Here is a 127,604-nt window from a genome sequence, read left to right as displayed (position 1 = left end):
CTTCTGATGACACAAAAGGGCTTTGTGCTCAAGTACCTTTATGTGACTGGCCCTAATCTTGTGTTAATGCATCTGAATGCCCTGGTTTGTGGGCTGGGGTTGTATTGCTCTCCTCTCCTGTCTTTCAGAGACTTGATTTCATTCGTGTGGTGGACTACATTTTCACACAAAGCTTGTATCACAGATCACCTTTCCTGCTGTTTCTGAGCACAGACTGTGCTTCTGTAGTATCTGTTGCAATGATTTTAAGAGAAATGCGATACTGAGAAAGCAGGAAAGATAGTGTATATATGGTTTCCACTGCTCAAAAGTCAAGGAGCAAATGCCATGTGATGAGGCTGTTCTCAGCATACCACAGCCTGGGGAATGTGGAGTGTAGCTGCATCACCCTGATGCTTTCCCTGCAGGTGAGGTGGATTTGGTTTCTGAGCTGCTCCTGTGCTTTGGCTGAGGCACCTCTGAGCAGTGCTTCATGGCACAGTGTGTTTGGCGCTTTGCTGCTGCTCTGTGGGTTTGGTGCTGCAGCACACAAGGAGCTCCAGCCTTCCCCCACAGTTACAGATATTCCTACAAAACTGTGCTGCAAGGTCACCAAAGCTAAAACTGGAGCAGAGTCAAAGTGAGCCAGGGTCAGGAGTGAGTGAAGCCAGGACAAACCCATAGTTCTGTGTCCCAGTCCAATGCCTGGCCCACCAAACTCGGTGTGTTGGGGCACCATTCCAAGCTTCAGCATCGGGCTGGCACTGGGATGAATTGGCTGAATTTCAGGCCAAACAAATGGAAGGTGACATAGGCAGGTGTTGGTGTGGTTCATCTCGTAGGGACGGTGAAGGAACTGTGTTAAACACCACTGTTTTCTCACTATTGTTGTTCCCCAAAGAGTCCAAAATACTTTACAATGTTAAATTATCTGTATTAAAACAGTCTCTCCAATGCAACTGGAGACCACCCAGAACTGATCCTAGATACAACAGTGCTCTCTCCAAGGAGATAGGCTGAAATTATTTGGAGTTCACTGCCCATAGGACATATTCTGGGCTGGATTTATGCACACAGGCCATGCTCAGGGGACTTGTCTCAGAGCACTCTGTTTCTGGCATGCTTTGTTTGCATTTGTGTAATGGAACCATTTAAAAAATAAATAGCAGTTTAAAAATAAGTGAGTGATCTTCACAGCTAATGTTTATCTAGGATAACTGCATCCATGTCCATGCTAAAAAACCTTTACTGGCTTTATGAATCTGTTTATATAAGTATCTGTATTTGAAATGAGGCTTATAATATTTGCATGTTGAGTAGCTCAGAATTTCTTTTATTAAGAAAGCTTCTTCCCTGTATAATTCTGTGCTGAAAAGAAAAAGTTGTGCTTTGTAACAAAGCTTACTGAGATAACAAAGCAAATTGAGATTTGTCAGATTCTCAGTAGCACCAGTTGCTCCAGTTCAGTTTTGCTCTGCCTTAGAGTCTTTTCTCATACACTCCAAACTTGGTGTAAGATTAAATCAAGAGCCTAAATTGGAATTAATTTGATATTTTGTTCAGCTGTACCCCCAAAAAAAAGTGTGTCATGAGAGGACTTTAGAGGGAATTTTCTGAGTGATTTTTAAATAAAAGACAACTGACTTATCACAGATTGATTCTGTATGTGCAACTTTTATGGTCAAAGGAAATGTGGAATATTAGAGGAGGGTTATTAAATGAGGAAGATGAGAAAATGTGAGACACTTTTAGCACCTGTTTTGTATGTGTCTGTATGGATTGTCCTTCAATTTTACACTAGGCATGTGACAACTTTGCCATATTGTCCCAAATGTCCACTTCCTCAATGGAACTGCCTCCATCGAGGTCCCCTTTTGGGCTGTGTTAAATGTCCTCCTGCTGAAATAGTCCTGATACTCATTGCAGCTGTGTTAGCTGGTGTCCATGGTGCTAATATGAATACAACAACACAAGTGATACAATTTCATTATCTAAAGCCATTTTGAAAAAGCTTGGATCTTTCTTAACCAGCCCTAGTGTAAGTTACATTGGAGTGAGCTTACTGAGGGGATTTGAAAGACAGTCGCAGGGATCAGACACTGAGAGTTCATAGCCACAGCAAAGGAACAGAAGAATTACAATGCTCTGCGGAGCTTTGATTAACTGTCTCCAGAGTAAATACAACCTCTGGAAACAAAAGCTTTCTCTCACACCAGGCCCCAGAATTGGCAACTTTAGCACATTCTCTTTGTTCACCTCCAGGATGGCTGGCAGGTTCAGCCAAAGGAGAAAGACTGTAAATTACAACAAAAAGGGAATTAGAAGATGTTATTTTAATCAGACTACTGAATGACTTCACTGCCGAGCTAGTGCACGGTGTGCACAGTAATCAGACTGCTGTGGGCAAGGCAGGAGCTTTCTCTGTGGGGCTGTGCTGGAAGAGGCTCAGAAAGAAATCTTTCAGCACAGCCTTACGGTTGAATGGTCAGGCAAGTCCTGTGTCCCTTCCCTTGTACTTCTATTGTATCTACCTCAGACCACTCTTTGCATAAGCAATAAAGCCAGGCTGTTTTAGCTGGCATATCAGGCACCAATTTTGCAGAACATGATCTACTTATGTAGACCTGAGTGCTCACAAAGAGTTCAGCACCATTTCAAAAGTGAGTCAGGGGATCCTTGCTAGGAGCTGCTGTTGAATGATTAACTTTCGCCCAAGCCCCTCTGCATTATTTTAAACTCTACCCTTGTTCTTATAGAGAAGTGCAAAATATTAGAAAGTTCCTTGTGCTGTGCTATGCTTTACGTTGTCAGAGCTATAATCTCACTGTTAATTACTGTGTTCAGTTTCCTGGTCTGCCATAGCTCTCCCATGCAGGCAAGCTGAATTTCCTTGCAATATTTCAAGCAAGACATTTACTGCCACTGTTAGCCAAAGAAAGGATTTTGGAATGCTCCCTTATTTTGAATTATTTTCCCTTTTGATTGTATGCTGCTTCGGACTCTCTTTCCCTGGGCTCCAAACAGCTCTCAGCAAGAGCAACCTCTCTTTGCCACAGCAAAATTCAGGAGTTGTCCCCCAGAGTCTGTTCCCAAGACCTGGCATGCTTGAAGCAAAACCAAACTGCAGGGTTGGATTTTTCAAGGGAACATACCTGCCATTATGCAAAGGAAAGGTACGTTTTCCACTGAACATTGCCATCACATAGTTGGCAGCTGCATGAGCAAGAGGGAGCCGAGCTAACAGGCTGTGCCATAGTTAAAAACATGGTTGAATAAAAATGCCAATTGTGAATCTATTTAACAGGATCATTTACAGAAAAGCATTAGTGAACTGAGTGTTTCTGTGGAGCTTATTGGAGCAGAGAACATGACTATTGGAACTCCTCTTATGGGGAGATGTCGCTGTTGAGCAGCTAGCAGAGTAAAGAACTCAGTTCTCAGTGGCAAGAAGGAAAGACCTTTATTGTTTTGATTTCATCATAGAGTTTTCAAAGGTCACCCAGATTGGTCAGTCAGAAACCTCCCCCTAGGCCTGATTGGCCAGGCCTGCACCATCCAGATCTTGGGACACTGTTTTTAATAACATCCAAACTTTATTTTTATTTATAAAACACAAAAAGAATTCTCATGGGAAAGACCTGCGCTAGCCACAGGGAGAAGCAGCTGGGGGTGCAAGTTGGGTATATTCTTTAGGGAAGGGCTGTGGTTTTGGGGAGAATGTGTGCAGCCCTGATTTCCAGGAGAAGATGTACACCACTGTCACCTGAGGAGGTCCACATTGCCTCACTCCATTTTCTAAAGCTTGTCTGCTCAGGGCAATATCCACCTCTGTCATCCACTTCCTTTCCCTAAAACAACTGACACAGGTCCTTGCCCTTGAAATTCCCCAGTACTCTTTGTGTCACGAGGCAAGGCAAGGAGAACTTCACAAAATTCAGCTTCTGAGCCAGCTTTGCCCCACAGAAAGCTGTTTTGGAAATTTATTTGTACTTCTAGGAAAGTGGCTAAATTGTGCTGCTTTTTTGTTGTTATTGTTGTTTTGGTTTGGGTTTTATTAAAGTTGCCAGTTGGCCTTCAGTGAGGACTATGACTATTCTGGACTGTGTCACCTCCTGCTGTTGTAAATCTCCTTTTGCGACCATGTAGCAGGTCCCCCCTTTTTAATCCTTCCCAGGAAATTCCTGCAACCATAGCCCATGTTCTGCAAAGTCCCAAATGCCAGCTGAGGGCAAGACAAAGGGGCAGCAGCAGGGAGCTCACAGAGCAGCAGGGATTTGGTGATTCTGAGAGGAGGAAGGAGCAGATGCATGGTGAGGAACTTCGATGTGCTGAGAATGCTGCCAGCCAGAGGGGTCCTACCTTGCTGCAAGCAGAATTATGGATGGTGAAAACCATGCAACAGGCACCCCAAAGATGCTCTCTGATACAACACAAGGGATCAGGCTGGGAAATCATTACTTTTAATCTATTTATTTTGTTCTGCCTCACTTTGGGGGCTTTTTGGGGATCAGGGGAGATGAAAGGCCTTATAGGTATTTTTGGGATGATTCAGAGCCTGGACAGACCCACCTCAGTGTCACATTTCCATGATTAATGCCTCAAAACCTGACATCACTTTTATAGACTCTTCCACCACTAGAATTTTTAAACACTGTCATTGTGTGTGGCTGATATCACCAAAGTCACGTTACTGTAAGGGGTTAAACAACCTCTGAGCCTCACTTTTCAGGGGAAGTCATGTAGAGTGTGAGAGCTATAAAACCCCACAAGTCATCTCCCCAACCCCAAGGACAGATTTGTTTAATGCACAAAGCATAGGGCACGTGGGGCAGCTAAACACTTCCCTTTGGGAAAGGCTCATCTACAGAGTTTCCACAAAACCTCTTTACCCTAAGTCTCCCCTAGGCCTGATTTTGAGAATCTGTGTTTATTTGGTTCCCTCAAACTGGTTTCCAGCAGGATAGATGAGCCCAGGGTGCTTCCAGGAGAGAAGAAGACCTAACTTGGATGTCCTCTGTGGAAGGACTGTTGGGGTGACAGACACAAAGAGCCTCTCTGGTACACTGTGCTCTGAACAGGAGTGCAGAGAGCTGTGTTCACTGGGGAGCTAAAGGTTAAAAATAAAGCAGTTATCTATGGTGGTTGTGGGGAGGTTTAAATGTCCTCTCCTCATCCAGTGCTGCCCCACGGTGGTGCCGACAGAGCTCTTGGTGACTCATCTCAGGAGCAGCCTTGTGTGCAGCACTCACCTCTGGAGCCTTCCCTGCAGTGAGCCTTTCCAGGCAGACCTGGAATAAAAAAACACTATAAGAAAAATAAAATACTGCATAAAAAGAAAAGCCAAACCAGAATTCAAGGTTGTTCCTCAAATTTGTGACTCTCTGTTCCTTGCTTGAGAGAAGCTAGGGACTTGGTTTGTTCCCTCTGCCCTTAGCCCTTCTGCCATTTTTTACTTTCCTCTGGTTACATTCATTTTCTTTCCCAGTTGTAGTTCTCTCTTCAGCCTGTACTAATTCATTATCCAGGGGTGCCTGCAGCTCATCACCCCACAAGGACCTCGCCAGCCCTGCCTCTTGGCGCAGTTCCATATGCAGGATTGCAGTTTGCAGATCCTTCCCCCTCCCTCGCAGCCATTTGTGAGGTTGTGAGCCCTTTTCTTCTGCAAGCCTTGCTGCCATGGGTTTCTTTTCCATGGTTTGAATGCTGAGGTTAGACTTTAGAACCAGTGCCATATTCCTTGTTTCCAGCAGCACAGCTTGACTATTTAACCTTTTTCCTAACTAGGATCTAATCTCACCGTTTGGTTATCCAGACTGTTTGAAATCTGTCTCCAAACGTCCTGGGCTCCTGTGGATGCTGGATTGCTACTCATCGCAGCTTCCCTTCTGACTTCCCATGTGACCATGGAGAAGTCCTGTTGGATGCAGTTTCCAAAAGCACTGTGGAAAGTAAGTGAGACTTCTGTTCCGAAAATACTGCCTTTTGGAGTGTTGTTCAGTGTGTTTGTCATCTGTTTGTCCTCCCATCTGTCCTTGCTCAGGCTGCCAGCTGTCTGGAGCACTGCTGCTTCTCACAGCTGTTCCTGTGTCTGTACCTTTGGGCTGAGGCAGAGGGATCCTGGACAGCTCATGGTGACAGCAGCTCAGAGAAAATAAATGCAGGACCAAATTGGAACTCCCTGTGAAGGAGTCTAAAATCTAGGCTGGAATGACCTGAGCAGGGGATGCTGATACTAAATGTTCTTTTCTGTTCATTGGTTATATATGGTGGCCTGAATAAACAGGTGTGTGCAGGGCTGGTGCAGCAGGTGAACATTCAGGAGGTTATGTCTGCAGGCCAGAGTCACAAATGAGTGTGGAGCAACCAGGAGCCTTTAGCAAGCCCTCAAGTTGTGGGGGTTCCAACACCTGGGGCAGGGCAGCAGCTGCTCCTCAGGGCTTGCAGATTGCACACATCCAGGTACCAGTGATGCTCTGATCCAGCCAGGCAAGGCAAAGCTGCTGCAGCTACCAGGGAGGGAAGTGACAGCAGAGACCCATGAGCTGCCCTTGGTAAGTCTGTGCCCAGCTGTGATGTAAAGGTGTAGAAAGGATGAGTGAGAAGGGGGCTTAGCACAGATTTTTTTTTAAAATCCCATTTTGGAAGAGGAAACTGAAAATGATGGCATGTAAAATATGACAAAACATTATTTATTTTAATAAAACCCAAAAAACCATCAAAAAACCAAAACCAAGCCACCAATAAAAATGGCCAGGAAGTTTATTCCTCCAGCATTTTCATGTACAAGTTAAGATATTTGAATTAATGTTTTAAAAAGCGGAATTTAAAGCAAGAAAGCACAAGACATGAGTTTACCTAATTTAAAGCAGAAAACTCAATATATGAGTTTACCTGAATGAAAGTATGCACCAATTCCATCAGAATGTCCCCACTCTGATAGTGGAGGTTGTTACTCTCTGGGCTGTGTCTTTGCAAGTGGGAATTTGGGGTCATAACTTCATGGCTCTGTTCAGTAAATCCGGTGTCACATTGCTCAGTGGAAAATGTTACAATCTCCGCAAAACGGTAGCTATTCTGTGCCACAAGCCTCAAACTTTCACCACTTGACTATTACACCACCTGTGTGTAATTAGCAGCTTGACATCAGATGGTACTAGAAAGTTACATTAAAATGGAAAACCTAGGCACCCTGATTTCCTATTTGCATTTTATACAGACAAAAATAGACACCACAAATGCATAGCTGTCCCTTCTGTGCACATATTCTCTCTAACATTTCTCAGAGGCTTTACTCTTTTAACCAAGGATATAGCCAGCTGAATGTGCATGAAATACATTGCTATTCATGCAAATATTTTCAAATTAGAAGATATCTGTGGTATATTTTACAGAAACTGTTTCAGTGTTAGCACAGCACAGCACAGCCACATGAAACCCACCTGGCCAACCGTGAGGTTTCTGGTTTCAGAGCCAGCTTCACTGAACCTCGCTGCAGAGTTAATTGGAAATATTTGTCCAGGGAACTCGCCTGGCAGATTTTGTGTGTTGTTTGATTTCCTCATTCTTGGTGTTTAATCTGTCATATCAGACTGCGCAGTTTGGGGCAGTTTTTTGGTACTGTCTCAAGGAGGAGATGGAGCTGGCAGGGGAAGGCAGCAGCCAGGGCAGCTCCTGCTCCCCTGGATCCCCAGCAGCTGGCAAGCCTGGCAGGGAAGAGAGGGACAAGGTTGCAGCCAGGGATTTTGGAGGAGGGGGACTGATAGCAGGCACAGGTTGGATCTCTGGCGTTCAGTACAATGCCCTCCTTTGGGTAAAAGTGATAGCAGGAGGATATCTCTGTGCAGGATCACTGGCTGAGTACCCCAGTGTAATTGCCAAGTAATCCTAATTGTGTTTGTTCTTTAATCCAAAATGTTCTGAGCTAAGTCACCTGAACTCTTTAAAGTAAAAGCATTTGTTTCATTGCTGCTCTAAAAATAGGTAAATCTCTTCTTCCTTGCTCTTTTTAAACTTTTGAGCAATACCTTGACTTTGTTTTAAAGCCCTTTTGCCAAGATTTTTTCTTAAGCACCAGTAACAAGAATATGAAAGGAATTAGAAAATTATTATGGGATTAAGACTCATGCACAAAAGACATGTTGATTCCTTGTCCTCCAAAGAGAGCAGTATCGGTTCTGCAATTAAGCCTGGTGTACCTGAGTACAAAAGGGGCTCATGTGCAGAAATGTATGTGGTAGGTAGGAAAGTAATGCATGGAACAATCTTTGAATAAAAGCCAAACACCTCCCTCCCCCAGAAAGTCTAAAAGGGAATAGGCAAAAATCTCTTTCAATTTTTTGTGAACTGAAGAAAATGTATTCTTCACCTCTGTTTGTGAAAAAATGTTATTTCTGTCAGTGGTAAATAACAAAGTGAGAATACTTCTGACTTTACTGATTTTGTAATATGTTATTTCTATCTTTTTCTCTTTAGCAAAGAGATGCTTTTTTGCATGGATAGATATTTTTCTAATTCCATATTAAGTTCCCACATAGAGTGTAATTAGATGGGATACAAAAATTATTTATTTGATACTTCTTTGAGAGTTGTCCCCCTGACCTAATTTTCAGCAAATGGAAATGTCTCCATCCATATCCTCTTCCTTTTAACCACGGAAATGCCCACATATTCCTAACAATGCTGTGTATATGAGAAGGAAACTGGTTTTTTTGAGGAAAATTACATACAGCTCTCTGGGTTCCTGTTTGTTACAAAATCTGACCAAGAAATAATTACTTTAAAACTCTACTCACTGGACTTTGGGCTCTTTGAAACTCCCAGCTAACTGATGGCCAGTTTTAAACCATGAACTCTAAGCTTAGTGCTTGGAAACCATGAAGGTAATGTTGTTGGGAATCTTTCATCAGTGAGGGTTTCTGGATGTGGCTGTGTGCATCACTCTGCAGCTTATCCCAGTTCCTGTTTTCTTCTCCCTTTAAAGTCCTGTTTGAAGTTGCTTCTTAATCTCCTCACTTGTTGACTTGAAAATGCAGCAGACCTCCTATGAGTCACAGCAGCCCTCAATCATCAGGATTGTCCAGAAATGCTCTGTTTCCCTTCTCATCTCTTCTTACCCCTTAACCAAGGGCAGCAATGATTCATAGCGTAAAAGGACTTGATTTGCATTTGATATGAGTCAACAACTAATTCAAGATCAAGAAACAGCATCGAACAGGCCTTGCAAAAAAAGGAAGGAAACTTTCTCATTTATACTGGCTGAATCAAAAGTACAGGCATAGATATTATTCTTGAAAAATCAAAAGATAGATTACACTGGCTCGAATATTCCCTCATACAGATTCTGCAAATGTTTGAAGAAATCAGTGTGTGTTAAAATATGCTGTGTTCCAAGCAAATCAAAATCTTGTTTCTCTTTTAAACATCTTTGCAAGGAAACCTTTCTGCTTTTCTTTTTTTTTTTTCTTTACAGAAATCTTTGTGCTAGACACTTTACAGGCAAGCAGAACAAGATGAAAAAAATCTCCCTTAAGAAATCTTTTTAGGAATGCACTTAAAGTGTACAAATCTCATCTTTATTTTAGACATAAGTAATTATGTGCTTACCTGCTATTGATGTCTTTAGGCATTAATCACCTCTTTAAAGTTAAGTACATTTATAATTCTTTTCCTCCATTGAGGTCTAAATACACAAAATAGGGGGGAAATCTAGGGAGGGATCAAGACAAAATGACTATAGCAAATCTTGCAAATCTAGAAAGTTACTTCAGGGATCTTGAGCTGCTAGTATTGATCAGCTCTGGGTGAGTAATACAGTTGAGCAGGAGCAGACTTTGCAGGATGGCTACACCCCATAGTGTTGGGGCAATTCCTGTGAAACAAATCAATATATGCACTGTAAATACTGCCTGTCTCTCACCCTCTCCTTTGCAGAACTCAGTTTGCCCAGAAGATGACCTGTTTCTTTAAACTGTCTTGAAAAAATGCTGGAGGAGATGGAAATGGAATTTTGAATAACATATTGAAGGAATTCACAGGTTTCCTTTCCCTCTGCCTGTCTCTTGACATTCAGCTTCTCTTGCTTCCCTTTTCCCATCTACCATCATTCTGGTTGTCTACCTGAACTCTCAGTTCTGTGAGGCTCCTCTTGTGTTTTTAGCTGGTGGCCAAAAAAAATCACTTGGCGTTTTCAAAGCTAACAACTTCTCAGAGGAAAAGTTTGGGAGAAAGAGAGATGGCTCCCTGGGCAAACTCAGGCTGCTTACATTGCTAGGTGTAAACTAAAATAAGGTCTTGGTCCTCATTGAAGGCTTTCATTTCTCCGTGAAGGGATGGAAATTCACATGATGATGCAGCAAATTCTTCAGCAAATTCCACTGGGCTCTGAGCTGGTGCTCCCTTGGTTGAAGATCTCCACAAGGTTTTGTTCAGTTCTCAGACTGGTATTGGCTGATCCTCACTCCATTTCTAGCCTGCTCTGATTCAGGTCTTGGAGCCTCAGGATGTTTGGTTTTTCCTCTTCCTTTTGTGCAGGTTTAAGGAAGGCATTATTTGTGTGGACTTTTTTAGTAATCTCAGAGACATGAATGAAATTACTTTACAGGACACAAGTGATTTTCATAACTTCATTAGCTGCCAAATATCTTCAGTGTGCTCTTGTGTGCATAAAAAGACTTTAAGTCATGTGACATACTGTCACAGTATGTCTTCTGCATGTTTGTTTCAATATAGGCATACAAATGAACAAAAATGCATTAATACCATCTTGGTTCTCCAAAGTAAGTAACTTCTATGCAAACAGAGATTTTGTATGGGTGATCACAAATTTCATGGTTGTTTGTGCCAGCGATCATATTTCTGGAAATTAGGAATAACCATATAATCACGGAATCATTAAGGTTGGGAAAGACCAAGACCACTGAGTCCAAGCTGTGCCCAATCCCCACCTTGTCATCCAGCCCAGAGCACTGAGTGCCACATCCAGGCATTCCATGGACACCTCCAGGGGTGGGAACACCACCACCTCCATGGGCAGCCCCTGCCAGTGGTTAACATCCATTTCAGTGAAGGTCTTCCTGATGTTCAACCTAAATTTCCTCTGGCATATTTTGAGTCTCCATCTGCTTGTCCTGCCAAGCAAAACATGAATAGTTATTTATCTATGTATGTACACCTATATACATTGAATGTGGTCTATAGGTCTTACCTTGTTTAAAATTACAGTTTCTCCCCCACACCCCTGCTTTCTGAATATTCCTATTTTGGACATTTGCTATTGTATTTTTAGGGCTTTTTCTGCCCTGAATCTGCATTAATTTTGAATCAAATATCATCTGTTTTTTAACTAGTCTTCTCCACTCCTGGTGTGCACACCTTGCATGTACTGACTTTTTTATTTCCTACATTGCAATTTTACACACCATTGATCCAGGTGTGTAAACAGAACCTCTGAGCAAAGTATCATCAGCCACATAAATTCCTCCTTCAAAGTTGTTAAAAGCAGTAGGTTTGCGCTCAGCAGGTCAGCCAGCCTTCATCACTGGCATTACCTTTTGCAAAGTCTCATTTTTGCATTACTGTCTCTTGCAGTGACTGACTGCATCCTGTCTGAGACCAGAAAACTTTCCTGAACCTATTTACATGAACAACATCAGACTCTGGTGTTTGTACTACCTCTCTTTTACTGAAAACTCAGACAGAGTGTCTGCTGAAATGAGATCTTTGCCAGGTTTATATTCTAGCTGTAAATCATCCATCTGCAATTGAAATAACTTTCCCTGTTTGTGAAACTCTCTTCTCCACCACTGGCATGAGTGGTTTACAGCCTGCTTTTGCAAAAGAGGAGCCAAGGGGTTGTGCATGCATAAGCACTGGAAGCTTTTCATTTTCCTGTCCATATTCACTGGCATTCACCTTCAGTTAGGTTTCCTGCAGCATTACCTACATTCTACGAAGATTCTCATCGTTGCAAAAATGTTGCTGCGAGACCTCACATACAGCAGGTTCAGGGGATGATTCTGTACAGCAATTACCATCAGAAAATCAAAGGAAGGGCGTCTTCTTCAGAAGCTCTTGTTCAGCTAATTGTTATGATTGTGTTTTGTGCATATTTTTTGCAGATTAAAGTTTTTAGATCAACAATTATGGCAGTCAAATCGGATAGAATTTTTTTTCAGCCAAATTTATCATTCATGTGTACTTTCCTTCTCTGTAAATAAAGAAATATTGATAGCCATCTCTAACCCCCCAAGGCCTAGCAGGGCCCCTAGATCAGTCCTGGTTTTCCTATAGAAGTTAATTATTCACTCCTACCTTTACATTGCTGTCGGATATGTTCTGAGTTACACCACTGACTCCTCGTCTGTGATACAATTCTATTGTTTATACTCACAGCAAAATACCACCAGTAAACTTCAATTAATTCCCATGTATGGATATCCTTTTAGGAAATTCTATGGGTGCAGAGCATAGCCTAACAGTTACAGTGAAGCACTGTGTCTAGAGGGTGTAAGATAAAATTTCACAGACTATAACTTCCTTTCTAAAGACATTTTCCACCACCCCATTGAAGTACTTAGGGTAAAATGAGAGGAAGAGGGGGAAAATGCATTTATTAAGAAACATTCTTCCTGGCAGATATGTGGAGTTCTGTACAGACATTGGTTTGGCCCCCTGGGAGAGAGGTTGAATACAGAATCACAGAATGGTTTGGGTTGGAAAGGACCTTAAAGCTCATCTCATTCCAACCCCCTGCCCATGGGCAGGGACACCTTCCACTGTCCCAGGCTGCTCCAAGCCCTGTCCAGCCTGGCCTTGGACACTTACAGGGATGGAGCAGCCACAGCTTCTCTGGGCACCCTGTGCCAGATCCTCACCACCCTCACAGGGAAGAATTTCTTCCTAATATCCAATCTAACCCCACTCACTGTCAGTGGGAAGCCATTCCCTTGTCCTGTCACTTCATGCTCTTGTAAAAATTCCCTCTCCCTCCTTTTTTGAAGCTCAAGGTGTGGGTAAAGCATTTCCCCTTCCTCTTCTGGAGCTGGTAGACAAAAGATCCATTCTAAAGGTGCATCAGGACTCTTTTCTGGATTCAGAGCAATAAGTCTAATTTCTTCCTTAAGTTTTCATCTAAGTATGTTTCTAAGTATGTTTTGGCACACATATAACAGAGAATTTGAATTCTGTTAGCTTTATTTTGTGTTCTGTTGATAGCTTTTCTATGCCATTAAAAACATCTGAGAATATATTTTTGAGCTTTTAATGGCTTCTGTCTTCCTACTGTATTCACCAGGATTAGGTAATAATAGCCACTTTTGCCTTCTTCCCACTCATTGTCTTCACAAAGAGGAGAATGTTGCTTGAACCTCTCCCAGTTGAAGAGGAGCAGTGCAGTGATTGACAGGAGCTCTGCATTCACCCTTCATCATCTCCTCGGGTTCCAGAGGCTTCTAGAGGCTTCCTCCAGACTGATGGGACCAGAAAATGCTAATCACCACTCCAGGGAGAATTCTGCATTGCTACTTATGAGCCATTGATAGTCTTTTCTAGAATAACCAAACTGAAAGGAGAGAATTGGTGAGAAACCAAGGCAGAGAGGGCTCAGCACAAAGTCAATGAAGATCTAAGACAGGATGCAGTTAAATGCTCCATGCCTTGTGGATAGCCAGTGCTCTTACAGCTTGTGTCCCCTTTTCCCTAACCCACAAAAATCCCTGCCACCATGCTCACAGGAGCAATAACTGGGGCTTCTTTTTAATCATGTTCCAGTTGCTCTTTTGCTTGATCTGGAAAGGAAAATACCTGAGGCCAATACTTGGCAAACTCTTTTTGTGCAGCAGCTAGGAATAAATAAAAGTACTGCTGAGCTAATAATCAGAGCAAATTTGTATCCAAAACCATTTCTGAAAATTTGTATTCACTTTTTTGAAAATGTTTCCAAACTAACTTGCCTTCCACAATTTTTTAAAGAAACTGTTAATTCAGATTTCTCCAGATTTTCCTGTGAACCGTCTTCCTCTGTAAAAAGTCTACAGATATTCACTGAAGGTAGTAATGCCTGAGATGACATTCTGCTCTTTTTCAGACTCTGCTGCCTTAACAGGATTATTTACAGTGCCTAGATTACATTTTTTATGACTTTTGGGGCATACTTTTTGAAAATTATTTTATTCCAGTATTCAAGCTTTTGAGAATTCATCTTTTCTCAATTTGCTTAGTTAAAGGACAAGAATGAATCACAAAAATAATTGAGTAAAACTCAGTTTAGTATTTCTAACAAGTTATTTACTGTTCATCTCACCCACTTCTGCAGCGGAGAAAGGGGGAGGCTTCAGGTAAAAGATGAGAGCCTGTAAACTCATCTTTTATTTGTGTAGGACAATGCAAATGCCATCCAGTTTCAGAGGAATGACACAGAATGGGTTTTGCATAGGTTGTTAGAGTCAGAATGATTTTAAGTAAAATAAATATAAAAGGATACAGTTTGAAGAAAGGGATCAGTAAAATCCAGAGCAGGGTTCAGGTTATTCAATGTATATCTGTTCTGACAGCTGTGGAGTTATGCTTGTACAAATGCTCACAATCTCTCTGGGTCTTGCATTTCCACTTTAAAGAAGTTGAAAGTGAAGTTTTGGGTTATTAAAATACTCATAAGTTAAACTAATACCTTGAAAAATGCCAGGTGAAATAGCACTTCCCAGTGCTCACAGCTGATTTTCCTGTGTTTTGGAGCAATGTAACTCTAAGCCAGCATGTCACAGTACATGGAGTTCCTGTGAAAGCCAGTCAGGATATATCCTGGAGGATTGTTATGGAGCATGCAACCACGAAATATGGATCAGAAACATAAAAATGGACACAGAAATCTGCAACTAGTTAGGGCTGTGCAAGATGTCCACAATGAAAAAAGCAACTGCATGAGATTTGTTTAGTTTGAGGATTTCTTCGGAAATTCAGAGTAAAAACTATTTGTCTGAAGTTTTATTCAAATCCACTCACTTGTCTACTGATTCTAAATTCTTTTTTTCACGTAAATCCTGGCTGAGCTATTAACTGGTATCAAAGTCACACCAAATTTGTGGTTCCGAATAGTTTTACCATGCCATGCTGTAAAATCAAGGCAGCACCCAGTGGTTTTGGCTGGGTTTTGAGTGGCTATTTTGAGTTCAGCAGAGCCCCCAGCTCAAGGTGGAAAGCCTGGAGGTGCCAAGCCAGTCCCACTGCCCACCAGGAGCCTTTGGCAGGAGTGCCCAGGGGAGCTGGGGCAGCCTCTGCAGAGGAGGACTTTAGGTGGAGGAATCTGCCCTTTCACCCCGAGCAGAGGAGCTCTGGTGCTCAAAGAATAAAGTGTAAGTTTGTGTCTGCAAAGAGCTGAAAAGCTGCTCTGGGCAGGGAGTACTCAGGCAGAAGAGTAACTGCTGCAAGCTCAAGACTTTTTTATCCAGTTGTGAGTTGAGAGTGTTTCTACTTGTGTTATTATGTCTACTATTATTAACCTCTTTCTTCAACTCATGCCAGATTTTATCAGTAATGTGTGCTTTGAAAGACAACTAGCTATTTTTGGAATGGGGTTTGTGTTTCTGTGACCACTTGTTCTGCATCTGTCTTGGGTGATTTGGGAGCAAATTCATCCACTTGTCTCCTCTGAAGTATAACCCGCTGTGCTTCTCCTATTATGTGCATGATTTCACATATTAAATTTATTTCTTGTGCTGCATTTATTTTAAAACTTATTCAGTCATGTGCCTCTGTGTGCATTTGAAAGGAGCCACAAATATTTATGAGGCAATTTTAACACTTACCAATTACTTTTGTGGGGCTTGGTACTTTAATAGCTGCAGTTGTATTAGCCTTGGTTGATATTTCCTAATTATTCATATCCTGAAGTGTTATCAGCCATCACAGAGCGTTACCAGCATCATTTTAAGCTCTCTTCACCTTCTTCAGTCTGGGTTTTATTTGAAAAGCAGACATGCAGTCCCCAGTGAGAATTAAAGTAGAAGCATTAGCTTGCAAAATATATGCCAATGACCTAATGATTCTGACATTTCCACAATACAAGCTTTACAAGAAGGCATGCAGACAGCAAAGTCTGTTTTTCTATCTCATATTTTTTTAATGGCTAAATGTTTGGAGGAAACAAAATGGATTTATTCTGCTCAATCCAGGGTATAATATCAGGACTTATCCGGTTCCGGGCCCCAGGGCTTCAGACAACTAACAAAACACATCTTACTTCTGCTCTGCTAGTTCTCTGTTATGCTTTTCACACGCAGGAAGAAAGAGTAAAAGCATAACCCAATTGAATAAAGCAGCATGGCCTGCTATTCTTTGCTTATGAAGCATCACATGATAGACACCAAATTAAGAAGAACCCCCCACCTGTGGTTAAGTATGTATGCAACTGTCAAGCTGTTTCATCTAATATAGAGAGAATTTTACCATTTCCTTCACTGCCAGAGCTCAAGAATATGTTTAAAATGTTAATGTCTTACCAAAGCATGCTTCATTGTTCTTGAATAAACCAGTGATTTTACATCATTTAAATAAAATCAAAGCTACTGCTCCCAAATCTATTTTGCAATGTTCCCACCTTTCAAATCCTTTGCTGTGATATATGGAAAGAAGACTAATGTGAGGTAGTTCTCCTTATAGAGTTTAAGGTGCAATTTGTTTTTTGGCTCTTCAGTCACTGTTTATGTAAAGATGTATTGGGATAGGGCTGTCTGCCATGATATGGTAAAAAAACCAAAATCATCTTTTCAAATAAAAATAAGATGCTATTTAAACAAGAGGCTAAAGGAAATCTATCCTCTCTGCTGACCTTTCAGACTGTGGTAAGCAGACAACATACAGTGCCAATTTTATGACACAGTGGCGTCAAATAGATTGTATGTGACATATTTGAGCTGTGATTTCAAAGAAGGTTTAGATGTAAAAGTCAGGAGGGAAAACACACTCAAATGTGTTCTTGTTACTCTTTGTGCAGTGACTTCATGGACCAACCACCTAATGACTAAGACATGCTGTATGCAAGAACATTCCCTTAACCACAGATTTTTCTGGTTCATTTGCTTGAAGAATTCCAAATTTTTCCTGTCATTGCCCTGAGAAATCACAAACAAATCTGATGGTGGTGTCCAAGTCTTAGAGATGCCTGGCATTTGTTGGGGCACTGGGCTGGTCATTTCCTCTTTTATGTTTTTCCTTCCTCTCTTTTGCTGCCTTTATCTACTCAGGTGATGAGGTGGTTGCAGGAATTGCTCATACCTACAGATAGCTGGATCCTTGCACCAAAAGGGCTTAAATGTCAGAGGTGGCCTGTGTACACTGAAACCATATAAACCTGGGCTGCTTTCTTGTGATGCACTGTTCAGTAAATGAGCAACGAAAGAATCACTTCAAATTCAGCAGAAGGATTTGTACCACAGCTATCATTGCTGGGTTCTCTGACAGAAATACTCCAAATACCTGGCTACAGACCAAGGAGATGCAAGTGTCAGAAGTGGCTTCTCACTGAGTGCAAAAACCCAGTCCTTGCTGGCCCTAAGAATCATTAGTTGCTTTTGGGGATTTAGCTTGGAATTATCATGACTCCTTTTCTCCCAGCATTTCTTCTCTTCCTTCTCTCTGTGCATGTAAAAGCACTGATAGGACCATCATTAATGTGCAGCACCTCTTTTCTTCATAACATGGGCTTCTCTTTGCTGCAGAGGTGAAAGCTGTGGAAGCCTTCTGCCTTTGAAGAACTACTTAAGATGAAATGGTTCTGAAGTGCATTTAAGGGTGTTTACTTTAGGCACTTTATTTTTTTCTTTATTTTTATTCCTATTGGGACTGGCTAATGTTATTCATTAAGCTAACAATTTCTCCCCTGCCTGTTCTTAAGTATGACTTGTGACCTTGCAATCTGTGTATTTTGTCATCACAATGTGTTACCATGGAACTGATTTTGATGTCATGAATAAGGGCATTGTGAGTTTCCACGTTCCCAAGCATATTTGAGACGCAGGTTTGGAAACAAAAATGACTTCATCAGTTAAATATTGTTAGATCCTATAGTATATCAAAGGTAAGAACACTTGTGCCCTATATTCCTTTACATAGAAGAATCTAAGGTTAGGAATTTCAAAGCAGGTATATACAAGAATGACACTACAAATAGCATTTCACAAGATTAAATATTTTGTGAGAGTATTGAACTCTAACCCCTTTATGTTACTGTAGACAAAAATCTTTCATATTGTTCATGGAGACTCCTCAGACTGTCTAATGGGGATTCTGTACAAAGAGGAAGAAATGCAGTGTGCAGAACAACTCCGGGATGCTGCTCGGACTTAACTCCTTCAAGACAATAGTGGCCAAAGGGAATTTTCCGCCCGAGATCGCTCACAGGCAGACAGAGGGCAATGCAACATTGCTGCTTTTGAAGCTGAGAGGAGTATTAAGGATTTTTCAGAAAAGAGCCTTACACAATGCACAAAGGGAAAATATACTTTTGTTGTGCAGCGGAATGCATGTATTGCATGCCTTAAATTAAAAAAGCAAGTTCCCTCAGTGGTCTACCTACCCACACGAGGTTAAAAGAGTTCAGTGGAATTTCTTGTCAAGCTGTTCCCCAGGGTGTTTAATTCATCACAGTTAAAGACTTGATAGCATTCTATTATAATGGAGAAGTTTGAAAAGCCTTAAGTGGGGTTAAAATCCTGGGTTACAAACAACTTCTAGTTTAGCAGGAACCTCAGATATAGTTCTGTTTACTTGATCTGCTGGGTTTTTTTCCAGATGATATTTACCCATCCATTGCATTTTACAATCTAGCTCAATACCATTTTGCTCCTGGCACCAGGCAAATATGTCCTCATTAAGTAAAATTTATGCTAATACCATTCTGATTAGGCAGCAGTCATTGATATTCGCTCTCATTAGCTAAATTGCTTCACTGGAAGACATCCCGTTGAGGGCTTTTTTTCTGTTTTAAATGGAATATAAAATGTATGGATTCACAGAGAAGACAGATGATGATAATTATACCCTGTGTTTACTCAAGCAGTTTTTTATCCTAAAGCCTCCTGAAGTACTTTGCAGCATTTAGATACACAAGCAGGGAGAAGACTATTTTTCCCCTTCCTAGAGAAAAAACTCTGTCAGAAATATAGAAGTCATTCTGGTTTTACTGTTATTAGCCAAGATTACACAAAGGAGTCTTCCATTCTGAATTTAGGAGCACTTTTTGACAAGACAAAATGCAGGACACTTCATAGGAAATCTAGCTAGGGAATAAGCTCAATTCATACAGTAATGGTACTTTCTATGTGCAATCTCTTTGGCATAACCTTGTGCCTCTGACTTACCATTTCTAGGAGTTGTGCCTGCAGTGACATTGCAAAACTAGCCTCAGTGTGAACCTTTCATCAAAAGTACAAGGATCCTGTATGCTCATCCTTGCAAATCTTGGTTGAAGGGAATGATGATTTCAGCTGAGAATTTTATTATAATTTCTTACGTTAAAACATACATGATCAGTTCAAGTCATGGTCTGAGGCAGTCTGGTGTGATACTGGTGTGATGAATTACCACCTGTTTTCTCTTTACTGTCTTAGAAGGCTCTTGTTGGGCAGAAAAGATCAAATAGGAAGCTGTTATTGCCAAGGTGTGATAATTTTGCTATTAACTCTATTTGGTCCAAGAACAGCTTTCTTTGCATCACAGCCTTCACTCCAAGTGCAAGAAGGAAAGCAGTGGTCTTAAGACATTATATTCTTACTCATATTAACAAAAATCCCAGCAGATGTCTCTCTCTATATGCAGACATATCTATCCTTTAAAAACTCTGCCCCTATAGCTGTCTGATAAAGCTCTGTTTGCCTTTAAATATTGACACTGCATATACTCCATTCTCTTTAAAGGGGAAAAACATTTCTCTGGTCCATTCAATCCTTGACCTTGCTAGAAGGATTTTAAACAAGGATGTCTCTTCTTGCTAATTTTTTACCTTTTGGATCTGTAATCAATACTGCTACCTCATCGAGGCTGCTGAGCAGCAAACAGATGGCAGCAACCACTGACCACCAGCAATGGCGAGATGAGAAACACTGGCCTAGAGTGACCTTTGACTGGGCTTGAAATTCCTCAGTTTGTCTCTGAATCACCACCACTGAATAGATCACATCACTCCTGTGCAATAATCGCAGTGTTTTCACATGTGCACTTCTGTTTCAAGTTGACTCGCTCTTATATTGATCTAATCTTTTCTTCAGTAATCAAAACTAGTTCCACATCCAAAAGATGCTTTGAAGGGGAGATCTGTGACCACAAGCAGCAATGTGAAACCACCCAGATGCAGATAAATTGCCATTCTCTCTCGCTGCACAGAGAAATTGTGTCCTAATGGTATAGCAATTACTTTGTTCCCATGGTAACGTGTGTGAGAGCTATAAATAATGTTTGATGTTTATAAACAATTCCGTTTATACTGAATTATATACACTATTTGTATGCTAATATATGGATGCACTTCTAGTTGTTTCACAGCAATAGAATAGCAAACAGAAAGCTGAAAGTTTTGTGAGCACTGCACTGAACCATGTGATTATTATTTTTTTTCATGTTCATGTCCAAATCAAAAATTGCATGAGCTGAATACATTTTCTTATCATAATGTACACACTCAATAATGGAAAAAAAAAATCTTGGAAAGAAAAACTTACAGAATTAGCATATTGTTTTGCTACCCATCATCATTACTACACTGGGGTTTTTGTTCCAGAAGGTGAAAAACATTTAAGTTAAAATTCAGTAAAATGTTTCTGTGCATGCTTTTTTTTAAGCTTGTAAAGTGATAAAATACCTTCGTTTGTTGTTTTAAAATTGCTTTCTTTGCTTTCTTTTTTTCTTCTTTTATTATGTAACAGCAAAATATTTTCTCTGGTTTAGATTTGGCCATGAATTTTCATGATTTTTTCACAAAACCAACAAAGAGCCATTGGTATTTGTTCAAATAATGTAAGAATTTCACTGCAATAGCAATTTACTTGCTAGTCACAAATAGTGGTTGGGGGGAAAATGGGGCTACTACAAGTATTTTGAGGGGTTGCAAGAACAGTTGCAGTGAAGGCAGATTTAAGGAAGGGCTTGTGAATCTTACTGACAGCTGGAAACACAGGGGTGAGGGCACAGCTCTAAAAGGAAAGGATGGAGCTCTGTCCTTCTCAGCATGCTGGGAGGCACAAAGGGAATTCTTCCTCCTTCCCCCTGCATGGCTGGGGCAGCACAGCTCCTGGGCCAGCATGGCCAGAGTGCTGCACCTGCCTGGCTGAGCTCTGCTTGCTGCCTGGGATGCATTAATCATTCCTGGGTTTTGCTCTTCATGTATCTGTAGCATGGTGTAGTTCTGTGCTTCCCAAAAAATGCTAAAAGCCTCTGTTCCCAGCATCTTTAGCCAAAACAAAGCTCTCTGGATAGAGATTCAAGGGCATAATCATTGCCCTAGGGCCTGAAAATATGTAAACAATGATGGAAAGGGGGAAGCAGAGCCTGGGGGGGTTAACATCATTGCCTGAAGGTGAGATGGGAGAATTAGGGACCAATGTGCTACTAGGACAGAACTTATAAAAGGTGAAGAGCTCCTGACCCTGAGTCCATTTTGGGTGCTGTCCCTTTGAGGGGGACTGTGCTTGCCCGAGTGTGCCTTGTAGGCCTCAAATAAATGTGACTGCTTTTTATGCTCCTAATTTGTCTTGGCCTCTGTTTCAGGTAGCCTGGTTTAGGCATCTCCAGCACGCTCTGCCAGCAGAGCTTGGGCTTGTTTGGCTTGGGGCCTTTGATAGGCTTGAGCAGCCAGGCTAGAACAGGGAGGCAAACAAGAGCAAACACATGTATGTTAACAGACTGTGAGTGCTGGTCGTGCACAGCACCTGTGGGCAGACAGAGACAGCGATGGGCACACCACTGAAACAGCCAGAGAGGGCCATTTACCCATTGGTAAGGAGTAAATGAAATACATTGCATTAGATTTGTTCCTTGGCAGCTGTCCCAGTTAAACTGCCATGCTGGTGAGCTGTGGATGCCCCTGTATTTATATCAAAATGGTCCAGAAAATTTTGCCTTTACTCATGTCCTGAGTATGCAAACTGGATCTCCTCAGTGTGAGCTGCAGGCAAGGCATCAAGGTGTGCTGAAGGCTGAGCTGACACCTCTCTGGCTCCTCATTCACACTGTGGCTCTTTGCTGGTGGCAGGACAACCTCCCAAGCCAGCAATTCCAGTCCATTGCCCCGAGCAGATGGGGTCCCCTATGCCTTTGATTTCCGGATACAATCCACAGCCAAAATAACACAAATGGAATATTAGCTTTATCATCTGAGTGGGAGTTGTTTGTCTGTGTCATCCATGCTCAGAATGAGCCCTCAGCCTGTGCTGAAGCTGTGTAGCAACAGGAAGCATGTTTATTTTGCACTGTTTGGTTGCTGGTCTCAGAAAGAAAGACACTTGGCTTTAGGAAAGCACCAAGAAAACAAATGTGAGCCAAATAATAAGGCTAAATAACGTGGGATTCAGTAAAGGGCTGATAGCATTGTGACAGGGCTGCAGCATCCCTTGGCAGCTTCTGCTTGGGCACTGGCAGCATCCTGTCCCTCTCTCTCTTAAATAACTTCTTCATCACTGACCACCAAGTGTCCCCTGAGCTGGTGCTGCGAGAAGCAGAACCAACCACACCAAGTTTTCCAGCAGTTTGCCTGTAGCTCTTAAAGTCAAGTCTTGCCTTCTGCCCTCTTCTCTCCTAGAGGATGCAGCAGTAGTCACCATCCAACAAGTGCAGAGAAGCCAAAGCACTTTCCCTTTGGAAATACTGAAAACGACTGAAAAAAGTTTCAGCCATAGATTGCCTGTGGTGTGGCTGTTGCTATGAATATTCCTGTGTTCCACAAATAGCTGTAGTGAAGTTAAAAAACCCTGCTAGGTCTGAGCCTTGCTACACCTGCTGTGTGCTCCTGGATTCCCATGTTTGATTTGATCTCTCTGACACTTCCTCTGCTACACCTGAGCTCAGGACTGAGTTTTACCAGTTTGCTGAATGAAGGAAAGGGGAAACCACCCAGTCATTGGGTGATGTTTCATAAATGAGATATCAGGTCAGGCCAGTAAGCTCCTATTTAACCAGTAGTATTTATTTTAAAACTGTGACAGAATATGATAGCCTGGCTTTGTTTTAATGGTAGGTTTCTGCTATTTAAATGTTGTTTTCTATGTTGGTTTCTTTTCTCTGTGCTCTTAATATCTTTTAAAAATACTCTTAATACTCTTTTGGCTTCATATATTTCTTTAAGATGAAGATGGTGGTATACTCCAGTTTTGTTTGGTTTGGATGTCTGAATTTGGAAAAATAGCATAATATATCTGAGAAGGCTTAGAGAGAGGAAAAAGACAGGACTATCTTCTTTTGGAACTGAAATATGAAACTCTACAGTGTCACATGGCAGGATTTTTACAAAAGTAGTATGAGCTGCATAGGAACAGAAATGTTCCAAAAAGATAAAATGCTCCTTAACTAGCAGTATGATGATTTCCCCATCATGAATGCACACACACAAACCCCAAAAAAAGAAAAAAAATCAAAATCCTGAAAAATGTTCTCTTTCCAAGGAAGCACAAAAATTTATCATTCCCTCAATTTAAGACAGGGTCTGGTTTGGACCAGACAACGAATTTCAGTTCAATGTTTATGAAATTATTCTGTATCTTGTTCCTCCACTTTTTCAACCTTTTAGATTAAATACATTAAAATATATAACTAGAATAATACACAAATTAGGACACTAAGGAAGCCTACCCTAAAAAATTTTCTCATGCCTTAGTCTTCTGTTTTTATATTGAATTTGAGAGATGCATCACAACTCTGTTTTGGTCTTGATTAAGGTGTCTTTTTTCACTAAAGAATATTTTTACAAAATTTGAGAGTTTTTTCCAGCCAAGGCAAGTGTGTGCACATGCTATAGGACAGACAAAAGTGTGCAACCATACCAGCCTTGTGACTACTGCAATTATAATCTGAGTAGGATACAGCCTAGCATTACTGTTTTGCGCAGACTCCATCTTTACAGTAGTTTCAATTTTTTAATTTGCATGGGCCTGCTTTTATAATTTTTCTTTTCTTCTTGATGCTTCTGTTTAGTGTGTGTGCTACGTTATCATTTTGAGACTAATCCTGAAAAATCCTGTAAGAGGCCCTTTATCCATAGGTGAGTTGCTGAAGGGAAGTGAAACATGGGAATTATGCTAAATGCAAAGCTCTTAAACAAAAGATGTTTCAAAATTTTCAAAACTGAAACGGGTTGTTTAGGATGATGTGTCCAAAACTCAGAGGCAGAGGGATTCAATCACTCCTTGTACCACGCTTAGAAAACCTTCTCGTTTAGTTCACAGCATCCTCCAATCTGGCTCTGCTGGGTGTGCAGTCAGAGCTGAGTTTGGTGAAAACCATCACCCTGGACAGGTTTCAGAGCAGGAGCTTGAGCAGGGCCTGATTTGATTTATTGCTCCTTGAGCTGATGTGTCTCACTCTGCATTCATCCCCAGTGGAAGGGGAAGCTCTGCTCCCTCCCCTTCCAGCTGGACACGATGGCAGCAGGCTAACACCTCACTGCTTTCAAGCGCCAGCAAAAAGGCTTTCAGGAAAGGCCAACACCCTCTGCAAGCACCTTTTCGATCTATCTCAGCTCGGGCACAGACATTTGAACAGCTATCAGGTTGTGAAGGAGTGTAGCTGACTAAAAAGATGAAGTGGAGAAAGGAGCTCAAGTGAACCCACCTAGAGAAAAGAGGCACCTCTTGAATGGGAAAGGCTTTACACAGAAAACTGAGGGTTCTGTTTTAAAAAGAAAGCAAATGCAGGTCCCTGGGTAGGCATCCATTTAGCTGGGTTTTGAAAGATTTTATTTCTGTTTATTTTCTTTGCTAGTGGATAGTTAGGGATGGGGAGAGAGCTTCAGGAATTACCTAAAACAACAATGGACAGTGCTGGTACTTTCACTAAATGTGTTTTAGGTATACATGACTCCCTAATGCAGGATCAAAAACTTCAAAAATGGTTCAAATACTAACAGAGGGTATTTGATTCACTAAATCTTAACTTCCACTTCAGGAAAACATCCCCAAAGGGCTGTATGACCCCTCATTATCTGCTTGTAATATTGCAAAGAATCAAAAAGTGTGCTAGTTCTCACTTTAAAAAGTAATATGATTTGAAAAATATGCACTTATTAAAAATTTACATTTTCCACATGTACATTTTCATTTTCATCCAAAGTTTGCAAATACAGCCAAAGCATACAGTGGCACCACCAGGGATTGTTAATGGCTTATTTGCTTCCTCTTCCAGGTCTTTGGAACCGAAAGTCAGTATTTACAGATAATTTTAAAATGGAGATACCTCTGGATAAGTTAATGGGAGCATTACAAACTCAGGAGTTTCTGGTTTATGATCCTGAAGACTAGAGAAGCTGAATTTGAATAAGGTCCTTGGGAACAGATGCAGACATCTGACCTGATGTCTGCATCCTTTTGCTGTAATTTTTTCCTTTTCTAAAATTAACTTTATTGAGTATCACAGGTATTATTTCTATTTCATGGAAACACTTCAGCACAGACTGTGTGAACTGTTGCAAAAGGTTTCGAGATGTAGAATGCTAGGGGTATAATTAGCCAAAATTAGTGTGGGTGAAAAAAATCCAGGATATTTAACTTCTGTAAAAAGACCTTCAACCAGAATAAAAGAACAGAGGCTTATACCAGGAACATTAATGCTTAGGAGTGGCTCTGTTTGACTAAGAAAATGCCATTAGATCTAAGTATTTATGACTAAATACACTTGAATAGAAAACATGCAGAGAAAACCCTTGGTAGTTCATTTGTCAAAAGCTGGGTGAACTGTAGCCCTGTAATAATTATGTACTGGATATCACAGCCAGAGAAGCTGGAAACCACAAACTGACTTCCTCATTCCTTCTCCTTCCTCCAGGAGTGGTTTGGATTAGGTAGTCAGCTGAAATTTCCAAAGCACATATTTTCTTACCATACCGCTGCGGCCCATCTCCAGGTACTTCTTGCTTAGATTCCCCTTAACTCCTTCTTTTTTACTTTTTTCAAGAAAAGAAAAGCTTATTAATGGCTTGAGTTAGTAAATCCTTCCCAAGTCCCTCTGCATGTGTGCACACGCAGAGAGAGGAAAGCAATTTAGGCACTCAAGAAAAGACAACTGGGCACTGTTGAACACAATCCAACAGCTCTCCGGTTCCTTGTCCTGAACAACAGATATTCTGTATCACCTAATATTAACAAACAAAAGACATTTTCCCACGCCATTATATATTTACATTAGCCTACTCTTCAAGCTTGGCATGTTGGCTTCCTAAGACTATTTGATCCCAGATGCAGCTCTCTGCCAGAATTGCTGGAACAAAATGCAGTGGGTGGACAAACCTGTCCTGCTGCATTGCTTCTGGCCTTTTAAAAACAGAAAGCATTTATCTGACTCATTACTGTAAATGTACTAACAGAGCATACCAGTGATGGTTTTCTGACTGAAAGTGCCTGCATCTGCTCCAAAGGTTAACACGGGTGCAGATCAAGTGCACATCATGACACATGTGTTGATATCAGCCAGGGGCAAATATTAAGTAGCTTATCTTTTAAAGAGAGAGATAAGGAGGAAGGGTTGTGAGGTGCTTGCCAATAAATGTATATTCATCACAACTGTTGCTCCTGTGAGCTGCAGGAGCAGCAGGGATGGCAGTCGCACTGAAATGCAGCACATCTGAGTTCAGCCCTCACTCTTGGCCTCTGCTGGGGCCTTTGGCAAAGGAGTTTAAAACTCAGTTCAGCTACTTTCTGTTCCTGCCTATGTGGAGGGAGAGAGGTTTCTCACCTATCCACTTTTTGCAGCTGCAAAATCATACAATCACAGAACAGTTTGGGTTAAGAAAGGCTCTTAAATATTTTCTAGATCCAGTTCCTCTTCTGCTATACACTGAGACCTATAAAAAACCTCAAACCTACAAATAAAAGAAGGAGGTCTTATCAGGAGTTATTCTGGTGCTGATGACACAGACATATGAAAGAAAATATAGAAAGTCTCTGTACCTGTATTTCAGTAGGAGGCTACAAAATCCACTCCCCTTGAAAAGGGAAAATTGAGGAAGGATCTTATAGAAATTGGTCTGAATATATGCAGTGAGTATTTTTCAGATATGCACACACATATACATTTTTGTATATTAACATGTATCTGTGCATGTGCATGGAAATACATGTATAATGTGAATGCATTTTAGGGTTTTTATTTGGGATATAATGTGCAATTTGAGGACTAACTTTTTTCCCTCTGGCTATGCTAATTCTTTCAAGTATCATTGAATCATAGAGTACCCTGAGTGAGAGGGAACCCACAATGATCACCGAGTCCAGCTGCCAGCCCTGCACAGACACCCAACAATCCCACCCTGTGCATCCCTGAGAGCTTTGTCCAAACTCTCCTGGAGCTCTGGCAGCCTCAGGCTGTGCCCATTCCCTGGGGAGCTCAATGTGCCCATTTCCCTCTGGGGAAGAACCTTTCCCTGAGATCCAGCCAAACCCTCCTTTATGCATATATTTCTATGTCTTAAAAGAATGTAATACTTACCTCAGCAAAGTGCTGAGGTGATGTTTAGCACTAGTGAAAATTCTGTGTTATGTCTAGCACTACTGAAAATACATGACTGTTAAATTTCACTGCCTTTTGAACAAGCCTAGCCTGGAAGCTCAAGTCAGCTTCAACGACAGGGTGCAATCCTCGCAGGTAATTGGGATTCAGCTGCTGTGAGAGCCTTTCAGTGCAGCCTGGATCCACCCTGGTGAAAGAACCAGGAGAGGATTGAAATGGACACCCATTAGGATTGTCCACAGCCAGTATCATAATACTATTAAATGTTCACTCCTTGAATTAGTGTTCTCTGGACACCTTTCATGTTTAGAGTTCAAAATCATAAATAAGGTGCATTGTAGGAAACTACTTCAAATCACTAGATAATAGCCTGGCTTTAACAATTCTCTTTGTGATAATTTCTATAAGGAAATAGTTCATGCATTGAATCGGGAGTTGGAGATTGGTTGGAAAAGAGGAGAGGAGAGGGTGGCCATAAAAAGGAAAAACAGAGCAAATTTCTCTGACATAATAAAGAATCTATTCCACAGCACAGAAATAAGTTTTGGGTTTTCTTTATGGAATAGAATATTATTTTCTATTCCACAGAAAATAATAAAGCTTGCACTTTAAAAAACCTAAGGAAAGCAGAATTGGTGCCCAAGAGCAACTGAGGCAAATGGAAGAGGGGAAATGGAAGTTCATTCATATGACAGAATTTTTGGTGCTTAATTTCAGCAGACAAATTATCCAGCATTGTCTTCCTAGAGTTTTTCTCCAGTTGAGAGAGAGAAGGTCTGTCAGAGCTGAACTAAGGCCCCCCCTGGAGAAAGATTGCTCTCCCTATTGTAGAGGAACCCCAGAGAGGCTGTCACTTCCCTTAACCCGTCCTTTGGTCTTAGTTGAGTGGTGTGAATAGTCTTCAAAATGCCTTTGGGTTTCCCTTTACCCAAAGATTGAGGGAATGCTCCTTTTCTTTCTCAGCCACAGGAATTAAACAATAAGATCAAAATCTTGTAATCTCCTTGGGAATTCCTTTTAGTTGTATGGGATCTAAAATGCAGGGTTTTCCCTAAATTGCTGGGCAAATGAAGGCAGAGGCTAATCATACAGCAGGCTTTCAATGCAAACATTTCCAGTGTCGGCTGCGGTTGCCAATTGTTTGGGATCGCCTATGAAACAAATATCTTAATCGTTTTCATTACCTATGTACAAGTTTAAGTCTCATTAAGCTGCGGTTTTTATTGTTGATCTGAGGATCTGTTTGCATCAAGAATAAGAGAACCTGGAAACAAAGAGAACTTTAATATTTCAATTCTTTGGTCTTTCATCGCATTAAGTTCTGAAAAGGATGATCAAAACAGACTCACACCAGGTTCTCCAAACAGCTAATAATTAGTATATTGCTTTTCGTAAAAAGAGCACAATGAAAGATTTTGGGTTTACAATAGTACTATTCCCTCTCTCTCCATGCTCTATGGAACACATTGGAAACAACCACCATGTATTGTGTGAAAACTGCCGTTCTTCACTAAACAAATCTTTCAAAGCAAACATGTCTGTACTGCAGGAATGTGCAGAGGGCAAAAGCCCTAAATCTTAATTTAAAAAATTAGATGCAAATTTTAAATTTGCAAATGTATGTTCCCTGCCAGAAAATAATCCCCTACCATTTCCTAATGCCAAATAAAACAAACACAAAAAAGAAAATGCTTTTCAGCCTTTGGATAGGCTTGCTCAAGTCTGAATGTGCAGAGATGCAGACAGAGACTTTGGATTTGACGGGAAATGAGTTTGTGGGTGAAGTTCAGCATACAATGCGGTTTGTTTAGCACACAGGAGGTTTCTTACAATATCCGTATCACAAACTGGAATTGCTTACAACTTCCCCTGCCTTTCCAACTTTGATGTTCTTTTCCCTTAGGCATAGTTTTTGTTGTGTATATCCCACATGTTGTTGTGGCCATCACTCACAGAGAAGAATGTTGTGTCTTTACTGTACCACTCAGTGTATCGCCGTCGCTGTGGGAACTGTCATTGCAACAAAAGCTCTGAAGGGCTGGAAAGGAAACGTGCAGTCACTCTGTCCAGTTATTAAAATTGCTATGAATGCAAATTAGCTTTAAAGAAAGCATTTTCTGCTGAATGCCAGTAGTGCCTTCAATAGTGAAAGTCACAGTGAGTTCTCTGCATGGGAAAGCTGCTATAAGGGAAGGTCTTGATTTGTTACCTCCAGTATCACTTTGGGGTCTTAATCTTCAACTACAAAAGAAATCCATGGAAATATGTTTAAAACTTTAGGTGACCTGCTCACAACATGCTTTATCTTTGTTAAAAGATTTGCAAAGCTTTTGATGAGTTTCATCTAGTTTCCAGATGTCATCACAGAAACAAATGTAATATTACCGTGTGTTATAAAAACTTCCTGCAGCTCTATTAACAAGTTTCCCATGATGTAATTAGAAAGAAGGTGCAGTGTTTTCTTTGGCGTCTGTGAGTAAAATGCTGTGCATACTTATGCTGCTGTAAACCCAGGCCAACTCAGTTCATTTTAATGAAGTTATTTTGGACTTAGTTCACGTAGAATTTCACTATAGATCTATCTATATCTGGATGTCTTCCCTGAGGGGTAAATAAAGCAAATGTTGTACCTTTTCTTTAGATTTTGTACAGGAAGACACTATTCTCAGTATCAAAGATATTGTAACTATTCTAACCAAGGGAAAGGCTGTCAAATCCTTCATGTTCAGATCCAGGTAGCGTTCTCAGATGTGTCCATAACTGGCTTGAATAAACTGGTGCTGTACAGGTGCCTAAATCAGGGTCTGCAAGCCTCTCCTCTGCACCTCTTATTCCTCTCTGTTTGCTAATCTGTTATGTGAGGTTCATGGTCAAGCACCATTTCTGAGTTGGATGCCATATTTCTATCACAAAACATTTATTTTCTTCCACCAGAAAAATTATCTTTTCATTGCAGCCAGCTAAAGTTTCTGGCAGTAGCAATGTTGGTGCCAGTTTCTCTGTAGCACTGGTGTAGGTAGATGGCTTGAGACTGATACCACACACAGTCATGTTCATGACTGTTTTTCCCAAAACACAAAAATTGCTCAGGACTGTCATTTCTCATCTGGAGAAGCCTGTACACAAATGGCCTTTGCATAAGATCTTGTTGCTTTCTTTTTTTTTTTCCTAAACAAAGAACAAATAAAAGGAAAAGGAACTAGAAGGGGGAAAAATTAGGTTTTAATGGAAACACATTTCAATTTTTGTTTTCTGCTTGCCATAAAACATTAACATAGTAAACAAATTGATCTTTGCTCTTAAGTTCTTTAATAACATAAGGTATTTTGAGTTTTGTCATGGCTAAGGTATGGTTAAACCACATGTTGCTGGTCATGTTCCAGCTTCTATTGTCACAAATCTTTGACATCAAACTACATTTTTAAAAATAAAAGTAGTGTGTAACCCACTTCTATTCACAGACACCTTCGTTAAAAGTTGCCATTTTGGGGGGGGTTTCAGTACATTAGTGGTAACAGTGTTTTCTGACCAAAACTGCTTTTCCTTGGGACATATTTCAAAGTCCAAGCATTCTCACCACCAGCCCCTGCTTTGTGCCATACAGCACCTTTTTGAATGCTGCACCTCCACATGAACAAAGCTTTTGTAGGATGCTCTGAAACATTACATTCTAGACTGCTAACCCAGTCCTGGGACTGTTACAGTGATCTTACAGTAGCAGAAAGAGCTATTTCAAATAGGGGTGCAGATAGAAAAGAGAGAAAGTGTCACTTTGGTCCACTTTTCAGAGTGGTTGGTGTTATAATATATAATGTTTCTTTCTTTTTTTCTTTTTTTAACGCAGTGTAGTTTGCAATAATTTAAAATACTCTATAGACATTTAAACGATATACAATAATATAACTTAATTGGATTCCTCAATTGTACTTAACAAATACTATTCTAATATATTTACAGCATCTAGTACCATAAGACTGTGCATTACTGTGTTTGGGAGCTTTATTTGCTTCCTGTCAAGAATGTAGTGAAAGTACAGTATTATCACTATTATTCAACAACAATACCCATGAATCCAAGGAACTTTAAACTACATGGAGTGAATCTAGTATTTTTTGGGGCCCCTGGCAACTTCTGTGAAGCTGCACTCATTCATGCCAGAGCTGGTATTTAGAAACCAACAGCAACATCAAAAAAAATGAGCAATTTTGCATTGCTCTGTGGGGGAGTCATCAAAGGGGTTTGATTTTCAAGGGTAAGTGCTTGGGGTCAGAAAGACAGATCCTTATAGGTGTTCAAGTGAAGGTCCCCAAATCATTAGTTGCTTTTGATTATATGGGCTCACAAATCACAGAGGTAATTCTGGCTCATTCACATATCCAGCAGAGGAGCTGGAGCAGCTCTGGCTCCACCAGCCCCTTGCCCCAAGAGCACCATGTGGATGAACATGTGCTTCCATGTCAGCTGGGGAAAGCTCATGGCTCTGCAGCCCCTCAGTAAAACAATGAAATTAAACAAAAGCTAAAAATGCAGATATGCAGATGTAAGGAAATTTTTAATCCAAGTTTTCAGAAAATTGAGCAGGGACCCTCGGGACAAGCAAACAATTATGTGGTTAAATGGGCTGTGTTATAAGTGGGCATATCTGGGCTCTTGGGGTTAAAACACTAGATTTTACAGCAGTAAAATATCTGAGGCTGTTTAAAAAATCTCTCGTAGGGAAAAGGTGTGGGAATTAGGATTGAGTGCTATTAAGAAGTGAGATTCTTTCTTTTAACATTCATGTGCTTACCAGGGGGTACATTATTGCCAACCTTAAAATAATGATAGCACAAGCTAACCCAAATTTTAGCTTTCTTATGCTCATGAAGCCATGACAGCTCAGAGATTGCAGCAACCTAGAGCTCAGCTGCCATACTTTTATTGACTTCTGAGTGCATACTGAGCATAAGATATTTAAAACTCAGAAATATTAACTTTCAACCATTAAAGGGAAAACGCAATGCCTGGAAGATCCTGCCAGCGCATTCGATGGCAAAGCAAAACGTCTGATCTTTGTTGAAGCACATCTTTGTATCCTACTCCCTACGAGGAGATGAGAGCAGGTGCTCCACACCTCAGGCCTGAGTCTAAAAAAAGTCATTCTTATTCAGGAGGCAAGCGGGAAAAGTCAATATCAAACATTGGTCACCAAAGTTTCATGTGATGTTTTCGCTCAATTCTGGCAATTGCTTAAGGTCTACAGTAATTGAACTCTAATAGTGGAGTGACAACAGATCAGTAGCATTGAAGAACTTAGGGAGAACCAAATACAAAAGTCATAAAGTCAGAGTTCCAATAAGTTTACATTTAGTACAGAATTAAGACATAGCTACCCGTTAGTGCTTAGAATTTTTTGATACTATTAAAAACATAAATAATTATTTTTAGTGTTCATTCAAAGAGTTCCAGTGTCACTGGCAGCTGATGTAATTTTGTGAATGTTTGTTGGGATTTTTTTCCAAACTGATAGTGGAGTATTTCTGCCATGGATTTTCCTCCCTACCAGTTGTTTTCTCTCTACCTGCTTTCTTAGAAATTCTGGGTTTCGCAGCGAGAATGCTGTGTTCTAGTCAGTGAAGATCTCATTTCCTTAAAAAAAGTCTTTGTTTGCACAGGGCTAGACAGTTTTGTTGCTGTAAAAGAGGAGAAAGTGTCTTTTTCTTTTAAATGTCATGGGAGCTGCAATACAATCAGCTTCTCTGATATGTATAACTTAAAACACTAGGAGAACTCTACAACACCCAGATTGTAGTTTAAAAAATAAAATAGAGAGACAGAGAGAAAGTTTCATGTGGTTGCAAACATCACCTTAATCCTGTTGCCCCTGTTTCCAAAGCAGTTACAACAGCCAGCCAGCCAAAATGCACCATCCTTAGAAGTGTAAGTAGTAGTGGGGAGGGAGTAGCTGTGGTGTTGGCTGGGGTTCTTTTCCCCGAGAGGATTAGATGTGCAAAACGATGCTGTCGTTGTTTGTTGTACTCCACTTTCCTCGCTCCGGTGCTTTGTTCTGTTCGCTCTCCATGCCGTTATTTGCAGGTGAACACCTCTGTCCTCTCACTGCACGTGTTGCACTTCACAAAGCAGCACCAGTGGAATTTGCAGTTGCATTGCCACACCTTGGTGTACTGGTGTGTGTTGTAGCCTCTTCCGCAGCACATCATGTCGCAGCCGTCGGCGTTGGGAGAGGTGCGGTTGCAGAGCCGTCCCTGCGTCCCCACACTCCCTGTGGAGGCATCTTCCTCACAGTAGTTTGGTGACTTTTCGATGTACACCAAATCCGTTTCCATGGGCTTCTGGTAGCTCTTGATCTGCTTGATCTTCAGGAAGGTTGGCTGTCTCAGTCTGCTGGCTCGCACCACCTCCACCTGCACTGCAGCGTTGTATTTCTCTTTCAAAATATATCCAATCTCTCTGAATTTAGGAAGAGTGGTCCAGCAGGTCTTAGTTGTACAAGAACCTGAAACCCCATGACACTTGCACTCCAGTTTCATTCTCTCTTCAAGAACCTACACGGACAGACATTTGTATATTGTTATTGCAGGAAAACAGCATTGCAAGCCTACCTAAAACCTCAGACTGTTTAGCTCATATGAATATTCATTATTGCTGGTTGAAATTTTTCAAATGCATGCTTATACATCGTTTCACCTCTCAGCAGAATGATCATAACACATTTTGTTTTAAGTGGCACCTTGTTGAAAATACAGTGTTTTGTCATTATTTGGGAAAACATTTCCATCCTGCTTCCAAATATTGGAGAATATCTACTTACATTTCAGAAGACATGCCTTTAAAACCACAGGGGACTTAAAATTTTTCAAGTAATTTTCATTTTTGAAAAAAAAAAATGGGCTTTGGGGTTTTTTAAGTGGCATAGGATTCAGAATATTTAATTGCTTTAAGTAATGATCAAAGAATATTTAAAAAGAAGAGTATATACTGTGTGACTGAATAGGCATACATGCAAGGAGTTGGAACTAGATGATCACTAAGATCCCATCCAACCCAAAACATTTTATGATTCTATATTCACTGCATGATTAAAGATTTTGCCTATACACCTATACCTATAACACCAGTGGTAAACTTATGGGCTATTCCACCCACAGAATATCCCATCCCCTTTAAATGCAGCACTCATTGCAGTATTAATCTAACTACTAAGTGAATAATCCGCCAGAAATACATTTTTCTTCCACCAGGGCAATGATTACACAATGCTAGACAGAAAACAATCCACTGAAGGGTCCTGCTCAACAGGAAGCCAAAGAGAAATGTACTGCTGTGGTGGAGGAGGTTCAGCCAGAGGGGTGCATTTGTGTCAGAAGGGACACAAATGGGTGAAGACAAACGAGCTCCTGCTCCACTGCCATTCTCCCGTTCCAAGCCACGCCAGGACTGCCCCATCCCTCCTTCCCTCCCTCCCCGGGCCAGGTTGTGCCCCCAGCTCCATGTGAGCAGCAGAGGCAAGCCAGCCCCCCAGGCCAGCCCCCCAGTTCAGCCCCCCAGGCCAGCCCCCCAGGCCAGCCCCCCAGGCCAGCCCCACGGAAGAGCCTCTCTGTTTTTCTGCCCTCGCGCTACCACTTAAGCCTGACCATAATTACACCCACAGTCATCATTAGCTTATGAAAATCAAGGCCTAAGAACAAAGCGAGCTGATCTTTCCCCTTCGCAATGGGATGCTAACAAAGAAATATGAGCTACCAAGCTTGTCTGAAAGCATTACTGATGCTGCAGACCATCTCCTGTAGTGGTTTCGCTGCAGATCCCAGAACATGACTGAAATGGGCAAAGGATAAAAGGGCCGAAATCTGAGTACAATGGCATAATGAAGTAGGAGGGAGTAAAAAATGCTTACTGCTTCAGAAACTGGCCTTAAAATAAAAGCTGTACAGATCTGGTTATCCCTGCAAATAGAGGGCACCCTCCTGAGTTGTTTGAGTTTCACTTAAATTGTATGGTTTGTTTTTTCCCAAATTTCTGGGGTTTCAATATTAAAGAGAATATTTGGTTTTTATTCTCCCTTGCCAACATACGGTAACAAGTATAAGATAGCTGAGCAACCTATGCAAGAATCATAAAATATCCTGAGTTGGAAGGGACCCATCAAGTCCAACTCAGGACACCCCAAAAATCCCTCCCTGTGCATCCCTGAGAGCTTTGTCCAAACTCTCCTGGAGCTCTGGCAGCCTCAGGCTGTGCCCATTCCCTGGGCAGCCTGGGCAGTGCCTGACACCCTCTGGGGAAGAACCTTTCCTGCCCTCCAGCCTGAGCCTCCCCTGGCACAGCTCCAGCCATTCCCAAGTCCTGTCCCTGTCACAGGGAGCAGAGATCAGAGCTGCCCCTCCACTGCCCCTCTGGAGCAGCTGCAGCCCCTGATGAGGTCTGACCTCAGTCTGCTCATACCTTAGACCTTCTGGAACCACAGGTTTTCCCAGGTCAAGGTCAAGTTAGCCTATCAGAGGCAGAAAAAGTGTTTTCCAGAAAGGTTTACTAAGTTGGGGAAGAAATTCCTACAGCTGCAACTGCTCTAAAAGAAGAAAATCAGCAAGGCTGTGAATTGTGTCACCTTCCTGTCTTCCATACTGATAGAAGAGAAAACTTGCCACCTTGTGCTGCATCAGCAGCATTTCAGTAGCAGTGAGGAGATGAATGCATTATGACATACTCCAGGGTCGTTTAGGGGTCTCTGGCATCTCCCCTGTATCCATTTCAGGCCCATGGAGAATGTATTTTTCCAAAGACCCCCAAATAAGATTTCAATCCTGTTCCACAAATCAGGGTTCAAATAATCTATTGGCATTTAGATGTGTTTGTAGATATGTTTAAACATGCTTAGAAGATGTGCTTGATATTGCTGACAAATGTTTGGTTTTGTTGAAATTAACCCATTTCTACAGCTTTCTCATCATGCAGTTGCAGCTCTAAGAACTGCAGCAAAATCCATCACAAGAGGTGGTTGGAGGAAACCTTTACACTTCCACCAAAGAGCACTAAGATCTAAGGATTTCCAGGAAAGCACTGCCAATGGGATCTGTCCCCCTGAGACATCCTCCCTGAGCAGTAACTCTCGGTGAAGTGTACATATTTTGTTGTGCTCTACATGCATTTCTGGTGTCTGCATTTTGGTTAAAAGGCCAAGTGAGTAACTTGCTAAGAGAGTGGAAGAAGGTGAAGTTCATGAGGTTCCTTATTCTCCTGTGGGCTCAACACTATCCCAAGGAGCCTCTGATGTGCTTCCCTGATACACTAGAAAGTGTCATTGTTCCTGAAAGACAGACATCTCCCATTCTGGTGTCCTGGTTGGTATCTTTGTAAATATGTTTTTACACATGAATGTTTGTGTGTCTATACAATAATTTTGGCCTGTGTGTGCATTTGGTTGAGATGCAGATGTTTATATACATTATTATATACATTATATATAATATGTATAGACACTGCCTGGCAGCCTCTATAGTACAATCTTCAGCAACTTTATCCTAAGTCTTGATTTTTTTTTTTTTTTTGTCATTTTCTTTCTGAAGGTCCAGTTTTGTGATTCATTTTGGTGAGCAGAAACCTGATTTCACTGCTGTATTTCTTCAAAGTTCCCACTGTTTGTGATGGTGGGTGGACTTGCAAATGCAAGCCATGCCGGCACAAAAAAGCAGAAGTTTCAAAAAGTATTAATTCATGCTCCTGAAGCCAATCTCACAGGTTTTTCTAATTTTTTGGAGGCTTCTCTCATGAATGTGGAATGCTTGGGGTTACAACACTGAGCAGAGGCCCAATCATCAGGTAGTTAAATTCCTGAATGCTATAATTTGTGTGCCCACAGTCAGCTGTGGGTATAAAATTGTGCCCAAAACCTTGGAGGTCAGGGAATACAAGGCCCAAGCTAAGCAGATTCTAAGCAACATTTTCCCCCCTCTTTCCACGCAGATGCTGCAGTGCCCCTCCTTGCTGACAAGCCAGCTCTGGCCCTCCCAGGGAATGTCTCTGCCTGGGATCTGAGCAGTTCCCACTTGCCAGGAGGTGCCACAGGACCTGGCAGAGGTGATCAGACCTGACCCTGTTTGCTCAATGCTCTGAGTGAAGAGCAGCTTACACTTTGCTTCCTAAATGTCTCTCCAGCTCAGCTTTCCTCAGCAAAATTCCCATCAAAGCTCTGACCCTGAACCTTAAAGGTACTTATTTACTCAAATCTTAGACACTATGCCAAGCTAGGTGCTTAATTAAAGATTGAAAATCATTAGCTCATATGAGCCACTCTCTCAGCAGTTTCATTTGTCATATGTCAGTGCCTCGTATCTAATCTTGAATGGTTTACAGCAAGATCTACCTCCCAGAGCAAATTCCCATCGTTGGGCTGTGCTGCCTCAGACTAATCATAGGAACATTCCTCAGGTCCCTTTTCCACACACAGGCCCACTCCCACCCCAGCATGGTCTTGCCAAATAAAATTTTCTAACTACTGCTACTTTGTTAAAAGAACTGTGAAATATAATGTTAAAGCTTTCTTAATCCCACATCTTTTTATACCTATATAAATCACACATTTAAAATGCAATTTGAGGGCTGTCCACTGCCAGTTAAGTAGAAAAAGACTTGCAAAGACTGAAATAAAACAAAATGATACTCAAGAAAAGAAATTCATTTTTTTCAAGTTCCATATCTAGACCCAACTGCTTAACATCAGATAAAGTTTCTGTAGATATTAAAAATCCTATCTGGATAGAGTATGTAAAAACAACAGTAACATTGTGTGTGTGTGTGTGTGTGTGTGTGTGTGTGTGTGTGTGTGTGTGTGTGTGTTTTGGCTTGCCCTTGCTGGTTTGTGTTTTCCTTAATGGAAATGCACATTGTTGGACCAGATGTTGAATGTAACAAAATCCATATAACTTTTTGACTGAAGTATCAAAAAGAAATAAAAGACTTTAAGAGTTTTGCCTCATCAAATATGCAAGTGACCAACTTTTGTTTTGGGTAATAACTACCAAAAGAGACGATTCTGGTCACAAGATGTCACCACTCCTTTGATGCTCATGCAGCTGCAGCCACGAGAGCTGATGGCTTGCTGATGATGTGTGGGCACTGGCTAACCCCAGTCTCAGTGTAGCCTGGGGTCCAGCACTGCTGACAAAATGCTGATCTCGTGGACCCATCTGGGAATCCAAGCTGAGTTTGTTTGGGTTTGGTTTTTTATCTTGGATAGGCAGGGGTGTAACTAAGATTAGTAGGGTGTAATGCTACTCCTCTAATACAGATGTCCTGAAATTATTCATTGCTAATAGCACATCACAGAGCCCAAAATTGAGCAGCTCATGCCATGTCTCCTTGGGCTGTGCCCAGCCCTGTGAAGAGGGAGCATGGAGCCAGCAGGAGAGGAATAAGAGCACTGCAGCTGCATGGTTTTCTTTCTGCTTCTCTGTGAAGCTGTTCCATCGAGCATCACAACAGCAGTTATATTCTGTGGGATGTGGGATAAGGAACTGAATTACTGTGTTTACTCCTCTGTCACATCCCTGTTTTTCTTATTGTTTAGTTTAAGGGAGCTGGGATTCTCCCCTTTGCAGCAGGTCAGTGTCCAGACAGCCCAAGGTGGTTTCTCCCTGAGCCAGAGCTCAGCAGGGCTGGGGAGCCCCAGAGTGCCAAGAGGGATCAATTCACCTTCTCCCCTCCACTTGCCTCCCTGGGTGAGGCTCCCTCTTCCACAGTGTCCCCACTGAATGCATTGAAAAAGCTGAGGAAGGCCTACTGCACTCCTTACACAAGTTCTCCTCTTGGCTACCAGGAAAATTAGCCTGGTATTTTGGGACCTGCTGCCCATTAGATGGATGTCCCTGCTGTTATGAGGATGAACAATAGCCTAATCCATCAGTGTTTCTTCTCTGCTTTCTAGAAGAGAATATATCTGTTTGAACAAAAAACTGCTGCAATTGGTTAAAACTTTCTGAATTTTGTTTTTATATTGAAATGTTGTAAAAAGCAATAATCTTCAGAAGCATTCTCCCTATCATCCCCAAAGCAAGTGTGCTTGCAATGTTCTACTCTCTTCTCTATGGAATTTGTTGTGAAGATTAAAGGTAAAATCTTAAATATCACCTGAAATAGTTAAAAATATTTCCCTGGTAGTTTTATTCTGTCAGGCAGAACAGATGTGTCAGGTCTGAGATCGTGCAGTGATATTTCACTAGATGTTTGATACATGTCTTGCATGAATTACATGGTATGTATGGGCATGCACATTTCTTGAATAAAACCATTTAGCAAGTCCTAAAATATTTGGCTATTCCCCCCTCTAATTTTAAAGCAAAATGTTCAAAAAGCAGGGTAGTACCAGATGTAGCTGCTGGCAGTCTGTGCTAAGGGTGTGTTTCTGGAAGGAAAAGACAGGCTAGCAAATCCAGCCCAACTGGAAGCAGGAGATCTATCCTCATGAGACTTTGAGCCAAAGCTTGCATATTCAGGACATATGGATAAGCCCTTAGTTATCCATCTAACCCACCCAAGCTGTAACACCAAACTTTCTGAAATTGGATTTATATATCTGTCTGCAAATCAGTTTAAGTGGGAAAATGGAAAGTATGGCATGAAGCATAACTATTGAAAGCTTTTCTTTCAGGAGTGTCCTCACAAGGGATGTGCAGTGAAATAATTTGTCACTGTTAGAGAAAGAAACTTTCAGCAAATGATGTACTTGAGGCTGTAAAACCTGGAAAGTCACATTCTTTGCATTGCTGAAATGACTTAGGAAACAAAGTCACATTTTAAAAAATATTTTAGACTTACAAGAGCATAAAATTAGTTGGCTTTCATGTTTGAAACTGGGATTCAGCCTCCACTGTGACCTCAAAACATTTCATCCAGAGTCTTTTTCTAGGCATTGCTTCTTATCTTTATGTCCTGTCAGGTGGCAGTGTGGGCAATCTGCAGCACATTAGGGCATGCTGTGCATCTTGCAGGAGTAAGCTGATTAATTATAAGGCTTCATGTGAGGTAAAGGGAGCTAACACTGTCTTACATAATATATGCACAGACAATACATATAAATATGTATAAATAGCCATAATTATGCACACACAAACTACGTATATTTGTGTGTGTATGTATGTATGTATAATATAGAATATAATTTATATTTATATCTATATCTAATGAATGGTAATCAACAAAACACCTCGTTAGCTTTTCTACAGCCAAAGCAAGTCAGAAAAAAATCCATTCCCAGTACCACAGGCCTGTTGCACCAGAAACTCTGAAAACAAGACATAGCTTAGATGGGGATGTTGTCCCAAGTAATTGAATAATCTCTTCTTGAGAGAGACTGAATTATTTGGTTTTTCCCATACCCTTATTATTTCTAATGTAAAATAAGCTGTTGTCATCTTCCAGGCACTCCAAAAAAAAAAACAGGAAGAGCCCATGGGTGTTACAAGGAGTAAATCCTGGGGCAGCATCAGGCTGAGTCGCTGGCAGTCAGGGCCATGGGTGTGTTTCAGCTTGCTCTCCACATAACCACAGTCAATGTCTATCCTGAGAGCCTAATTGATTGATAAACTGTCAGAAACATTTCTACTTTTTGGTAAAAGCTGCAATCTGCTACCAATTTGTCAGTTTGTTCTTTTAACTCACCCCATAAAAACAAACAGAAACCCCCATTTTTATAGATGAGATTCCCCATGAGAGACAGTCATTGTTTTGAAGCTTTCAACAAAAAGTTAAGATTAATGATGTGTGTTCCCAGATGTTACTCCAAGTTCATTTATCCCAGAATAAAGATACTTGTTTCTAAAACTACATGGTAGAAAGTTGTCTCATAAAACAGCATCAAAGCTGACTTGGTTTGTTGTTATTTAATTTTTCATTACTCTGTCAAAGATTTGCCCAGACATCTCTCTGTAATCTCTCAGATTTGCAACAAGCCATTCTTTCAGAAACATCTCTGTTGGACTTATCCTAGTCCTCCTTTGGGGATTGTTTTCATTTACCACACTTGTGCTTTCCATCCCAACTCATAGCAGATGTTTAGAAACTGATGGGGCAGTTTGTTCCTCTGCTCTTTCACACCGTGCAGTGCTGCTTTGCCACAAAGCATGAACCTTCCATCAGGAGTGTCTTGTGTCACCAGGAATCCCTGAGCACTTATTTATTCCAAATTACACCAATGGCAAGATCATGATTTGTTCACTGGTGCTACTTCTTGCAAATTTATCAGAAACTTTGCAAACCTGCCATTAGCTGAAACAATTCCTAGAAATGCAATGCAGAGCCATTAGAGGATGCAGTGCCACGCAATTAGGGGATTCATTCCTTCCTCAGTCATCAGAAGTTCCCTGAGAAGCCTAAATGCCATCTTTTTTCCCTGGAGATAATTTATCAGTGTGATACTGAACATCTCAGCCCTAGACTCAAGTAAAAGACCCCCCAAGACTGTTTTCCCCATCATCTATTTGGAAAGTTTGTGCAATTATTTATGCTGCTTTTTCCACAAAGATAAATTCCCCTGGGCTCTGTTTTTAGCAACAGTGAAATACCAGCAGGCCAGCTTTTGAGAGCATTCCTGTGAGAGCAGAATATTAGAGTCATCCTGCTGTAGTTACAAACCCCTCTGGCTCATGTGTGGGACAAGTGCTGAGAGATTGAGGATGGGCAAGTTTTCTGCCCAGCACATGAGAAAGTCTTTGTGATGGTATGAGAGAATGTTCAAATAATTGCTTTCAGGGCAAGACTGGTGGCCAGAGTGACTAAGGAACCTAGCAGTGAACTTCTGGCCACCTGTTAGAGATCTAGTCAGGTCATCAAGGGCCTACCACTGACTTCAGAGCAAGTTGGAAATAACTGGAGGTGGGGCTGGGAGATCTTCCTTTATTCCTCATGGTTCTGTCTTAGAACTCTCTGAGATTTATAAAGACTAAAGTGAAGGTAACAGATTTATTAGCTAAAAATTGTTCTTCTTAGCTCCCTCAAAAAGCCAATTTGGTATGACTGAAAAAGAACTGCAAGCCTTACCATTAAAGATGTCAATGGTGGTTTTTCCAATGGTGAAAGTGCTGCAAAATCTCTGTAGGAAGCTACAAAAGCATATATTTCCTTTACTGTTTTGTCATTACCACCCTAAGGTTGTAGAGACTATTTGAGAACTTCTGAAGCAATGAAGGAATTAAAAAATTAACTAAGTTGCCTGTGTTTTTCTTCTTACCTTTCATTCCTGTTCATAACATGGGTTAAATATCTTTACTTTGGTTCTTAATAATAGCAGTCATGAACCAGAAGTTTGGCTCCAAAGTGTTTCCAAATTTTAAGACAAGCTGCATATAGATCAGCAGGGTGGTACTGACAGACTTTCCCAGAGCAGTACAAGCATTTCCCTGTTATGTTGTGAGAGTTTGGGAAGGGAAAAGGAGAGAGATGGAGGTTCAGTGCTGTATCCTGTCAAACGGAGGAGCCAGTGAGGGCAGAGCTGCTGGACCTTACTGTGAGAAACAAGGAAGGTCTCGCTGGACATGGGAAGGTTGGGTGCAGCCTCAGCTGCAGTGACCACAAGATCAAGAGTTCTGTGTCCTGTGAGGAGGAAAGGAGCTGGGAAAGCTGGGGCTGTTCAGCCTCCAGAAGAGCCCAGCTGAGAGGAGCCTCAGCCCTGGCTGTCCCTGGCTGCAGGGAGGCTCTGAGCAGGGCCAGGCTCTGCTCCAGCAATGGTACCAGAGGGACAGGCAGGGACTGAGCCCAGGGAGCTCCACCTGGACAGGAGGCAGAACTTCTGTCCTGGACAGTGACTGAGTACTGAACATATTGTCCAGGGAGGCAGTGGAGTCTCCTCATTGGGGATATTCCAGAACCATCTGGACACAGTCCTGAGTAACATGGTTTTGGGGATCCTGCTTGAGCAGAGGGGCTGGACACTTCCAGCCTTATCCATTCTGTGATTCTATGCTTGCTTCTGTGATTTTTGACTTAAATGTGAATAAGCAGTGGAGGACATACACAAAGTGGAGAATGTCACAGTGACATTCATGCATAAGAAAAGTCTCCTGGTTTCAGATTTTGTGTCAGGCTCACAGTGCAATCCAGGTTTCCCAAGGATCCCCAAAACTGTCAGATTTCAGGTGAATGTAGATCAGATTTCAGGTGTGCCTGGATTGTCAGAAGGGCCTTGCAATTTCACACTAAAATTGTTGAAAATTCTGTAACTGCTTTTGTAAGGGTACAGCCCAGAAACACAGAAAGCATATCCTACATTCCAGAGCTTTATTCTAACCTTAAGTTTCAGTCAGTCTTGAATGCAGAATGCCTAATCTATACAAATAGCAAATGATCTGAGAAGAACCAAAATCACTAGATATTATATACTGTATAACTTTGAATATTCATTTCATGGGTATGTATATCATAACACCAATATTACTTCTAAACATGACCCCAAAAAACATCTTTTATCTTAGCACATTCCTCTGGATTTGATGGATTATAGTTAAAAACAAAAAACTACACCAAATCCTTTCAGTCATTCTTAGCTTTTGAAAAAAATACAATGAATTAATGAATAGCTATGAGCATAGCTGAAAAATGCCAGCAACAAGAAAAACTGAGTCAACTCCAAAATACTATTTATATTTTTTTAAAAATGGAAAAAAATATATTGTCAGTATTGACAAGCCTTTTTATTCCTTTCTTAAAATATGAAAGTGCGTGATATAATTTTTTTTTGCAAGAGCGTTCGCAATTTTTAGAATTGTTAAACAAAATTCATTTGCATGAATGCTGCTACCAGAAATATCTGTAAAAACATGCACTTCTTTGGTTTGCTTATGTCCCTCTGCTTATGAAATTCTGATGAAAAGTAAAATATAATGTGCTTAATAAGAATCAGCAATGTGGTCTAGTGGTTACTGGGCTGTATTTAGAATTGGGGGACCCATGATCATTGCCTGGTTCACATAATGAGCTCTCTCTGTCCTTGGGACTTTGCTGCTCTCCATCTCAGCATCTGCTTTTGCTCTTCTGTGCCTCTCTCACATCTCAGCTGTGACACGTTCCAAGCAGGACATGCATCAGGATCTCCATGGGGTGACACAGCTCACACCACAGAGGATGCCATTCAAGCAGGGATGGTAATGCACCTAGCAGTAATAAACACTCCCTGGCACTTTAAGAGTTGGCTTCCATCTTCTTTTGCCTCCACACACAATTCATGGTGCTGAGCTGAAATGCCCAGCCTGAAGGAAGGGATCAGACCTGGAGCTGGTCTTCCAAGGTGATGGGCAACTGCTGTATGAGGTTCTTTTATAGCCGTGGCAGCAATTTTTAGGAAAAAGACTGTGCCCCTCAAGGCTGCCTTTCTGTTTGGCTCTTCAGCCAGCTGTGTCCTGCACACCTGGAGAGCTCAGTGTGAGCTATCACTGAAGGACCAATCTGTCTCTATGCCTGACATTCTGCCCCGCTCCCCACATTGAGTTTATGCAGCATTTCCACCCCCATGAACCACTGCCCACACAGCACCTTCTGTTTCAGTGCACAGCCAATAAAACTGAGCCTTAATAAGCAAAATCCAGGCAGTAAGATCATTGCACTGTTTCTGTCACCACCAATTCTACCCTCTCTGCCCAGTGCTCAGTGCAGGACTGAAAGGACACATGGATTTAGAGGAGGAAATTTCAGTCTTACTTTGAGGACTGGACGAGGAGGATTTTGTTCAATTGGTATATTGGTATACTGGATTTTTCTGCAACATTTGAGTGGAGGGCTTTTCCTGCAGGAAAACACTTTGAAGGGTATAATCTCTCCTGAGGTAAGTATATATTATGGAGAAAGATTTGTTACATTTTTAAAGGACTTTGAGATCCATGAGGATTGTTATTCAGTGAACATAAATCAGCATAGCTCCATGATGTTTATTGTTTCCATGGCAAGCAATTTCATCATGGTTGTAGACACAAAACTGTTTCTTCTTCTTCTTTTGCAGCCATTTGTAGCCCACCAGTTACAAAGGGACAGTTGTGCATTTGCTAAGAGGTGCATTATGTACTACTATGTGTATTTCATTAGAACTGGGGTCAAAACAGTGGTTTGGGTTTGGCTGGAATAAATACCTGTAAGTGCTGTGAGAGTTGAGCAATGCAGAACTCAGCTCTGTCCCATCTCAAGCCCTGACATCCCTTGCTAGGTTTTTTGCAAATCAGACGAAAAGCAGTGATTTATCTTTATGCCAAACAGATCCAGCAAGGTCCTCCCTGTTATCAGGGATGCTGGAAGGAAGGCTTAGGAAGCAGAAATTTTTAGAGAAGTACCTATAATAACATGGCCAGCTCTGAATAAAAAGAAACAGCAAAAACCCGTGAACAGTAGATGCCATTTGGTGACTCGACGTGGGTGCAGGATAACATCAGAGGGAGGGGTAAGTTCTCAGGGAAAGCCTCCTGCCACCAAGCCAGCCTCCCCCCGTCCTCCAGCACACACATATCCCCATCCCTCGTCCTTTCTGCAATACCTTTCTTCCAGCCTCATTGTTGTGCAAGTTCATCAGCCTCCGGGCATTCTTTTTGATTTCTCGGGCATCAACAAACCTCCGGGAGAACTCAATGCCGTATCTGATATCCGCAGAGCAGCCTCCCCACTTCCAGCCCTCCTCCTGGTTGTAGTAGCCCTGTTTCTCTCGGTCACAGCCACAATTGCTGAGGTTGCCCTGGCTGCAGGCGGCAGTGACAGCGTGTGCAACCCCGGCAGCAGTAATGGCATAGGTGAACGCAGCTTCCCTGCTTCCTGTGGAGAGAAGCCAAAAGCTGATGGGTTGGCAGACAGGCAGCACGTTCTTACTAAAGAAACGACACACATTAGCTACAGCAAGGGGGTCGGGCAGCAGTGTGAGGAGGGCATTGCTACTCAGCGTGGAGTTCTCGTTCCTACAGAATTCCACACATATCTAAAATGCTTGGCTCAGCTGGGGTGTGTTACCCCAGGTATGCAGCCGTGTGATAGTCCCACCTAACCCCTTCAGCAGAGGGGAGCTTGGCAACGAATCTGGACCGTGGTGAGGTGAGGCCACACGATTTGTTTTCACACTGTCTAGTCAAAGCTGAACGTTATCTGTTTCAGATGAATAAAAAGTGAGTTAATAGCTACCTCTCAGTATTGGCACTGCATAGACAAAGAAAAGCATTCAGACGACGGAAAAAAACAGGACACGTTTTTTTGGGGGCTGGTTATTAATCTAATTTTATAAATGCTCCAGTAGCATCCATTAGTGATGCTGAGTGTAAGGTACTGCAAGAGAGACTTATAGAGACAAGAACTGGATAGGTTTCATTTTCTTTCAAGGTAGAGGTTACCCCTTTCCCTTGCAGACTTCTCCCGTGCATTAGTTTTGCTGAAGTGACTCTTTTCCACTCCCACTGAATCAAACCTCTGCATTACCATGGCTATTGAGCATACAAGGGGCACAGAAGTGCTGTGGCAGCACTGTTCCCTCTCCAAAATGGGTGAGATACTGTCATGGAAGCATAGACTTGTTTAAAAAAATGTTGCTTTAGAAAAGGAGTTCATTTGTTTTTTCTATGGTGCTGCTACTTGCCCAAGTTGCTCATTCCCAGTTCCATGTAAGCTGTTGATAATGAGGATATGCAGAGAGGTAAATAAGGTCCCTTTCTGTGCTGGTTGGCTGAGGTGCTGTGAGGTGCAAGGAGACACCAAGGCAGAGCGATGGGAAGTGAAGCCACAGCCCATCCCTGCCCCATGCTGGACCACACTGTGTCACTGCCTGCACACAGGGCTGGATCACAGCCCTAGGTGTTTTCTGCTCTTATTTATAACACTTCCCCACAAGTTTCCGTCTCAGTGCTTTCCTCTGTGTGTTTCTCTGGTCATAAATAGACAATTCTGTAGTGCTGCAGCCAAAGAATAACTGTAAAGAATTTGCAGAAAGTTGCTGAAATGCTTTAATGACCACACACAGAGCTGTAGCATCATTAGTGGATTTGGGAAGGAGAAAAAAAAAGGAACAAATTTTCCAGAGGAAAGAAAAAAAAAAACTTAGAAGCTTGTTTTAATTTTTTAATTTTTGGATTCATAGATCTCATAACTATTCTGTAATGATAACTCCACAGTACAGGGTGATTTATATTTCTTATTTTCATAGATAGCTTCCTGGAAGAATACATCATTGCCAGATATGAGGAAGATCCTACAACAAACAATGAGAAACTGGTGCTGGGCACCATTTGCATATTTCTCCAAAGCACTAAAAAGGAAACTTTGGGTAAGGCACAAACAAAAGGGTTCTGTGTTTCAGCTACCCAGAAGGTTGAGCTGCCGTGTGCCTTGTTTGAGCACACAGAGCAGTGGCAGAGTCTCCTCTGCTCGCAGACACAGCGCAGTCTGTTGGGTGTGCGATGTGTGCAGTCTGGTGCAGCACTTCCCAAACCCTGCTCTGCAGAACACTGGTGGTCCAGGAGGCCACGGTAAAGGGTTCAGAGCTAATCCACAGAGCCGTATTAAACACTGTTTTAAATAGTGTTTTCAATTAAAAGTTTGATGATAACGATGCCTGGTGGTCCGTAAGAAATTCTGAGGGTTGATAGCAATCCAAAACTGTTATGGAACCACAGCTCTAGTTCCTAGTGTGATCTCTATAAACACGTGTTGATATTCACTCCTCTCGTCTTCACTAGCCAGCTGAAGTCAAATCTGGAACCTTTGTTTTAAAATGTATTCTGTTGACTTGCAGGATTTCTTTCTTCTTCTTTTAAAAAAAATTCTATTCTTAATCTATAAATTGAAATATTGGAAGTATGAGATGTAATAGAAGCTACCTGTATAGACACATTTTGCTTTTCTTCAGGCTGAGGGTAAGTGACACTGCAAAATCAGACCCAGGGAAATTTTTGGTTCAGACACCTTTGAAGTACATGTAGAAAGGCTTATTAACAAGAAGAAACTTATTCCTGTGAGGAAACACAGCAGCTGTGATCTACAGTTCAGTAGATTTACCCAGAGATTAACTAGTGACAGTTGCTCATATTTTGTGCTTAAGCTCAGTATATTACCCATGTCGCCAGAGTATGTGGTAAGACATTTTATTATGGCCTTTGTGTCTGTGACCTCTCTGCAGGTTTTCACATGTTCCTTCCCCTGATCAGTTTAATAAAATGAAAGAATATCCTGTCTTTATCTTCTTTTCTCTCTCCCTCATTCCCATTGTACCCCTGACTACCACCAGCAATAAAGGAAAATATCTTTCCTTTACCCACTTGAGAGCTATAGCAGTGATGGAATTACCTCAAGTCATGGGGTAATATCAAATGGAAACCACACTGACCCTCTGAAGAGTTAACTCTCCTGTTTTGATGCAGCTCTAAAATAAGCAGGTCTCAGAAATTAGACCTGGCTTGAAAGCCAAGATTCTTTAGCCAGTTAAGTTGTCCAGTTAAGAATTAAGAGTTTTTTGGGTTGGTATTTTTTAACCAGAGGATGTTCTAAAACGTCACTTGAACTTCAGTGTAAGCATTACCTCAGCAGTTCACTAAAGTCCCAGGATCAGTGGAGTCTATCAGAAACTGCTGATGGGGGAGGGAGAGAGGGGAACCTCTGTGCTCAAATAATGTCTGCTGTACACAAAGCTTTCCATTAGCATGTCATCACTTGGAATCAGTTCTAAGCAAGTCTTTGTCAGGCAGCAAAAAATATTTAAGTAATGATTACTGTGATACCTTAATGGAGAACAATAATCTCATTTTATGGAATTTTCTGAGATTTCAAAAATATTCTTGTTCTGCAACAAAACAGAGACAAGTCTTTCCAGAAATGTTCATGAAAGGAAGACACAAGTAGCAGCAGATTTGGGATTAGACCCAACTTCAGAGCTAGAATTTTCTTTTGCCAGCGAATATCCTGATTATCTAGTTATTTGGCACTGTATGTGCTGAATTTCTGTGTCTCAGAAGAAGAATTCTTGTCTTAGTTCCTAAAGTTTTCTGCCACATAGACCAGTATAATTCTGTCAAGATTTTTATTTTGATGAAAAATACACTGCTTTGGCTTTTGTTGCAACCCTTGGGTTCATCCATTTCTGTTAGAAATGCCTGCCTTGGTGTCAAAGACAACAGCTCTGATTTAATTCCCAAAACATGGAAGGGATGTTTTCAGGAGTAATGTGATCTAATATCAGACCAGCCTGACCTCATAACTGTCTGACCTAGTAACTCCAAAAGGAGATGACCACCAGCATTAATTAAAATTAAGCCTTTTGTCCTGGGTGAAGGGGCTCAAGGCCACTTCTAGCAATCTGCCAGGCCAATCACTCAGTGGTTTGCCAGCCTGAGTTGCTGCCATTTTCCTGAGTTCATTTGCATTCTAACAGAGGGCTGTACTTTATAAGTGCTCTGATAGCTGGCAATGCAGGCAGCTGCTGCTCAGACAGATATTGGACCACTTAAGTGGGTGTCTTCTGGCAGATAGGGTGAGAGGAGCCTTTATCCATTGCTGGAGTCATGGAGTAGCCTCCATCTCACCCCTCCCTTAGATGTCATCTCTGACTAAGTTTTAGATTTCTAACTGAGCACTAAACTTAGTACAGACTGATGTGGAAATTCTGATAAGTTCCACGCTTGCTGTAGTTTACCCAACTCAAACATGCACAGATTCAGCAGAGTATTTCCAGCCTGGAGCTATTATCACCTGAGAATCACACAGGCCAAATCCATGTTCAGTCATTCAGCTGTGAGCACAGGGTTAAAGATTTAACTGTTCCACAGCTATTTGCAAGACATCTATTTGTCTGAGTAACTAGATGAGAATTCTGCTATTGCACACATCACCCTGAAATGACTCATGTCAGCAGATAGATGAATAAGGCTGCCACTGGATGTCAGCTATTAGAACTGTAATTTAACTTGAAATATTAAACTGCAGAACATACAGTGTTTGGCCAGTAGTTCCCTAAATCTTGCATCAGCAATGACAGAAAAACGTATTACACACTGTTGTTAAACAAAGCAAATTCCTCATGCACTTACACAAGGCACCAGACTGATTGTATGACACAATACAACATGGGTCAATGGGAAACAGAAATGAACCACAGCATAACTAAATTTTTTTTTTGACAAACCTACCCTTTTCAACAAGTCTTGTAAGCTGATGACAGATTGAGTCATTTTTTATGGCAAAAGACAATAGATACATCTAGATGAGTAAACTAAAACTCAGACAACAGCACCCTAAGTAGTGTTGGATGAAGACTTTTACAGACAAGTTTATTTCCTTTGTCATTTTGTATTTTATTCAACACACACATTAGCAATTCTCAAGGAAAATAGTGCAGGCTCTTCTTTTTGAGTTTCATCCAAGACCAATACAAGTCAGAGGGAGTTTTCTCACTGTCTGGAGCAGATTCTTTATTTGCATTTTCAGTGTAATTAACTTTGACCTTCTTGGTTTATAAAAGCAGCGATTAATTTAATTTCTCTGTCCTTCTAAATTTCTGTACCCAGTGCTGCATGTCAGAACTAAAGGCCACTGAAAGCACTTTGTACAGGCGGAAAAAGCAAGGCAGAAGAGCAGGAAGCTCAGGAGGGTCTCTAATCTGTCAACCCTGACATAGGCTAATAAGACCTATATGTTCCTCACAACAGCTTTTATTCTGCCTGTTCTTAAGGATCTTGAGTGGAGGAGGTTCCAGGGTCTAGTCCAGTGCCTCAGGACCCCTACTGGTACACATTTCACTAACATTAACCTGAAACTGTCTTTCTGAGTGCAAACCCACTGCTTCTTTCTCTAGAGCTGCCAAGAGTCAGGTATTCCCTGCTTCTAGCAGCAGCCTTGAACTGGGTAAGGACTTCCCTGCCTTCCCAGATGTGCTCCATCACCAGTCCTTTCCAGCACTCCCAAGAGCTCTGCTCCTGAGCCCTGCTCTCCCAGCTGGTCAGGGCTGCAGTGCTGCAGCTAAGGCTTTGCCTCCTTGGGGCCTTAGAAGGAGTTTTTCCTATGCCTTGCATGCTGCACTCCTGTTTGCTCCTGCCAGTGTGGTGTTTTCACAGCAGCAGGACACTTTTGACTCTTACTCTTCTGTGCAGCTGCTCTCACAACCAGATGTTTCCCATCTTGCATTTGTGCAGATGATCATTCCCATGTACAGATCTTTTTATTTGCCTTTCTGATTTGCCTCCTCTTTCTTTGCTTTAACTCTTTTTTCTTCTTTTCTGGACCACTTCTCCATGATCATGTTCAATTTTGACCCCAACATTCTCCAGGTTCCTTGCAGTGCTTCCCAACATGACATAATTCACAAATGCAATGTGCACAGCTTATTCTCTTGGTCAAGTGTATAATGCTGACTCTTACCACATCCAGCACAGATCACAAGAAACCCAGTCAGCACACCCTTCCATGTTGATAACTACCCCCCAAGTAGGATTTCCAGATGGTCTGTACCCATGCGGGGTGTTCTAATTTTTCTTATGAGAATGTCATATAAAGCAGTGCCAAAAGCTCACTTTAAGTCCAAGATATATGGGATAAACTGCTTCTGCTCTGTCTCTGAGGCTCTGGGTGGCCAAAGAAGGAAATTAGATTGGTTTAACATGATTTGCTCTTGACAGATCCTTGTTGACTCTTACTCATCTCCTTGTTCTTAGTTATGAGATTACAAATGGGGATTGGTTCCCATGTGTTTTTTCATTTACTGAAGTTAAGATGATTGGTTCCACAATTCCTTTCTTTTCTTTTATTTCCTCGGTTTGTTGTTTGTTTTGGTTTTGGTTTTTTTGTTGGTTTTTTTTTTTGACAAAGACAGTAGATTTGTCTTTTCAATTCTTCTTAATTAAAGTTCTCTGCAAGTTTTCAGCACTAGCAGCTGTTAGGACAACCAGTTCTACACTGGCTCCATTAAATATTCTAGGAACAGCTAACTGGAAAGCAACCTACATGGACAGTTACTGCTCTCTGATGCTCAGAGGGTCTTCCTCTGTTGATGGCATTGGTTTATAACCATGTGTTCAGCACTGACCTGTTTAGTGAAATCTGAGGCAAGAAGTGCTTCTTGATGTTATTATCCTTGGTTTGCACTCTCCTCAGAGGTCTACTCCACTGAGTAGTGAATCAGCTTTTATTCTACATCTCCTACTCACTGACAAAGTACTAACTCATTGACTTCTGTGTAGCCTTTTGTAAAAAAAAAAGTGTCTATATCTATATATATTTGTATATATATACAGATATAGACATATAGATATATATCCATCCATGGCTGTGAGGTTCCTTTGCAACACCTGTGCTCAGAAGAGTTCCTGAACACTCAACTTGGTACAGGTTGAATATCTGTTACTGGCTTTCTGGTCAAATCTGATGGAGCCTGCTCATGGACATGTTTAGTAATGTTCTCTTTACAGTATTTATTCATTTCAGTTCTCCTCCTTAGACCCCTTATTTTCTGCTAAGTCTAAAATAGTCTTAATTTTGGTTTATCCACATAGGTTTGTTTAGTTGAACTAGAGCTAGAGCAGGAGTTGCAAGTGATTCCAGCAGCTTCGTCCTAGGCTCTCTGTGGTGTCTATTTTCAATTACACATGGCCAGGACAGAGAATACTGCAGATCTCAAAGCTGAGAATGTGTAGTGATATAACATAATGGTTTATTTACATATTCTTCTCTTATTCAGCAATTTTCATCTCCATGCTCCCACTAAGTTTCTATGGTTGGAGGTGCCAGGATCTGTCAAATCTTCTTCTAGAATGGGCTGTACATCAGCCAGAATTATTTCACACTTGCCTTATTGCAGCTTCTTGCTGTCATTGTTTATATACTTTTGGAAGCATGCTTGTTAAAAAAGAAATGCTTACTCTGCCTCTGATTTTCACATTTTTTCAAACACTTTTTGAATGTCATGGTTTTTTTCCAAAGGCTTGGTGGTACTTTCCGCAGTGATTTCTGTAATGCATCTTCCAAGAATTTACGGGGATTTTTTACTTAATTTACCCCCTAAATTTATTCTGTTAAGTCCTGGCAACCTTAAACAATAGTCAGCATTTCTGTTCCAGTGAGCATAATTCTGTTGTGTTTTTGACTGTCTTTTGGCAACATGACCCTTGGTGAAGTTTTCTGGGACAGTTTCTGTGAGGTTAGTGAGTTTGCTGTAATCTTTGAAAGGATGTTTAGCAGTGCCCAGAGAAATAGGAAATTTTTGGGCTCCCTGCTGTAAAACAATATTCGCCATAACAAATACTTCTTACCAACTCAGCCCTAACAAGAAAACTGTATCCCATTCTTACAGAAAATGGGGAAATTGAGTTCTGGTCCCAAAGCACCACTGGTAGTTTTTGTCAAAGTTAAAGCAGAACATGGTGTTGAGCACACATTTAAAGAGTGCACGAGAGCATGGCTTGGGGAGCACGAGGGGGCAATTCCCAGATGCTCTGTGCCTTTGAGCAGAGCCTGGTGAGTCACAGCTGGCTGTGTTTCCACAATGCTGCTGCTAATGCTATCAAGGTAGCATGTGGGAAGCAAGAGCTGGAGCAGAGAGATCGTCTCCTGCTTGTGCTCTCTTCTGGACCTGCTGATGTCCCACTGTGGCTCCCAGTGATTCCCTGCTGAATGGTTGGTGCCTTTTCTTTTCAACGATGACAAGAGGTTTGATATGTCATAGTATGTGAAAGCTCAGCTGGAGACATCTTGCAGTGTGCTGGGGTTTTAAAAAGTTCTTTGCACCCCTTGCCAGAAAGCATGGAATCCTGAAGGCATCCCAGGGAAACTGAGTTCTAAACTATACCAATGTCCTTAAATTAAATGGGTCTATGAGGAACCAGATGTGTTATCTATTCTATTCTATTCTGTTCTATTGTGTTCTGTTCTATTCTATTCTATTCTATTCTAATAATTCAACTGCTTTGACCTGTTAACAACAGTTCTTATGTAGGATTTGACAATGCATTTACAGTGTCTCCTTTTTTAAGGCCATTTCACAAAGAAGAATAAATCCAATGTACATGGAAAAGGGAAGGGAGTCTATAACTACATGGGCACATATTTTTCTTTTTTTTGAGGTTTACTCTTGATAGTATTCTTGCACTATAATATGGCCTGTTAAAGGTTTCTGAGGTACTTGTGTGGTTCTCAGCAAGGGAAACATTGTCCACTCTGATTTAAGAAGTAGAAAATATGCTTGCTACATGATAAAAACAAAGGGGAAACAACCAAGCACAGTTCTACCAACCACATTTTTAAAGTACCTTTGCATTCAAGTCAACTCCGTGCTCTACTTAGTGGGATACAAGAGCAGAGCAGGTGGCTACCAAACCACTGAGATTTTCATGTGCATGGATTTGATAGACTTGAGCCCTCCGTGAGTGAATCAGTTCAGAATGGATGTACTCTAAGTTATTCTAAGTCTAAGTTATTCTCTGATTTTGTGACTGTATTGGACTTTGCTGTGCACCCCATTTCTCACACACTCTGCCATTCCTTCCATTATACTCATGAATATGAAAAAGCTATTATCATGCCAGAACCACACATTCTCACTGGACTTTTTGCTGGGTCAATATTTTAATAAATCATCTCAGTGGCCTGACATAAATGTACTGTGTTAAAGAGCACCTCTATAAAAATAAATCTGCACTGCCATTTGCATGAAGTCATCTTTTCTTCTATTATTTTATGTCACTTCCAACCCAGACTGAGAATCCCCAGGAGCAGTGATCATGTCCATATTCCTTTGTAAATGACTGTGCACACCTGTCCTTTGCTTTAAACATTAAATAAAAGCATCTTCTAAAGGGCCCACTGAATTAGAGGTAATTTTAAGCACCAAGCTCCTCGGTATGCCAGTGTCTGTAGGTGAGTTTCTGTGTGTCTGCAGATTAAATTTTTGCTCTTGCTTCAGAATTTCGTGAAGTGGCTTGGTTAATCACAAATTTTACCGCAATAATTACCTCATAGCGCAGAGCCTATGAATGAGCCAATGCCACTTTGCCAGAATTATTTAATTACAGATATCTGAGCAATACCTGGATGAAATTGGTGTTAGACACAAATCTGTTTCTGCAAAAGGCAGTCCTTGCCTTAAGCAGCTGCAAGTTATCTTTCAGCTGGAGAGGGTAAGAGAAGAGAGATATTATCGCCTCTCTTTCACAGGGGCACAAGGAAGTTAAGGTATTTATCCAGAGGACAGAAGGACCTGCAAGATAACAAGCTTTCCTCTTTTTGGATTCTTTTTTGTGGGGAGATAACAGAGGAATTCAGTTGCAGGCTTCTCAACTGGTAACTAAAATACAAATTCAAGCCAGGGAGAATGTCCATGGAGGGACAGGAGCTCTCCCAGAGAGAAGCAGCAGCTCCTGGGGCTGGGAATCCTCTGCTCTGCTCTTCCACGGTTCAATACATTATTGAGCTTGAGAGGCATGCAGGGATCTGACCCAGCAGTGCTCAGCAACCCAGTGCCTGCCAGAGAAGGACGTGGCTGGTGAGTCCTCTCCTTGCATTCACACTCACACATCACACATGCCATACCTGCTAAGTATGGATCCACATCCTTCCTTTGCTTTTAATTTAGAAAAAAATAACTGTCTGAAAAATAACTGTCTGAAAAATAACTAATGTGTCTTCCCAGAAGAATTGCTGAGGTTCTGTTTGCTTCTGTCTCACAGAGATACCAAGTGATTTCACATCCCCATTTGGAATTGATAACATTTCTTGACTACTAATGAGATATGTGCAGCTTCAGGCTAGTTCTGTTTGTCAGCATAGACTTTTCTCTTGTACTCACTTCTTATGTTAGCCCACTCAAGTGCTTGGGAGATATAGACAGACAGACAGACAGACAGATACAAATCTAGAAACGTCCTTTTGGAAACACATAAAAAGCAAGTGTAGCCCAGGACATTTAGCAGCTACGAGATACTGCTTTCAGACTAGGTGCTATGGTTTATGGGATGCAAAATTAATTGCATCTATAGGGCAAGAGCTAACCACCTAGAGCAAAATCTGCAACAGGGTGTTGGCTCTAAAGCCTCTCTTGCAGATGTCCTTCCACATAGTATTTTCCATGTGGCTGGCACAGGAATCCAACCTCACCAAGCACTGAGAGAATTAGAAACCAAAAAAGCAAGACTCCCAGAAGGTATCAAGCTGCATGGGGAAGCCCCAAAACTGGGAGTAGAAAATGCAAAGAAAGGGAGAGAGTCTAAACTTATCCCATCAGAGTTAAGCCAGATTTCCCTGCACAGTAAGTCTTTCCAATTATGCTGGCAGCAATCATCTGAGTGTAATTGCTGAGGGGACATGGTGGTTTTAGAAAAGGAGAGCCCACCCTTAAAATGTTCTGACTGGGGAAAAAAGATTTCCTTACATGAAAAGCCAGGAGATGACTTTGTTGATTTAACTGATTAGCAAAAAAAGACATTCTAATAAATATAACAGAACTTTTTCTAGTGTATTTTTCTAGGTTGGGGGGGGTGGTTCAGTATCATTTAACTTGGTTCTATCAAGTACAGCATTAGCAGGAGTTTATATAAAATAAAGTCCTAATACTACTTAGTCATAACATTTTTTTTTTAAGTTCTATGAAGAGCAGCAGTATCTGTTATTAAACTGAATCACATATATTGGGCATCTACGTGATCTAGGGAAGGTCTAATAAATATGTATTTATTTAAATTATCTTTCAGATTTCCAATCCAATTCCAGACAGATATCATAAAACAAAATAACCACTGATGTTTTAATTTTCACTGCAACAGCAACACAAGAGGAGCATTATGTCAAATAACTACGAATTGATGATATCTAGAAATACTTTGTTCTACACAACATCTTGTGGTAAGAGCAGTGAACATGGAGGACATACTGCCCAAACTGAGGAATGGTGACAGCCAGACTGGGGGCTCTGAAAAGCATTTCAGGCTGCTGGTCATGGAGAAACAGCTCCTGTGTGCCTAGGACAGCACTTTCCAGGCACAGAAATTGTTATGTCTTCTTGTCTGGTGACTCTGCTCTTCAAAAAGTGCAGAAGACACTTTGGTCTTCTTAAAAAGTGTATGGACATAAACAAAGACTCATGTTTAACAAAAAAAAGAAAAATAATTTGCATCAAATAGTATACCAGAATGTTGACTTTTTCTGTAAAAATTCTGCACAGGAGCATAGCAGAGGTTCTTGCTGCATTTGTTGGGAATTGCTGTTGGATTGTCTCCTGGAGCACAATTCTGTATTAAGGCTGTCCTACAAATCTGTGGCTCACATAAATTCCTGGAATGATTTCCATGCCTGGCAGGACACCCTAGAGGACCAACTCAGTATGTCCAATTCTACAAGTGAGTCTGCAGTGAGCACAGTCACAGGTGACCCATTCTGTAGCATGGGGGGTTTCATGTGCTTGGTGCATTCTTGGCAAGGCAGAGTTTGGCAGGTGAGACAGCAGTGAGTGTTCTGGGGCTGTTTGGGATGTTCCCACTCTCTGATCTCTCCCATGGCAGCATCTGTGCCTGTCTGCCTCTAGCCCACCCCACCCAGCCCTTCCCTGGTGGCTCAGCACAGGGGCTGTGCCTGTGCTCTGCTCTGCTGACTGCCCAGAGCTCACATCTCCCAGGCTCAGGCTCAGGCTGGGCAGGAGCTCTGCAAGTGGCTGCAGTCCTCTCTCAGAGTTTGTGGAGAACAAATGAGAGAGCTCTGGTGGAAGGGCTGGGTTGAAACTTGCTTTTGAATTTGCTTAGATATTTTCCAAAAGCTCTTTTACACTGCCTGTGTGGCTGCATTCACCTTGCTGATACATCTGACTTGCCTGTACATCTTGCTGGGAGGAGAGGCAGTCAGTAATGATGTCCACCCCTCCTGGTGTTTAAAGGGTCTTTGCCTGGTAGTCACATTTGTAACCCCAGGGAGCAAGACACAGCACAAATCACACATATGAAAGAGATTTAAAAGAGCAAAGAGCTCAGAGGGGTTTGGATAAATACACAAAGTTTAGATTCTGATCCAAACCTCTCTGGTTTTGCTAAATGAGTCTGGAAGCATCACAAGAGCAAAGTCTTTCTTTTCAGCTCTGGAGTTTCTGGTCCTGACAGGAGTTAGGAAGTGACAAGATTCACAGAAACAAGGAAGGGTTCTCTGAATCTTCTCAGGACTCATGATTATACTGAATCAATGACTAATCTGAGCCTTTCCAGCTCAGAAAGTGGTTGCTGTTTATTATTTGTGTTGTGTTAAGCTTGTGTCTTGCCATGTACTGAGCGAGTTCACCCTAAAATGCTGATCCACACCTGCAAGAGATTGACAAAGGCAGATGCCATAACAGCCCTGCAAGTTATCTGCTGAAAAACTAAATCTTATAAAAATAAGAAGATCAAATTTCTAGCCCACAGTCAACTACTTTAAGCACTATATGCTAGAAATTGTGAGTTTTAAACAAAGATAAGAAATATTTCTAGGTTTTTAAGGTACTCCAAATTCAGTGGAGGATCCAGTCTTCAGGAGCAGGACAGGAGGAACAAGACCCTTTCTGCTGTACATGAGGATTTCAATAAATAGATTGGTATTAACAGCAGTCTTCAAGATGCTGCTTTAGTGCTTCTAAAAACCAGTAGCAAGTGTCTCTACTACAAATCCCCCATTAAAGCAATATATGGGTCTCAATAAATAACCTTTCCAGCCCCCTGCTTTGCAGCAGCTCCTTTCCACATCTGAACTTTGGAGCTGACCCCTGTTTCTGTGATGGGCCAAACCAAAAGCCAGATCCGAACACTGCTGAACTCTGGGAAAGTTCAAATCTATCGTTTGTGGTTCAGGTTGAGCTCTAATTAAAGCAGACCAGTTAGAAAGGCAAATGTCTTAAAACCAAAACAAAACGAATGTTTCACGTGAAAAGTTTTGGATCAGGCTATATGGTACCAAGTAGAGTTTTTGTCTATCACATGATGTCATGTTCCTCTGGTTAACAAAAACTGACAGCATGCACACTCTGCTATGTGAGATATTCCATGCAGACACTTTGAATCCAACTTCAAGAAGAGGACAGTACTCATGAAAATGCTTTCCTGGTGTGAAAAACCCCATCAGCAATCTTCCTGCCACTCAGCTCTGAGGGTAGAGCTGCCACCTTTCAAACTTTCCATGCCCATCCCTACTAGCACAGTAGTTCAGGGTCTCTCAAAAACAGTGTCTTGCCTTTCTGAGTGAAGCTTCTGCCTCATTATGTCAGCACTATGTGGAATATTGCCACTAATCCCTGAAAACAAACAAGAAGGGGGTGCTGCAGAACCTTCAGTTGCATAAGAGGGCAGGGAAATCCCAGCTAAATCTCCTGCTCAGAGCCTCTGTTTATACTATAGTTAATACTACAGTGTCTGAAATAAAGCAACATGGTTGATCAGTGGACAAGGGAAAAGCAAACAAAAGGGAAGAGAACTTGTTTTCAGCTTTACTGAACTGCTGAAGTGAAAGAAAATGGGAGACAGCAAGGAGAAAGAGAAAGGGAAAGAGGGAAAAGTGTTAATGCCCCATTGCTGGTGTCAGGATGTCACAGTGCACCAGCAGCTAGGAAAAGAGAGAACTCAGACAGGAAGGTTTAGTCAAAGAATCACAGCACACATACAATAACTAACCAGAATTTGCTCTCCCTGTGAGCTTCATTCTCTCTCTTTTATATTACATGTAAGTACTGAACATTAGTTGAGTATTTTCCCTTTGTGAAATTTGAGTGGACAATTACCTAAGGTTTCCAAACTTCCTTGTTTTTCAAACCAAGCTAAAAATCCTACCAGGCCTCTTCTACTGAGATTTTTCACTGTTGTCTTTTTTTCAGGCCTGGACTCACTGTTTAGAAGACCAAATTCCTCCAAAAAGGACATTTCTGTCCTTTGCTTTCCTCTTTGGATAAGAGTTAAACAGCACTCAGCTTTGTTTGAGGATACATCCCAAATGTTTAAGTGGAGATTAGTTCCCAATAATTTCAATTCCTCACTGAAATTAATCATCTTTAGTTTCCAGAGACTGAGGTGTGAAGTGACTTGCCAAGGTCACAAGAAAAGACACAGCTGGGAGCAGAGTACAAGTCCATTATCGCCTGGGGCACACTTTAACCATAAAATGATTGTTCTCACATTGAACTAGGATATGTGCTAAAGGAGAGGAAGGGAATGGTATTGAGCTTCTCAATATGATGCTTTCCTCTCAGCTTAGACAAAGAGAATGAAAAATTATTTTATCCATTCTGCTTGAATACTTCTCAAGTTAAAGGATATTCAAATGTTCTCACTCGGGATATTTTCAGTTCATTTTCACTGATGAAGCTCTAACTAAAAGAACAATCTTTTTAATTAATCATTCTCTAGCAATATACTAAATTCTATTTATGGAATCATTTTAAACACACCAAAACAGCAGAAAGCAGTGAAAGACCCACCTAAGTAAAGGAATGAGTTGCAATATTTTCTACTGCATAGGTTTTGTGATGTTCATGAGAGAGGATTGCCAGGAACCTAGTTATTACTTCAGAATTTTCCTTAAAGCAAGGAGTAGAGTGGAATGGATATAGCTATCTGCTCATGTGCTGGACACTATAATGTATTAATGTCCAGTAAATCCAGTTGAAACAATCACATGGTCTTTTGTCGTTGTGAGAAATATGGCAGAAAATAAATGCTTGTCGACTTGTGCCAATCCTTCTCTGAGTATGGAGGACCCCAAATGCTTAGGAATGGAAGCAGTCAGAGAATAAAACCCACTTGACTGTTCAGGAAAGTTCAGCACTTTTGCTATGCACTTCATGAAATACCCTGTCTGGTTTTGCTGGGGATATTGGCATTAGTGAGTTTCCAAACTATTGACTGAGGCATCAGGATTACCCTTCAGAAGTGTCCCTCAGTACCATCAGTGACAGCCAGAGCCACCTCAGCCTACAGAAGCAGCAATGCCCAGGAGCTCCATGCTGGCCACTTCTGATTTTGGATCCTGCTCGTTGCCCTTCACCATTACCAACCTTTCCTGCTCTTGGCCCATCCCTTCTCTTTCCTTCTCCCTTCACAGGCATTTAGAGGTCTGCTGTGCTCTTTCCCACTTCCTCACATCCCTAGCCAGACAGCTGAAAGGCTTCCATCACAGAGATTGAAAACACACTCCATATTAAATGTAACAGGATAGCATGACCAGCAGGTCCATGTTTCAAGCACATTCAATTTACATCACAACTGAGAATAAACAGCAGGGGAAGCTACTTGGTGGGTTGCTGGAGGCTGTGGCTTCCATTTTTTGTGGAACATGTCTCTGTCACTTGCTAAATAGGTGCACCATCTGGTGGTAATTTTGGACTCCAACTTCTTAAATTTCCAAAGAGCAGTGGTGGAGCTATGCCTGGGGTTGCAGCATTTATTTTTGGGTTTTGCCAGTATCTGCCTGAAAGTCATCGGCTAAGACAGCTTTTGCAGGTACTACTGGTGGTTGAGTGCTAAGAATAGGTAGGACTTTCTATGAGGATCAATTTTCCATGTCTGCTGTGTGGAGCAGGTCTGACTATATGAGGGGATCACGTGTTCCCCTGAGAAACATATGTAGAGATGGAAAAATTTCATACATAAACAGAAATTAGGTACTAAGGGAGTCTAAACTCCTAGGATAGGCAACAGGGACCATTGTGCAGTTGAATTAAGATCCAAATCACCCTCTTGAACCATTTCTCCCTGTTCTGTGACCATACAAGGAATACAGGCTGACTAGGTTCCTATCTCAGACATCTCATGCACATGCCTGGAATGGTGTGGTGTGAAACTGGGCCAAAGGAAAGAAGTGGGGAAGGGGCTCCTAATTTTTCTGCCTTTGTTGTCTGAAACCCTTTAGTTCAGCAGCAGAGAGAAACCACTGCAACCTCTTGAGCCATTTCCCTCAGAAACTGCAAGGTTGCACTGACCATGTCTGATGGGACTTAGAGTGGAGATCTCAAGAGGATGTCTGGAAGATGAATCAGACAGAAAATGAGTTTCCATATTTTGGTGAAGAAATGAGGGAACAGGTAAAAATTAGTCATGATCCATAAGTAAACGTGTTTTTTTTTTTTGTTTTAGCAACCTGAATAGAGCTATGAAGTCTACAGCAGTTCAGTGCATGTCTGTTGAATTTCTGTGTAGAGATAGCAGTGCCTTCTCCCAGTGCACCAGTGAGCTTTCTGGGGTGAGAGCAAACCAAAGAGACTCCTCACTAATTCAAGCCCAGTTAACTGACACTGGCTAAGTTTCGGGGATCATCTTTCTCACAGAATCCCAGAATTGGAGTTTGAACTTCTGCAGTGGAGAGAGCATTATAGATAGCAACAAATTACACTTGTGGCTAAAAATAGTCTCCTAGGTCCACTCTGAGTGGATCTGGGATGGGCAGAAGGACCATCATCAGCTTGATATTGCATTCTGGCTTTCATCGTGACTTCTGCAAACCACTTGGTCCTGCCTTTAAAATGAAACACTTTCAAAGCCTCTTTAATAGTGCTTAGAATGGAGGGTTCAAAGTTAAGCACATATTGGGTAAAAAAAGCATGGCTGGAGTCAATGGCCAGTTTGAATCCTGTGGGAATGACTACCTTAGAACTACAATGCTAAATTCACTTTTTCAAGCCTCCAAATAATAGATTTTAGAGTCCTCTTGCTTCCTTGCTTTATTTCTTTAGTTTTAATTTCCCTCTTCTATCAGTAACAATAATATTATACTTCACAGTATGAACATCCATAAGAAATAAACTGCAGTCATGCACAATTTAATCCAATGCTAAAAAGTCAAGCATGATACGCACGAAGGAAATTTTGTCAATTAGAAAATGAGGTATTTGTCAGATGTAATATTTTGCAATACACCAGCCACTTCCTTAGGAAAAGAAATTGCTTGTGACTGGAGGCACGATGGCAAACTGCATGGATCAGTGACCTAATCCTGAATGCTCAAACATTTGTTTGCAAACCAAAATGTGCAGATAACAAATGCTGTGTTTTTTGTATTGCTTGTACATGCCTCTCTCTGCATTTCAAGCTTTTCAATTTAGAAACAGATGGTTTGCCAAACAGAACCTAGCCCTAAGAACAGAGGAGGAAAGGGAGGGATGCTGCTACACATGTAACTCTGAAGTCTAATGCTATGTTTAGTCTGTCCTGTTTGATGTAGAGGTCGGACTGGATGACCAAAGCTGTCATCTGTGATTCTAGGGAAGAGATTTTGACAACACAGTTAACCGCAGTAGTAAAGCTCAGGGAATCTCCAGAGTCATCAGAACCCCAAGGAACTGGAGGATCAGAACCAGCAGGTGCTGTCCTGCACTCCCTGTCACCTCTGTAAAGAACTTCCCCTGCAGCAGCAAGGTTTGGCAGCACCTGCCTGTTTGCAAAGCTGCTTTGTACTTCAAAAGTCAAATATTGTATGGTTGATTGCCATTTAACTATTGGGTTTTAGCTGAGTCCCTCTATGAAATGCAGCTTCACTTTCAACTTCTGCTCATAACCAAAGGCAGGAGCCTTTTCAGTGGCTCTGGTGAAACCAGTGGCAAAATTTCTACTGACAGCAATAGGACAAGAATTTGGCCCTTGTCCTTTTGGATTAATCCCAGCACCACTTTATTTCACTTTAAATGTCATTTGCCTTCCTGGTTAAACATGCACTATTGTAAGTCATTGTCCAATAGGACTGGGGTGCTGAAGTAATTAATGAGTCAGCACACTGTGGAACATTTGTACTCAGCAATTTTATTAAAAAGAGACATGAAAAAATGGCACTAAATGAACATTAATGTTCCTTGGAACTAAGGAAATGCCAAGCTTAAAGCTGCTATGCAAAGTTAGCCCTCTGTCCAAATTTTGGTACAGTATTCAACTAAATCATAGCCTAGAATTTGCATACTATCTTTTCCACAGGATCTCTGACTCACTCATCCCAAGGGAAACCAGAAAAATAATATGGAAAATGTTACCCTGAATAGCTACAGGCAAGCTAAAAGAGAAGAGGACTTTTGTTCTGGCCAGTGCTGAGCAGGAAATGTTCATCACAGACCCAAGGCCATCACATATAGCTGTACCCTTTACACTACACCTAAGCACATAAACAGCAGGATGATCAAATGCCAAGACCTATAAGCACCTACCCCTTCCCCCCCCAAAAAAATGTTTCTTTTTCATACAACAAAAAAGATCCATTTAGTTTTGAACAATGGGAAAGATGTATTGACCCCATCCCCGTGCCATTCCATGGGTTTTCCAGGGGATCTGGGGTTTAAGGTCACACAGGAAGACAGTGTTGTGCTCCATGATGTCTCATACCAAGCTGAGCAGTGTTATGGAACCTTACATCCCAGAATACTCATGCGAGGATGTGAGAGCAGAGTTTCAGAGATCCAGAGACTTCAGTCTCCCCACTTACAGTTCTTGGCATTAATTTACATCAATGCACAGAACGAATTTAAAATTAAGTCCACTGTCAGCAAAAATGGAGTTGCTCAGAGTCAGGTATGTCAGTGCATTTAAATTTGAAAATGTCTACAGAAAAGCACCTGTTCCAAGAAAATCTGCACTGAAACAGAAGCCCTTTCCTTAGAATGGAAATTCCAGATTTCATTCGGATCAATAAGCACCATTCATCATCCAGCTGCAAGCCACAGAGTTCACAAGTAATTGCATTTCCATATTAGTGCTGTGTTTGGAATAAGGATATCTACCTTTTAAAGAGAGCCTGCTGCCAAATAGGTAAATATTTAAATGGCAACAAGAACATTTTAATTGAAGAGAATTTATACTATTCTTCACACTCATGACCCTTGAGGGAAGAGAAAACACAATTGAGCTATACTTGAACTAAACAGTAAAAGAAAAAAAAAGACTAGCAAGAGGAGAAGATAAGATACATAAAAATCTGTCTCTTCATGGCTGGAAATTATTATATGCTACAGACTATATATGTTTTTATTTCTTTTATAGGGAGACAAAGAAATAGAGATTATAAAATTCACATAGCAAACTGACATTTTTTCTGGTAAAGTCAAATAAAATTTATTTTTGTCAACTCATAATTTACAAATGGTACTGTCCATTTATGTTTGTCTTTTCTTCTATGATTTAAAATGTGTTTTGAAAACATTACTAAGGCCTCTCTGATTCATTATGAGGTCCTGGCATCTAGGAAATTTTTAAAGCACAGAGAAATTATCACTCAAAAATATTCAAATTGATTCATCAAGCTGGAAATCCTCCATCCTCTCAAAAATAGGATTTTTCTTTATAACCACAGTACTTTTTTACAAGAAAAAGATACTATAATTTTTCTACAAACATGCAAACGACAGAAATTAAGAAGAGCCTGAACCTACCACTCCCACAATAGCCTGCCTCCTTAGTTAAAAGAATACAAATTCTTAGCACCTTACTTGTTTCACAGTCTTTTTACTGCCCCTTTGCAACCTCAGCTACCAGCAGCTGGGAGGTTTATTTTCTTATGCTGGTTTGGATTACTGTCTTAGTTGTTATGGTAAAAAGCTTATCCACCCCTCTACAGTCAGAAAGTATGAACTGTTTGAATCAACTCCTCAATTTCCCCCCAAGATGATAATGCAAACTGAAATGCCTTCTCCCATACTTTGCTCTGTTCCTACTCCACTATCACACCTTTTCCCTGGAGTTCAGCTTTCACTCGAGATGAAGTGCACTGAGGAAACTGTTCTGCCTTTGAGGATTCACCTCCCTGCCTGCAGCATAACTCAGGGCTTGGGGTGGAGCAGCCCAGCTTTGCTCCAGCATGGCCTTTCTGCCTCTGTAAGGCCACTTTTGGGATACTCACTGACACACCAAAATCCTGCTGCACTCATGTGGAGCTACTAAGTGAGAACAAATAGACTGGACAGCCTCAAGGTTAAATATACTTTAGTTTCTCCTTCCAGCAACAACATGCTACTTGTGAAAATAAAGGTGGTGTTTGAGACATTTTAGGAGAAGGCTTTGCAATGACTGTTTGCAGTGTGGTAAATCTTTCCTGCACACAGGAAAGCACAAGCATACAGAGGAAGTCCCCAGATTTTGGGGTTTTTACCTCTTTACTGCCTGTCTCTACCTGCCAGCCAGTTACCCAGCTGCTAGGGGAGATGGTTCATCATACATGTCTTGTTATTTAGTTTCTTTTAATTCAGGCTAATAATGAGAAAACTCTCCCTTTCCAAATAAACAAGAAATATACATCTTGTTATGCATCACTGTGCTTCTATTAGGAGTTACGCTTGCTTCAGCCACAGATCATTAAATTCACCATGGTATTTGTAGTTTAACTAAATCAAACGTGCAAATGCAATGACTCCACATGGAATCTTGGGAGATGGACATTGGCAGTCACTCCAAGTTGGCTACCTGAGCAATAAAGACACATTTTGTACTAGTCCTACATCGTCTTCTGGAGCTGCACACATCCTTGGTGCAGATTATTTTATAATTGCAGCCCATTAAATGCATCCTGTGCACCTCTCCTGGAATCCCAGACAGCCTGCTGCCCTAGGAGCTGAAAGCTGATGCCAATGCCCTGAGAAGCCACCCCTCACACTGGAGGGTTTTTTTACCATATCCTAGCACCAACAGAGACATCTAGTTCAAATTACTGCAAACAAATTTCTCTCTGCTCAGTTGCTTGAATGCTCAAAGGACATTGTTGTCTGGGCCTATGCTATATGACAACAACAAAAACCCTGAAATTTTTCCACATTAGGTCCAAAAGCCACTGTGCAATTGAGGTTCCCCATAGCTGACAAATGCCTAAACCAATCATAGCACCTACTGCTATGACAAAGATAATTACTGCCTTTCCGTCAGTGAAGTGTGTACCCTGCTCTGTATCATATTTAAAATAATCTAATTCCAACTCATTTTCCCCCTCCAAATTGTTTCCAGCTGTACAATTCCTTTTTTCCCCCATATTGTTTTTATTGGATATAGTGCAAGTTCATAAAGATAGATTTTCCCATAATAAATACACAGATGTTAGAATAATAAACATACAGTCAACCTGATATATGAATATTACTAACCCTTAACAAATATATAGCAAACAACATAAATTGATTTTAAAAAATTGAAAATGAGAACATAAAGTAGCAGAGAAAGAAATGTCAGGAGGAAATAAAGGCAAAAAGTGAGCTAGAAATGTACTTACTTTAGCAAACTGTCTGGATTCATTTATGGTTCCCGTTATTGACTTGTTGATAGCATTAAAGCACAACTATGGTCGTAAAGCATTCCTAAGAATGCTGCCTGTCTTCATGGATTGGAAGTTTTCTGCTCACACTGGAAGTCAAGCTCTCCAAGTTGGCCAACTCATACCGCACTAGACACTACTGTGCTAGATTAATCCATCTGCTTGGACTCGAATATCCATTTTTGGAGAATAATGAGCCTCTCTACTCCTCCCATTTTTGGTAGGAAGTTTTTATGAACATTTGGCATCTCGGTTAAACCATCATCATAGCCCAGAATAAAAATGACTGGATTCATATGTGGAATCCAAATTTTATTAAGTCTATATATGGCCTGAACCAAGAATAATTTACTGGCTGACACCCCCCAAGCATGTATGATAGGATGCCAACCATTTCTCCATTATGCCATCACTTAGATATCTTTCATGTCCAATTCCTGTGTTTTTTCCAGCCTGAGGCTAAAACATGGGATTGAGAGTGGACTTACAGTGTTACCTGTTTCCACTACAAACAGAGCAAGAATCACTGCTGTTTATGAGTATCTCTCCTTCAGAAGTTGTCCCCCTCCCTTTCCTAGACTTCTGTTTGGAATTATCCATCCTCTCCACAGTTTATTTGCACATGTGCACAAGTGCATGCTTGTAGAGAGCTGTGACATTCAAGTTTATGTTCTGATTGTGTTTGCCAAAAGTCTTCCTCACCTGGGAGTTAAAAAAGTCCATGCACAGATTTTGTTTGTCTCTAAAACTGTAGTGTTCTCTTCCTATCCTTCCCCCTTGCTGCCTGGAGAGTGGATCAAAAGTTGAGTGAATGGGAAGCGACAAGAAACTTCTTAAGATATTCTTCTCCTAAACATCCTCAGCAAGCAGAGCTGTAACTTCCCCTCAAAGGAATCCTTTCAACACACCAGGAAACTACAGCTCAATACAAAGGTAAGACATTAAAAAAAAACCAAAACAAAACCAAAAAAAACAACCTTCAGAACTCCCTTGGGTTTGACCTATTTGTTAATACTTCCTTGTCGGATGTCCAGTTTAATCATTTCCCAAATCACCAGTGACACAGCCAAATACTGCTAAATCATGATCATTTGCCACATCACCAGTCTGAGAAAGGAGACAGCTACAGATCATTTTTGATATCTTGACAGATATGTTTTTCCAAACACCAAAACACCTCCATTTTGCCCTGGATTTAGCAGTGGTAAGAGCTGCCTGTTTGTAAGCACTCCACTTTGAAGGATTGCAGTGGAAATGGTCAATGTACAAATTATTAGCCAGAAAAATCCACTGTCAAAGAACAACAGCAGGTTTCCTTTCTGTTATCGATTAGGACTGCATACTACAGAACCTGCACTGCTTACTTTTTTGGGGTGGAGTTCTTTGCTTCCAATGCTCTTATGATCTGTAGGTTTTAGAGGTGTGTAAATGACAAATTGCTCCACCCATCATTGGGAATAGAGACCAATCCCTAGTGCTAGAGCTCTTTTGCAGCAATACCCTGATAGGACCAAAGGCTATACTCATCCACATCAGGGTCCTTGCTTTCAAAATATTAGAAGGGCAATTATCTTTCAACAATGATTACCAATTTGATGTATCATTTTTTTCATTAGTTTTTCAACTTTTTCGTTTTAATTTTTGAATCCATTTGTTCATGGAGAAATCTTTAAAGAGGCTTAAAGCATGAAGAATTAGTGGAGAGGACAGAAGATTATGTGAGAAGCTGGCATGAAAACTAGGGATGAGTGCAGAAAGGTGACAAATACAAGTGTGTACAAGGACAGGATGAGTAAAGTGAGCTCAGGACTGACTTTCTTTGGGGATGGCATGACTGTGGAAAAGTTCCCAGCTATAAATACACCAAAATAAGCTATACATAATGCTTGGCTAATTCATCCCATGCTACAGCCTTTGTTCATGCTGCTAATTTAGACTTCTCTGTCACTTTTTGTCTCTGGCTGCTATAAATCTGTTACACCAACACGAATGCCCCATGCCTACCATCATTTCTACCCTTGTTGTTCCATCCTCAGGACTATTTCAGTTGTTTTTAATACAGATTTCATATACTGTATTGGTGCTGCAGCCCTCATTCACTGAAGTACCTCCTTGAAGTACCTCCTTGAAGTACCTCCTGGAAGCTCCTCCCTGATCCAGCTTAGACCTTAGCTAACAAACTGAGGACTTCCCCTGGCACTGTAGGGTCCCAGAGGTCCCAAGGGGGGACATGTGTCCCTGTGTCATGGCTTCTGGCTGGCTGGTGGGTGGAAGATATGCATGGGTGGAACATAAAGGCACCCAAGAGAGGTGATGGTAGCAACAGATGCACATCTGTTGGAGAAACCTTGCATTGAGTGAGTCTGGGGGTTTGCTTTGAATTTTGGAGGGGAGTGTCACATCAGGACACAAATTAGAATAACCATCAGTCTGCACTTGTCAGTGTAGTGCTGGAGTCTTGGGCAGTGTCTAAAGTGTAGGTCCTCTCTTTCCCATGCAGCAAGAGAGAAATTAACATCATGTTTTCACTGTTTATGTTCCCTCCCCACCCTGAATAACTCGCCCTCAGTGTTCCTCACCACAAGTGAACCTGGGGCAAAGCTTTCCTTTGGGGTGAAGTGTAAAACATGCCTGTCTTTTTTTGTGTTAATCCTTTCTTCAGGATGTTCAGGCACAACCAAATGGCTGGTTTAGTGTTTCTGTATGTGTCAGACATGGATGTGTTCTGTTATGTGAATATTTATGCTTAAAAGTATCTTGGATTTACAAGTAGGGGGGGTTTAAAATCTTTGTCCATTTTTTACCTTTTTCCGCCCCACTAGTGTAATAACACCACTTCCTAAAACCCTATCCTTTTCCTGGGTACTGACCTGGTCATCTCTGGGTGCTACTCCACTAATTAAAAAAAAATAAAGACATGTGGATTATGGGATCTTTTATAGACCTTCACAGAACTCATCTGGCTGGGCTGGAAAGGGTCATGTAAACCCTCTCCATCAGTTAGAGTCCGTGTGGTTTCACACCCAACAAATGTCAAAGCAGAACTCAGCAGCAACAGCCAAGATTCATCATATGGATTTGGGTTAACCCATAAAAGAACCCACCGAATTCCACATCAGTAATTTCAGACTTGCAAGAAACCACCCAGGTTCAGTGAAGAGGTCAAGAGTCTGGTAAGCCTTTTGGCAAATATGGCTTGAACAGTGGCTCAAGAAAACCCTGAGTCTTTCCAGCTTTGCATAGTGTGACCAGCCTGATAGCTGGTCCATCCTGATGACAAATAATTTCTGTTCTTTGTAGCTCTTACTTTGCAAAGAAACACTGAGAATGAAAGCACAGCTACAACTTGTCCTCTTTAGGCATTTGAACTGCACTCACTTGCAACGTTTTGGAGCGTGAAAAGAGTCTCTCTGGTGAAAAGGATTGCTACCCCCAGGCACAGTGGTGGGGCTGAAGAGGCACCACAAGGTTCTCATCTTGAAGAGGAGAGCAGAAGCAGTGAAATCCTTTTCACTGGAAAGCTAAGTGATGACACAAACTCTGGCACAACCCTGCAGAGTGGCTCTCCTCAGGCCATGAGGGATCTCATAGATGGTAAGACAACACACTTATCTAAGGTGCATGCCTGTCAGAGCATGCCTGCAAGCCCTGGCAGATGAAAACAGAGCATGAAGCAGTACAGCATGCTTGGCAGATATCTATTTTCTGGCAGTAACATCATTTTGGATATCAACCGAAGGCAAAAAAACAATAACAACCAAGGAGGACAAAGCCTTTGCTTCTTCTAATAGTCAAGACATGTGACTAGATTTTTTTCTGGTTCATTGAAATTTGAAGGCAGAAGTCAAAAGTTAGGTTAATTCCTAAATATGATGCCTTGAGAATGTAATGTAATGCTCACAGAATATGACAGACCCTCTGCCAGTGTAAGTAAATTGCCTGATGCCAATGGATTCATTTGCTTACAACACTTCACAGCTGAACCACTGTGTCCCTAAAGCATCCAGATCTCAGCCAGACTCTCAGATTTGGATGTCCTTTCCAAAAGTATTTGGTTCCCTTGTTGACTCAAACACACCTCAGGTTTTGGCATTCATTTCATAAGGGTGTCAGACAAAAACCCTGAAGCCTTGACCACCAGTAACAACCCAAGCACCACGTGAGTCGATTCCTCTTTGCACAGAAGAAATTAAATATTATGCTTTTTTTCGTACAGTTTTAACGAGATCTGATGTCTGACCACTCTCAATTGTGTTGGAGGCACAAGACTCACCCGAACCACCAAATTAAAAAAAAAATTCAAAGAAAAATGGGACACAAGAAGAACAGGCTACAGCCCCACTGAGAAGCTGGATGGTATCACTGAGTGCCCTTGGGAGAGCCACACATTACAGTTATGCCAGACCAAAGCAGCAGAGAGCATGGGAGAGTGGGCAGCTCTTGGGGGAGAGAGAAAAGGTCAGGAATAGGCTAAGGATACCCAGCTGGGTGATGAGGAAAATAGTGACCTCAGTGCTGGAAAAAGATTTACATAATCTCCCCTGTGAAATAATATCAGACATAGGGTAAATGGAAAGGTATTGATTTAACTTCTGCCAGCTAACAGCTTGTCAGGCCAAGGCCATGTATTATTTTCTTTGAATAGGTTTCCTGCCTCAAATCATTTGCAGTATTTTCTTTACAGTATGATAGCAACACCAAAATGTATCACTGCCACATATTGGAAGGCCAGTGTCGTATGAACTGTACTTCCATCAATTATTTGGGACTCTCCCATTACTTAAGCTTCTGGGAAGTCTGCAAAGGGATTTTTCTGAGCTGCTTTTAGTTCATTTTTGATTGGCCATAATATTCACCACAGTTATGGCAACCTGTATCAAGACAACAGTTGAGCTGTGACCTTGGATGGCTTCACAGCCAACGAGGCCATTGCTGGGGCTGAAGTTGCAAAGATATTAGTGACTTCATCTACAAATCCCTGGAGGTTTTGTGTCTCTTGCCAGTTATTTTTCAGTGGGTGGAAACACACAGTTGTTCTGGGAGCATCACTGTTGAACTCTGAGGGTTATAAACCCTTGCAGGACCATAGCAAGAAAGGTAAAAGAAAACCACCCCAACCAGATCCCCACAGCACCACATTAGAGACACCCTTACCTACTCGAAGCTCTTGTCCAAAGACTGTTTTCTCTCCCAGGGCAGAGCAGTTCCACCTGCCGTAGCGGAACTGGTACTGGCACTCATTGATTCCCATCTGCGCCCCTTCCCCGATCACAATGATGGCATCAGGGCGGCTCTGGCAGATCGCGCGCTGCCGAGGGGCCAAGCCTGGGATCTTGTTGCAGATTATGTTAGCTCCTAAAGCCACCACGGATGACAAAGCTCTGAGGAAAGAAAGCAGAAGGACACGTTAAGAGCAAATTGAGGTGACCATGCGCTGCTGCGTGGCTGAGCGAAAGGGGAAGGGCTGGAGGTTGGGTTCCTGTAATTATGCCAACTTGGCACAGTCTCTTTGGTCTGCTATAGGAGGCTGGAAATTGTGCAGTAATTCCTGATCTGAAATTGCCAGAAAAAACAAAGAAATGGAATTTTGGCGCGTTTGCTTCCAGTCCTGAGAAGAGACATCAGCTTGTGAGATGTGGAAAGCAAGACTTACTTAAAACCAAAAAATAGTGATAATTGATCATCCACAAATCTCTGAAACTTGTGTTTGCTTTGAATGCAGGTTCAGGCTTAGTTACTGCAGCCAGTTCCTCCATCCCTCATTTGAAACAGTTAAGCACAATTTAGAGAATGACTTGACACTACCAACAGTCTTGCCTATTATTAAGCTCAGGGTATTGAATGATTAATGAAGTTCATCAGCATAACTGTGCTTTTAGATCTGGCAAACATCATGGAGCACACAGGAGTGATCCTTAATATGTGCCATCCAGACTAGAAACACTTGCAATTCTCATTCTTCAAGTATATTTTCAGAATTCATTACAAAGTTTGCATATAACTTGCACCTGCCATATGTTTTCACTTTAGCGTGTTTATTTTTCATTTTTCAGCTGACTTTTCAACATCTTCGCTGGCTCATTTTTCAACATCTTTACAGGCTATATTTTAAAGGGTAATTTTTTTTTTTTTAAATAGGACAACATGGGTGCAAACTCAGGGATGCCTCTGGTCACATCTCCTGAGTACCCACCAGGCCATGTGGAGAAGTTTCAGCTCTGGACAAGCAGACTGACTGCCCCATGATCCTAATTTCCACCTTGAACACCAGCCTAAGCCTTTCATCTTAGTGTTAAAAATTTCCCACCGAAAATGCTCCCTTGGGGAAATGCTGACTAAACAAAATTAAAGGATTGTATAAGAATTTATCAACTGCATCACAAATTAACTGCAAAATTACATAAATGTCGTGTTTCAATGAAATTAGTGTTTAATTTTGTCATTTCAATAAACTACAGTAAAGCTAGAGAAAAAAGGATGAAATGGAAAACTCTTCCCTGGCCAAAATGAAATACAGCTATTCCTGTGGAATGGAAATCCCATGATGATCCACTCTGCCTTCAATAGGTATTTGTGCATCTTTTCCAAAGTTAACAATCCATGAGGAGTTCACCAGTTGTGGGTTTTTATTTATGGCTGGGGGGTTATGGATACAGAGATAAGGTATTACAAACACAGACCATGCATGCCCTGTGGTGCTGCAATGAACCTGGAGCATCAACTGGGATTCATGCAGGTTTTGAGCTAAGGTTTTATTTCTGCCAAAAAGTGTTTCTCCATTTAAAAAAAAAAATTGGAAAAATAATTAAATAGTGATGTCTTTAAATCAGGACTTTCCAAGGATGTGATAATCTCAAAAAAGTATAATGAGTTTGATATAGGGATAAGATTCTCTTCACAATGGCATATGACCTTATGTTGTGGCTTCAAAAGCTAATGAAAATCACAGAGAAAAGTATCAATACCTAATTTTTTTAAAAATCAGACCATTTTTATTGAAAAGTGTTATTTTCTTTGAAATCTCATGGAGCTTTTCTCTCTCTGACTTCATCCACTTTCTACACAAAGTAGAACGGACATTTTGAAAATACTGCAGTAAACAGAAAGGAAAGCATTTTTCCCTAGTAGGTGACGTGTTGAATTCAGAAGCACTCACTGTGTGATGATGCTGAAATGCTGTGCCCCATTCTTACCCATCCCCTCCAGCCAGCTTTGCCCAGTTCCCTGGGACAGCAGCTGCCCAAGCATCCTGCAAGCCCTTCCACTGCAGCCCATCTGCACTGCTGCTGCAGACACTGACCCTTCCAGCAAAACCTAATCCTGAGGAAATCTGGGGTTGGCTCCCAAGAAAGACTCATCAACAAGGCATTCCAAATTCCATCTGATGCTCAGCACATGCACAAGACACACAGCTCTGATCTCCTAGCTGCCTGACGCTCATCCATTCACTGAGGCTATGCTGGCAACTTACTGCCAAAAATTACATCTAAAAATTGTCTGTATATTATACAAATACTTTTTAAAATATTAAAAACTGACAAAAACTGTGCAATAACTTCCTGACATCTTTTTTTAAAAAAAAAACTGGTGAGCATCCACAGTTTCCACTAAGTATTGTCCCAAGTTGAGCAGCAAAACCTTACGACTTTCAAAACAAAGGAAAGCAAGAGAGAGTTGGCCACAGCATCTAACCCATGTATAATTTTCAGTTCAGTTGCTTCCTTCATACACATCACTGCTGTCTCACAATTAGGTTAAAGAGTGTATTCTTTGGTCTCCCATTGTTTTTTGGACCAGGCCTTGGTCAAAGAATTTTAATAGAGTGGGTCAGATTATTCATCCAGAAAATAAGCATGATCATATTTGCCTCAGAAGGTATGGTGAGGGTATCATCATTACTATGTGCTTGTAAAGTGCATTAAAACAATTAAACTGCAATTACTGGGGGCGGAGGGGGTCTTAGTTTTTCTATTATTACTTCCAGAAACTTCCCCCTCTCTGGCCTGAATTTACCAGCATACTCCCTCAGACTTGTTTAGCCTACTTTTAAATTGCTACAGTGCCAAAAGAAATGCTGAATCATGAAACTGAGGTTTTGGAAAACTTTTTTTATATTAAAGAAATGCACCCAACAGCATTTCAAGCTTCCTCTCCTCTATTTCTTGTGGCGTCCCTCAGTTTGTGCATCTGTCACCCATTTGGGAAGCTGTGCTGAGCTTCTGCCCCTCAGCAGGTTGAAGGCTAAATTATTTTTCTTTTAAAGCTGGAGATCATTTCACTTATAGCTGTGAAAAGGCAGATCCTCCATGCCAAATTTTGGCATCTTCTTTCCTTTCGGTGCAAATTTCCTTGATTCCTATCACCAGAAACTGCTGAATGTGGTATTTTGCTAAGATTTCTGATGCAGTTTGCAGTAATTGTAACCATCCTGCACCACGAGAGTCTTCACACACCTCAGAGGGTTCTGCTGGGTCATCCACATGGGCTGTCCAATTAAACATCATCCCCATGGCCTCTCCAGATAAACAGAGTTAGTGGGATAATGGCACATTTCCTAAGGAATTGGCATTGGTAGCTGGTATGTGGAGAGTCCTCACTTTTCTTCATACCCATGTCATTAACCCGAGGGAAACACCAGCACTGAAACTGAGCAATAGCTATAAACAGAGTTATACCCTCATTTATAAAAAAAGAACCAAAACAACAACAACAAACAAACAAACCAAAAAAAACTCAACAAAAAACCAAAGAAAACAAACAAAAACCCCAGCAAACAAACAAAAAACAATGCCAAAAAAACCACCAAACCAAAACAACAAAAAACCCATGAATAAAACATAAAAAACCAAACCAAAACAACAATAAAAAACAAAAAAAACCCCATGAAAAATCCCAAACAATCTAACAACTATAACAACAAACAAACCAAAAATAAACCAAAAACCCCCACAATCTGGGCTTCAATAGGACCTTGCAGCTCAAAACTTCCATCAAATTAAACCTGAATAAGGTTTTGGAAGGCTTTGTTTCTGTATAAGAATTCTGAAACATCAAATTTTTTATCCTTTGAAAAAATAACTCGGACTGTGTCAAAGCAAGCGAAAATTCATGGCAGTGGGAGAAACATTTCAGATTATTTTCTGAAATAATGCTTGCTTATTTATGCAAAGACAGCTTAATCCTGTCACAAAAAGAGAAAATTCTCCCTCCACATGTATTTCATGCTACAGTTGTATCTTCTCTCTAGGACCTTAGCAACTCCAGCTTCCCTTTTCACAAAGTGAAATGGAAATTGTTAGATATTCTAAGCAAGTCAAAAAAGTAAAGGTCTTTGAAACACTTCAGAAATTAAACACTAAGGCCTAAAACCATTTGAGTTCTAAGAACTGCTTTTTGGAAGAGAAATGTACTCTTCATTCCTGGTTGGCTTGCTTGAGTCTCCATTTTATATTCGTAAATGCAAGCATTCACTTAACTGAAGCACGAGATATTTAATTGATTTCAAATGTTATCATGTCCTTGTAACTTCTGATTAATTTTACATTTAGGAAGGTCATCATGTGAACTGCAGCTCACAGAGCCTTTGCACAAGTGGAAAATATATAAAATAAATCCTTATAATAGACAGCTGTACAAGCACATGAGAAAAAAAATCTAAATTTTATTCTTGTTAAAAGAATCTGAATTTTGATAAAATTATGAAACAGAACTATGTGCTTATCAATGAAGAGCAGTAACTAATCAATCCTTGGAGTTGTCCCCAAACTCCTGCACAAGCAGAGATGTGTACTGAGATTTCCCCAAGGAGCTTAAAATACCATTCTGACAAAAGATGTAAAATAAGAGATTAAACCAACAGCACATTGCATACAGATGAAACAATCAAGTTGAGTTTAAGCTTTTGGCTAAAAGAAATTTAAAATTGCTTAAAAAAAATCTCTTCCAATCCTTGCTCCCTGGGCAAATTGCATTTTATTGGAGCCCAGGAGTGGCTTCAGGAACTTCTCCTTGTCCTCCAGCACCTTCCCTCATTTGCACTCCTGGCTGCACAGCAGCACAGTGCACACTTCCCACCCAGCCAGCCTTACTGCAAGCCCTGGGATGGGCAGCCACAGGGTCACTGTGGCTCCACCCCAACCCTGCTTCTCGATATTCACCTGAAACTGCAGTTGGGCAGGGAGTTTGCTTTCAGCGAGGAATGAAGGAATTTAGCCACATGAACCCCATTAGCAGCAGGGAAGCTGCACAGCTTTTTGGCACACGGTACCGAAAACTTGCCCCACCATCTCTGACAAAAAAATCCACATAGTGAGTTCTTTGTTAGCAGGAACCACTGAGGTATTTTGTGGTGACACTGCGACACATCTGAAACCATACACCACTACCGAATGGCTGACTTAATTAAGAATTCCTAAGTAAATATTTTGAGAGTGTATCAGTTGCAGAAATTGGCAGCAGCATCCTGGGCTCTGAATGCCATCTGCATACATTTAGGTTTTCAGTTTTGTTTTCCACCCTGGCTTTAGGGAATCGATGTTGGGCACATGTGTTATTGAGGCAGAAATCCATCAGGGCTGCAGGACACAGCCTGGGGTGATCTCCCCTCTGGAGCTCCTTCAGACCTGGGGCTGCAGCCAGCAATGTCCTCACTCCCACCAGAGGAAAGGCAGAGATTTCTTTGAGGAGGTCACCCAAAAAAGTGCCTGGTGTCCTGTGCAGTGCAACTGCTGGCAGGTCAGGGATGGAAGTGCTGGGGTGGGTGAGGTGAGGGGATTGCTCACAGCAGGGCAGAGCATGCCTGGGGCTGAATGCCTGCTGGAGAGAGCAGGGGGGTCACAGCTCCATCCCCGAGTGCCACAGAGGTGGGCAACACCAGCAAAGCCTTGGGTCACAGCCTGCCCCACTGCCAGCTCAGGTGGCTGCTGGGAAGCCAGCAGGGAATTCTTGGGCTCCTGGAGAAGGAGGGGAGACCTTTCCTGGGAGCCACATTCACAGATCAGCACCAGCCTCCTGTGAATTCCTACTGCTCACTGAGCAAGAGAAAGATGATTTGAACTTGACATTTATCTTACTTGCTGTATGACTGGTCCACTGCTATAATTTTTATTAATCTGCCAGTGAGGCAACACTTGATATGTAACAGCAGGATGTCTTGAAGATGGTTACATCTGTAGTTTACCTGAATTCAACTTTTTTGCACCAAAGAAAGGCTCATGGAGAGCAGAAATGCCTCACATGCCTCATGTGTCCTGCAGTAAAGACCACACAAGCAAGTTCACATTTCCATTTCCATTAGACATCCACTGCCTCCAGCAGACATTTGGAATTTTCACAGCAAACTACTGTATTTTCTTTCTTGTCTCTTGTCAAGGTTTTTCTTTCTTATCTCAAATCACTTTACTCTAGGGGCAACTTGTTGTATGGTACAAAACATATCCTGTGGATATAACATTTAATAAAAATAAAATAGGGTGTTTAAATGTCTGAAGTGTGGCAAATAATGATTCCAAAGTAATCTGTGTTTCAAGGAGTGTTTGGTTGGCTAAACCACAGAAAACTGATAGGCAAGTGTTAGAAGCTGCAGGAAGGCAGTAGTTCTGGCATTCTCCTGGGAAATTCATGGAAGGCTGGAATATTCCTGCTTGGGTCTTGTCAGTGATGAAGGTGGTGACATACATGGTGTAATTTAATTTATCTGTCTAGGCTTCATGAAAAATGGTGTTGATATAAAATTATTTGATTCCTGTTACAAACAGAACTTTGTCAGATTTGGAAACCAAACTGAAGCACTTTTGTCTCACACAAGTTTTTCTTTTGTCCCTATAAACACCATTAGCACTTCTGCAGATATTCACATGCCTTGCCCTGCAAAGCACCAAGCAGCTTCCACCCCCAGTAACAAGAAAGTCCTCTCCTGAATGCCAAGATGCCCACAAAGCCCTCCCAGTTGGTGTTAATGTCTAGCACTGCAATTTGCCTTCCACCCTGTTTCTGGTTGCCTTTAGCGCTAGAAAGAGGCACACTGATATCTGACAGGGAGGCACAGAGCTGTTTGCTGAGCAGCAGCTCACCACAGTGGATAGCAAAGCTACCCTGCAGATAGCTGGGGTGTGACATTGCAGTTCTCCTGGCAGGGAATGCAACTTTGAAATACTGAAGTGGCTGGAAGAGATAACTCACGGATTTTCTGTGGCTATGCAGAAACAGTTCAGTATCATAGAAAAATAAAAATTTCATGCTTCGATATGTAAAGCCCATGGTTTTGTCATGTTTTTCATATAGTAAATAAGAATTAATAAGCTTTCTCCAATAAGCTTTCTCACATGATTCTCCAATCACATACGACATATGTATAGACATGGGCATTTTCCAAGCTTTACCAATTCCAAGCCTTAATTAAACTTAAGCAAAGTGCATATTTTGGTTCTGACCAAAGTTTAGCAGTCTCTTCTCTTTGGGGAAAGGGTTAAGAGGAAAAAAGAGAGACAAAGTCTTCAGGCAAAGTCCAAGATTTATCAAGACCATGCCTTGCTTAATTTGTGAGATCTGAAGAAAGCACATCACAGCCCTGGTGAGAGTCTGAAACCATGGTAGGACAGTTCTACCACAATGTCCTCTACAGAAGCAGCTCTCTGCTGGCTAGTTCATTGGAAAATGCCAGCTATGCACTGTGGCTTCAAAATATTTCAGGCAGATTGTTGCTGGAATCTATCTTAAAATATACACTTTGTGATATTTGTCATTAAACATTTTTAACAGATCTTAAATTTCTGGCTTTGCAAGCATAGGGCTTCCATGGATATGATACAGAAATTGAAAGAGAAAGGCATGTAAGAGTGGGTTCACAGCAAAGGAAGACTCTTCCTTCTCGAAATGAAGTCATCTGGCTTTACTGCCATCGTGGTTCAGGTAAGAACTCATTTGTGTTAGTCAGGACCTCAGCAACCAATTAGAATAAATTTTGAAAGTCTACTAGGGAGCCATTAGGTTAGAAAATTTAATCTTTTCTGTTAAAATTTTAGGACTCCGTTACTGTGTCTGTTAATCATGAAGATCAAAGTCTGTATGCAGCTCTGAGGTACACCTGAAAAGCCATACAAAGTTGTCTCAGAGATTGTTTCATTATTAAGGTGGAGAGACCATGTTGACTCCTCCCACAATGTTCACTTCAGACTAAATGACCACTGCAGGTTGCTATTTGTGCACAGATATATGACCACAAATCAAGTCTTACTGCTCTTGAATTAACAGCAGATGAGAAAAAATTAAATTCTCTTTGTCAGTGACGTTGAATTTTTATACACTGAACACCCCACTATCATAAGTCATGATTTATTTCTTCTATTCCTTCCCTCACTGCTGTTTTCATGGTGGTAAATCTTTCCTAAGACCATAAAAAATCAGGATATAGAATTAAATAACATCCACAAACAAAATTAGAGCCAAAACCCCATAGGCTTGGTGCTGTCAGGCTTCCTTACTGGTTCCTACATCTGGAATGGGAGCATTGCTCAAACCAGCAGCTGCATTTGTTGTTCTCATCTGCTCTAAATGTCTTACTTCAGACAAGGCTGTTGTCAGGGGGATAAGGAGCAGAACAAGTTCTCAGAACAAGTTCTCTTGCTATTTCTCTACAGTTGTCAAAGCTTTGGGATGACAGACCACCAGAAGGGCAGCTCCTCCTGCTCAGGGGTGCAGCAGGCAAGGAACTGAAAAGGAGGACTGGGTGCATCCTCAGCACCACCCTAGAGGGACAAGGCAGATCCCTGACTCCTTGGCATTGTCCCAGTTTGGTTGTGGAAGATCTTGTGTTTTTCCTCCTCAGTCATCCTCTTTCACCTTTCCCACAAACTGCTCTAGCTCGGGAGTTCACACACTTGTAGTGAACACACTTGCATTGCTCTCAAGATATGGGAAAAGCTGGAAAAGAAACACCACCTCCCAGATGCAGAAACAATGTACCTCTCCAAGTTTAGCATGAACATGGGTAAGAATGGAGAAAACTGTGATTTTTTTTTTTTTTTATTTCATTTCATTTCAGAGTTTATTCCCTAATATCCCACCAGCTCTGGGTGGTGTGGCTGAGTGAGGCTGGGGGGCTGCAGAAGTAGCTCTGTCTGAGATGTGGGCTGAACATGAAACTCCTCTCCATCTCCAGCACCAAGGACAGGAGGGAGGGACCTTCCTTGTCACCTCTAGAGGAACAGATGCTGCTCTGCTTCTCAGAATCATGGAATGGGTTGGGTTGGAAGGGACTTCAAGCTCATCCAATCCCACCTCCTGCCATGGCAGGGACACCTTCCACCATCCCAGGTTGCTCCAAGCACCATCCAACCTGGCCTTGGACACTTCCAGGGTTCCAGGGGCACCACAGCTTCTCTGGGCACCCTGTGCCAGGACCTCTCCTGCCACTGGAGGAGGTTGCTCAGATTGGCACAGGCTGATTGCCTGGCTAGCTGTGCTGCTCCCAGGACAGGTTTGGCAGCCAGGAGGTTGTGCTGGGGTTGGACAGGCAGCTTTAAATGAGCTCCCTGAGCTGGCTGCAGCTTCAGACAAAAATGCACTGAAAGTCCCCTTCAACCTGCATAGCTCAGCTAAGCTCTTGCAAAGTCTTGATTCAGGAAGGAAAATGCTTTCAGGACCAGCCTACTAAATACAAGAGCTCTATCACAGAGTTCAAGCTGCTAGATGCATGGCTGACACCCTTTGTGTTTTCCTGGTCATGTAGTTCTGTTTGCTTCTATGGAAAATTTGCTATTTAGCTGCAAGTCAGCCCAAGTGAATGTACCAGAACATGTCCCTGTACAAGGACTTCATGCTAAACACCAAATCCCATAATAAATTCAGATGGTAGAGGTGTTGTACTAAGGCAGGTGCCTAAGAAATGCAGAGTGCAGAAATGCTGCACTTGGTAGGTTTTGTATACTTTTAATTAACAGTTAATGAAAAGGAAAAGAAAAACTGCAACATATTTTTAAGCAAACAGCAAACTGAACTTGGAAATCTTTTTTTTTCTTTTTTAATAGTCTCTTAGTGTGTTAACTAATTTTGCCTTTCATTTTCTGAGTCTGTTCTCCAATGAGAAAATTATTTCCAGCCTTTTTTGTACCACCATCACCAGCTGTAAGCAAAGCTTCTTGGCACTTCCATGGAGAAGGCCTGCATTCCCTGCACCCAGCAGAACTCCCACTGGCTCCTGGTGGTCATGAAAAGAGAAATTCTGATCCATCTGATAGATAATTTATGGTTAGCTCCTGACATGAATTATCCCACTGCAGTTGTGAGACAGTTTGTCTACTTGAGATTACACACGTTGGTTAAACAAGGAAATTGGGTTTGATCTCTAGTCTGATCAGACCTTCAAATCTGTACCTAAAAATTGGATATTACTATAAAATAGCTGCAGTCTGAGTAACCCTCAAGTGTGGAAAGAAAAGGGGAGAGTTTCCCTCAGAAACTGCGGAATATAAAAGATTACTTCCCGTGCAGATTTCCAAGCGTTTAAAACATTATTGGGTGCATTATGAGGGCTTTCTGTGAACAAAAACTCTCTGTTTTTTAATCTGAACTGTCAACACTGGCACAAAATAATGTCACACCAAACATGGCTATCTCTGAATTTCTAAGGTTTCTTTCAGCTACTTATTTCAAAATTTTAATTCTGAGTGATGTAAGAGGCCTGGTAAACCACACAGTAACTTTTCTAGTTCCCTGGCTTGTTGAGTCTATTCCAGGTGTTCAGAAGGATTAGCAAAAGTAATTTTGAGTTGTTTTTCCAGAGGGAGTTTCTAAATTTGGTATGCAGCCATAAAACTCGTGCATCTGTGTTATTATCCCAGTGGCCCATGCTGGGTGTGTCCTTGGTGTTTTGCAAATGGCTATAAGCTTGTGAAAGCAGCTGGATGGAATAGTTCTCCTTCTAAAATCCTCTCTCAAAAGATCCCCCCCACACTGTCAATCATACACATGCAGGCATTTACCTGCCTTTTTGTTATGTGGCATATTGACCCCGATTTAGCTGCTTCTTGCCTTCAAACCCAAGATGCTGCTGATGATGGGCAGCTTGATTTTCGTTTTCCTCAAGTTCTCTGTCTGAATCTAATAATTTGAAAAAATCATTTTATGGCCATACAATCCAAAGAGGGAAGAGATTTAAAGAGGTAAGTGATAAGGACTCTTTGGGATTCACAGCTGAGGTGGTACTAAAACAGCTCCACAAAGTGAGTTGTATGCAATCTGTAGGGTCTATAGGCAGCTGGTGGCACACAGAGTCAGCCTGGGATCACCCAGAGCAGCTTAAGCCTGGCTTAACAGCTATATATCTGAGCCACAGTCTAGTCTTCATCTTCTGTCAGCCCCACACTCTCACAGAAACCTTCCTTCACTGCTAACAAATACTTAATCTCATTTTTCTCCCTCATGCTGTCATATTTTGCCACTGATCATTTTAACTTTTTATCCTTAGGTGAAACAGAAAGTATAGAGAAGTGTCACCTTTCTGTCTGAATTACATTCCTCTGCTCCACAGAAGAAAACTTGAGCTAACAGCAGCATCACAGACTATTGGGAAGACAAGAAATTATTGTAGTTTCCTAAAACCCTACTACTTAAATACATTTTAAGCACTATGGCATACTCAGAAGGCAAGTTTGTTTAAAAAGGGTTGTGGTCCTATGCAAGGACAGCTGTGGATGTGTTTAAGATGTGGAATCTGCAGCCTGTCACCTGGGTTCCTGCAGTGGATACCCAAATGATGTGGCATGCCTTGCACAGAGTGTTGAGCCAAGAGCTCACCTGTCTGCAGGCACTGCAGCACAGCTCCTGCTCTGAGGGAGCTGAAAGCACAGGCTAAGGCATGTCAGCCTGGCAGCTGTGTGTGCAGAACTGTCCTGTGTGCTCAGGGGGAAAGACTCCTGTTGGGAGAGCGTGAAACCACGAGCACTGGGGACTGAGTGAGCTGTGCTCCCCTGGGAGAGCAATGGGGTGAGCACTGAGCAGTGTGGGAAGACACAGCAGGCACAGGAGGGAGCAAACAGGACAGAAAGTGACTTTGAGGAGACATTAGTCCATCCACCTTCCCCAGGCAGGATCAGCTACACCTTCCCCACTCCTGACAGGTGCTTTGTACCATTTATAAAAATATCCCACCCAAATTTTCCCTAAAAGGGTGTCAGGCACTGCCCAGTCTCCCTGGGAATGGTCACAGCTCCAAGGCTGACAAAGCCCAAGGAGTGTTTGGACAACACTCAGGCACAGGGTGGGATTCTTGAGGTTCTCCTGTGCACGGCCAGGAGTTGGACTCTATGATCCCTGTGGGTCTCTTCCAACTCAGAATATTCCAATATTTCTATTCTATGATTCTATGAAATTTCTACAGTTAAAGCTCAGGGCTTCTTCTCTGATCCTCAATGGGAGCAGAACATTTTGTCCCCAGAGGTCTTGCACTTTCCTTTATGTTTTTTATAAATTTTCTGCAGAGCAAAACAGCCCTCATCCAAATTTTCCTCTCATGCATGAGACCTCTGATCATTTCTATCCCCCTTTTCAATGTTCTCTCCCACTGATTCAAGCATTTCTGTTCAAGATAAACTAAAAATCATGACCGGAATTGTGCTCCCCTCTCCTCCTCTCAGGGATGCAATTATAAGATAACTGCATTTGCCACCCCACACTTTTAGCTCCACTTAGTGAAATAGAGCTGAGACCTAAAGAGGTTCTATAGTCCTCATTCTACAGTAAATTACCATTGCTTCTGACTTCTTCAGTTCCTGCATGGACTGCACTGCAGCTATGTCAAATGGGCCCCAAAATACTTTGATTCCTTGTGTCATTAGTGGAACAGTAGCAGTTCAGCAATTAATGTGCTTAGTTAGAAGCACTCCTTTGATTTGCAGCCTCTGACTTTGAGAACGTGAGGCAGATGGAGGGGAAGTATGGTGAAATGAGTGGAAACACAATTTGCTTAGATTGTGCTCAATATTTACATTGGAAGTTTTAGTGTCTGAGAAAGGGGAAGCAAAAGCATCTTCATTAAGTACCTAAAATACAAAATGTTTGTGTTTTAAAAACATCTATTTTAAGAGTCTTTAATATATTGCATATATTTCTTCCCACTGATACACAGCCTGAATAAATCTACACCAAGTTTTAGTGCAGTTTTGAGTGGAATTACAGCATAGGAATCAAGTTTCCCAATAAACTGTAGCCAAAGTAGGCTTGACATGTTTTGATTTCATTGCACTTCTGAGTAGCTGCAGAGGAGAATGGGAACTGCTCCAACTGGAGATCTGTGAACTACAAGAATGAGGTAGCATCACTTCCAGCCTTACTAAGCCATTCTCTTGTGTCTCCAAACAAAGCCAGAGAAGTTTTTCTTGTAAGGAGCTACATGTGTTGGTGAAAAAGCTGCAGGCTGGAATACTGTCACCCTTGGCTTTATTTCTAGGCCAGTCTGTGTTTTCAACTCCTGTGCCCTAGGAGTTAATATTTAGAGTCCAAGACATTCACAAGGCTTCTGAATTTTCTGTAATTCATGGACTTTCTATAGAGTATGGATGATACAAAAGTTTCTATCCAGTAACACTTCTAGAATTAACCCAGTGTTTACATGTTTTAATCCAACTGCTGAGTATTTCATCCCTAGTAAAAATCAAAGTGCCTGATTTTATTGGATTACCATTGCCTTATTCCATTAAAGTAAATCATTAACTTCAGCTTCTCTGCCTCACACACAAAGGATTCATGCCATACCCTCAAGTTTTCCTAGCATAGCCTGTGGGATCCAGGATGAAAGTTTACTGCATGGCAAAACAGACATGCAGCATGGGGAAGACACTACTGTAAAATACAACTGAGTGGAAGCTGAAAGCCCAAAGTAACTTTGAGAGCTGGGTTTTGGTTTCTTTGGATCTTTAATCCCCAGAATGGCTCTTTTTTTTTTTTTTTTTTTTTTTTTGTCCAAATTGTTCACCCAGGTCTAATGACCATTGAACAGTCTGGCAGGCACTACACATGAGATAGGATTAGGAGGTCATGGGTTCAGTCTGTAAGTAGGACCACTCACCCCTGTCACAAATCTACTCACTTGACAGACAATTCTTTGTGATGAGTTGGCCACCCATTTGGAGGGTCAACAGAATTCTCACTTATTTTGAACATTTGACCATGAGACACAAACTGCCTTTCTGTGTGGGGAAGCCCACCCCACAGACAGGGAAAAAATCACAGTTCATGCTGTTCAAAATTCATCTTCCCAAGGCTCCTTCTGGGCTGCCCAGTGTTTTCCAAGATGAGTGCTTTTATTCTGTCTTCTGGTGTATTCTAAAATCGCTTACAGAATGCTAAAAATCTTTATTTTAACAGAAAAACTAGTTGCTCTAAGGGAACAACATATGTATTTGTTCAGTAATTTTATTAAAGAGAATGTTTTGAATGCTTTCAAAAAAAAAAAAGGTATTATAAAATAATACCTTAATGCCATGTCTTAAAGCATGCTTTAGAACTCTCCTAAGCATTTTGTTTGTTATGCTTCAAAGCTTCCTGTCACCAGAAAGGAAAAAAAATCTGCAGCATTCCTTCTGTCTTACAGAAAGACAAGAGTAAGAAAATCGCCCCTTTGGGGTTTTCTGTTTGGTATTGGAAAAACGGTAACTTCATGAAGGATCTGGTAACTAACCCATATGGTGCATGATCCTGATAATACAATCCAAACATCACAAAGCAACTCCCAAAAGCTAACAAAAATCAGCATCTTTGTTGTAGAACAAAACAATGCAATTTCATGCTAACCCAAAATCCAGTTCCTCTGGAGACACCGAATGCCTAATTCACAATGAAAATAGATGGTGATAGAAGATGACGCATGTCCTGCAGTTTGATGTTGCCTCCCACAGATGAAACAGAGGGCTTGATCCCTTGTGGTGTTAAAAATCCTCTGGCATTTTTTGGAATCAAAGAACTGATGGGAAATCAGATAATTAAACTTGCCTGCATAGAATCCCTGTAAGTATTAACTGTATGTTGTACTCTGTTCTTTCTGTTTAAATAGTTTTTCTGCATTTTGTCTGTATAACAACCATTATAACATTTTTATTCTGGGGGCAAGGAACCTGCAGGTTACTTAAGTAAATTTGATCATTTCTTGCTAAATGGCTGATATTTTCCTGTCCAGATTAAAATGATTCAACCTACGAGTTTAGATACAGTATTAAACTCTGTGGCCCTCGAGGACACCCCCTTGAATGTAAGACTGAGCACACACGTCAGACACCTGCACTATTTTTGGATTCATTTGGGGACAGAAATATTGTATATTCCTGACTTAGCTGTATGAAATGCATACAAAGTATAGGTGATTGTGGGTTTAACTCAAAAACGCATCAAATTTTGTGTGTTCCTTAGGGTGCTCTCTGGCTGGGGAAGTGAAGTGATGCTAGGATAGATTTTGGCCATAACCTACCACAGAAGAATTTTGGGTGGCAAAAGAGCCAGACTGATGAAATAGGCTCCCTCAGGGCTTTCTAGAAATGGTAATGAATGAATCCACACTGCACAGAAGAGATGATCCTCCTTGTTTTACTAATAGACATAAATGTGATTCACAAAACTAGAGACTTTCAACGGGAAACTTGACCTCATAATGATTTTTATACCATGGACTATTTTTGAATCATAAATGTCATGATAAGTTCCCTATCCAGTTTGGTTATTGAGCTCAAAACCACCACTGCGGTATTTCAGTGAAAGACAAACACTGGCAGCCAGTTTCTAGGTGAAGAGATTATTCTCAGTTCTGCCAAATGTTCAGCAGTGTATCATCATATATATCCAAACAATATCACTGCACGAAACTCTAACACAGAGAAAAGTTCATCAGGAATAAAAATGTTTCCCATGCCAAAAAATCAGTCACTCAGAAGGAAAATGCAAACCCAAAAGAGAGATCAAATAGCTTGTGGTTTAAGGTCCTAACACACTGCAGCCAACTAAAGTCACTTTTACTGACTGAAGTCTGCAGCAAAGGCTGAAATGGTAAAAAATTCCAGGAATAAAATAGGACAGACCAGAGAAAACTGGAAATATTGGGAGAAAGAGGTCTCATAGAGTGACCCTCCTGCTCTCCACTATCAGAGTCCCCCTGTCCATGACGTTCCCCAGCTCCAACAGCAGCATGGGAAGCTCTGCTCAAGCAGGGCGAAGGCGACTCAGTGTGGCCTGAAGGAGCTTCTGTCCATGCCAGGCACCACTGACCACCCTGCCAGGACACCCAGGCCAGGCTGGGCTGGGGATGCCAACAGCTGCACTGTGCCAGCACACCACACTGATCCCAGAAAAGATGGGCACCATGGCCGAGAGGATTGAGCTGCTTGACCTCAGATGACTCAGTGTGACAAACACAGGGCTTGCAGAGGAAAATAAAACTCTACATAGCCAACATTAAAAAAAAGAGTGATAATTCAGTGTTTGCCTGATGGCTTTTTTTCCAGTTATAAAAAGCTTCTTGTTCAGCTTTTACAAGATACAGTTGGTGCATTTTTTTTTTTTAATGCAAGAATGAGAGGAGAGAAAAAAGTTCTGGCACACCTCTTTTGGTAAGTTTCTAGAAACTGATGTTCTCCCTCCCTTATTTCCCTACCCACATGCAATGACTGCTGTATTCACTGCTGAACTAGAAGAATCTTCTCTGAGGATGAAGAGGTAGCTCCTGTTCTACAACCAGTAAGTCCTTGAATTCTCTGTAGAGACCTCCAATGAGGCAATGACAGCAACAGCTGGGATGTTCTGGGTTCTGAAAATTCTCCCAAGGCTGGCCAAACTCACATCATTCCAAACTACTAGTTTCATCATGATCTGAATCAAAAATGTGAAAATAAGGAGCTATATTATATTTGTCTATAATAACTTGTCTCACTGGCCACCAATTCTTTGCATCTTCATGGGTTTAAAATTCTGCACAAAACACTAAAATTCCACCCACATTCCCCATGCTTCACTAAATTCTGTGAACTCACACAGAAGTAAGCTAATATTTTCAAACTGCTGTAACTCCAAGCTAGAGGGGGTGGAATTAAATATCCCTGACTCTGAAGCATGGTAAACTGGTGGGTAGCTTTTATTTTTGTCTTATTGACAGACTGTCTTCCTAGTGATAGAGATCCTTGGGTTTGATTGCAAGCTGTTGACTTGCAAGCTTACAGCTGGCCTGGCCTGGATAAAGTTATAAGGAAAGCTGTGTAGAAAGCAGCCAAACTGTAACCTGACACTGACTAAAAAGAAAACATGAAGAAATAGGTCCCTGAGAAGATCTTGTGAAATACTGAAGCCAGCAATCAAAGCCAGACTCCTTTCTATACAGCAACTTCATCAAGGAATTAAGTGCTGCTGCAGGAACTCTACTCTTATCCTGGCTACAAGGTGTTTGTTTCCATCATTTCTTGTTAATTGGCATCAGCTGATGGTGAGATCCAAAACATTCTGAACCTTCCTTTGAGCATGGTGAGACACTGCAAAGGCAAACAAAACAATCTTCAAACCTATCTTGTGTGAAATAAAGAAAAGCCTGGGGTCTTAAAAAATCAGAGATTGAAAATTCCTAGCAATAGGAATAGATGAGAAGTGACACTCTAAGATGTGAATACTGAAGCACAGAACGGAAAAAAGCTGTTTGTTTCAAATTTGAATGTGGCAATTAATCCAAAACATCTTCTGGTTCACAAAGGTTTCAATGAACTTTAATGAAAAAGCTGTCAAATTTATCTTAATTGGCTCCCTACTATCTTAACTTAGTGACATTTTCCACACACATCTTTGTCAACCAAACTCTTGCTCAACTCCCCAGTGACTACCAAAACTTGAAGAATTACCCATTCCTTTTCTGAGCCAATTCCAACCATTACAGCACAATGCAAAAGGAAGAGACTGAAACCCCACACAGGAGCTTGTAGAAAATTGTTAGTTAGAGTTCCCAGCAGATGTACATCTGTGGACAGGATCAAACCCAAGCAGCTGCTGGACATGAGATTCAGGTTTGCTGCTTCTAGTTGTCTGCATCAGTATCTCCCACATTTCAGAGGCTTGCAGTTTCTACTAGGCATGGGAAGCTCCATGGCACACACTGAGGGCAATATTTCACAACATTTACATTCCTGTTGTCTTTCTGAATGAAAGACCTTAGAACTATAATGTCAGTCACAGGAATGATAGGCCAGTTCATCCCATAGGTTAGGGTTTGAAATGAAAATCTGAGATTGTCATCTGGAGTCACAGACTCACAGAAAATCACACAATTGACCCAGGTCTTGCCCTGCTCTGTTCACACCTAGACCATCAGCTCATTTCCCCTGTTCACAAGCTGAGGCAGCTTGTGGAAAGGATGCATCCAGTAGGTGCAGAATATTGAGAGTCTCCTGACGCTGAAGAGCAACCTAAACTTGCTCTCCCTGTTCTCCTATTCTTCCAGAAGATCCCCAGGTGAGAGGTGGAGAGACACTTCTCCAGTGGCTCCAGAACTGGATCAAAGCAACAAGACCTGGTCCTGCTCCTGGCTCTGATTTGCTGTGTAGGTCTGAGTGAGACACCTCCTTGCCTTGTGCTGCTTTCCTGCTTCCTTGCATTTATCTGTCTTCCCTTCCTAGATGGACTGTGAGCCAGGACCATGACTTGCCCATACTTGCAATCTCTTCCATGCTACAGACTGAGTGCTGGGCATTAATTTATCTGAAAAATTAATTAGAAGGTGCATATCAACTGACTCTCACATATGTATCACCAGTAACAAACAGGCTGACAGCAGAAAGGAGAGACACTAAAAAAATTAGAGTACCATCAGCATTAGTTCTTCTCTCTGCCATCTAAATTATCCTTTTCAAACTCTTTTCAATGATCATTTTTGCTGTAGCTGCTGTTATTCATTTGCACGGAAGAAAGATGTTGGATTGGAATCTGGTCTTGTCTCTCCAGCTGCCCACAGGTTTTTCCTGGCTGAGCTGATGCTGTTGCCAAAGTAGTAATTGTAAAACAAACCATCCTCCTCCTCACTCGTGCCAAACATGTGTCAGTGCTTTCCAGCTCCAGAGAGGGTACATGAGTACCCTCATGGCCCAGCAAACCTTCAATATCTTCTTCGAGTTGCTCGGGAGTCTTAGGGACAATTTTTAAATTTAGCCACGTTAAACAGACTAACACAAGCTAACAGGTCAGTTCCATGCCTAGGATGCTACAGTCAGTTTGTGCATCAGCAATCTCCACCTAAGGATGAGGAGGACATACTGAATATATTAAATCTCAAATTTTTAACATAGATGCATCAAGTAGAAATCCAGCACCAGTTTTGTGAATTTAGAAGTGCTGAGTCCCCACTTGGCAATAACACACCCCCCTCTGCTCCACTGTCCTTGCCTGCTGCACATCCCATGGGTCTGGGGGAGCAGAGCTCCCACAACACACTGAAGCCACAGTGCTGTGCCCTGGCTGTGCAGCTACAGGACACTCAGGTGCACTGCCTCTCTCAGGAGCCAAGGGGCTGCAGATGCCATGTAACACTTGGTAACACCACCCACAGCCTCTTCTGAGCCCTGAACAGGTCACAAATTACTCATCTGAGAATCCCAGCTGTAAGGCACATGCTGGAATGGATTTTGATTTTTCATGAGCACTTTCCAAGATGAACAGCCCATCACTCCCCATAGCAGTTTGTTCTAGTGACTCCTGTTGAAATATAAAAATATGAATTGTTTTGTTTTCTGCTTCTATTCATTGATTCAGACACACACATTTGTCACAGAAGAGTGAATGTCAGCCAAAAGGAAAACTGAAACATCTGCAGTACAAAATTCTGTTCTGCCCCATGACGCTGCCAGTGGCATCCTGAGATGTAGATGCTTTCTCTTTCTTCACTAACTGATCTCACTGCTTTTCCCCAGATTACTTAATTAGTGAGAGAGCAAATTTAACCCATCTCTTTCCCTATACTAGGTTCTTCCCAGCTGCCCACTCTCTTTGTGTGTTCAAAGGACACTACAATGCTCACTCTACAAGTTTAGCCACAACCCAGGGGCCTCTCAGAGGGAAAGCTCTCACCTTTCCAGGCCTGCCTCATGGCCATGCAGCTAACCCTGGAAATAGGGGTGTTAATTACTACTGGTTACAGAAGCAGCCTGGTGGGACCCACGGGGGAGCTGCTGTGAAGCCACAACATCTATTTTCTCCTCAGCCACCCAGCAGCTGTGGTGTGGTGATGTCCCCCAGCTCATGCTGCTCTAGACAGAATTTGGGCTGCTCACTGTGAAGCTGGGAGATCTCTGTTTGATGCACTTTGGTCAACCCCTCTTCTATCCAGATAATTCCACAACATCCTGCTTCTGCTACCAATCACCTTTCTTCACTTACCCTGGGAAACACAGCCAAGCTGCCTTGCAGGCTGTACCTTCCACAAGGGTTTTTGCTTTAAAAAAATCCAAAGCAAACCCAGAAATTGCTGAGGTTGATCTTCCTCTTTCAAATCAGACTCAGCTCCACCTAGTTTCAGATGCTGGCACACACGTTCACACGTAGCTGTGCTCACACCCTGCCATTCACCTTCCTTCCCTGCTCGGGCAGAGCGCAATCAGCCGTAGAAATTACAGAGTGTTCCAATGCCTTTATCTAAAAATACACCTTGTTTTCATTAGATCAAGAGTTTAGGAGCTAGGATGGATTTAATCAAGAGCTTGTAGGTAGGGTGCAACCTTTAGCAAACTTACTGAAATTATCACTTAGCGGTTTTCCATCACCCATGCAGCAAAGTTTTCATTTGCCCCGTGAATGCTTCTGTTTCTTTGGCAATACACAAAGTAGTTCTTTCTTTTGTTCCCTGCAAAGACATCCAAATATGTCTCTTTGTTTACTGAGTTGTTGCCACAAAGGAGTCCAGTGTAACAGGCCAGTAGATATATCTCTTCACTGTGAGTAGGACTAGCAGGATTAGCCTTCCAAAATGAAAGAGGTGCAATAAGCCAAATACCAATGTCATTACAGCAATATGATGGATGAATTTGAGCAATGCCTCTAAAATGCCAAACTGTTAAACTCTAGGATTTAACAGGCTTCAATTAACTTCGTAATTTAAAAGTGAGTGGGCCAATATATTACGATGTATCATACATGAAGCCTCAGAAAATTAAGTATGAAAAGAACTGTTCCCCAAAATTTAAAAAAAAAAAAAAAAAAAGACTGTTCACATCAGGGTTTTATGTCCTAGTTCATTCTGCCAGTCCTTCCATTCAAACCTCTCTAAGCATACATAATATTAACTGATAGAAAGCAACTCTACACTTACATTTTCAGGTCATGAGGTCAAGCAGTTGCAAGTCAGAAAATGCCAGGACAAGGACTGACAGTGAAACTTGAATTCACCTGTCTCCTGTGCATGAACAGGAATGCAACCTGCAGTTCTACAGCAACACAACTGGCTTTTTCCACAGGACCCTCTTGGTGCACAGGGTGCATGCACTCTTGATGAGGAATTGCTTTGTCTTGCTTCCTCCTTGTTCACTGTGCACACCCAGGCTTCATAAGCATTTCAAACTCCATTTTACTGACAAACTCTGAGCTTGACCTTGGCTTGTGTGTAGTGATGATCAATTGAATGTGTGAGAGAATCACAGAAAAAGCATCCTGTAATGCTGCTTTAAGTAGAGGCAATATGATTCCTCTCACCTTAGAAATTCAGCAACTTATTATAACTTTAATAATTATTGTAACTTTATTTAGCTATAAGGTATTCACTCGTCCAAGGAGCTCAGTTTGACAACTCTTAGGACTTCAGCCTTCTAAACATTATTTTTTGTCTGCTCCTTCTGACTTGAGCAGATGGGATCACTCCCTGTTTCAGCAAATCACATCCTGGGAACCTGAATCAAGCAACCAAATACAGGAAATAGCTACTACTCACTTAAAAAACCCCAACTTTCCTATAACAACACTCAAAGACCTGACTCAGAGGAGGCTTCTGCTTCCCCTGCACAGCCCCTGCAGGAAAGTCTACAACCCAAAGCCACTTGAAGTAAATCCCAGGGCAGGGATATTGTAGAAACATGTGACTGAATTAGAGATCAGACACTAACACACACTTAGGTGGGAACCACATCCATCCAGCAGAGGATCCATTGGCAGTTGTCAGAAGAAAAGAAATAACTATTAAACTGAAATTTTAACCCAAATACCAAATCTGGACACAATTCAGATATCATTTGCAAATCCCTGTTTAAAAGCACTGTGGAGATTATGACAGAAACATGAAGGGCAGGGCAGAATCTCTTTCTGTACCCTCTTTTCCAAGCATCTTCTGAACTGTTTCATCTGCAATTACTGAGGCAGAGATTTCCTGTTACAGAACAGGAAAAGTCTGGACACCATACCAAATGCATAACAATCCCTCCTATAATTTCAGATAAAAATTCTCTCTCCCTGCTCTGGTTTGTATGCATAGCCCTCACATCTCTGGCCCTGTTTCCCACCCTCATATCCTTATATCCATTTTGAGTAGTGATACACTTCACCTGTAAATGGAACCACTTGAAATGGCTTAAGTCCTTTATTGAGAATTACATTTGAAATTCACTGCATTTTATCCTTCAGAAAGTGGGGAAAAAAATCCATTTCTGAATTTTGGGAATGCCCAAAATTAATGCTTTATAACATTTTAAAAGGGTTTGAGAAAACTCTGCATTGTTTGGACACTGTTTTGCTTCCTTAGCTTCAAAGAGTTGCACCTCTGTATTTTTTATTTCACAGTGTCTGTTTTGTTATTAAAATCTAAAAGCTGAGTAAAAAGATTGTTATAATGCTTGTTCACCTTTCAATGCATTTTCTAAAGAAAGAAGACAGATGAATCACTGACAGGCTATTGCACCCCACAGGGCTGGCCCTTGTAAGGGATAATGTTGGAAAGTAAAAGCAGTAAACAGTGATCTCTGCATTGACAGAGCTACCAAAGAGAGACTTTGAGAGTTAAAAATGTTTCTGCATGGACTGCAAGCCTCACATTCAGTGTCACCAAAGCAAGAAAGACACAGAATACTGAAATTAAGCAGCCCTTGGAAAAAAAAAATAAAGTAGTGTCTTGCAATGCTTTATGGGCAAAACTTACTGAGTTATGGAAAGTAAAGCCACTAGAATAAGAAAGGTTTTTCTTGTATTGTTCATGCATTCTAGCACCCATTTAATAAGAGATTACTGGGAAAAACAGCACAGCATCTTTCTGGAAAAGCTAATCATCCGATCTTGTTGCCCATGCCACATAATTGCTGCTAATCCGTGTTCCATTATGTCATACCCGCAATGCCCCTGTTCCTGTGCTCACAGTCCTGATAACTCCTCTTCCTCCACTCACGTCGTCTTCCCTGGTCCTTCTAACCACAGGAAACAGTTTGCATTTATTACTTTCTGAAAATCTGTGGTTGCTAAACCTCTTTGGTATTTACGATAACTATTAGTATCTATAGGGTTCGATTGACTCACACAGCAGCCCTTTGCTCCTCCATGGTAATTGCCTTCCACCCACACTCTCTACCTTCCCAGATCTGAGCTCGCTTCTCTTTCCCTCTCTCTCTGTCCCTCCCTGTGACTCACCCTTGCTGCCTGGAAGTCCCAAGCACAAGCTGGCAGCTCTAGAGATTATTTTCCCTCTGCCCAAAGTGCTGGCAAACCCCTAACCCGTTTCAGAAAACACCTTTGCTCTGCTTCCTTCTCACCTGCACATTGATAACCCAAAACAAAGCTGGAGAAGCTGTTTTGCCTCAGGAGCACCTCTGGGTTGGTATAAGAGGAAGCTGTGCCAGGGGAGGCTCAGGCTGGAGAGCAGGAAAGGTTCTTCCCCAGAGGGTGTCAGGCACTGCCCAGGCTGCCCAGGGAATGGGCACAGCCTGAGGCTGCCAGAGCTCCAGGAGAGTTTGGACAAAGCTCTCAGGGACGCACAGGGTGGGACTGTTGGTGTCTGTGCAGGGCCAGGAGCTGGACTCCATGATCCTTGTGGGTCCCTTCCAGCTCAGGATGATTCACTGTCCCACTTTCAAAGAGCTGTAGCCATCTATCGATGTCATCACCCTCCTCGGCCCAGCAGCCTAAAGAAGGATATCACTGGTGCAGCACCTCAGGACTATTTCAATTTATGAGGGGCTGTTACAGCTCCAATTTAGCAACCCGAAAATCCATGCAGGACAAAGAAATACAGCCATTGCTGTATTTCCTCCAACACTGCTTGGGTTCCTTGCCCGCAATGGATCACAGGCACACAGCAGAGTTTGGTCCTCTGCCTCTTTAGCATCCCATTTTCTCCTTTGTAACTCTCTTGCAGCTCAGCATTCAGGCAACCAGGCTAGGTCTAATTAATTATAATGAGAATTAAACAGATTTTTCACAGAATCATGGAACATCCTGAGTTTTGGTAGATTTCTTTGCAGGGCCCTATTTTCTGTCCATTCACTTTGCTGCCAGATGCACCTACGGGAGGCAACCAAGTGCACCAGGTTCACTCTACCATCAAGGAAAGAGCCAGACACCTCCCAGGATGATTCAGAGCAGAGGTGGATTGAATTACCCCATGGACCTGCCTGTGTCTCCATTAACTACAAGAGGCACCCAAGGAGACCAGACTCCTAACTTGAGAACCTCTCCTCATTGCCTAAATTTGGCTGTACAAATCCACCTCTGCATGTTGCTGCAGATAAACATTCAAATGGATTGCAACATGCCGCCGCCTTTCACAGCTCCTTTTGTTCTTCTCTGTTTACCTCTTATCATGGAGCAATTGTGGTTTCCGCATATTGAATTTTTCAAAGGAAAAATCCGACACACAAATATGTATCCCAGTTGACTTTGAAAACAACTCTGGATTTTAACACCAAGGCCAATTTTCTGTCACTCCACAGCAAGTCATCTCTGAGAGCCACTCTGGTATGCTTTGGCTTTAACAGGAGCTGCCAAGCATTAGCAGCAATATCTGCCATCCTGGGCCACGCAGGAATGCACAGTGTGCATAACCAGCCACTCCTGGGCTTGATCCAAAGCTTATTGAAAACAGCAGGAGTTTTCCACTGGGTTAATTGGACCGGGAAGTCAGTTCTCATAGCAAAATGAGCACTTCACATGTCCATCAGTACATGACAGACAGGTGGGTTTGGCATGTTTGAGGATAAAGGGGCTGAGCTTTAGCCAGACTGAGGTGTCTGTTCTCCCCAGTCAGGACCGTGTGGCTCTGGTGTTACAGCCTCTCGTCTCTGTGCCCTTTAAATGCTGATGGGGATGCACTAATCTTCCTTTGCTAGGCTAGGGATGACTTCTCATACACACAGAGGTTTCACAAGTGAAGATAAGAGCCTTTTCCAGCACTAAGCTCCTCTCTATCTGCTCCATCCAGCATTCTGCATTTGAATAACCAGGCTGTCAAGTAATCTCAGACTTGCACTCCAGTTTATGGCTTAGCTTTTCATTTTTATGCAAGTAGAAAAAGTGGGAACATTTATCTGCTTTCAAAGGAGGCTATTGCCTCTTCCTCTCTCTCACTGAACCTCCCCTTCAATCAGCTGTATCTCAAACTGAAAGGGAACTGGAGTAATTTGCCTCACATCGTTAAATTATTGTATCAAACAAAGGCGACCTGAGCTAAAGTCCTTTTAAGTCTACAAGTCTCTGGGGACTTCAATGAAATTACTGTTCTCACTGGCAATGAGTATATTAGGAAATCAGGATTAGCATCCATGCTCATGATTGTTGCCACAGGAGTGATTCTGTCTGGTGCAGGACCTTGCCTGTGCATGTTTTCTCCTTTCCTTCCCTGCTACACCAGGGATGGGTGGTGGATGATGAACCCCATGGGTGCTGATGATTGATTCTGCTAGAAGACACTTTGTTTGGGCAGCTGTAGAGTCCAGCTTAGAATAAATAAATAGCAAATGTAAGAATGGCAGTGAATGGGAAAGGACAATGGTGGAGTGATAACCCCTCGAGCAGAGCTGGAGAAGACTGAGAATAAAGGGTCTCAGCACATCTTTGTGTGTGTATGGGGTGGTGAGGCAGCACTGGGGGCATCTCTGTGGAAAGAGGCACAGGGTGGGATCCAGGCTGTAGGCAGAGCCAGGGATATGTGCATCTTTGGCTGACTGTACAGGCAATAGCACACACAAGAGGCAATGAATGCTCTTCCAGACTTCAGAGAAGGTGACTACCTTCACTAAGATTCTAGCAGTGCTAGGAATGGCTTCAGAGACAGATAGCTAAAAGGAAATATGCCCAGCAGCCAGATTTTCCAGAGTCAAAAGCCATATATCCAGCACAGGAGCAGTCTGATTTCCTGAAGAGCTTGTATCTCCTTTGGACAGTGTGTGACATTACGCCTTCAGCACATTCCGTACACAGATTTGTCCCTTTTGACTTTGCTGATTGCAGGCAAATTCCCTGGAGTGGTCTGAGCTCTTCTGCTAAAGGCAGCTCTTAAAAAGCAACACAAACTGTCCAAGCAAGGGTCTGAGAGCAAAGGGACAAATAAAACATCCCTGGTCAGGAAAAAGAAATGTAACTGCAAACGGTCTGGTGAAGCAACCACCCACCCGGGGGAGCAGGCTGTGACTGAAGCACACACGTCACCGACGGCTGCTGGTGGCACTCAGCCCCTCGGTGCTGGCCCTGTGGAGCACATCAGGCATGGCCTTTTGACACTCTAAAGTGCATGTGGAAAGTTTCAAACACGCATATGCTCCCACTGAGTTCAAACCAGAGCCAGTGGGATACTCCCTGACTCAAGCATTTTGGTGAAATTAGGCCACAAAATGCCAGAACTGACCCTAGACGGGAACCCAGTGCAAGAGATTGCTTTGCTCAGCAGGATGCTGATATCACTTACATTGTGGTGATATCAGCTGCTCAGCTGTGGAAATCCTCCTACAGCACTCACCCTGCACCTCTCGTACTCTCAGCCCATTAGCCCAGGCTCCCTGGAGCCACTTCTGAAGCCCCAAACCTAAGCAGCAGTTATAAAACCACCAGCACATACATCAACATATTTCCCTCAGAATCAGTATTTCCTGCGTCAGACACAACAGTCAGCCTTGGATGACTGACAGGCTTCATGCATGATATCTCACAAGTCATTTTGGCTGGAAAGGTGTGTGCTGCACCCCTGAGGAGCTGGGAATTGTTTTCTGTCCATTTCTAGGCCTTACAGATCATATGACTCCACGGGAATCCACAATTTTACAGAGCTTATGGCCTCAGGTTGCCTAAAAAGCGCCCCTGGTCAGATTCTCATTCACCCTGTGGTCTACAGATTAGGAGGTTTTTTATACATACAAAAATACGATTGCGTTTCTCCTGGTTGCAGATAACAGCACTAGATAACAAAATATCCCATCCAGCTCTGGGACCAAAGTGGGAGGACATGATCATAGATTAATTAAGGTTGTAAAAGACCTCCCAGCTCATTGAGTCCAGCCTGTGACTGATCCCCACCTTGTCAACCAAGGTGTTCCATGGACACCTCCAGGGATGGGGACTCTACCACCTCCCTAGGTAGCCCACATCTACAACCCTTTCCATGAAGAAATTCTTCCTGATTTCCTACCTGAACCTCCCCTGGCACAGCTTGAGCCCATGTCCTCTTGTCCTGTCAAACTGAAGTCGAACTTTGATTTCCAGATCCTCATCAAATGACAAGTCATCAGAGCAGTGCCAACCGAAAGGATTTTGCACAACTGAGCACTTTGACACCTCTGCAATGCCAGCACTGTGTTAGACAAGATCCTGAACTGCCTACATTAGAGACACCTGGCTTTGGAGGGAGGTGGGCATGACCAGCCACAAAAATAATGTTTTGTAACTCTCTCAGGTAATTCCAGGATAAACCTTTTTTCTGCACAGGGCATCCCAGCAGAACACAACAGGAAGATACATCACCACTCCAGGTGCTGCAATCCCATCCCAGCACACAGGGATCTCCTTGTGCCACGTTTGGGGCTCCAAGGAAGCCATTCCATGATGACAGAGCAGCTTGCACACCCCCAGCAGCACTCTGCACACTCTGCAGGCTCTCCCACAGACAGAACTGGGGACAACCACAAGAACCTGCCCTCCCTCACTTCTGGAGTTCCTCAGCCCTTCAACACACCAACTACTGCAACCTCACTGCTCCCCTCAGCCTGCAAGGAGCCTGAAACTGTAAGTCCAAGAGAAGTGTGAGCTGCCCAGTTCATGCTGCAAATCTGCTTTTCCTGAAACCTGGCAGAAATGGTAATTAGTCTGCTTAATCATTTCACTCCTAGTAATGCAACCAGAAGCTTTCAGGCAATGTGCTCATGGATCACTTTGGGTTGAAGCAGCCTCTGAAAAGGATGCAGCATGGAGAAGATTCCCCAGAGCAATTGCTGATGTGGGACTTAAGGAAGAAACTCAAGTTCTTTGCATGACAGTCCTGCTCCACCTCCTGTCTAGATGTCCCAAGTGCTCAAAAGACCAAATCCCCTTCCTGTGGAAGCTTCCCAAGTTCCAAAGGTGCCAGCTTTCAGATCCTTGTGTCCAAATCCCTTCTTCTCTTCCGACAGCCCCTTGCATCAAGGAAACCAGAGGAAAGGATTCAAATTGTAAAATTAAAATTTGGAGCAACACAAAATGCCATGCATCTTATATAAGAATATATAAATGCACAAAATATGGCTTATAACAGCACAAGAGGTCATGCCCAGACAGATATAATTTAAATGCAATCTTGCTGTGAAGTATTCTGCTGGAGCAGGTAAAAGTTACACGAGCACAGCTCCATTTACTTTCTCTCCCTTAAAACTCAAACTTGTTTCCAAACTGACAGCTTTAATGAGATGTGAGACTTTGAACAGTGTTCAAGTTAGGCCTTGGAGCTAATCCAGCTCCAGAGGTGGTGCAATATAGAGGAGGAGAGCAGGCAGACATGAAAACACTAATGAGACTGCATTGGGATCTTGAAGGAAGAGGGGCACATGAGTATCATTCAGGGGTACACGAGTACCATTCTGACATTACTCTCCCCTTTACTCTGCAGGATCATAAGCAGCAAAGTCCAGCACTTTTCTGTGTGGTCAAATGTGCCAGCATACTGCCAGACAATTTTTGAGAATTCCCTGCTCCTCAGTAGTTAAATTTTTGTCCTTTGCAATTTCCAGATTTCTGACAGAACTCCTAGTGACAGTTGTAATAATATTCTGTAAAATGTTGTGGTGGTGATTCTTTGAATGCCTTTGTGGTTTGCTGTCCAGAGTTATAATAACCTATGCTTGCCCAGATATGTGTTCTCAACTTGGAAGCACTGCAGGCAGCATTTACTCTTCTGCCTGGGACGCTGCACGTGTGTGCCTGGTGTGCTGCTGAGCATGGGAGCAAACCTCTCTCTCCAGGTGTTTGTCAGGTGCTTCCTGCTCCCTGGGAAGTGTATTTTGGGGTTCACATCTCAGGGAAAATGAGTGACTTGAGGTTTATTCCAAATAAACCAATAATTCTATTCCAGTAGGATACACTGGTGGGAATCATAGGTGGTTTCTGAGCCTCCTTTCAGTTTCATGTGTTTCTCTATCAGATATCTCCTTCCTTAATCATTTTATTTTAGAAACAATAATGGAGGGAAGAGAGGAGAGGGAGAAGAAGAAAATACAGCTCTGTGATTGTATAACAAGACTGAAATGGCATCATTACACTGAGATTAGACTTCATACCTTCAGATGCTAATCTTCATCTCAAGGAGTTTAATTTGAGTTCCCGAGAAGGATGAGATACAATAGCCAGCTTATGCTAACATTTGCCTCATCTCAGGTCTACACATATATGTCCTTGGTGAAAACTGCTGAGTGAAACTGTGATAATCAGGCTTGGAACACACAACTGAAATCGTAGATGTATGGATGAGGCACCAATTTCAACTAAAATGGTGTGCAACTTGGAAAAGAGAGCTCTAAGCAAAGCTAAAAAGAATATCCCAAAACCACTCATAATCCATAATCAATCATAAAGGACCTTCTCTGGAGTATTTCTACATCATATAAATCTTTTACATATATTTGTATCCATGAAGAAAACAACAGAGATGTAAAATATGAATGGTACTGGACTTAGATTTATACAGAGAAAGATATATCCCAAAAATACTTCACAAAGTAATAAACTAGACCCTGGTAGTGCATGGATGCTATAAAAGCCAAGGCTTCAATTCTGTGCCAAGCAAAAGCTCCTACATATATTTTAAAAACTGGATCCCAGTCAGCTGAAATATTGAAAAGAGTTAGTTCTAAAGATGGCAAGGAAAGAGCTGAATTTAATTTGGGAAAAAAATCCCTCATGGTTTGGCTGCACACAAACAATGCTATACCCCCTGAAATCTTGGCTTTTGAAATGAATTCATACTCTAGAGGAAGGCAGAGCTGAGCATCCCCTCAGTAGTGACTGGGTGAGTTCAGCCTCACACCAGAGTCACACCAAAGAACTGCAACGCTGTGTATTCCCAGCACACACTTGTGGACTCGCAGGACAAACAGCACTTTTACCCCACACCCACAAATTAAATCCTGTAAAGATAGCCATTATTCCATGTCCCTTTTGACCATCAGTACTAGAGCATTTCTGAATCTCTAAGCTTAAAAGTGCACCCATGTAAGGCTTTATGGTTTTTGGATGCTAAATGGCAAAATTGTCCTTAGGACAATTCAAGAGCCTCATCAGAGACCCCAAAATCCTACAACTGTAGAGCTGAGCACAATTCATGTGGAGCAGCCATGCAGAAAGACTTCTTCCAAAGCCAAATTCTCTTATTGATGTAAACTGTGCTTTATCCTTTATCTCTTTCACATTCCCTCTCCTATACTGCTCCCCTCAGAAAGGGCTGTGCTCTGTCCTTTGTTGTCTCTCTCCCTGGGCAGCCATGGTCAGTCACATCCTGTCTGGGGACAAACAGCCCCAGCAGCACAGTGAGTGTCTCTGGGCTGAGCCTGCTTTCCTGAGCCACTCTGCTCACACTCTAAAGCCCCACTTGCCCTCTGGTTCAGTATATGCTGCTCCTCCTCCCCAAGATGTGATCCTCTTGCTGAGAGGTTAAAAAGCTGCTCTCAGGTGATTAAATTTCTGACCAACTGATGGGGTCATGGCTTGGACCAACAGGACAGGTTGAACAATGATTCAGCTAAAGGCTGAACCTCCCAAGAACTGCCTCCCTCTCTGGCAGACATCCTAAAGCCTGTTTCATCCTCCAGATACATCTTTTCCAGGTTTCCATGACTCCTCACTTTTTTCCCTTCAGTTGTTAGGCTCCTTCCTGATTGGTTTTTCCACCCACCCTTCTCTCCATTCCCTTCTCCCTGGGAACATGCAGGCCCTTCCCTGGCTGTCCCTTCCCTGGCTGTCCCTCCTGTGACACCCATGACTCCTCACCACCTCTCATGTCAAAACTCTTGCGTTGATAAGCTTGGTCTTCCTACACAGCCAGAAGGCTGAAAGGAAAAATTTCACTTACTTACATAAATTTGTGTGTCCCAAACTGAGATTTCTCTGACTAGGTACATTTTCATCTCTCTTTTCATGGGGTCAGAAGGGAAAAAGTAAACTTGAGAGATGTCACCCGAATTTAGAGCTTGGTTCAGGAAAGAGTTCGGCATGTGTTGGAATCCCATCATACTCAGGAAACATTCAAGGGTGCTGGGCAATGTGTATATCCTGTATTTCCTACGTGTGTGACGTGACCTACCAAAATATCTGATGTCACTACAAGCTCTCCAAAGCCTGTATGCTTCCAGCTCTTCATGAACTTAAGCCTCAGTTGCTATTGACAGGGAAGCTTCTATTCTGGAAAGAGAATCTATACATATAAAGGGCTCCAAATAAGCAGAGAAACTTCTAAAAGAGAGGAGAAATACTTATTTTAAAAAAAAATATTTCTATGCATAACTGTATGGCTACATATAATCTTTTCAGCACTATTTCTTTCTTACATTTTTATCTTCCTTTATTTCTCTTAACAGGGACAATTTTCCCAGCAGAAGGACACATCAAATAAAACCTTTTTCTTTTCTTCTTCTTTTTAACAAAATAAAAGGAAATGCAAAATATATGTTTCACAGTCCAAGACTAATAAACCACTGGTAAGATGCCTCTGACACTTCACCAGTGTGTGAGAAAGCAGATTCTACCTCAGCTTCACAACAGCATCAATCAATACCATCATTTTCCCTCTATTTACTTCTTCTGAATATCCATAGCTGTCATGGATTTCCTCAGAATTCTCTATCATCTTAACAGTCTCTCCTTTGTTATCCCAGCATGTGTCACTTCCATGTGTAGCAGGGAAGAAGGAGGCAGGTGACTCACTGTTCTGAGGAGCTAAAGCAATCCAAGCAGTGAAATTACTTCAATGTAAATTCCCCCCAGAAAAACAAAACCAGTTAGCCTTTGGGAATTGCTTCAGCTGAGGGGAGAGCTGCTGGCAATACTGCCTGGTTGTGGATCACCTGGGAAAGGCCAAACTCTTTTCTTTGGTGTGCTGAAAATGTGCTGGGAAAGTGCTGGAAATGTGCTGCCCTTCAGTGTTCTCTGGGGCTGAGTCTCCTCTGGGAAGAGCTAGAGCCCCAAGAAGCAATATTATTTTTTTAATATTTATTGCCAACAAAACTATCTCAGCTGGGCCTAACTCCACTCTCAGGTGTGCTGAAGAGAAGGATTAATGGTTTGGGCGTTAAGCTGGAGCTCCACTCCAGTTCCCTGCCCTGCTGGGCCATGCGATTTGAGTGAAAAAATTTCATCTCTGTCTCCTGCAGTTCTGCAGTATCTGAGAAATAAATCACCTCCCAACAGCTCGGGGTGGGGATGAACACAGGTTTGTGATGGGTTCAACAGGGGCCACTGACATTACAAACAGCTGCTGGAAATGCTACCAGATCTGACACACAATGAGGTGTCTCCAAAAGAACAAGGGCAACAGAGAATCTGAGCTTCAGTTTTAATGGCAGTTTTCCTCCCGAGGGATTTTGAGATAAATTTGAAGGTGTAAAATCAATTTTAAGTCTAAATATAATGCAAGCTGGCGTGCCAGAGTGTGTAACCACTATCTCTGAGAGCTCATTTCGAATCACACCACATGGGTCTGCCACCTGCCATCTTCCAAAATCTTTCCCAGCATCTGAGCCCTCTACAATCAAGTAATGAAAATTATGTACCTTAAAGTGCCCAATATGAACATTAAAAATCAGCAGATCAAAGTAGAATCTAGGACAAAAAATAAAGTTTCCTTTTCTAAAAAAAATATTCCAGGAAACCATATGGCTCAGGGGCTTGGTATTGGGATATGGAGCCTTTCATCGCTGATCCAAACATGACCCAAGTCGGCAGTGACCAAAAAATGGTTACTGTTTGGCAGAAGCTTTGTGGCCTAGGAGTATTTGAAATGAGTTGATGGTCTTAATCCAGTTCCCAGTGGATGACTATCCACATCACAGAAACCACCACCACAATTGGCACCCTCTTTGGCAGCCCCAGCAGGTTGGCCAAGGATTAAATAAGTACAGAGACTGAGCCACCCTTAGCTTCTGTCTAGCTAGAGGTTGCCCCTCTAGGTCATGGATGAGACATGAGGATGGGGTGGAGTGGGGAAGCTCACACACCCTCTGCTTGTGCTGCAATGGTTTTGTGGGTAAGAAGAGGAATTCATTTTCCAAGGCTGTGATTCAGGCACCCTTCACAAGCAGTATATTCACAAACATCTGTTTAATTTAAAAAGGAGCTAGAAACTGAAAGGACTTCAGGATTTTTTTCTCAAAAAATAAGGTGCCAGATCAATTTCTGAGAAATTCATCCAAGTCAGGGTAGTTATGCCTGGGCTGCATTTAACAAAATGCACACAACCAACCTGTAAAGTGGTTCTGCTTTGAGAAACATTCCTTTTGCTGTGCTATGTTGTCAGTCAACACTTTAATTATCTCACAAGATGTCTTAGAGTGTACATAATCTGTGCCAGCTATTGTCAGAAAACTAAAGCTGATTTCTAATTAGGTATACAATGGCAACTATCATGTAAGCAAAGATCTGATACACCTCAACAAATCCTATCTGGGCAATACAAAGCAAGACTTTGGTTAGTGCTGAAAGTGGTTTTCAATTTTGGAGAGATAAAATGCACCAGCCCTTCTCTCCAAAAAACAGCACTCTCCTAACAAAATACTGTGAGCTAAATCCTGCAGTTATTCAGGCAACGTTTGGGTGGAACCAAGGTTTAAACTCCAACGTTAGGCAGTATCCAGTGAAGGTGAGAAGGGCAAATAGCACAAGCCTTGCCTGTGCTCCCCTGTGTGAAGGCACAGAGCCATCCTCCCCTGCTTTCAGCTCAAGCAGGCAATGCTGGAAGAACTTTCCTGCACACTGTCAGGGAAGCTTCCCCAAAGTCACAGCAAGACTTGGCAGCACTTCAGACCACTTCTTGACTGTTTCATTTCTTACCTCCTCCAGCACTGCAGCAAACACGGCAAGCAATGACAGCTCTGCCCAAAGAACAGCACGGAGAACAAACTCTGCAATGCACTGGAGGCTCCCCTTTCCTCTTCACCCCCATGGTGGCCAGACCACCTCATGGTCTGTTGGACTTTGCTACACCAAGTCGTTAGTAAGAAGGTGTGGCTGAGTTAAACTCTAGCTTCCACAGCGAGAGTTAAGGCAGCAATACAAGCCAGCCTGGGACAGAAAGGCATTTTCAACCTACAAAAAGGAACTGTCTCTCCTGCAGTGTCACCCTCATATGTTTAAGACTTAAAAGATCTCCTTGCAAAATGGAAATCCCAGCTGGCAAAAGTGGCACACTCCTAAAAGGTTCCTCATCTGTCAAACACTAAATGGAGCATCTTGTCCAAGGGAGCCATTTCATTATTTGCACCTGAATCAATGCTCAGATTAGTGGGTCTTCAGGAAGGGAAGGTCCAGATTTGGAAATAAGCAGAGATCAAAGGTGTGAGAAGTAGGATCTCTTTCCTGTTAGCTGGAGGAGCACCACTCACCCTGGTGCATCTCCTGGCCCTGGATGTCCACGTGTTTCTGCCATGCCAGCACAAGTTAGGTGTGAAGAGCACCCTAACAGAAGCATTTGACCCAAACTGAACAAATTTCCTAATTGCAGTAAGACAACACTTGAGGGTGTGGTTACAACAGAAAATCACACCCATGGACAGATCAGGAGCACCTGGCTGCACCTCATGACTCCTAATGTCCGGGGGGCACGATTATCTCATCAGGTGCCACCTGCCAAGTCTTGTTGCTGAGGAACTGGCTTTGGCACGCTGCACAGCTGGGTGGGGAGAGGAGGGGAGCACACAGGGCCAGGCACACACACTTGGCTTCAGTGCATTCCTTAAAAGTGAGTATTTACATCAAGAGGATGCCTTGGCTCTGGTCAGAAGCATGTCTGCATTTGGGGGCTGCAAAAGAAGGAGAATGCTGTCGGGCAAGTCCACGCCCTTGGCACAGCTTGCATTCTGTGGTACTGCTTAATGGACATCCCTGAACTTGCCACTTTCCATCCATAGCTTTTCCAGCCACTCAGTGTGGCCTACAAGAGTCCCAAACAGACAGAGAAGCCTGGAAATCTTCTTGGCTGGCAATTTTCAAAATGTTTTGCCCTTTTTCTCCATAAAGAGGACCAAGCCACAGTGAGATGCAGACTTTATGACTTCCAAAGTGCTCTGACCATGAAAACAGCAAACTGACTTCAAAGGCCACAGCACGTGTCCGGGTTAGGCTGCACCATGCATTCACCTCTGCACACAAACCCTTCTCATCTCCCTGCTCTCTTTCATCCCCAGCTCAAGGTGTGAAGCCTAACCTCAACACAGCAATTCAATTAATGGATGATGGCCCAGCAAGAGAAGACAGAACAAACTTCTGCCTCTGCCAGGGCTGTGGAGCTTCTCTGGAGCAATGAAGATCACAAAACACATGACAAAGCTCTGTGCCTAGAGGTAAGTTACTCTCGGTCGAAAGGATCTGTCTGGGGAACAAATTTTTAGAGATTAGCCTAATCCAGAGTCTGATGACCTTTAGGTCATAGTGCAAGAACTTCCTCTTTGATACATCTTTTACAACATAACCAGAGTGACGTTAACAACAATAACCTGACCCCATCCCTCCCCTCAGAAGCACCTTCCCTGGGCAGAGCTCTGCAGAGACAGAGTAAGCAGAGGAACAAAAGACTCCAGGGAGTCTACTAGGGATGTGACAATCTAATTTTTGTGGGCAGTGCCAATAAAATAAACCTAACCAAAAACTGTAAAGCTAGTTGATGTACCCTTTAGGCCATGGGAGTGGAGAAAAAGGAATTTGCTGTGAATCAGGTGAGGCCATATTTATTTGCACGTTCACTCTCAGCCCTCTTGATAGTGTCAAAGTCCACTGGGTTTGAAGCTACCCTGAGAGATTTAGCAGAAGTCCCCAGCAGCAGGGAAGGGATTTAAGGCCCTTCCTTTGCTCCTTGCTCATTGTGCTGTACAGCAGAGCTGTTCTCCATCCAGCAAAATCCTCCTCTTCTTTAAGGCTCAGCACAACAGATCTGATTCAGGAATGTTCCCCTTCCTCTTCATTCCCCTTGAATTTCTCACCCTGAGTCATCGGACTACAATATAACTTCAATGTGGAAAGTTTTGTGGGTACGTTTTGTTTTCTTTTAACTTCAGAAAAGAAAAGGTACAACTAGAGGGGGAAAAAAGTGTCTCATGGTTGAGAGGACTCTTTTGACCAAGGAGTCACATGGCTCTCTGGCGGGCGGCCAAAGGAGTCATGAGAGATGCTGCCATTCTCCTCAGCCTCCCTTAACCATGTCCTGCCTGCTGCCCAGCCTGCCAGTGGCCACTCACCCTGAGGCCAGCAGCTCTCAGAAGCCAAGCCTTGCTCCACGCTGCCCACAGGAGCTCCGTGGCTGCCACGGGAGGAGAAGGCACTGTCAGAAAGGATGCTCATGACTTGGTGAGCAGCCCTTTCCCCCATGTCTCCCCGAGGCCATGCTGGCCATGGCGGTGAAGAGGCTGATGGTGACGCCGTGTTTCGGGTGAGACACAATCTGTGCTGCCTGTGGTCAGAAAGAGTCACTGAAAGTCATGACGCAGCACTGACGCTGCGTTTTCTCTTTCCAAAGTGCTGTGGCAGCTCTCGCTCTCCTGCCCCTCCCCTACCTTCAAGCCTTGCCAGAGCTGTTATTGCCCTATTAAAGCTGTGGGAAACTGAGGCAGGCAGAAGTCACAATACTGCTACTCAGCATCTCAGACATCAGCCCAGCCTCAGACCATTTCTATCTTCACCACAGAGTGAAACCCACCCCGGGAAAGTGCAATCTTTAGCGGGACTGGCCCTGGCCAGGGTCCAGATCAATTAGAGATGTGCTTGGGCTTTCTCAGATGCTTTCCTGCCTTGCTGCCAGGAATGTCAGGACTGGTGTTGGTCCTGCATGTCCATGCAGCTCTGCTGGGTGCTGCACAGCAGCTGCTGCATTCCACCCCAGCACTGAGGGAAATTATCATTGCCCAATTCACACGAGTACTGGTAGGATTAATTCACTTACAACCCTTGAATGAAAGAAACTATGATTAAATAGTAGTCACATTTGATAATTATGTCTCACCTCAGCCAGACTAGGAAGGTGGATATCGTATCTAGTCCCTGTACTGCAGCACTTTAAAATTTTTAATTAGATGCAATTCAAAACATTTCCCAGGACCTCCTTGCAGGCATACAGTGGTTTATATCCTTCTGGCTTATGCTTACCTCCATTTTTGAAGGCTGGGCTGCTCTGCACTACCTCACATGTAACAGCAAATGCTGCAAGGCTTTTGATGTGCTTCTCCCTTCAAAAAATTAAGTCAGGTTTTGGTTTTATGTCTGGTCTTGCTGATTTCAAAGGCCTTGATTCTTTCAGTGGCCCATGGAACTGATTTTGGGTTTTGTCTGGCATGGCCTCCTATTAATATTGTCTTCTTCACTGTATGTTCCTGTGAACTATGGCCAGATTCCCTACAAACTGCACAAAACAGCAGCCCTTGTCAAGGCTGCATTCAAATGGATGCTGGAAGGACAAGGCTGGTGCTGACTTTCTGTTTGGTACTCTTCTTGCTTGCACTGGAGTCACTCATTGACTGCAGCAGAGTCACTCCTGCTTTATTATCTTGCTGAGCTGTGGATATGACCTCAGAGGTGAGAAGCCTTAGGCCCTCAGTGCTCAAAAGACAAGATATAAGAGCTTTTCAAAATGCTACACAGTGATGGCCATCCAGAAGGAAAATATTCTGAATGTCTTTTTTGTGCATTCCAAGTGGATGCTGATGGAAGACACGACTCATCAGCATTACCTTTGCATCACAAATCTGCCAGTAAAGTCCACAGAGTTCCATCAGCTTTGAAAGTGGTGCCACTGCTCAGCAACAGTGTGGCTCTACTTCAAATAAAACATTGGGACATGAAGGGACTTGTGGACTTGGTGCCACTACATGGGAGAAATTCTTCTGGCACATGACAAACACCTGACCCTCATTTCTGCCCTCACTTGCACACTTGCTATGCCACTGGATGTCTATTTTCTCCTTATTAGGAACTCAGGACGAAATCTGACCTTGGATAAAAACTGGAACAAAGACTGTCACCATGATGATTAAGTGGGATTTTTGCATAAACATGAAGTTTATCCTTTTTTTAAGGGAAATCTGATCCACAAGCATAGGCTGAAACAAAAATAAATGTTCAAAACTGTAACAGGGGTAAGGGTACAAACTGTATGCACTACTAAAATTATTTCCAGAAAAAAAAAAAGATACAATAACTCTCTGATTTACCCTGTCTTGAAATTTTCTAGAGAAGGCATGATTTGCTGTAAAATAATTAGTAGGTGATAATCATCTTGCTGTCAGAACCTAGTGGAAGACATTTTTATGATGAGAGCAACTCTTCAGCCTTAACTATCTTAACTTCAGAAAAGCTGCCCATACACCATTAGAACTCAACAAGGCAGTGAATTTTCAGCTCCATCCAGAAAACTGACTTTTAGAAAGAAAGCCCAAGAGGAAAGCAAAGAAAAACAACTCAGCATATTATGTAAAGCTTTGTCCTAAAAATATTTCGGCAGTAACAGAAGGGAGAAATCATAGAAATGCATATGGACAGAAAAACCTTTTAGGCAAATATTTAAATCTCTGTATCTAGAATTTCTTCCCACTTTCACTAGTGCAGTATTTGGAATGTTCCTTAGGCACGTGTTGTAGCAAATGCAGATACATAGGAATTGTTTTGGCAAGAGGTAAACAGCAAGTCCTATGCAGCTCTCCACAATGGAGAGAAAATATATCCTTCTACCTTTGGGGGAGCATTGAGGGGAGACTAAAAGAGGAGAGGGTGCTAATAATCCTTAAAAGACTGAAAGACATTCTCCAGAAACAAGCCTTCCTTGGCTTTTCTTCCAGAGCACTGCTGGACTTACTCATCCTCCCACAATTCTGGGCTTGTAAACCCAGAATTTCCTGTCGCTTTCTGCGACAAGTTTCTTCAGATCACTGATAGGGTATTTACCTCTGCATGGCACAATCCCAGAACAAAAAAGTTGTGGAGATTTTGCTCTTCAGTCATGGTTCTCATGGAGAGAGACCTGTCTGGTTCCCATAGAACCTTTCCATGCAGAGTTTTGCTGTAACACTATGCAAGTTATGTGCCTGGGGTAGGTTGGGGACATGCTCTGCAGAAGGGCAGCAGAGCAACAAGGAGGAAAGAGCAAAAATTATGAGAAGAACCAAGCAGACAGGTGAACCTGGAGTTGCAAAAAGCTATTTGCCATGTAATTGACAGGTAGAGGTACTTTGCCAGCAGCCATGAAAGGCACCTGTGAGAGTCCACTGAGGGTAGAACAACATGCAAAAGCTGAACAAATTACACTTGCAACATTCACCAGTTCTGTAACACATGGTGTCAGCACGTCTGCAGAACTCCTTTGATCTATAGCTGGTCCCAGCTTTTTGTTGCTTTGGGTAGCTTGGGAGTACTGCAGGCTTAAACTGCATTTTGGAGTTTGGAGGCTCTCTGACTGCATTTCAACCCAAATTATGCACTGCTGAGCACTGAGAAAGCCATTACTCCATTCTACCCTCAGCATGCCACCTTGCCAGGTAGACACAGTATTTTTTTCCCATTGCATAAAAGATGTCTGTCAGTCTAATTGTATAATTGCAGGTCACTTTCTTTAGCTCTTTAACACCTTCTTTGAAAGACTCTCTTCTGAGGGATTAGCCTTGTTGGGTGCTGAATAGGCAAACATATCTGTATTCAATCTTACTTACTTGTCTGAATATTTCATGTTGCTTTATGCCCACTTTTTACATTATGGTTAGTAATGCAACATATGTAATAAATCCATGCTGTCATCCTACACATTCTGGATGCTGCCACCTTTCCTTATAATTTCTATAGTCATTATTTTTTTCAATTTCAAGGTGTGCTAAATGCCTAATTCCTGGACCCTGATTGTTGCAAAGGATTGGTTGCATTGCCTTCATCCAAATGCATTTGGATTCAAGGATATTCAGAATTTGAGTGCTTGATCTAGACCTTGGCAGGGAGAGGAGTGGCCAGTCACAGATTTATCAGAGCGCTCTGGTTTTAGACAGAGAATTTTATTCTGCGTCTTTCAGTGAGATTCTGGACTTTACCTTCTAGAGTTACCAAGAAATTATATCACAGTCATCCTCCCATCTTTGTGTAGTTGCTCCAATACATGGAAATACCCTTTGTCAGGCAAGTAAGACAAGCTTATGACAGTCCAGCATAAAAATATCCTTTATCTTTTTCTTCTCTGCTGAGCAAAAGCATTAGCTTTAGATGAGCCTGAAAATACTTGATACCCTTTAAAGATTCACCTGTCTTGTCTATAAGCGAACACATCTCAGAGGGATGGTAAAGTGGAAGTCCTATTCCAAATCCTCTTATATAGGATCATTATTACCATGTAGAAAGAGAATCTAAGGATCTCAACAGAGCTCTCCTTGGGCATTGCACACTGCCTAAATAGAGGCTGAGAGAGCAAGCTTGCCCTAAAGTCTCAGTTATAAAATGAACAAGGTGCAAAAGCAGGGAAATTATGGATTTACACTGCAGCCCAGTGACTGAGCCAGAGACAATCCTCTTCCCATAACAGCCATCTTAATCACAGAGGTTGATCCTGCCCTGATCTAACCAGGATGGCAAGAGTGGGCAGCCTGTGTTACCCTCTGGCAGCTAAAGTGGGAGCATCAGTCAGCTGGTTGGCATCACTGGTGAAGCTGTGCCCACTGTCCCCTCGAAGTTCTGCCCCACGGAGCAGCTGGGCTGTTCTCTGCCTGTGCAGCTCCCTCCGACGCTGGCAGATTAAGAGGCAAACTCCAGGGACTCTCTGGCAGTCCTAGTCTTTAGGGATTAGGCACGAGCACTTTCCAGTAGGCATATGAACAATCTGCATTCCTTCTAATCTGCTTCCCACAAGTGTGAAGAAGCCCTCTTGTAAAGGATATGGAATTGTAAGGATGTGGGAGCACCAGCAGTTAGATGCAAAACATGCAGAGGATTTTTCTTCCTCTACATTTCCTAACCAAGCAGTGATATCTACTCACCAATATAAATTATTTGCTGTGTTCTGGTGTTAGAAAATAAATCTTCTTTGAAGATTTGTGCTGCTATTACTACATACACACACAGTCTCTTAGGAGTTATTCCAAATCACTTTATGGCAAATAACTGACTTAACTGTGTCTGTGTGCCAGCAGATAATCCCCAAAATAAGCTTCTTAAGAAGCGACTCTGACGTTGCTGGTGAATGCATCCAGTCCTAAAGAAGATGAACAGTGAAAGGGGTGCACCAATGGAAAATGGACGAGCACCATCTTCTTTAGAAGCAACTAAATATGTGTGTGTGTACAGACACATGCGCACTCCCACAGGCACTGCATGAAACAGTGCCAGTGTTCCACATAATCCTGGGCTTTAGACATTTATACTAATTACATTGGTATTATTTAATGGCAGCTTTATAATTTAAATATTTAATTGGATTAGCAAAATATGTCCAGTGCATTAAAATACATCAGTTATTGGAGCCTCAGTCAGTTTTCTTTTTCAGAGACTGATTTTTCTGGTTGTAAAAATGTTTACAGTGCCTCAGCAGGCCAAAGGTTACCAGGCAAGCACACTGAAGAAGATGGCTCTGTCAGATAGCACACTCACAATATAGAAATCGGTTTTATAAAGGAGTTTGTTCCTTAAATTATTTTTGGATATAGTCGACTATAATTTAACTTTCTGCCCATCTATTGCACACAAAGCACTGAGGTGTGGTGCCTTTTTTATTTCATTTCACCATTGCCTTTTCCATCCTGAAAACCCCATTTCATCACGCTGGGGTTTTTGCTTGACAGGTTTTCTCGCAGAATAACTGGGCAGCATCCCATCGCCCCCGCCTCGAATTCCCCCACCAAGGGAGACTGAGCACGGACACTCCGCGCTCCGTTTGCTCGCCCGCTGCAACTCGCCCCCGGCAGTTACGCCTCTCTCCCTGAAGGAGCAGCAATGCAGAAGCCAAGGAGTCGTTCCCATAGCCAAAAGATGATAGAGATCTCGGGGAAAATTAACATAACCATTGACAGTCCCTGAGAGCTCACTAAATAGCAGCTTGGGAAGCATCCTCCCCCTACGGAGAGGGTTGCCGAAACAGACACCAGCAGATAATGCTCCAGCAGGCTCTACTACGCTTTAATCTTCAAAAGCTACCATTAGTAAGCCAAAGAAGTATATTTACCCACCAGACAAACACCACAAGTTCACTAGGCTACTCTCCATTAAGCACTGAAATAACTCCCCTTTCTTTTCCCTTCCTAAGGGGAGTGAGGCGAAGCACCGCAGCTCTCCCGCGCTGCTCCCGCTCTCCGGAGCGATGGGGGACACGGCGGAGAGCAAGTGTGGCCGGGGGCTGGGCCGGGGGTGGCACGGAGGGGAAGCCGAGGGGGTCGGGTCCCGGGCACCATGTCCCCAGCCGCCCCGAGAGCTGCTTTCTCCCCGGGAAAGCAGCCGCTCCGTCCCTCCGGAGTGATGGATGGAGGGAGGTGCGCGGCGCTTTGGGGCTCCGCTTTGTTGGGTTTCACCTCCTGATCCCTTTCGCTTCTGCTCTGCTGGGCTGCAATAGCCACCTCGGCTCCTGCTCCGCGGGTCCAGCTCCGAGTGACCTGCCGCGGAGGGGATGAACGGGGGACGGCCCAGGGAAAGGCGAGAGAGCATTATTTATCCACCACAACTTCTCATTGTCGCGGGGCAGCGCTCAAAAGATCCCCAAGCAGTTGGCTTTAAATAAAGCAGGCATTGCTTCCCTTGTGTTTCCCCTCAGCAGTCGCCTTAGTATTATTATTATACTTCTATAGCTTTTGCTTTCGGACCTTATAATTATGTCACACAGCAAGGGAAACCGCTAGCATCCCAGCATCTGGTGTGTGGTTGAAAACTTTTGTTTTAAGATTTGAACTATTTATAGAAGGAAAACTTTGTAGGATAGTAATTTCCTACGGTTTTGAGAAAAATATGGCTACGCTTATATTAAAAGGGTGTATTTATTTATTTATTACGACTCCTTCCTCCTGTCTAAAAAAAAGAGAAAACCAAAAAACCAAAAAACCCAACCAACCAAAGATAGCACTGCAACTGTTTTACAAGCTATCAGTCACCTACGCAGCAGACATATCCCTCCTGTGAACAGAAACAGGCAGTTCTGGCTGAATCAACCTAACGTGCTTCCATAAATCTCAGCGCTTTTAAAAATCGGTGGCCAAGACATGTGCATTTCATTAAGAATTAAGAATGTAGAAATAGGCTTTTAGTTTCTTTTTATGGGTGTGTTTATTCCTACTTTTCTCTCACAGCGGTGGGATATGTTTTTTCCATAGCCCACAGAAAACAGACGGACACAGACACAGAGGAACACACGCACACGTGTTTATGTGCTTGTGCTCCTGTGCACGCATACAGAAAAAAAATTATATATATATATATATATAAATCCACATACAGTTCAGGGATATGAGCTCAAATTTGCATCCGTCGGGGCACGAAAACCTGGGGTCGGCACGGGGTGGGAGAGCAGGGAAATCCGTTCGGCCCCGGCAGCCGAGATGAACATGGGACCGGGGATGCCGAGGTTCCCCATCACCCAGCGAGGTGAGCCCCTCTGCCGCGGCCCAGAGCTCCCCCAGGCCCGATCGCCGCGTCCCGGAACGGAGAGCCTTGCCGTGGCCCCGGGCTGGAGGGATGCTCAAGAGAGACAGACGGCTCCCCGATTTTAAACCCGCTCCCTCCTCCGGGTCCCTGCCGCCCCCAGCGCCCTCCTGTCCGCACGGCTGCCCCGCGGCGAGGTCAGCTCTCGTCCGGACGCGGGAGAGCAGCAGCCCTTGACAGCTCCCCGGCAGCCCCTCCGGACTCGGCCGCCCTCCGGCCGGACTGGGGACCCCGGGCCGCCACCCCCGCCACCCTAACGCGGCGCCCGGCGGGCACAGAAACCTGCCGGGAGACCTGCAGGAGAACGAAGGCGGACACTCTCTCCGCAGCCCGCACGGACCAGCCCTGCCGCTCCTTATCCACCGCAACGATAGATACAGATATAGATATTAAAAAAAGAGACCGAAATTCCTCGCAGTCCCACCCACCGACTCTCATTTCCCCCACCCCTACCTCCACCCCCTTCCTCACAAGGAAAAGGTCCTGGAGCCGGCTCTAACTGCGGGACTGGAGATCCCTCCGGAGCGAAAGCAGCCGGCCGGCGAGCGCCTCGGCCGCGGGGGCTCTCGGCGGGCGGCCCGGGCTGGGCTCTGGCCGCCGGCTGCGGCAGCTCCGCGCTCCCCGGGATCTCCGCACGCAAACAGGCTTCCCCCGACGGGCGCGAAGCGATGCCCATCTCCGGTTCGGCAGGAGGAGGAGTCGGGGTCGGAGTCCCCAGGGGAGACGCCGGCCGCTCCGTGCCCCGTTGCCCCGCCGCCCTCCCAGGTGCGCCGCCCCCGCTGCGGGCACGCCGGACCCCGGCCTCGCCGGCGGGCAGCCCCGGGAGTTACCTGGCGGTGCGTCCCTTCCCCCGGCGGGGTCCGACCGGCAGCGCCAGCACCGCCACCGGCACAGCATCTCCTCCTCCTCCTCCTCCTCCTCCTCCGCCGCCACCGCCACCACCACCACCATCCTCACCACCACGCACCGCACGGAGCTGCCGCCCGTGCTGCCTTCTCCCGGCTCCCTCTGCTCGCTCTGCGCATTGCCCCTAGGTAGCTGCTAGCGGGGGCATTGCAAACAGTATTTGGAAAAAAAAAAAATCTGGATCACTTACAGGTAACTCCCACTGGTAAGGATGAGGAAAATCTGAGGGTAATACACTGAGAGTAACACACTGCGAGATGAAAAAAGGATCATGGCTGAATCCCGTTTACACTCTTGAGTTCGCTTCCTTGGTTATTCCTTTCTGGCCCCCCCTGGTCGTAATTCCCCACCCTTTTTGGTGTCAGCTGTGGCTTGAATCTGAGTTGGAATCCAGTCCCTTGGGCTTGGGGGGGCTTTGTCTGTTTGTTTGTTTGTTTGTTTGTATTGTTGTGTGTAGTATTCCCCTGGTGCTAATGCTGCTCCCTGTGCAGGGTGTGTGCTGCTGCTGCTGCTGCTCTCGCTGCTGCTGCTGCCTCTGGGCTCCTGCCTGTCATGTCTCAGTGGTTGGAAGTTGTTACAGTGGGTTCTCGTGTTGGAATGAGGATGGTTTAAGGGATTTGGATGGCAGAAAGTGCCTCTCTCTCTCTCTCTCCCTCTCTCTGTAACTCTCCTGAGACCCGGGGCTGCCATTGGGCAGTCAGTCACTGCAAACCGCCTACTTTTTTTCTCTCCCTCTCCCTTTTTTTTTCTTTTTTTTTTTTTTTTTTTTTTTTTCCAATGGGAGGATGACAATGGAAAGACACTGATCTAGCCCGGGCTGCAATGAATCCGTGCTCCCTGGCTGAGCCCTCTCCATACGTCTCGCCCGGCAAGCGCTCCTTTCGCGCTCCATGGGGCATTTTTAACTCTCCCCCCAGTGCTCAGAGGGGCTGCGAGCTCCCTGCGTCTGCCGTGGCACCCTTAGCTCGTCCTGGGAGAGATCCTGAACGAGCTGGCAGCTCCCAGCTCCGCTCTCGGTTAATTGTTTTTTTGTGGCCGGCTGCCCCGGTTCCACCGAAGGGTTCCGCCGTTCCCTCCAGCCTCGGCGGGGGTTTGGCTGTTGTTGTCCCCCCGGTGTCAAAAATTAAGCGTCGAATTCAGGAGCAACGTCAAAAAAAAAAAAATTTAAAGGGACGTATATGTAGTCATAGCCTGCCTGAGTGAGAAATAAAGACATGCACACTGGTAGCTTCCTGGCGAGATTGGGTTTCGCGGGAGAGCAGGGAAGGGAAAGGACTGGTGTGGAACAGGCGGTGTAGGAGCGAGCAGCGGGCAGCTGCCGGCTCCCCACACCTCTCACCACTCTCGCAGGAAGAGTTTTCGTCCCCGCTCTTCCCTCTCCTATTCCTCTTGCCGAGAAGATGCAAGTCCGAAGAGACGTTTCCCGGCAGGTTAGTTGCCTCTCTCCCGCCTTCCCCCTCAGCCTACAGACTCCTGCCCTCGGCACTGCCGCACCTCACGGCCAAGAGGTGCTCGACCCTTGCCGCTCCGGCAGGCGGGAGCCCTTCGCTCCGAGCAGCCCCAGTCGTGCAGGAGACAGTCGCTCTTCCTCTTTGCATTGTTGGGCGTCTGTCTTTCATTTCGGAAGTGCTGAGAACGATGGTGCAAAGTCGTGCGCTGAGGATACGGGGGCTGAAAACGAACCCCGAAAGAGAAACGGCCACCGAAGACCCTGAAACCCAAATGCAGCTGAAATGAGCAAGAACCAGGCTCCGAAGTGTCCTTGGTCTGTAAATGTTCGTCTCAGGTTAATTGCCTAATGACTGAAGAAGATGTCTTGGCTGAGAGCTCTACCAAACACCCTGGGAACACCTCCTGCAGTTAACCAGTCCCAGCACATGTGTGCAGCTGTCTCCGCGACACAACGAAATATCCCCTCAGACGGAATGGGAATTGCAGAACTGGTGCAAAAACGTTGCATGCTGCTCAATATCCGATAAAAATCTTCTCGGGGTTTGGTTGCTTTAACCACTTTCATCTGCAAATTCAGCACAGACGTTGGGGCAGTCATCGTCCTTTCGTGAAACGCTGATCTCGATTCCTGACAGAAGCTTAACCTTTCAACGATTATTTAAAACCCAGAATCGTCTTATTTATAATTATTTAAGATTTTTTAATGGTCGTATTTATACTTCTCTAAGCGCTCGCACCAGTGTATTATAGCGAAAGAGTTGGAGATACATATCTCATGCAGTGCCCTTTCCCCTCCTAGACATGTGGCTGGAGCAACTCTGCTGAACGTGAAACCAGGAAAACGAGTAGCCACTTTGAATGTTTTATTTCTAGCATTTGTTCCGCTTCAGATAGGTATTTTAAATGTGCGTCTGCTTTTAAAGATGTGCCTGGGGCGGGGGAAGGAAGGGGAGAGTGAACTGTAAAAATGCAAAGTAAATGTTGGCGCTGGAAAACTTCGAACTTGTGCTGGCACAGTTTGACTCACTCCAGCTGAAACGAAGACGGTTTGCCAATTTCCACAGTTTTCAGGTCGAAATTGACTTTATTCACAGATCTGTTTTGTAGGGGAAGAAAAGTCGTATAAAGAAACCAAACCGTGCAAGTTTCTTTTCGGGGAGTTAATTTTTATTCTAAAACCACGGTGCGGTTACTAGGTCTAAAAATTACTGATGATGAATGATGAGGATGAGGAGGAGGATGACGATTATGACGAAGATGATGAGAATAACCTTGTAAATTCCATCCAAATGGTTTCAATACCTATGTCAGCCAGGCTAGCGAGAACCGCATTCATTTTGTTCATTGCAGATGAAAACATCCCCTTCAATAAAAAGTCAGACTGGAAGATAGGTATTGTCGGTAACGTCTGATATGGGCACTTCAGCATCTGTCGGTCCTTCTTCCACAAACGTGTATTTTGGACAAAATGGGGCAGAATGACACTGAAATTGTTGCCGACACTATAGTCGGGCAGGCACCAATAAACTATTTGCTTTTTTCCCTCCCCTATTATCTATCTATTCCCAGCCGCGGTTCCTTTTTTACCCCAAGCCTGGGGAGAGTCCGGCAGAAAGGCAAGTGGGAAGCCGGGAAGGTTCGCCAGGCTGGCAACACATCGGATCCTTTCTGGGCGGAACCTCGCGCTTCTTGTATGTCACCGAGCTGCCAGTCCAGTGCCGAGGGAAGACGGCAGCACTGACTCTCAGACCGAGCGGCTGTCCGGCCGACGGGAGGGCAGGGAAGGCGGCGGCGGCAGCATGACGGCAGGTGCCCGTGGAGGGGCCGGGGAGAGAAGGATCCCGCCGGCGAGACGGAGCCAGGCAGCCCCGGGCCGCGGCAGCACCGTCAGGAGCTCCGGGCGTAAATCCCGCGGCTGTTCTCTCGGGGCCTCGCCGAGGCTCCCGGCGCTCCACGTGCTGCACTCCGTCGAGGCTGCGCCGCTGGCGGCAGAGGCTCAGGGGGGCAGGGCCGGCCCGGGAGGGCTCCCCGCAGCCGGACAGCCCTGGGGACGGCGAGGGAAGCGGCATTTCGTTGGCCTTTGCTGCAAACGCCGCAAAGCCAAGGGAAGCTTGGCCGCAGGGGAGCGGAGCGGGGCTGGCTGTCCCGTTCCTCGCCGCAGCGGGAGTCCCGAGAGGGCGCGGGGCGATCTGGCCTCCCCAGGAACGGGCCGGGGTCCCCGACGCCCGCAGCCCTGTGCACCCTCAGCTCGGGTCGGCGCGGAGGGAGAGTCCTCGCCGCCTCCCGAAGGGGTGCCGACACCTTTCGTTGCTCCCTTGGGCAGCGCCAGCTCCCAGCGCCCGCATCCCTCTAACCGCACTGTGACCTTCTCCCCGCGGGGCAAGGGGGCCTTCTCCGCTCCCACTGGAAGCGTCGGCTGTCATCCTTCTTTTCCTCCACGATAAAGAGGAAAAGGGTGGGGTTTGCCCCCAGATCCCTCATCCGGGTATTGTCCGCGTCTCTGTCTTTCCAAAAGACACATCACTCATCCGCAGAGCTTCCACTGTGATTTGCACCTGTGGCACTGCTGTGATTTTTAATTTCTGACATATTTATTAATTAACCGGTATCCGAATGCTCTGCGATCTCGGCAGGAAATATTTCTGTTTCGATCCCGCCTGAGGTCAATATTTGATGTGACCTGCTTTCGCGAGGGTTACATGGAGTCAGCGGGGCTGCAGATGCTTTACGCTTCGGTGCCTGGAAACGTCATTAACAGAGATATCAAGGGATGCTTCACCTCACACCTGTTTCTCCAGCAAACCGGGGGACCGAAAACAGAAATGGCAACAACGGAAAATCCGTGAGACGAAAGACTACCTGAGTGAGACCCTGCTCTCTCCTCCTAACTGGAGGAGATAGTGGCTTCTTCATGGGACTCTGCCATGTCACCTCATGCGACATCCTGGCCAGCCCAACAGCTTATGTATTGCGTTATTTTCTCTCCCCTCGGTGTCATGTTTGCCACCGAAAGTGGAACTTTTAGCACGTTTTCTTAAGACATGAACACGTGCTCAGCAGCAAGGAGAAAATAAAACAACCTGCCAAGCATCCCCTCCTTGCCGTGGCTGACACGACGGCTCTCTCCTTCCCGCTGAAAATCAACCAAATGCCCTGGAAGACAGACTGCGTTTTATCTGCCTTCACCTCCCCCTTTTCAATGCACAGAGCTCACCAGAAAAGGCATCATTACACTCAAAGGATATGGTTTCAACAAAATGGTAGTTCCAGTGGCTGATGAAAGAGGAAATAATTGCATCCCACATGCCTAGCCTAGAAGTAGCCCTGGATCTCAGAGCAAATTTCTCTCCTATTGTTCAGAGAAAGTGAAATATCGTCATCCCCTTACGGGCATGGTGACGGATCTGATAGGGTTTCTGCAAGGGTTTTACTGTTTCTGATGTCCGCTCAGTTTCACTTCCATGCTCAATCCGACAGCATGCTTGTGATTTTTGCTCTGAATCCCCTTCTAAAATAGCCACAATCAATTTGGAAAAGAGATCTGCCTTCCAGACTGCAACATGTGCCCAATGCTCTTCTCCCTTCCGCCGCAGCGAAAGCAAATAGCAGTATCACTGCCCTTATTTTGCAAAGCGTTTTCTTTGCGTTCGCCTGCCTCTCTGTGAGGGGTGTGCTGGTAGAAAGTCGTACAACTATTGAAGTAGATTGGGTACCCTGTCATCGCTTCGCTTATGGATGCACAGCCTCACCAAACTCACTTCTCATCTGAACTCCCGGCAGCCCGAGCCTGGAGGACGACAGAGCCCACCGCTGCCGACCACGGCTACGACAACGGGCGGCACAGGTACTTGGCCCCGCAAAGGTACGAAACACCTCCTGTCTCCAGCAGGCAGCATTTGGAGCTACCCCGGGCATGTGCCCCAGCCGGCGCAGGGAAGGACGGGGGCTCCCCACCGGGGCAGGGCAGGGGGCAGCTCACAGGGCGTCTCCTGTGCCCCTTCCGCATCCGCGCATCCTCCGCGGGTCGCCTGCAGGGCAGTGCCCTGCTCCGCCGGCCACCGCGGCGGCACCTGCGGCTGCAGGGGCGGGCCGAGAGCCGTGCCAAAAATACCTAAATAAGCAAACACAGAGGGATGCGATCCGGCTGGTCCCTGCCGAGCAACCCGCTGGCAACCCTCCGGGAGGCAGCCCGCGGGTCTCGCCGGCGCCCTGAAAATGGGACAGCTCTGCCCTTGCTGCCCGCAGCTGGGGGAGCTCCCGGCGGGGGATACAGGGCTTGCCGCGTCCTTTCTCATCCCCGAGGAGCCCAGTTTAATTCCTCTCCCGCACTGTTTAACTTGAATCCTCGGCTCTGGCTCGCTCCCTCTTGCAGATTCCCTCCCACTCCTCGCCAGCCCCCTCCTCCCGCCGCTGCCCGGGCCGCTGACAGCGGGGAAGGGGCTGTCCTGCCGCGCAACATGCGCGGAGCAGCGCCCGCGGCGGCGGCGAGTCCCGGCGGGCAGGGCAGGGCCGCTCCTGGCTCCCCACTGCCCTCCCGCTCCGGCCGGGCTCCAGCCTGCCCGTCGCTCCGGGGAACTGTGCCCGCTCTCCTGCCTTTGAGGGCAGCCCTTTGGCTTCCCCGTCCTCTTCCACGTATTGATTTCAAGGTGGGAAGCGAGCGTTTTTGGATTGCAACTCACCTTATGCATTCTTGATCATTAAAAAAAAAATCCCGCAGCTATGCAAAGACAGGATCTTTAAAGAGTTTGTAGTTCGACAGGTAAGGACTCGGCTGGGGCTCAGGAATGTGGAAATTCAACTCAAGTCAGCCTACTGCGACGAGCAATATTAATAAGGGCATACAGGCACTGGGGGGAGAGGCAGAGGGAGAGAGGGCGAAACTTGGCAACTAGAATAACCGCGTGCTCTCGATTGCAGTGATCAAACAGCGAGGAGCAAACAGCGGGCTGCCCGGCAGCCCCCGCCGCACCCTCCGGGGCCCCGGGCCGCTGCCTTCGCCCGAGCCCGCTTGGCTTCCCCGCGAGCACCAGAGCAGAGGTAGCCGGACCAGTTGTCAAGTTAATTTCAACACGTCCGTGTGATGGATAGAAACGCAAATTGTGTCTAGGCCTGCATAAACCAAATCCCTGAGCGCAGGTTCAGAGCAGGGATTCCCCTCCTCCCGCCCCTTTCGCCTCTGTAATACCTCAGCTCTGCTCTATTGTCCCAGCAGCAGCGCCTGAGTTAACTCTGTCAGGCTGCCTTTTCTTTTTTTTTTCCTCTGAGGGTACTGTAAGCCAGAGATAATATTTAAGTTCGCTTAAGCAGTACAAAATAAAAGGATCCGTCATCACCCGCGACCGGCTCCCTGCAGGCTCGGCGCGGGCGGAGCGCACTGCCGCCGGGCATCGCCCGGGACCGGGGACAGCCACGGCCGTGCTTCGGGGGGCTGCCGGCCCGTGGGCACCCGGGGGGCGGAGAGAGAAATAATCACATCTTTTCCTTATTTGCTTCTTCTCCTTTGCAGCATTTTGCTCCCAACTCCGCACTAACGTGACCCAAAAGCCAAGGAGATTTGTCGTGCACAAGGACTTACCCTAATTTGACATAGATGACTCCAAAGCATAGAAACACGTAGAAAATCCACTTCCGAAAGTTTCTGTGCATGATCTAGAAAATGGACTGAGCCATAAAAATTGCACAAAAAGCCGAACTGGTCTTGTCGATTAAATTCCAGGCAAGAGCATTGCTGAAGCTACCCAGGAGCAAAGCCGGCCGAGCTGCAAAAAGCCAACTCCACGCAGATAGGCAGCTCTTCCCAGAGCCATGGTGACCGAAACCGGCTCCGATATAAAGGCTAAAGAGGAAGAAAAAATAGAAAGGGCTGCTCAAAACAGTAAAACAAAAACCCAAGACAGACAGTCTGAGGGAGAGAATGAGCAAGCACTGATCTTGATCAACTGCCTCATAGAGCCCTGAAGTTCAATCTGTTTTTACTTGTTCTGACTTCCCCAGGTAACACTACGTATCTTGCAATCTATGGCTCCAGGTAGGAGGATCTCTCTCTCTTCTCTCTCTCTCTCTCTCTCTCTCTCTCTCCCGCTCTTCCCCCCACCCCGTATGTGTCAGGATTTAATACATATCTTATCTGTGTGTGCGTGTGCGAGTTGTGCGTGTGTTTGTGTTTCAAAAGGCATGTCCTTAAGCCGGAGTGTTGAGGAAAACACATGAAACGTATCCAATAAGGGAAATAAAGGACTCGTCCTCTCAAACCGAAGCATTTTTTCATTTCCTCTAGTACGGTAACGCGGCTGGATTTGCAATGTATGGACTTCGCTAAAAAGGCTGTTAAACGTCTCTCTTTTTTTCTTTTCTTTTTCTTTTTTTTTTCTTTTATTTTTTTTCTTTCTTTTTCTTTCTTTCCAACCAAACAGAGGCAGGCGTTAACCCTCGCTTGCTGGCAGCTCCGTAACGTGTGTCCAGACTACTTCTTCGGCCATTTGACCCTGCTGGACACAAACGCCTGCCACCAAATTTGATTTCATTTTCCGCAGAAAGAAAACATGCTTCCTCCTTTGAGATACAGATACACTTGGCTTCTAACACTAGTTTAAGATATTCAGTTTGCTGCTCCTAGAGAGATTAATCGGTGAGACAAAACCTCACTTTGTGTTCAGACACTAACAGTGAAGCAAGGCTTCCTTTTCTTTCTGTGGTTTTTTTTCCCCCTTTCTTTCTCTCTGTTTTTTTCTATTTTTCTTCCTCACTGATTTCTGAGCTGTATTCTGTGGAATTATCTATTCCAGTCTACTACACAATGTGTGCCTGTCCGGAGGCACAGATCTGCATGCATATGCACGCTTAAATAGCACTGCGATACAAGTCTGCGGGCTGTAGGGAGTTACACAGATACGGAAAAACTGGTGCACCTCTGCCCTCTCCTACACATACATTCATATACGTGTAGCAACAGTCAGCACAGATGGCTCTAGGCATCTCTCAAAGAGAATCGGCTAAACACACACCAGGAAAGGTTGAAAGGAAAGCAGGCAGTGACAAGCAAGCAAAGAGGCTGAACACAGAACTTCATCGTAAAGTATCTATCCTGACGGAGAAAACAAAGGATTTTTTAAAGGCCAGCCAGGCTGCCGTGGTTGAAGAGGTGCAGTGTGAAATCGCAGGTCACGTCTAGACTCCCACAGCAAAGGCTGCCCGCACCTTGCCATCACCCACCCAGCCCAGGAGAACCAGGTTCTCTCCAGGCGTCGTTCAGAGACCCCAAGCCAGTCCCTGTGAGGGGGAGTGAAGCGGGACAGAGAAGGGCCGTCCTGGGCAGAGGGGCTCAGAGCGAGTCCCCCAGGAGAGACGGAGGCGGCCGAGAATTCCCATTCCACCACCGGCTCCGATTCCTCTGCCTGCGGATCGGTTTGGCTCTTTTTCCCCCACATTCCTCAGTTTTATTCTTTAACAATCAACACTCTGGCCCTCAGAGGCAGCCAGTTCTCCTCCAGTCCACTTCGCTACACTGTCATCAATACTCAGCTACAGACAATTTTCTTTAAAAAATGCCGAGTCTTCCCTTCACACTCATTTCCTCGCATTTAAATGTCATTTATTCTTTTTTTTTTCCTGACCCAACACAAGGGGATTTTTTGTTCTTCATCGCCACTATTTTTAAAGCAATTTTTTGTAAGATGAGGTCGTATTTCACAGAATCACAGGAATCCCAGCCACACGGTGTGGTTCTCGGGGCTGTCCTGTGCAGGTCCGTGAGTTGGACTTTGAGGACCCTTTGTGGTTCCCTTCCAACTCATAACGTTCCATGACTCTTTGATTCTGTGTTTCCCTTTTGCAGAACCATGTCTCCAACAGCCTCGTAACTTTACCCACAGCTGCCTCCCAAACTCTTCTACCAACACCGAAAGGTCATTCACGATGCGGCCCCACCATCACTCGCCACCTGTGAATCTTTTTTCAGGTTTTTGAAACTTTTTGGAGACGAAGCGTCATGTGTCCCCCACGAGAACCGCGGGGATGCGGCGGCAGGAGGAGCGGGGTACGCAAAGATCTTTTTTCTCTGCGGCCGGGGCGGGACGAGGCCGGCGGCAGGGCCGAGCGGTGCCGAA

At 43.2% G+C, this 127,604-nt stretch overlaps 1 protein-coding gene across 6 annotated transcripts; it reads right to left on the bottom strand.

The window, feature by feature from the left end:
* Positions 1-30,875: 30,875 nt before the first annotated feature.
* WNT7B (Wnt family member 7B) lies at positions 30,876-125,777 on the bottom strand. Of its 6 annotated transcripts, none has more exons than XM_085049736.1 (4): positions 125,075-125,777; positions 73,024-73,250; positions 46,184-46,455; positions 30,876-34,220 (listed from the first exon to the last, which is right to left on the bottom strand). In XM_085049736.1, exons 1-4 carry the CDS (start codon positions 125,143-125,145, stop codon positions 33,741-33,743), a joined length of 1,050 nt encoding a protein of 349 aa, XP_084905862.1. In that variant the 5' UTR covers positions 125,146-125,777; the 3' UTR covers positions 30,876-33,740. The 6 variants fall into 6 exon arrangements, with proteins under 6 accessions (XP_084905862.1, XP_084905866.1, XP_084905861.1 ...); XM_085049740.1 differs by lacking the exon at positions 125,075-125,777 and adding an exon at positions 124,179-124,667; XM_085049735.1 differs by lacking the exon at positions 125,075-125,777 and adding an exon at positions 118,238-118,784.
* Positions 125,778-127,604: the final 1,827 nt, after the last annotated feature.

The sequence above is a fragment of the Lichenostomus cassidix genome, chromosome 1Ab, assembly GCF_008360975.1.
Source record: "Lichenostomus cassidix isolate B80296 chromosome 1Ab, HeHo_3.0, whole genome shotgun sequence".
NCBI lineage: Eukaryota > Metazoa > Chordata > Aves > Passeriformes > Meliphagidae > Lichenostomus > Lichenostomus cassidix.
This window is presented reverse-complemented; position numbering and strand designations above follow the sequence as displayed.

Coding starts and splice junctions, on each gene's coding strand:
- WNT7B (XM_085049735.1), bottom strand. CDS start 118,320: ATGATCCTTTTTTCATCTCGCAGTGTGTTACTCTCAGTGTATTACCCT. Junction 46,456..73,023: donor TGGACAAGAGCTTCGAGTAG/GTAAGGGTGTCT, acceptor TTCTCTCCACAG/GAAGCAGGGAAGCTGCGTTC. Junction 34,221..46,183: donor ACAATGAGGCTGGAAGAAAG/GTATTGCAGAAA, acceptor CTGTCCGTGTAG/GTTCTTGAAGAGAGAATGAA.